At 33.2% G+C, this 121,896-nt stretch overlaps 2 protein-coding genes and 1 non-coding gene across 3 annotated transcripts; 2 read left to right on the top strand and 1 right to left on the bottom strand.

Moving 5' to 3' along the window:
* Nucleotides 1–1,497: 1,497 nt before the first annotated feature.
* On the bottom strand, nucleotides 1,498–11,119 carry LOC114324935 (general transcription factor IIF subunit 2). The gene is made up of 4 exons (XM_028272856.2): nucleotides 10,778–11,119; nucleotides 10,574–10,725; nucleotides 4,088–4,299; nucleotides 1,498–1,879 (listed from the first exon to the last, which is right to left on the bottom strand). Exons 1-4 carry the CDS (start codon nucleotides 10,945–10,947, stop codon nucleotides 1,589–1,591), a joined length of 825 nt encoding a protein of 274 aa, XP_028128657.1. The 5' UTR covers nucleotides 10,948–11,119; the 3' UTR covers nucleotides 1,498–1,588.
* Nucleotides 11,120–12,223: 1,104 nt separating this feature from the next.
* Nucleotides 12,224–54,226, top strand: LOC114324934 (PAX3- and PAX7-binding protein 1). The gene is made up of 7 exons (XM_028272855.2): nucleotides 12,224–12,709; nucleotides 14,119–14,343; nucleotides 26,392–26,609; nucleotides 32,127–32,343; nucleotides 39,528–39,809; nucleotides 45,297–45,756; nucleotides 53,645–54,226. The coding sequence occupies exons 1-7, from the start codon at nucleotides 12,298–12,300 to the stop codon at nucleotides 54,162–54,164; spliced, it is 2,334 nt and encodes a 777-aa protein (XP_028128656.1). The 5' UTR covers nucleotides 12,224–12,297; the 3' UTR covers nucleotides 54,165–54,226.
* A 16,079-nt stretch (nucleotides 54,227–70,305) lies between these two features.
* Trnak-cuu (transfer RNA lysine (anticodon CUU)) lies at nucleotides 70,306–70,378 on the top strand. Its single transcript has one exon. It is a non-coding gene; the product is annotated as a tRNA-Lys (tRNA).
* The last annotated feature ends 51,518 nt before the right edge of the window (nucleotides 70,379–121,896 follow it).

The following is a 121,896-nucleotide window of genomic DNA, read 5'->3' as shown; positions in this document are numbered from 1 at the left end:
CTACGCCTCTCCGAGGATGATTCCAATAAGAGTCGAAAATCGCCGATTCAGAGTGCTGGACTGCGCTCCGTATTCTAAGTGAAAAATAAGATTGTTTTGCCTTCGCATTGCAACTGAATAAAAATGCTAAACATTTTTATTTATAACTTTTACTTCGTGCGACTGCTGTTCGTCATCATATGATTATAAAAACAGAACAGAAGAAATGGTGCAGAGTGGTTGAGAAAGATGAGTACCTTCACGCATGTGAACTTATTTAACGAATTGCCTTTGGAACCAAATGATTGTTGAGAAGTTATATGAGGATGGACGAGCCAGTATCCTTCGAATTACTTGAGCTCGTTACTCCACTAATAAAGAAACAATACACCAATGTGAGAAAAGCTGTAAGTTCTCATGAGAGGCTTTGCGCATCGCTTCCTTAGCGTTTGGTATTACTTACGAGGAACTCTAGTTTCCAACCGTAATATCTTCCCAACTTTTGGGAGTCATAAAGGCAGTTTTACATTATGCTATTTTCATGCTAGGCAAGAGCCATGCAAGACAGATCATGCAACTGCGCATGCCCATGCGCTACCTATTTCCATGCAATTCGTGTGCTAGACGAAAAATTAAAACATGTTCTATTTTTCATTCTATTTTGATGCAATTTTAGAATAAAACAACCTTATTGTGTAAATTTAAATGTTATTTATTGGAAGTAATAATAATTTGTGATTTATACTTGAATATATTTAATGTTGGACTGAAATTTCCAAGTGAAATATTTAAAGTTAATGTTTCGATATATTTTTTTTGTTTGTAACAATGAAAGTGGAATCAAAAATTGCATTGAAATAGCTCTGCTGTAAAAAGGTCAGGCTAGGCAAGAGATATGCCATACAAGACGGACTTGCATAGCCTTGATGTAAAGCTGCTTTAATACCATAGACATGTAAAGCAATTCTTAGCATATTGCAGGATTATAATTATGAAGGTATTGTTTATTTCTATAGTTATCAGACATCCTTCACAAGAATTCCAGTTCCTTGTACTGATCGACAAATTTAATTAATGATTCAGGTCCGGATGCCATCTTGGTCAGTAATAATTATACTCTGTGTCTGTCTTGATTCACTGTTCACTACTTAGAATATAAAATAAACTAAGTTTATTTTATCTTATATTCTAAGGTTCACTACAAAGTAGTGCAGCGCGCTCGACGTCTCAGCCCTCAGCGTGGAATGAACGAAAAATGGACGTGGGTTTGGACATTGACAGGAACATGGCGCGGTGTATCTGCCACTCAAGAGCAGATGACTTGGCGTCAAGCAATGGCGTGGCGTGATAGAAATCCAAATTTTGGCATCACGCCAAAAAAGCAATCGTTCCAACACTGAAAATTTGGCTATATATCACGCATGACCGTGAATGTCCAGCTTTACTTTAAAAAAACTGAACTAAGTTACCTACAAACATTAATATTTTGTACAGGCATCAGTAAAATGTAAACAAAAGTTTTATAAAATGATATTTTATTTAAACTCCATACTCATGTGACACAAAACATTATAGATATTAAACAATTTAAAAATAAATAATCATAATTTCAATCATCATCAGACTCCTCCTTCTTCGCTTCAGCTTCAGTATCTTGCTTGTAATGCCTATACTCAGGTTTAAGTTCCCACATGTTCTTATGAGGATTCTTTAAATTATAGTTGCAGACTTCTTTTAAAATCTCTTTTAAATACGTGATGGGCTGCTTAGTAATTTTTACTAAATCCTTTATGTTATAATATTGGTGCTTTTCGAAAGCTGCAAACAACATGTCCAAAACAGCTTCTTTGTCATCACGAGCCTTTTTACCTTCAGCTTTCTTTCTCTCCATGTACTCAATCTATAAATAAAAATGCAAAATATTAATTAATGTCATAATGAAAAGTATATTATCTAATGTGGTTTGTGTTGTGAGGTAATACCGATTGTCACCCCCTGCTCCCCCTTGCAGAAATTAAAGAACAAATAGCCCTAAATTATGGGCTGTTTATGACCTTTCATATACCTTGAGCTCGTTACACTGGGTAGGAATTTAATATTTTTTGTACCCAGCCTTCCACCCCCCCCCTACTTAAAAATAGAGATATTGAATCGATCATTGCGGCAGAATTATGAGCTTGACGTATAAGACGACAGTTCGTAACCCAGACATCCCAATATTTTTTTCAATATAATTCTTTGTATCAATCAAATGTATGTACACTAGATTTTTTTTCTCGGGATAGATTAAAGAATAACATATTGGGATGCCTGGCAAATGAACTCGGACTGCCCGATCAAGTTTAGTATCATAACTGTAGACCATTTGAGGAATAATGGTTAACCCTTTCAGCCCCACTTTTTTTACTTAAATAAATGGAGTTGAAATCGTAATTTCGAGCTTTTGTTTTCGGCCAATTTTGAAAAAAATGTGAAAACTTTGAATTATCCACGTCCGTCTGTCTGTAAACACAACTTCTCCGTCTTTATACCACGTAGAATGACAAATGAGGTGTCAAATGAAAGCTTATAATCCAAGGATGGTACTAAAGGTGATAAATTTGGCTTAGGCTGTCTGCCCGTCTGTCCGCCCGACAGCGAATATAACTCCTCCGTCATTATAATGACAAATGAGGTTTCACGAAGAGTTCAAATATTTATCGACTTTCAGTTCTACTTTCGATTACTTTGGGTGAAAATCTAGGACTTACGAAGTCCAATTACTTGTTTTGTATGTAATTAGGTTAAGCAAACAGGTTTTCATAAGATTCTTTTCTTAGATTTGACATTGACAGATCGGACATATGTGTCCCATTGGTATTATCCTATAACTCCCATTTAACTTATATCCCAGTGGTAGCCTATGAAAAAAAGGTCCAGTCCACTTTCAATATCTGAAAGCTTATCGGCTAAAAATTGAAGTTCCTTTTCAGAAGAACCCTCGTTTTGACATACTGTAAAACACCCAATGGGTTAAATATGTCCCGCTTAAAAATACCACTGGGACATTATTGTCCCACTAGGGTTATTCCTAGAAAATCCATATATACCATATTTAGAATATGGTGTATCACTGACTTAAATGCTGAAAAATATTCACGTACTGTTCAAAAATCTCGATGAAAATGGTAAAAAGCGAATATAAACGCATTAAAATGTTGCGAACTTGTGAAAATAAATCTGTAACTGACTCCGGAAGCCACCCAGTGTTGTCAATTCAGTTTTATTTTCTTGCTTTTGCACTAATAATACCACTAAAACAAAACTAGGTTTAAATCGGGACGTATTTGAGCCAGTAAATATTTTTAAACTTTAGTGGGACATAGGTATGTATCCCGAGGGGGCCGAAAGTGTTAAATGGATTATACTTTGGGAGCTCGATAACTTACGGTTTAACCAATTTTGATTACTAAACATGAGTTTCGTAGGCATTGACAAGTAGTGTCTGCTGCACCCAAGGTCAAATATGATATCTGAAGGTATTATGAAACTTAGTGAGCTTGAAAAACCGTTTGTTCCCATAGGAAATGGTTTTGATCATACTTACGAGGCTTATAACTTAAAAATTGAAATGTTTCCAGATATGAGGTATATATTAGACACGTCTGGAGTCCTCCTACAAACGCTCAGTAATTGTAAAAAAAAACAATATTTCCAAACTTCAATTTTTGAGTCAAATTTAGACATGCCTTGGAAAGGTAATTATCAATACTATCAGAGAAGCTGCAGAGGCCGGACTTAAATTTTTGAAATTTTTGGAAGATTTGGGGACGAGAATGGCAAACAGACCAAATGAGGAGGGTCGCAAAACCCACACCTATGAACCAAAATTGATGGTTGACATATGGATTGGCGAGTCTTTTCCTAAACTTTAATATAGGATTTTGCCCATTGTTCAATTCAGTCATGCTGACAGAATCAAAAAGTTCACATATTATAGTGTTGCATGTAGGGGGTGTTCGTCACTCCCGAGAACTACCATTGTCTGGAAAATATTTTGTTATTTTTGTGCCAACGACAAAGTGTTTATATTTAGGAAACATCTTCATAGTAATACTAAAAAACTTACATTATTTTTATGATCAGATACTGGCTTGTATGTTTGTACAACCCTGTCTAACTGCTTCACTTGGCGAACTGGTAGAGAAGCTTTCCTAATAGATTCTAATTTCAACTTCATGTAACAATTATCTGCATATGGCCTGCATTCCAATTTTTGCACTATTTTGCCTTCCATGTGCAGCTTTTCAGTTTCAGGTACCACAGAATCAATATTAGTTGCTAAAAATTATAACGATAATTATAAAAGGTAATGACTTTTTTTAAATTTAGGCAATGTCTGAAATTTATTTCAACTATATGCTACAGGCTAAAAATAAAGGCATATTATATGAGATACCACTAAAATGCTTATCTACAAAGTCAATTCCCCTTTAAAGTCCAGCAAATAAAAAATGAAATGAGTTGTAAACGCGACCACTTACATTTATCGTATTGTTTAGCTATAGAATAAAATAGAATAGAAAAAAAAATTATTCTCATGATTCACAAGTTTACAAAATAAATATGTCAATAGGGTGTCAATAGAATGGTGTCAATTACAATTTATAAGGGTTGCTGAAACAACCTAGACTTAACATAAAAATAATATTAAAAATAGTAGGTAATAATAATAACAGTGTCAACAGTGACATTTAGGTTAAAATAATAGCCCTCAGTCTCCTTACAGGTCAGCTTGAAGGTATTCTTCCACTTTGTATGGTTCTAGGTTTATGAGCAACTGTTGAACAGACTTTCTATATTTATTTATGTCAGTTTCTATTTTAATGCTATAAGGTAATTTATGAAAGAATTTAATACAGGCATATTCTGTAGTTTTCTCAGATGTTAGTCTATGTATTGGTACATTATAGTTTATAAGATTGTTTCGTGTATTAGAATTATGGTTTATTACGTGTTTCATGAATTTATGTCTATTTAAAAAAAAAAAAATGTGTGTGTACTTTGAAGTTATACTTCTATTATATGATTTAAACGAAATTAATATATTTTTTATTTATATTTTATTTAAATATTAAACTAATTTATACTTACTACTTCTCAAACATTTTTATTAAAACAGTGCCAAAAATTAAAATAATAAAAGAATAAAACACACACAAACACATTAAAAATGCCACAAATGATTTCTGAACATTAATTGTCGGAAGTTTTTTTAACTAAATACGTATTTTCTGAAAATAAAATTATATAATAAATATACTTACAATCATAAAATGTATAAAAAAAATAAAAAAATAAAAGTTTTTATTGGGATTCGAACCAGCTATCAGCGCGGTTGGTACATTGGGGTTCATTCGCCTTAAACGCTTCGCCACGGAGGCAATGTGTCATTATGTGCTAAGATCGACTAACTAAATGGATTAAGCTTTTGACATTTTTGAATTAAATTAAATTATTTTGATTTTGAAGTGAAATGATTTAGAATTGAAAAAATTCAACAAAACATAGAGTAAGAAAACAATATATTAGGTGAACATTGATAGAAATTTTTGATGGTAATCAAATTATGTAAATAAAAGTATTACATACTACATATGTATTTTGGTAGGTTCAAATAGGTAGGTACCTATGATACATTTACAATTATTACATACCTGTTGCTTTTAAAAACTATTTAAATGTCACTACAATTATAAACTTTTTTGTTTCTGTCCTCACAACAATAAAACTAATATATTATACATTTGTTTACCTTCATATTGAACAATTATTTATTATTGACAGATCATTTCAACACCCAATCAGAGCCCGTATAACGACTAATACCATACTGTCGGTGTGCGCATGCGTGCAGATCAATATAAATTCACCCTCAATCTCAATCGCGCCTAAAGAAGTATAACTTAAAAAATGAAAAGTAAGCATTCATATATGTCTGTTCTAGTCATTGTTAGTATGTTGAGTTTTTTGAAATTATCTCTACATGAATCCCTGCATTTCAAGTTAAGTAGAGTTCTGATTGCTCTTTTTTGTAATATAAAAACCTGTTCAACGTTACTACTCCCCCCCACCCCAGAAAATTATTCAATGCATTACAGAATGAAAATTTGAAAAATATATAACTCATTTACATTTTTCGTCCAAATAATTTGCTGTTACTCTGAAAGAGTAGCAGATAGATGCTAATTTGTTACAGATCACATTTATATGCACTCCAAAATCTAAATTTTGGTCAATATGTACCCCCAGAAATTTTGAGCTTTGGTGTAGAGTAAACATTTGTGATTGAATTGAGACAGTTTCTGGTAAGGTACTATTATTTATTTTAGTGATGAAACAGATATAATTTATTTTTTCTCTGTTCAGTAATTGAGGCATCTCTGTGCTATGGATATGAGTTTTACCAGGAAGAGTGTCAGTAGCAGAAAAAGGAAGCATATGAGGCCCCTAGGACACAAGGGCAGTAAGTGACAATTTTTAGGAAATTGGGTTAAATACGAAAATAGACTTTCAAACACAGAAAACATGGTGGCTTCAACCTTTCTACATAAACTAACAATAACATGATCAAAAATGACATGTCATTGAAAACATGCCAAGTAGTACCTACATATATTTTTAAATTTGTCTAGAACTTTGAAAAAAGTTTTCTCCAAAACTTTGCACTTACACCCCTTGTGTTCTAGGCGCCTCATATATGGTCAATCATATTTAGTTTTCTCAGAGTTAGAAGTACATTGTATGTTGTATACAGGTGTATTTCTGTTTAACGGTAGGTATATTGCTTTTGTTGAATATTGTTCAATGCAATAAAAATGGAAGAAGCTAGTACTAGGGTTGGAAACCATTTCAAAATATCTTTTTTGTACAAAAAAGTAAAAGTTTATAGTCAAAAAGTATCTAGGAGTGAGAGTCTACTTAGGTTGGGAGTCTGACGACTCATTTGGGGCAGAATAGAGCTGTCTAGAGTTGGCCCAGCGATTGACAGAAACACAGGTGTTTGTCAGCTGGTTAAATGTAAATTGTGACTCTGATGAAGAGATAATAATCAGGATCAAAATATTACTTATCGATGGCTTAGTGTGAAAACCTCGTATCTCATTTTACAGAAAAGTTTACATGAGTGACTTTAAACTGAATTTCTGCATATTCTAACCCAAAATATATTGTTATATTCCTATTTGACATGAGAAATAAAAGACTATATTTATATTTAAAATTCAATTTAAAATAAAAATTTTCATATTTCTCAACCACGAGCATATAAATTTTGAACACCCTGTATAAGACAAATTTTGTAAAAATAGTTATAGCTAGTTTTTAAGAAAGGGTTTTCGCAGAATTGTTGACTAGCCCCATGAACAATGCATTTTCAGTAAGCAATTAGGGTGCCGGTTTAAGAAAGTGTTCTTTGAACTGTTTATCAAAACCACGGACATATTTTATTAAACAAAAGAATAGGTCATTAAGTTTTTCAAGATATGCCGGTAGGTAATTCATTAGCCGCACGGTACATAATAGATAATTAAAATATACCTGTGTATTAAGATTCTTACACATAGATAAAAATATGATTAGTGTAGAAAATAGAATTAAAATAGTCGGAATATTATTTTTTCTTGAAAATCTATAAAGACATGTTTAGAAAAAGGAAAGAGTTTTTTGGTAAATACGTCATGATTGAAAGTTGTTTTGATTGGTTGGAAAATTAATTCTGGAGGGGAACGATTTGGAAGGATGAGAATGAATGAGAGAGAGTCAGTCTGTTTTGTTGGATCGAAAGGAAGAGTCCAGTTTTGAGGGTAGTGTAAAAAAAAAAATAAAATGCCGGTTGGTTTTTGGAAAAGTAACAAGCATCATATCGTGGAACGATTAATAGGCCAAGTCGAGAGATGATATAACTCCTTGAGTCTAAAGTATTCAGTGTTTGTTTAAGTATTTCAAAAAGTTGGAATACTGCATCAGGAGAAAGCCGGAACGAGTACTGTACGAGGCATAGTGAGGAAAGGGAGAATGAGTTTGCAGAGGAGCAGGGACATTATTGGAAAACGTGGACGAGTTTTTTGGATTGCAACACCAGCAAAGAAGGAAACGTCAGTTTTATTTTATTTGTTGAGACATGAATGTATGGTTTTGCGTATTAAATACCACAGTGCATATTGAACTACACATTTCATTATTATAAAAGCATCAAACCTCAATCAATTTTGTTACTTATAAATCATTATAGTTGATTTTTTTTTATTGAAGTTATACTTCTTTACCGGCGATAGAGGGTGATTTTTTTATATGTTAAAACCTATCAGCCCGGCGCATGCGCATTATAACTTTGTTCTGATTGGATGTTCAAATGACATGTCAAAAATTATCCGATATGGCAGCTGTGGTTTGGAGGTAAAGGTAAACAAATGTATAATATATTAGTTTTATTGTTGTGAGGACAGAAACAAAAAAGTTTATAATATTGTAGTGACTTTTAAATAGTTTTTAAAAGCAACAGGTACGTAATAATTGTTAATGTATCATGGGTATAAACCTACCTATTTGATCTGCCAAAATACATAGTATGTAATACTTTTATTTATATAATTTGATTACCATCAAAATTTCTATCAATATTCACCTAATATATTGGTTTTTTGCTCTATGTTTTGTTGTATTTTTTCAATTCTAAATCATTTCAATTCAAAATTAAAATAATTTGATCAATTTTCAAAATATCAAAATATCACAAGTTTAATCCGTTTAGTTAGTTGATCTTCGTAAATAATGACACATAGTGTCCGTGGCTAAGCGGAGAAGGCGAGTGAATTCCAATACCAACCGCTCGTATCAGCGCTGGTTCGAGTCCCAATACAAACTTTCTTTTTTGTTTTTTTTAATACATTTTATGATTGTAAGTATATTTATTATATAATTGTATTTTCAGAAAATACGTATTTAGTTAAAATAATTTTCGACAATTAATTTTCAGACATCATTTGTGGCTTGTTTAATGTGTTTGTGTGTGTTTTATTCTTTTATTATTTTAATTTTTGGCACTGTTCTAATAAAAATGTTTGAGAAGTAGTAAGTATAAATTAGTTTAATATTTAAACAAAATATAAATAAAAAGTATATTAATTTCGTTTAAATCATATAATAGAAGTATAACTTCTTACGTGCGTACAAAGTACACACACATTCTTTTTATTATACACTAATATTGATAAAATAAAATTTTTATATCAAAAAGAAAATTGAACAGGTAGAACATCCTGTATAGCAGAAGTAGAGAGATTCATAGTTAATTATTAAAAAAAAAAACAAATTTGGAGACAAAAAGAAATAAGATTCCTTTTTCATAATTGTTAGATAAAATAAAGATAGAAGAATAAATAAAATTTGCAATATTAAACATTTATTTCCGTTTGATAAAATAAACGACTTTTATAATTTCTAATTGAAATTCATATGTGTATTATTTTATTCTCTTTATCTATCCCTATTAGGAAGCCATGACAAATATTTTGAAGCCACGAAAGTAGGTATTGATAGCATAATTTAGCCCTGAGATTTACAATTTATTTATGTTTCATTTGTTTGATTAATGAGATAATTAATTGATTAATTAATCAAAGTAGATCACAATAATATATATGAAAAATGGATGTGTAATGATCTAAACATACTCAGAATCAAAAATATGTAAAGATAGTTTTTTTGTTTTAAGTTATAGTATGCAGAAATTAAGTTTAAAGTTCTCCTGTAAAATTTTCTGTGACATGAGATACGATGTTTTCACACTAAGCTATCGTTACAAGGCTTCTATGACATGAAAACCGGCTTTATGTAACAAACACCTGAAATATTATGTGTGGTTTATCATATTGTATGGTTGTGAAACATGGATGTTAAAAACCACAATGCTAAACAAATTAGAAACATTCAAATTGTTGCACTATCTATGGATCCTAAAGATATCGTGGGTTTCGCACACTTCCAACAAAGATGTTCTTCAAATAATGAATTCATAATGTCTGGTCATAAACATCAAAATGAGGAGAAAAACAGAATACTTCTGCAATTTAATCAGAGGGCTAAATACCATCCACTTCACCTTATAATACAAGGAAATGTGGAGGGAAAGAGATGGATTGGTTGAAAGAAACTTTCATGGTTTCGTAATCTTAGACAATGGTGTGATTCCACTGTAGAAGAGTTATTTTGTGCAGCAGCCGGTAGAGAAAGGTTTCAGAAAATTGTAAACATGCTGATGGCCAACATCTGAATATGGACATGGCACCTAAAGAAGAAAAAGGTTTTATTTTTCAATGAACAAGTGTGCAAAAGTAAGTTTATTTGAGCTGCTCCTAGTATGAGGTAGGAATTATTGTGTTGTAGGTTTCCAACTGTGAATTTGCCAAGATAAGCCCAAGCTAAGTGAATGGACTATAGAAGTTATTATTAATATAACAGTTTTTCAAGCGTAAACTTGTGTACTACTTTGATATGAGACGGCATGACTACCATATTGTGTAAAATAATGTGATATATCATATCCTTAACTTACGTGTAACATGTGAAAAGACACCCAAAGTTTGTTGAGTAACTGTGGATACATCTAATCTATGATCCTTTGGAATACTTTCTTGTCCAGGCTCATTCAAATTAAGAATTGCTGAAGATAATGTAAGCGAAACTTGAGCCTTTTGTCCAACAGGTCTAAAATTAAATAAGTACAGGAGTTTATTTGCCTAAAATATTTATTACTCACTTGCTAATTTTTAGTTTACCCACTTCCATATCTCCAGAAGCTTTTTCCCATCGTTCAGAAACATATTTTGGAACTTTAACCAGCCAAACACCTCTGTTGGCATTTGATAAATCCAAATCTCGGTCAATATGAGTATCTTTAGACATTTTATTTACACTAGTTGAAGACATACCGTTAAATAATTACACTATTACACAAAGACTAGATCTGCATTTGTATTAGTGCATTTATAAAAATGTTTTGCAAACGTTAAAATTTTCCATTGAAACTTTGCTTGTCAGGTACTGTGCTTGTCAGTGTCACGTTAATGTCTATATCTTCTTCTTATTTTTTCTTTTAGATCTCTGGCTTTTTTATCTTGTAGTTGCGTAGCCAGGTTAAGGGCCGGTACTTTCTGCAACAAATCACACGCTAATTAAGGTGGGAAACTATCAATATATTGTAACTTTGGACAACATCAAGTTTAGGGCAACCAAACATAACCAATTTGTAGTTGACATTTGAGGTAATCTAAAAACATTGACAGTGTTGCCATGTTGTAAAATATTTCTTACTGTAACATCTAAAATTCAAAATTGAATAGAACACAATATATAATTTAAAAATCGAAAACAAATGTAAAGTGCACTTTACATCAACAATAAATTGAACAAGAAATTGACAAAGTTATTCAAGGTCAAATTTGACTTATACAAAACACCCAATTTTGCCGTGAATAAAAAGAAAATAAAGAAATTTGACAAAATAAAACATATCCAATTGTTCTATTTCATCAAATTCCTTTATTTTCTTTTACAAACCATACATTTTGTACACGTTAAATTTGGCCTTGAATAACTTTGTCAATTTCTTGTTCAATTTATTGTTGATGTAAAGTGGACATTAGATATAAATCAGAAAATATATTAAAAGCATTAAAATTATATAAAAATCAATAGTGGCAATAGTTAATAGAAACACTAAACAATGTGAAGATTTCTAAATTGTAACTAATAAAATATCTAAAATACTAAATAGTAATAAAAAGAAACTAACTTAAACTGTAGACTGTAAACTCTAACTAATAAAATATCTAAAATACTAAATAGTAATAAAAAGAAACTAACTTAAATGAATTAACTAACCTATGAAATAAACATCTAAATTATAAAAAAAAACATTTTAAACAAGGTCTAAATTCATATGTCTAAATTATAAACAGATATGGCAACACTGTTCACAAAATTCATGCTGTTGCATGGCCGTTGCCCTAAACTTTATGTTGTCCGTAACTTTATAGTTTTCTAATGACAATTTCCCACCTCTAATAGTTTCATCTCTTTTTATTTCACAACGTATGTTTTTCATCTTTTGGGTTATTTTGACGGTTCTTAGTGCACTCATCAGTCACTGTATGAGTCTATGATTGAAGAAGATTATAACCTTCAAATCAAAACCTAACCTCTATACTGTCAGTCAAGTCAAGTGTCAAATTAAAGTCAAAATAAACAAAGTGGTTTCATTTTAAATCCAATTTTAAAATGTCTTTATTTAGAAAACCCAAGAAAACTATACAACGTAGAGTTTTTACAGAAAATGACGATGAAGATGACGATGCCACACAACCAATGGAAGTTTGTCAATCTATTCCAGTTGAAAAGAAATCTAAAAAGAAAGACAAATCTTCAAAAACACCAAAAACTTTGCTAAGTTTTGATGAAGAGGAGGAAGGAGAAGTTTTTCAAGTTAAGAAATCGTCTCACAGCAAAAAAGTTTTACGTATGTTCGAAAAAGAAAAGAAAAAGAAAGAATCTAAACAAGAAAAGGAAGAAATCAAATCTAAAGAAAAAACAGAGATTGTAACTGATGATTTTGTGTTAGTGGTTAATGCTAGCCACAAAAAACCTCCAACACCTCCTCTAATTCTTAGTGGAAGAGATGCTCTATGTGCAGGTGAGATATACTCAGTAATAATTTATATTTACAAAACAGTTTGTAGCAAATATCTTTACCCATTAACCTTTTCGCTGCAGGAAACTACCATTGTCGCTAAAATTTTCGGTGCCCGGTAGATAGGAAACGACACAAGTCAAATACAAAGAGGACTTATTTAGGTAGTAAATAACAGTACCTAAATGATTCATGTAATTTCTTCATTTGAGCGGGTCTACCATTTTCTGAAATATTTCAGAGGGGTTAACGACCAAAGCTTCGAAAATGAAACGTTTTACAGTAGAACCCTGATTGTACTCACTGGAGGGACCGCAGACGTTCGGATACAATTAGCGTCTCTTTGCAAAGACAATGACGTCGACTTTGCAAAGTAACAAGACACTTACTCAACATACACACTACACATGACACTAATACTCATGTTGTGACTGGCTGAATGACATAAAGCCATTAAAAAAAAATCCTGATTATCCGTGTGCGGATTAACCAAGGCTGTCCATAAATAAATCAAAAACAAAGTTTACTTTACCTAATTTTTAAAATATTTTTTATTTAAAAACTAATTTCAAAACTAAACAGTTTTCCCATTCCCTTAGGCCAACAATATTTAGCTACTACATTGGCATATTTTGACGTTTATTTGTATCAGTCGAAATGAGTTGTCAATTTTGAGGTTAATTCCCCTTAATGCTAACAACCATATTGTCATCGAGAGAGCTCAGTTGCCACAATGATCTTAATATAATACAATGTATGTATTTATGTACCTATCTACATGCATAATATATTATATACAATGTATGTTCCCTATGTCCAGCTAAATGATTTACGTACTGTATCAGAATGTCCATTAGAAAGCATTAAGGTAATTGGGAAGGAAAAGGGGGCAAGTTTGATCAAGTTTTCGGCAATGAGCCAGAGACAACAATCGTAAGGTGGAATGACAATTCCGTGTAATATGTGTGAAATATGTCATATAGCTTATGTCTAGAATGTTTCAATCTCGCCTTGGTACAAGAGCCCTAGGTATATCAATCCTAAGTAAAAGGTCCATCAGGTTTTGACAAAGAGCATGTAGTAGATCTGCCAAAGTTCCGAGGACTTATGTAACAGATGTACAATAGGGCAACTGGCTCTAGTACAACAGATCTAGAGAAGAAACAAAAGTATTCATGGTATTTTTCAGTTATTACATATTTGTTTGGTTTGACCTATATTCTCATGTACCATTAATTGTACATATCTACTTTATTATTTTATTTGCAATACTTGAGCATTTCGTATGTTCGCCTTCTTTATTTTATCCTTCTCTCACCTACTCCTACTCCTCGTTACTGATTTAATTTACACTATACAATTGTTTACTGTTGATTGAATAGCATTTGTAATGATCATATTTCTTTATTTAGGTAAAGATGACCTATCCTCAGAAGAAGATGAACCACAGAATCATAAATTTAATAAACCTGATAACTTTAAAAGGATTTTAGAATCTGGTGCTATTCCTGATGCAGCAATGATTCACGCAGCTAGAAAACGTAGACAAAGGGCAAGAGAACTAGGTGACTTTATACCCACAGAAGAGGAAGAACCTGAGGATAAAGGCAGGTTGTTAAGGGAAGATGAACATGAAGGTGTGTATTTTAATAGTTTATTGTGTTTAAACTAGTCTGTAAATTAACTAAACTGTAAACAGATGTGAATGTCTATGGTGTAAATATTTTTTTGTAAACAAAAACTTTTGACCAAAAAGAAAATATACTTCCAAACTTTGCTGGAGGCGAAAAAGTTAAATAGTTCTGAGGAAAAGGTAAAAGGACCATATCCCAATTTTTAGGTATCTATCTAGAATATATATAAGTGGAGGATTTATGAACTTTTCTTCTTCTATTGCCGACTCCACTCCACTAATGAAAGTTGGCTATAAACATTGCAAATTTGTCTCTATCTTCTGCTGTTCTGAAAAGCATCTGTGTGTTTAACCCGGTCCAGTTGCGAATGTTTTTCAGCCAGGAGATTTGTTGTCTACCAGCACAGGGATAACGATCAGTAGAGTTTTATTTTGCTGACGTCACAAAACGCATTTTACAATGCGAGAATCGATGGTGGCTAGACAACGTGACTTCAGCAAAATATAATTCTATTCATCGTGAACCCACCCAAGGACCCAATCAGCTGTAATAACTCATATTATTATCGTTTCTAAGTATGTGCCCCAAACAGGGTTGGCAAAAACCATGGAGTTTTCCAAAAAACCAAAAAGAAAACATTAAGACCAAATTTTTTTGGTTTTTTTGGTATAAAGTATAATAAGTCTAAAGACTTTAAAAATGAATAAATTATTTTATAAAATAATAGTACTACACAATGAAAAAAATGATTAAGACAACTTTTATTTTCATATACACACACAAAAAATTATTAGGTAACATAACAAAAAAACATTTCAAATTTCAAATGTAATAATATTCAAAATTACTAAGTTCGAAAGTAAAAAAAAAAGAATGTGTGTGTACTTTGTACGCACGTAAGAAGTTATACTTCTATTATATGATTATATGATCATAAATGAAATTAATATACTTTTTATTTATATTTTATTTAAATATTAAACTAATTTATACTTACTACTTCTCATAACATTTTTATTAAAACAGTGCCAAAAATTAAAATAATAAAAGAATAAAACACACACAAACACATTAAAAATGCCACAAATGATTTCTGAACATTAATTGTCGGAAAATTTTTTAACTAAATACGTATTTTCTGAAAATAGAATTATATAATAAATATACTTACAATCATAAAATGTATAAAAAAAAAATAAAAAAATAAAAGTTTCTATTGGGATTCGAACCAACTTACCAGCGCGGCTGGTATTGGTGTTGTATTGGGATTCACTCGCATTAAACGCTTCGCCACGGAGACAGTGTGGCATTATGTGCGAAGATCGACTAACTAAACGGATTAAACTTTTGACATTTTTGAATTATGTAAATCAAATTATTTTGATTTTGAATTGAAATGATTTAGAATTGAAAAAATACAACAAAACATAGAGTAAGAAAACAATATATTAGGTGAATATTGATAGAAATTTTGATGGTAATCAAATTATGTAAATAAAAGTATTACATACTATGTATTTTGGTAGGTTCAAATAGGTAGGTACCTATGATACATTTACAATTATTACGTACCTGTTGCTTTAAAAACTATTTAAAAATCACTACAATTATAAACTTTTTTGTTTCTGTCCTCACAACAATAAAACTAATATATTATACATTTGTTTACCTTCATATTGAACAATTATTTATTATTGACAGATCATTTCAACACCCAATCAGAGCCCGTATAACGACTAATAAATTTTGCAATCACTTGCATCGTGCAAAGTGGCTATGTTCAAATATCATAACAAAATTTGATCAACTATTTTTAAAACACTTACCAGTGTAAGATTCTTCAGATTTGAATAAGCGAGATCGTAGATCGTCCCGGTTGATTGTTGTTATCCACAGTTCTCTACGCCTTCGAGCTAATAGGTTTTTTATCAGTAATTTTGCGGCACTCATACTAGTCACAGTTTGATGGGCTTTCACATTGGCATGCAACAATCATCTCTTCTATGTTAATAAGTCCAAAAATATACTATGAAAACTATTTAAAAAGGCAGTATAGCCATTAACTAACTTTTTGTTTGTTGTTTCTCTTCCTACAAATTTTAAAACGCAACAACCATACATAACCAAACCACAGTCCCACAGTTGTGCCACAGTTGCCATATGGGATAATTTTTGTCATGTCATTTGAACATCCAATCAGAACAAAGTTGTAATGCGACTGCGCCGGGATCAAAGGTTTTAATCCTATTAAAATTCACCCTCATATCGCGCGTAAAGAAGTATAACTTCAAAAATAGAATTTATTTATATTAATTTTCTTCATTTGCGGCAGCTGTATTGTTCGATCACAAATTAATCCCTTAATTTGTCGTCTCACATTATTCTTAACTTCCTAAATTTTTATAGTTTCACCGTGTATAATGGTGAAACATATCGAGTAATATTTTAATAAGTAGAGTCCATTCAACCTGCAAACCTGCATGCAATTCAATAAATTGCCAAATAGTGATATTTCTAATATTGTACTTCCTAGTACATGTTGCAATAGCTTCCTCGATTAAACTGTAGTTGTAAGCTTTCAAAAGATTTCAAAGTTCATAGTTGTTTCCATGCAACTTATTGATGACTTGTATATTTTGATGAGATTATAAATTAGCTTAGGGACTATTTTGAGTCGCAGTCTATGTAGAATAGTTACCTCATTAACAAGTGCGTAAGTCATTGTTCGAAGTTATGCCGAGTGTAATTATCAGTAGCTGTCAATTTAGAGCAGTCTATAGGGCTTTTCATCGACTGTCATTTGTTTCGAGCTTCTGTCATGTGTCACACAATATTAATATATCTACGCCATACGTCTTTGGTTTGTATCATTTCAGATACCAATAACGTATGACGTAGATATAATAATATTATGTGACACATGACAGAAGCTCGAAACAAATGACTGTGAATGAAAAGCCCTATTATAGAAAGTTACCTAACCAACAACTATAGTGTAATCATAGATATATAATACTCTAGATTGCGCCTTACGATCTTAAAATGAGTGACGGTTGCGACAGAGATAAATGAGCCTATTTGGTCGGTAGTCTCTTTCTAATTCAAGGGGAGTATCGACGACGTCACTATCCTACTCTGTCGTCGAGTATTTTAGATGGTTTGACAGTTCGAGCGGATGGCGACGAGAACTGGCCGTTTGTCTTCGGACGTGGATAATCCTGGTTCGAATCCCATACCAATCTTTACTTTTTTTATTTTTTATTTAATCAATATTGCGTTTATTAGATATTATTACATCTCTAAAATAAATCTATGCAAAGAAATATATAACAAATAAGAAAAACTGTGTAGGTACCTATAGATTTTTAAAAATATAAAAGCCAATGTTATTTTTTTAATAAGTTAATTGTAGAATAGTATAAAGTAATTGTTAAAAATATTCGTAAAAAATTACCAATAATTAATATCAACATAATGTACCATCGATTTATTAATTGAATCGGTCATTTCAAAAACAACATGAGTCACATATTCCTAATTTTACAGAAGAGCAAAGAAAACTAACTATATAGTCGAAAGATGGATGAAATGAATGACATCAAAATTCAGAGTTATATTGTAGTTTTGTTCCTAATGTTTTTACTGGACTGGTGTCGTTTTTGCACACAACGTTTATCTTAAAGGAGTCTATTCCTCTCAAAAAGTTAGTTTCTGAAAATTGTGGACTTTGCTGTTTTTGAAATGACCGATTCAATTATACGTAATTAGACATTATTTTTATTTATGAAACTATTGTTACAATTTTTTAAAAAAGTAGAAGCAAAACAAACATTCACATAATTCGAATAAGGACGAATTTATATTAATAACGAATGACTTTTATTTTACTATGCAGTTCACAAATTATGTATTCCAATATTAACTTACTATACATACATTTATTATCTGCTAGATTTACTTAGGTCCATTTTTCAGATGTAAAAATATCTAATAAACGCAATATTGATTAAATAAAAATAAAAAAAGTAAAGTTGGTATGGGATTTGAACCACGATTATCCACGTCCGAAGACCAAAGACCATTTCCCGTCACCACCCGCTCCAACTGTCAACACATATTACTCGATAAAGTGGGATATTCACGTCGTCGATATTGCCCTTAAATTAAAAAGAGACTACCGACCAAATAGGCTCATTTATCTCTGTCGCAACCGTCACCCATTTTAAGATCGCAAGGAGCAATCTAGAGTATTATATATCTATGAGTGTAATAATCAGTAGCTGTCAATAAATCCATATTTTTTACTCCACACTTCAAACATTTATTTATCATCGTCGATCGAGAAGAAACGGACACGGGGCATTAGAAATCAATTCGAACCTGATATTTACATCGAATTGTCCATGTATTAAAAACTTTAAATAAAAACACCAGCTTGGAGGCTCAACAAAAAAAACCAGGTTTTTTTCTTAAATAGTAGTCCTAAAGAGTTTTGGCAGTACCTAAAAGGGAAAAGATCAAATTCAACACTTGAATATAAATATAAACATGAAGATGAATGTTACGAATCTGAAAGTGATATAGCAAATGTTTTTGCACGTTATTTTGAATCTATAAATTCCAACACTAATCAAATAATAACAGACTCCTACAAGGAATATGGACTTGAACAATTATGTGTTGATTGTATAACTCTAGAAGAAATCAATATTGCAATTAAGTCTTTAAAAAGTAGTGCAGCTATAGGTGTGGATGGGATTCCTTCTTACCTGTTTAAGGCGTATTCAGAAGTCCTGTTACATCCCCTACAAATGATATTTAATAAATGTTTGGGGACAAGCACGTTTCCGGATGCGCTTAAGGCAGGTAGAATAACTCCTATCCACAAATCTGGAAATACGAGTTTAATATCAAATCATCGTCCTATAACAGTATTGCCTTCTCTTTCAAGAATCTTGGAAAAAATTATATACAATACTGTATACTCATGTTTCAAAAACTTTAATAGAAAAACAACATGGTTTCATAAACAAAAAATTAAACTCAAACAAATCTGTGCATTTTCAGTCACTAAATTGTTTCATCCATAAATAATTCTCAAGTTGATGACAATGTTATCTTTACTGATTTAGCAAAAGCCTTTGATAGAGTAAATCATTCAGTACTATTAAAAAAACAGGTCATATGCACTTTCTGACAAACTTATAAAATTCTTTGAATCCTACCTTACCAACCGTACTAATGTAGTCAAATTTGGGAACTGCTACTCAGACAGTTTTATAACTGGGTCAGGTGTACCGCAAGGTTCCATCCTTGGGCCTTTACTTTTTGTTATGTTCATAAATGACATCACTGATTATATAAAATTTGCCAAGTTTCTTCTATTTGCAGACGACTTAAAATTATTTCTTACGATAAAAACCGAACATGACTGTATTAATTTACAACAAGATATTCAAGGTATATCCACATTCTGTAAAAATAATGATTTGAACTTAAATGAATCAAAATGTAAATTATTGACTTTTTCTAGAAAGCGAGAAATAATAAGAACAGATTATTTTATTAATGAAGTAAAACTTGAAAGGTTAAGAAAAATCAGAGAGGGTGTTATTCACTAGCACATTCTCCGTTAATGAGCATATTCTCAAACTTACTAATGATTGTTATAGACAGTTAGGCTTTATCCTAAGATCCAGTAAAGAATTTTATTGTGACACTACAATTAAGCTTTTTAATGCATATGTGAGGTCAAAACTCGAATATTGTTGTACCATATGGAGTCCCTCCATCATATCACATAGTGATATGATAGAGAGGATTCAGAAGAAATTTTTAAGGTCTTTAAACCTAAATAAATTTGGGATTTATCCTTTTAAGGTTTCCTATAACTTGCAGATAATGCTTTTTGACACTGTGTTATTGAGCGAAAGACGTAGAAATGCCCAAATCATTTTCATATTTAATATAGTTTATCAAATCATAGATTCTCCTACGATTCTTTCATTTATAAATTTTCATGTACCAGACCAAAGACTTAGATGTAGACACACTACACACTTTATTTAAAATAACTCCAGAATACGCAAACTCCCCATGGCACACTGCTTAAGGGCAATGAACATTTTATCTTGAGTGAAGACCTTGACCTATATAATATGAAAAAGAGTACTATGTTACATAAACTGTGATACCCTTATTTATTGTTTTAAAGTGTATTTATATTTTATTGTATTGTATAGATTGTATGTTCTTATTTCTTTGTAATGACCAACTGTGTGTTTATAAATGGCATCATTGCTGTAAATGTGCAGTATAAATAAATAAATAAATCAGTTGCAAGGTTTTAAGCATGTTGGTTTAAACCTGACAACCCTGGCCCCAAATATGATGTTTTTCTCTTTTTAATGGTGGTCAAAAGTTCTCTGTCTCTTCCCATTCTGTGCAACACCATTTTGTTCGTAATATGATCGGTCCACAGTATTTTCAAAATTCTCCTGAAAAGCCACATTTCAAAAGCTTCAAGCTTTCTCATTAAGAGTAAACAGTAGCGATCAACAGGTAGCAACAAAATATAACTTCGGGAGATAGTATCATAAACTTTGGCAAAAGTGGTAATCTTTGACATTATCTAAGATTAATATTTTGACAATATCATAGTCGCGCTAAATGGAAGTAATAGAAAACGATTTTATTATCAAGGGGAAACAGTAGCGATCAACAGGTAGCGAAAACGCGTTCCAAGATTGCGGCTGTAATTTTGAATATTTTTTCGAGATATTTGACACACGTATTTGTAATATAATAAAGTATGGCGGTACAGAGCCCAATTTGAAAAATATATTAATATGTGGAAATTACTCTGTAATTAAATACAATATTAAAAAAACGAGCCTGTACCGCCATTAAGAAGAACAAAAAATAAACTTTCTTCAAATAAACTTTTTTAGGTTTTGTGTCATTTTGGAACTACTAATGAAATAAAAAATTTTAGTTATCACACAACGTTTGTTGCTACCTGTTGATCGCTACTGTAGCCTCTTAAGCCAACATTAACAGTCCAAGCTTCGACACCATAAAGAAGAAAAGAGTAGATATAACATTTTACTCTTATCGTCGATAAGAGTGCTAAGGTTACGTTCTTTGAAATAAGTAAAAATTAAGACAGTTTTGACTTCGCATTGCAACTGAATAAAAACGGTATACATTTTTATTTTATATTAGTATTACTCCTTTGAGTAACATAGATCCATTTTCCGTTGGAATTTACCACTCTGAACAGACGGGGTCGTGAATTGCAAGTCTTAGAATTCCCTCTTGTCTTCTTCGCTTCAGCATGGAGGTGTTATCAGGAAAATGGCCAATAAGTTTTCAATTAAATATCTTTTAAAAATATTTTTAAATATTTTTATTAGGATGAAAACTGACTTTTATTTAGCAGATGCCGTTACGCACCTACTACCATCACGTCAGTTGCAATGCGGTGACTAAAAAGGCAAATTTCTCATATCGAGTTCAACTCCAGTTTAACCTGAACTTTTAGTGAACGTCAGTTTAAAGTCAAAATCGTCTTTCTCAATTCACGTTCAACCGATGGCAGTTTAAACTACGTGCAACTTGAACGCTGGAATTCGGCCGTTCAAAGATTTCAGAACCCAGTTCAGATGATTTCATGGATTACGCATGCGTTTTATTAACACAAAACGCTGTCATAATATACCTATTTTATTATATTAAGCCTAACGATAAACGATATTAACATTATTTTTGTTTTTATTATATTTATTTATAATTATTAAAATGATTATTTGACTATAAATACTTAAATTTAACTTTATTCAAAAACAGCATAAAAGAGGTCGTACAAAATGGCGATAGTTTTTTACCTTTTGCCATCTATTGGCATTTCTCGAAAGCTGTAGAACGTGCACTGACAATGAGAAATGCATTCCAAACAAAACCGAAGTTCACCGGTGAACCTCAGTCAACTGAACCATACATTAACGCAGGTATGAGAAATCGACCCTAATAGACGTCGAAAATTTCAACTTAGGACAGAGATAGCATTCTCTATGCATTCTCTGAAGAACCACTAAAAAGTGGTGAAATCGTCGATAAGAGTGCTGGTTGCGCTCTCTGAACTAAGTAACAATTAAGACAGTTTTGGCTTCGCATTGCAACTGAATAAAAATGGTATACTGAATTCGCTCTATCGAGATTCACTTTGACACATTCGGAATAGGAAACATACAACACAAAAATTCCTGCCTTACACTATTAACTGCTAAAATCAACTTAATCTTTCATTAAAAAAAGAAGAATTATTAGAAATAGTGGGAGTGTCTACTAATCTCATAAAATTTTGTGGAGTTTATTTCTACAAAATATTTTTATTTTGTACAATAAATAATTTTCTTATTTGTTATCAATTCATTATAATGGTGTAAATAAATAATTATTGATTGGCGTAAGGTTTATGTTATTTTTATGTCTGTTTACTATTAATAATATTGGCTACGAGCAGGTGCGTTGGTTGTATAGTAATTTCCAATCACTTTTTTTTTCTTTTATGGCCTTTGGGAACTGCGCCCATTTAGCCATCAACACTTCTTGAAATCGACGCCTCACCATACACCAAGACCATTACGAATTCATCTCCGAATCCATTACAAAAACAGTCCAGGGTAGGTAAGGAGAAAAAAACTTTTCGCACCCAGATCGTTCAGGGTGACTAACCACATACTAAGTAGGGATACGGGGTATTATTAATTTACACGGCTAATTTTATAATCTAAAGCTTCAATTTACACGACTTAATATAATTTAGCAGAATCCTAAAGATTGACGATTTGTTCAAAGCTAGTAAGTTCATCAGATTATATGGGGGATAAACGTTTTCTTGCAATAGCTGCATATTCAACAAATTTCTTTTTGTCACATATTTGTCACATGCAAAAAATATATGATCCAAGTCACTTATTGTATTGCAATTTTCGCACAAATCCGACTGTATTATATTGATTTTATATAGATGTGCGGGATAACAGGCATGGCCAAATTTTAGTCGAGAGATAGTAACCTTGAAAAATCTAAATTTTTATGCCAATAATCTGTCGGGATTTTCGGATGTAAAAGAGTATACCTTGTTGGACAAGTGAATCCACGAGTATCCAGAATCCAGAGTAATCCACGTGAATACTATATTACACTGCATAGGTGTTAGATTAGATAATAGTATCTTTAATTTTTTGATGTAGGGATTTACGTTAACAGAATTTTCGTCTAGTTGACTAGAGAAACTTTTTAAAACTGATAATGAGTCGGATAATATGTTTATTTGTTTTAGATTTTTATTTTCGGCGTATTGGCATGCTTTTATGATAGCTATGGTTTCTGCTGAATATATTGATGTATTGGAATTCAGTTTAAAATTTTCTTTGACATCTAGTGATGGTATATAAAAAGCACAACCCACACCATCATTTTGTTTTGAAGCATCGGTGTATGTATATTTGTAGGTGATTAGGGTATTTTGCAGTATAATCATTAAGGGTAGTTTTGCTAAGTGAAGTTCAGAATATGAGGGAATTAGAATTATTGATGTTTCTAAAGCCTGAAAGAAATCCGATTGAGGTGGCTTTTTAATAATATTGCTAATATTGCAAGTATTACGAAATGCTGAACATAAGGAGGGAGAGGTTTTTTAGACCAATATTTTATTATTAAATCGAGGTAGTTTAGTGCAGAAATTTTCTTACTTAATATTGGATCTTTTATATAGGATTTTAGAATAAACTTTTCAGATAAAAATTGTCTTCTGAGTTCTAAAGGAGGTTCTAGCGCTTCCACACGCAAAGGTTCACAGGGAGTAGAGCACATTGCTCCCAAACATAGTCTTAAAGCAGTATTTTGTATTGCTTCTAACCGTTTTAAAATGTATTTACTGGCCGAACCATAAAAAATACACCCATAATCTATTATCGATCGGATGAAAGCTTTATAAAACATTAAACAGGTTTGTGTGTCACATCCCCACCAAGTTTTCCGAATAAGGTTAAGAAAATTTAATCCTTTATAACATGTTGTCTCTATTTTTTGAATGAATGGTCTCCAAGTAAGTTTTTTGTCCAGTGTAATGCCAAGATAGGTTACTACATTTGTTATAGGAAATTGCATTTCATTGATCACAATACTACCTAATGGTGGTGTATTATGCCTTGTAAAAAACACTATATTTGATTTTTCTGGAGATAATGAAAAACCAATTGAATCAAATTTAGAAATAAGAGAATTTATATTTGATTTTAGATTTCTTATACAGCTCTCAATCGTTTTGTCAGTGTTGTATATGACAAAATCGTCAGCATATTGTATGATACTAAATATGCTATTTTTTTCGTGAACTTCCCTGGTATATATATTGAAAAGAAGAGGTGAAATAACTGAACCCTACGGTAAACATATTTCTTCCAATCATTTCTGACAACTGAACTTCCCAAAAAAGAAATTACTAACGTCAGTGTCAAAGAGAATCTCGATAGAGCGAATTCATTATATACATTTTTATTTTATATTAATATTACTCCTTTGAGTAACATAGGTCCATTTTCCGTTTGAATTTACCACGCTGAACAGACGGGGTCGTGAATTGCAAGTTTTAGAATTCCCTCTTGTCTTCTTCGCTTCAGCATCCATCTGGCTTGCAATTTTTAGAAGCCATGGAGGTGTTACCAGGAAAATAGTCCAATAAGTTTTCAATTAAATATCTTTTAAAAATATTTTTAAATATTTTTATTAGGGTGAAAACTTTGACTATTATTTAGCAGATGCTGCTACGCACCTACTACCATCACGTCAGTTGCAATGCGGAGACTATGGTTTGTTTTTAAACCAGGAGGAGTAAACTAAAAACACATATTCACACCCAAGAAAGTCACTAGTAAAATCACCAAATACATCTTTTTTGGTTGATCATATCGGCCTTCGCCGGTAATCCATACATATTATATTATAAACGTCGCTAAAGAGTTCTAAAATCAACTGTTTTTATGTAAAAGTAGACTAAAAATCTAAAAGTTAAAGGAATAACGCAGAAAATACAAAAATTGCCGATATAACTTAATTAATCTATAAAATGGCAGACTTATCAAAATTTGATAAATGTCATAAGTGTCAAAATTGCATAACAGTTGAGTAAACTTGCCTGCGGTTGGACCAATTACAAACAGGCATTATAGCGCGGTAAATTTGAATTACTAGTCTTGGTTTAAAAACAGACCATAATAGATGTCGGAAATTTCAACTTAGGACAGAGATAGCACTCTATGCATTCTCTGAAGAACCACTAAAAGTGGTGAAATCGTCGATAAGAGTGCTGGTTGCGCTCTCTGAACAAAATAAAAATTGAGACATTTTTGGCTTCGCATTGCAACTGAATAAATATGGTATACAATTTTAATTTATATTAGTATTACTCCTTTGAGTAACATAGGTTCATTTTCCGTTGGAATTTACCACGCAGAACAGACGGGGTCGTGTCGTTTCCTTCTTGTCTTCTTCGCTACAGCATCCATCTGGCTTGCAATTTGTAGAAGCCGTGGAGGTTCTATCAGGAAAATGGTCCAATAAGTTTTCAATTAAATATATTTTAAAAATATTTTTATTAGGATGAAAACTTTGACTTTTATTTAGCAGACGCACCTACTACCATCACGTCAGTTGCAATGCGGTGACTAATAGATGTCGATAATTTCAACTTAGGACAGAGATAGCAGCCTATGCATTCTCTGAAGAACCACTAAAAAGTGGTGAAATCGTCGATAAGAGTGCTGGTTGCGCGCACTGAACTAAGTAAAAATTAAGACAGTTTTGGCTTCGCATTGCAACTGAATAAAAATGGTATAGGTACATTTTTATTTTATTTTATAAAATTTAAAAAATATTTCATTTTTATATCGGCGTTCCTCAAAATAACCCATCTTCTGTACTTCAATGTGAATAGGATCAAGCTAGAAGGCATTTTTTTTTTAAATCATTCCTTTCAAATTTTAGGTAGTGATGAAGAAAGAATTGACATGGAGATAAACTTAAACTTAAGAGATCAGGAGAGAAGACGAGAACAGTTTTTAGCCGCTCAAGAATCAGACCATGAAGTTTTAGAATGGGAAGACCAACAAATAAGAAAAGGTGTAACCGGAGCTGCAATGGAAGCTGCGAGGGAAATGTTTTATCCAGTGGAGCCTCCCTCTCCTCCGCGCATATCTGCCCAGGTAAATTTGATATACACTTCTCCAAGATATTAACGCTCCACCTTAAAAATTGGTGATTTTTAATGTCTCGAATTTCTTAAAGTTTTGTCCGATTTAAGTGATTTTTTAGCATGTTATAGCCTTATTCTTTAGCAATATCGCTGTAATAATAGTTATTGTTGCTAGACAGGTAAATTGTGATTGTATACTGGGTGTACCAATCAAACTGTGATTTTTTTCTCAAAGTTCGCGTCACCCAGTTGAAAATTCCAGCATTTATAAAATACTGAAATTAAAACCCAACTATGTACAGCCTCATGTTTTCTTAACATTCTGATTTTTGATTCATTCGCTTGTGTTGGATAATAAAAAAAGTTAGGTACTTTAACAACTTGTTTTTTATCAATATAGGATGTTTTTAAATAAGTATGGCAAATTCTAAGAGGTAATTCTGCATGAAAAAATAATGACAGTTTGCTTTATAAACGTATGTCAGCAATTGTTTCGTTTCCAAAATAGGGGGTGTTGAATTTTTTTTACAAACACGATTTATACAGCGTGTCTACTTAAGTTGGAAACATATGGGAAACTTTTTTATTATTAATTTTACGAAAAAAAGTTATTCCTTATAAAAAGTTCTGCATGCCTCAAAACCTAAAATTCAATCATCAGATATCAAATTTTCTCAATATTATACGAGGTATGTCAAAAAATATGAATTTCGGTCAAGGGTAAAGTACCTTTATTTCTCTCAATATCGAAAATTCTCATGATAAAAAGTTGTTTGGAATTAAAAACTAAGATAAAATATGCAAATACATGCTTCTAATTGAAAAAAAAAAATAAAAATTTTTTCTCAAATTTATGGATACCTACCCAACACCGTTTTTAATTATTACAAATATGATAACTCGTTTATTATTCATTTTACGAAAAAATGGAAGAAGCTTTGCATGGTCTAAAATCTAAGACACAACCATGATATATCAACTTTTATTAATTTTATACGAGGTATGTCAAAAAATATGAAATTAGCTCAAGATTATAGTACCTTTATATTTCACAATATTTCAATTAGAAGGATGTAATTGCATACTGAAACATAGTTTTTAATTCTAAACAACTTTTTTAATAACCGTTTTCAATATTGTGAAAAATAAAGGTACTTTACTCTCGAGTGAAATTCATATTTTTTGACATACCTCGTATAAAATTAATAAAATGTGATATTTGATGGTTGCATCTTCAGTCTTAGGACATACAGAGCTTTTTATAAAGAATACCTTTTTTTCGTAAAAGTAATAATAAAAGAGTTATCGTATGTGTAATAAATAAAAATAAGTTAGTATCAATAAATTTGAGAAAAATTTGGAAAATATTTTTTTTCAATTAGAAGCATGTAATTGCATATTTGATCTTAGTTTTTATTTCCAAATAGTTAATTTCAAAATTAACTTTTCATAATAAGAATTTTCGATATTGAGAGAAATAAAGGTACTTTACTCTTGAACGAAGTTCATATTTTTTGACAAACCTCGTATAATATTGACAAAATTTGAAATCTGATGATTGAATCTTAGGTTTTAGAGCATGCAGAACTTTTTATAAAGAATAACTTTTTTTCGTAAAATGAATAACAAAAAAGTTTCCCATATGTTTCCAACTTAAGTAGACACGCTGTATATTGCTCTAAAACCGGTTGAGATATGCAAATGAAATTTCGTGGGTTTTAAGAGGTAGATATTGTGAATTTTTTGACATAAAATTAAGAATTTTATGTTCACTATTGGCGCTCTATTCTGTTCACTATTCACGTATGCGCGCCAATGATGAATATTAAATTCCTAATTTTATATCAAAAAATTGCGCAATAACTACCTCTTAAAACTCTTAAAACCCACCAAATTTCATTTGCATACCTCAACCGGTTTTAGAGCAATAAATAAATCGTCAGTTTGTAAGAAAAATTTAAACACCCCGATCTCGGAAACGAAGCATTTGCGGACATACGTTTATAAAACGAACTGTCATTATTTTTTCATGCAAAATTACACCTTAAAGTTTGCCATACTCAGAGCCTATTTTACTTCAAATCAGGTCCGAGGCACTACACAACTTTCGGGCCCCTAAATATAATTTGATAATAATAATAACTTTTTTAAAAGTCCTCGTTATAAGTTGTTATAAGTCCTCATTGTAATAATTATTGTATATCCAATTTATTATTCTAACTGGGAAATGAGCAACAATGTAACTTAAAAAATTATTTTATTGACGTTTCGACTTTCAACTCGGACGTCGTTATCAAAATTGTACAAAATATTACTAAATTAAACAAAAATGTTGTTGCTGCGTAAAAGAATTCTTCTAATAATTTAATTTAATCTGTCTCATTCATATCGGCAATTCAGACATACATTATACATTTTAAAGTAGAAGACCTTAAAATGATATTGCCAATATTTATGAGTTGCGTTCCTAGCACGACTTTATTCAAAGATAGTTCATTCGATTACATGAAATCAACTTTAGCTCAAGAATATCCGTCACAAAAAAATCATAGCATATGGTTTGCATTTAAATAGACAACCACATGCAATGGTGATAGTAAAATTCCATGATACTATCCCGACATTGTAAGTATTTGGTCTTACATTCAGTTTACTCTCAAAACTAACACCAAACTCTGATTTTATATGTATGTTATATCAATATCCAATATTGTTTGTGTCAATTGCAGCCGAGACACATAAATTTAAATAAAAAAAATATTTAATTGAAATAATCTAGCTTTCCAGTCGGTTGCACATAGGTATTATATCTCATTATTAAATTTAATTGATCGATATGTGAAATATTGGGTGCAAAGTCTATAATATGACAAAAGTATTTTGCCACTTTTGCTTCTTCTGTTATATCATTTTGAACTTGTTTTTCCAGCAGAACATTCGTTACACACACGAAATTCGTTACATATGTATACCTACCTGGATGATGAGAGGTAGTTGACCAACGGCATTATATTTTTGTAAGTGACTAGCTAAAAATGGGGCAAATTCGCTTAAATACTCTACGCAACTAAAAAAATTTCCATTTCCTTTTATAAATAATTTGGTTGTTGAACCATAAAAGGATAGACCGTTATTGGACAAAAATTTAATGGTTGCTACTATTCGTTGATAACGTTTCTCCAATGTTCCTTTTCTTCTAAATAACTTTTTTCCATTAATGTTACAATTTGCTTTGGTGTACTACTTCTCTTGACTAACGTACCAGTTATTATTTATGAAATATGTTCAGGAGATTGCTCATGTTGAATAACTATCTTATAAATATTTTTCCAGTAATTATACCCATCGGAAGTTAGAAGAACAGTTTTCGTTGAAAACCGTTTACAAACGTACCTAACAATAAACACTGCTAAATTTAGGACTGTTCACTCCACTCGCGAATATTTTTTCCCCATTAGCTTTCGTTTTATAAAAAATCGCAATTTGCCAATGTCTTGTTTTATTATTATCCAATTGTGTAACATACTCGCCAATTTTATCAATATTTTGATTCGGTCGATTATTTATAAAATATTTTTGAAATTCCAGATTTAAATGTTTTGGCCAAACCCCTATATCGCCAGGAAAAGATTTTCTAACATTGTCGTTTTCTATAGGAAATGATGGAGTTGTGCCAAGTGAAGTCGCTTGAAAATCAACAGTGGTCAACTTTCTTTGACTGCAACTCGCCCTTCATTACATAATTTATTTTTATTATCACTATCATTAGTCACCACAGAATGATCAGCAACAGGATGGGAGGACGAACTTTCTTTTTGAGCACTGTTGTGGGGTGTAAAACATTAAAAATGATAATATTGCATCTTTTTGTGCCTGCCGTTCCTTTTCTCTTAATTTTTGCTTTTTCGTTTTTCACTGCCATTTCAATGTTTGTAACTCATGATCATAACGAAACGATTAGTTAAGAAAAATAAATGTTTGAAATTTAATAAAACGGCTGAATTAATGAATATATTAGTTATATCATTGTTATACTTAAGAAGCACAGGACATGTTTTTACTTCAAAGATAATAGTGAAGATACCTCTTGTTAATCCTTCCTCTTATTAATCCTTTGGAGGGATGTCTAACAATTTGTTTATTGTCATTGATGCCAACAAGTCAATCTACGTACTGTCATTGCAGTTTGATGATAAGAACGGTTTATGGTTTATGAATGTAACTCTTATTACAGGAATTTTTCCTTGTGATATTATTTATACCTCTTATAATTATCATTTGTCATTTCCTGTTAATCAAATGATAGAATTTTGAAAGTTTATTTTGTTATTGCCATAAATTTTTTGTTGTGATGTTTCCGGGCCCCATTAAAATGCGGGCTCGAGGCAGGTGCCTCATGGGCCTAGTGGTAAAATAAGCTATACTTATTTAACCTTCCGATGACCAACCTTTTTTTGTTACACGGATGACCAAGGGGGGGAAAATGACCCCAGGTCAAAAATGTCAAAAATGACATTTAAGAAAAAAATGAAGTTTTTTTTTAATTTTTTTATGGCATGGATTTTATGTCATTCAGCCAGTCACAACATGAGTATTAGTGTCATGTGTAGTGTGTATGTTATACACACTACACATGACACATTATGTAAAATATAGGGAATTTTTTTTATTTCAAAATATGAGGATATCTAGAATGATATTAAAGTCAAATAAAAAATAATGAGTTAAACATTGAAACTACTTTTGAATTTATCAAAGAAAAACATACGCTGGGGTCACAATTTCCCCCGCTTGGTCATCCGAAGGTTAAAAACACCCTGTATTGACCAAAAACAAGGCTAGTTATTAAAGTACCTAACCTTTTTATTATCCAACATAAGCGAATGAATCAAAAAACAAAATGTTAAGAAAACATGAGGCTATAGTTGGGTTTTAATTTAAGTCTTTTATAAATGTTAGAATCTTCCACAGTTTGATTGGTACACCCGGTATACAATGACAATTATTTATTTAATAAATTATTTACCTCTCTATACAATGGCAATAATAAATATTATTACAGCGATATTGTTAAAGAATAAGGCTATAACATATTAAAAAAATCACCAAGTCGAACAACAAGTTTAGGAAATTCTTCTTCTTCTTCTTGTTCTTATATTAGGCCTCTTGACCTATTCTTAACCGATTTTGAGCTTATATTCGTAGCTGTGATGTTGACTTCCAGCTATCTCGCCACATTTTAAAGGGTCTTGCTATTGGTCTCTTGCCTGTTGTATGTTACAGAGATCTCTTCTTCTGTCGTTCGTTTAGGAAATTCGAGACACCAAAAATGACCCATTTTTAAGGTGGTGCGTTAATTTCGTGGAGAAGTGTATTTTTTCTAATAGTTACACAGTCTGATTTTTCCTGTGGTTTTAGATTTAGATTATGTGATTAAAATTACAATAATAAATATTGTAATAGACCCAATTTTCTTAACTATATACTAACATTATGTGCCAAAATTATTAACGCTGTTATCTTCTAGGTTCCATTCATAGAACCTGGTATTCCAAGAACTCCACAAATGATTGCTGAAAAATTAAGAGAACAGTATGAAAAGGTAAATCAATCCAGAGCAAATCATGAAGCCCAGTTAGAAAAGACCAGAAACGACATACAAGAAGCTATGAATGAGTTAGATGAATTAAAAATTAAAGCACCAGATGCCGCAGAACGATTTAGGTTCTATCAGGAATTACGAGGTAAAGACTAATTGGTAAAAGTTTACATTCTTCTTCTTTAAGTGCCATCTCCGCGACGGAGGTCGGCAATCATCATACCTATTCGGACTTTAGAGAGCTGCTCTGAAAAGTTCATGTGATGTACAGTGTTATTCACTATATTTTGACCCCCTGTAAACTGCTTTATTTACAGAATTAGAAAAAAATGTAAAATACAAAAGTTATTCGATTTTTAAATTATGATTTTTTGACATGTACATCGTACTAGTGACGTCATCCATTTGGACGTGATGACGTAATCGACTATTTTTTTAAATGGGAATATGGGTCGAGTGCTAGCTCATTTGAAAGGTTGTTCTATCCCTATTCAGTAATATAAACATTAACATGATTAATTATACAGGGTGTCCAAAAATATTTTTTTAATTAAATTAATTGACACAAAAAGAAGAATGTATGTGATTTATTTAATTCAAAATACATTCTACTGCTGTCAGAAAACAGAAATAAATGTTTATTGAACAAATAAACATTACTTTTCACTTAAATTCAATGTTCAAGCTGCGACCCTGCCACCCATCTGCCTCTTGGCAGTTTGAACATTGAATTTAAGCAAAAATCAATGTTTATTTGTGCAATAAACTTTTATTTCTGTTTTCTAACAGCAGTAAAATGTAATCTAAAATAAATAAATTACATACATTCTTCTTTTGTGTCAATTAATTTAATTCAAAAAAAAATTATTGGACACCCCGTATAATTAATCATGTTAATGTTTATATTACTGAATAGGGAATTGAACAACCTTTCAAATGAGCTGGCACTCGACCCCTATTCCCATTTAAAAAAATAGTCGATTACGTCATCACGCCCAAATGGATGACGTCACTAGTACGATATATATGTCAAAAAATCATTATTTAAAAATCGAATAACTTTTGTATATTACATTTTTTTCTAATTCTGTAAATAAAGCCGTTTACAGGGGGGTCAAAATATAGTGAATAACCCTGTACAGGGTGAGGCAGATAAAAGTCCTATTAGACATATCTCGAGAACTAAAGGAAACAGAATCATGAAAACTTGAATAAAGGGGTTTTGAAGAGTGATCTCTTTAATGAAAATATTTTCATTGACTTGCTACTTCCGGTTATACCGGAAGTGGCTTATAACTTCGTTTTTTTAAATGGAACATCCTGTATATTTTTACATTTTTGGATTCTCCTGGTGTCTTCTTTCTTAAAATATGAGGTTTTGTAATGTTATACAGGGTAGTTTAAAAGATAATTACGTTTTTTTTCTTAATTTCCTAGCAATATTCACACCCTGTAGAATTGTAGTAGTTTGACATCAAAAATTATATTTATGTTCAAATGATTTTTAATATAGTCTACTATATTCTATAGTCTATTGTTAAAAATTGTTAGTATAGCTAAATGTTGAATTGTACTTACAGGGTTGGTCGAAACTCGGAAAGAGTATTTTCTGAGTTTTCTTAAATGGAACACCCTATATTTTATTATTGTAGTGAAATTATATTTTATGCTACTTTTTTATTTCTTAAGCATTCCCTATACCTAACTGCTTTAATTTGTGAGTTATTGGTGATTCAAGCCAAACATTAATTTCAACAAAAAATACGTGAAATTTTATTAGGTTGGCCGTGAAAATATTCAATCACAAATAATTTTTCGGAAATAAATGCATATTATTCTAGACTGATCTTTAAAATTGTCAATAATGGTTGAGCTATCAAAATACCTATGTAGTTAACATTCTTGGCGCGATTAACAATTAAGCACAAATTAAAGCATTTAGGTATAGGGAATGCTTAAGAAATAAAAAAGTAACATAAAATGTCTTTTCATTGCAATACTAAAATACAGGGTGTTCCATTTAAGAAAATTCAGAAAATCCTCATTCCGAGTTTCGACCAACCCTGTATACTAAAATTTAACATTTAGCTATACGCTCCGAGCTTCGCTGGTGGCGCTCCTAGCGGATTACTAATTCAACTTTCACCGGTAATTTTTAAATTTATTATTTAATTGTTATCGCTTAATATTTACAACGCAAAAAAGTAATTAAATTATAATCGATTTTTTAAAGATTTTGCTAATCATTTTGACGTTCTATTGATAAAATCTGAATTTCTTACTTCGGATACTTTCACAATTATCGTGTAGATGGCGCTAAGATTAATACACTAATTTATAATTACATATTAGGGAACATTAAAAAAACTTAAATTCAGTATTTAAAACGTAAGTATATTTAAGGTAAAAATATATACCACAGCTTTGACCAACTAATATTTTTTATAATTAATGTTTTTACTTTTAATTTTAAATTAATCACTTTGACATTTATGTCAAATTTCCGGTAAACGTTTACAGACTTGCCACTACTGGCGCTCGCGAATTTGTAAATATCCCTTCTACGTACGAGCTCACAGCGTATACTAATAATTTTTAATAATAGTAGACTATATTAAAAATCATTTTAACATAAATAGAGTTTTTGATGTCAAACTACTACAATTCTACAGGGTGTGAAAGTTGCTACGAAATTAATAAAAAAACGTAATTAGCTTTTAAACTACCCTGTATAACATTACAAAACCGAATATTTTAAGAAAGAAGACATCGAGTAGAATCTAAAAATGTAAAAATATACAGGGTGTCCCATTAAAAAAAAACGAAGTCTTAAGCAACTTCCGGTATAACCGGAAGTGGCAAAATGATGAAAATATTTTCATTAAATAGATCACCCTTCAAAACCCCTTCATTAAAATTTTCATGATTCTCTTGCCTTTAGTTCTCTAAATATTTCTAATAGGCCAGTTATCTGCCTCACCCTATATACATCCGTACCATTCTCTCAGGTTGCGCAATCACGATATTCTGCGTCTCGCTATGCTTCTTTTTCCTTAAATCTTTCCCTGCATAATCAATTAGAGCAAGTTGTATCTCTCTCACGGGTAATATGTCCGAGATATTCTAATTTTCTTGTTTTAATGGTATTTAAGACTTTTATTTCTTTATTCAACTTTCTCAGAACTTTTTTGTTTTGTGACATGTTCTGTCCACGATTTTCAGAATTCTTCTCTACACCAATTGATGCCACATTCAAGGTCCAAGCTTCCATTCTATAAAACAAAGTGGAGAAAACGTAGCACCTAGCCTACCTAACTCTTAGCTCCAACTTCAAATCTGTTCTGCAGAGCACTTCTCTTAGTTTCTTTAAAAATTTCATTAACAGGGTCAACTTCGTAAAAAACAAATCCGGGCAAAAGTTCCCGAGCGTTTGCGCATTAAACAAACTATTCTGCATATTACAATGTTGCCCCATATAAAATACTTTTACGTACTGTGACCGTATCAGTACGGATCTGTTTTCAGATGGATATGAGAGGTGGCTTTCTGATTATTGTAGAAAATTGTAGAAAGTTGTGTGATAACTTTAATAATAATAAATGAAAATGTATAAAAATTTTCAATTTCTTTGCAACACGAAAATGCAGCACCTGCATAATACTCTGGTTAAATCGGAGAGTGCAGGAAGAGTCTATACAGGTTTCGGAGGTCTTTTCCCCCTCATCAGTAGTCCCATATCCTCTTCTCTCCGTTTTCTCCAGGTATCACACTTTGTGATACACTTAACCAGAGTATTATGCAGCTGCTGCATTTTCGTGTTGCAAAGAAATTGAAAATGTTTATACATTTTTAATTAATTTACTCTTTTGTAGGAGTATTAAGGAATCATTCTTGTTTGAACTTTTACCACGCTGAGCAGATGAGTTGTGAATTATTTAAAATTCTGTCATCGTAATTTCCTTGGCATCCTGTTTGATTTATAAATTTTGAAAATCTCGGGAGGTTGTAACCAAAGAAAGTATTCCACCTGTTGTCAATCTGGTGGTATAGGAACGATATTTATTGTCGTTTTCTGTGCCACTTCGATTGATAGCTTACTTTGTTTAATAATAATTGACTTTACCTCCCACTCAAATAGGTCGGGAATATTAACAAAAAAGTTAAAATATTTAAAAATAATTAAAAACATTGTTTTTTCTACTTTCCTTGCTTATAACTTAGGTTATGGTTCATTACAGATTAGCTAAAAATATCGATGAGAATTTTCCCAGAATTATCAAACCTCATTTTCTTTTAATTTTCTGAGGACGATTTCTGGAGTGAAAATCGAAACGTTAAACAATAATTATTTACGAAATGTAATTTTTATTACACCAGTAATTGTGACTTAATCCCATATAAACAGAACACTAAAACTAAAAGGAAAACTAAGTTTTCAATCTAATAGCACATAAAACAACACCAAACGATGTTACTCTACATCCTACCAGATTGAAAACAATGGGAACCTTCTCTGGTAACACCTCCGAGGCTTCTACAATTTGCAAGCCATAACGGATGCTGAGACTAAGGAAGATGAGGGAATTTTACAATTTATAATTCACGTCCCATCTGCCCAGCGCGGTAAAGTTCCAACGAGAATGGTTCCCTTCGTACTCCAATCAGAGTAAACATGTAAATCAAAAATGAATAACCATTTTCAATTTCGTTGCAACACGAAACTACAGCCGCATCATTATTCTCGTCCAATCAGAGAGTGCAGGAAGCACCTCTACCGGTTTCAAAACTTATTAGTCTCTCATCAGAAGGCACATATGCTGCTCTCTCTGACCCAACTAGGAAAAATCCTGGCGTGCAGTCACGGATTGCAACAAACGAAATGGCAGGGATGCCCTAGCGGCAACTGCTAGCAAAAACTAAGTACATAAAACAACACCAAACGATGTTACTCTACATCCTACCAGATTGAAAACAATGGGAACCTTCTCTAGTAACACCTCCGAGGCTTCTACAATTTGCAAGCCATAACGGATGCTGAGACTAAGAAAGATTAGGATCATATCGACCAATTAGTTTAATGCCAGTAATGTCTAAGATCATGGAAAAAATAATAGAAAAAAGACTTCTACAAATACTAACAGACAGAAATATGATACCCGACCACCAATTTGGCTTTAGAAAAGAGCATGGTACCGTCGAACAAGTTCACAGAGTGGTCAACGTTATAAATAAAACCTTTGAAGAAAAAAGTTACTGTTCAGCAGCATTCCTCGATGTTAGCCAGGCTTTTGATAAAGTTTGGCATCAAGGACTGTTGTATAAACTGAAAAAGAACTTACCAGAGGAACTATATACACTCCTTAAGTCGTATTTATCAGAAAGATACTTTCGAGTGAAGTTTGAGTCAGCCTATACAAAACTATATTCCATCAGATCAGGGGTACCGCAAGGAAGCGTTCTGGGACCACAACTGTATCTGATTTACACAGCCGACTTACCCACAAATCGTGACACAACGACCACCACCTTTACAGACGATACTGCAATCCTAGCGGTACACAAAAATCCCGTCGAAGCTGCTGCAAAACTCCAGAGAGTATTAAATCAAATAAATACTTGGGCACAAAATTGGAGAATTAAATTGAATGAACAAAAATCAAACCATATCGTTTTTACAAAATGTCACGGTGAATCACCTACAATAACAATAAATAATAGTTACCTCAGTTACCTCTGTAAAATATCTGGGCATGCACTTGGACAGGGGATTAACCTGGAGAACCCATATATGGAACAAACGGAAACAACTGGGCATAAAATTTAGTAAGCATTATTGGCTTCTAGGGCGTAAGTCTAAGCTCACGACAAGAAATAAACTGCTAGTCTACAACACAATATTCAAATCAGTATGGGCATATGGTCTGCAGCTCTGGGGAACAGCATCCAAGTCGAATGTATCCATAATTGAGAGATTCCAGTCCAAGGTGTTACGTTCAATAATCGATGCTCCGTGGTTTGTTACTAACAGGGATATTTACAATGATCTGGAAACTAAAACAGTCGGTGAAGTGATAGTGGAGTTAAGTGCAAAATACATCGTACGTCTTGAAAGCCACGCGAATGTGCTTGCAATTAATTTGTTAGACAACAGTCAGGAAACAAAACGGTTAAAGAGACAGACACCATTAGATTTACCGCACAGACATTAACATTGTTACAGTAGCTAAGTTAATATATTTATGTATTACAGTAATTTAATATTATCTCTATAGAGATGTGGGGCGCTGGTCACAATCTCTCTTCATGTCATTATTTCTCAGATAAAATGTGCCTATTGTTATACGTTATAACAGATTGCCTAATAAACATATATAAAAAAAAAATAACGGATGCACGCCGAGGTTTGTCCTAGTTGGGTCAGAGAGAGCAGCATATGTGCCTCCTGACGAGAGACTAATAAGTTTCGAAACCGGTAGAGGTGCTTGCTGCGCTCTCTGATTGGACTAGAATAATGATGCGGCTGTAGTTTCGTGTTGCAACGAAATTGAAAATGGTTATTTATTTTTGATTTACATTTTTACATGTGGAGTACGAGGGAACCATTCTCGTTGGAACTTTACCGTGCTGAGCAGATGGGACGTGAATTATAAATTGTAAAATTCCCTCATCTTCTTTAGACTAGTGCTTTAAAATTTTTAAGGCACTGCAGTTAAAAGTGAATTGCCAAATTGTGAAACGTCAAAATATTTATATTTCATTTATTAACATTAATATTAATAATACAACTTGCGCAATTTTTAAAAGGTGGTTTAAAAGGTTTTTTATTATAATTTTGTGTCTTTGGATTTGTCTTCCTTGGGCGTAAAATAATAAAACATCTATTTTTATATTTCACTTGTCACCGTGATGTATAATTATGTATATCTGAAAGGTAAGTAGCATGCGGCTTGATGGCCTTGTTGGTAGTGCATTGGGCCAGAGATAAAAAAATCGCGAGATTGCGGGTTCAAATCCCGGACGATTCATATTTTTTTCTTTTTTTTTTTAATATTTGGCATTGGTTTTGGTTCATTTTTGGTAATTATTGTTAATTTTTTGTATTGTAACTGTTAAGTAGGTATATTTATTTCGTTGAAATTATATTATAATAGAAGTATAACTTCTTACGTGCGTACAAAGTACACACACATTATTTTTTCAAATTTAGAATAATGCAACAAGGGTAAAATTACGTGCATTCCTTATTGTTTGACTTCTAGTTTATATGTATTATACTGTTCAGTTGGTAAGTTTGTATTGTTATTTATATTTATTAAATAATAATTTTAGGATACATAACTGATTTAGTAGAATGTCTGGATGAAAAAGTAGGTGTTATTTCGAGCTTAGAACAACGAGCCTTGGATCTAATGGCTCGCAAGTCAGAATGGTTAATAGAAAGAAGAAGACAAGACGTTCGGGATCAAACTGAAGAAGCCACAAATAAAGGAATGATCATCAAAAAAGGACTAGAAGATGAAGAAAAGCAAAGAAGGGCTGCTGAAAGGGAAGGTAGACGAACGAGAAGAAGAAGAACGAGAGAATCGGCTGGTGTCCCTAAACATGTTGAAGGTATGTGTATAGTAAATGTAAGACTCGAGTTTTGAGGTTTCAGTCTAAAATTTACTCTGTAAGTAAATGTTTCTTCTTCTTCTTGTGCCACTCCTATCGGAGATTGGAAATCATCAAGGCTACCCTGACCTTGTTTACAGCTGACCTAAAAAGTTCATTATTGGTGCAGCCAAACGACTCTCTCAAATTCCGCAACCATGACATTCTTCTACGGCCTGGATTCCGTTTTCCTTCTATTTTTCCTTGCATTATATTTTGAAGTAATGCGTATTTATGACCTCTCATCAGGCGACCCAAATACTCGAGTTTTCTTCGTTTTATCGTTAACAAAATTTCTGGGTCTCTTCCTATCCTTCGTATTACTTCAAGGTTTGTGATTCTTTCAACCCATCTTCAGCATTCGACGGTAGCACCACATCTCGAAACTTTCAATATTTTTTATGTTGTTCTGTTTGAGAGTCCAGGCCTCTACACCGTATAATAGCGTGTTAAATACGTAGCCTCTTAGCATTCTTAATCATAGAGGGATGCTTATATCTCTGTTGCAGAAGAATTTTCTCATCTTTATGAAGGTGGCCCTGGCAATTTCGATACGTCTTTTTATTTCATTGTTTTGGTCTCCAGTTTCATTTATTAAAGTTCCCAAGTATTTGTAACTTGATACTTTTTCAATTTGAATGCCGTTTATACTAATATGTGCTGGTTGTGTCATGATTTTACTGAAGACCATATACTTGGTTTTTTTGATATTAATATTTATGCCATAATTGTTGCAAGCAATATTTATGTTTGTAAGTAATCGTTGTAATTCTTCTACTGTTCTTGCAACTAGTACAGTGTCGTTCGCGTATCGAATATTATTTACAACCTCTCCATTGTTTACGATTCCTTCATTTGCTTGCAAAAGGGCTTCCTGGCTTTCACTATATATGCTTTCACTATATACATTAAATAGCAGTGGTGACAGAATGCATCCCTGTCGTACTCCTCTACGTAAATGTTTCAGAGATACATAATGATTGCAAATGGTTTGAAAGATTTCGCTTGTAATTATCCATTCTCGCACCTACCAAACATTAGAGCAAAATAGTTTTGAAACGCTTTTTGGCTTTAGTGATCGTCTTGGTACACGAGGGGCACATTTTAGTATTCAGATTTTGCTCCAGTAGGTACGGAGCTTTAACTGTAGTTGTATGCTTCAATGACATAAAAATGGCTTTTGGCAAAGTTAGACATCAAAGGTTTTTTTAAAAAACTTGCACCTGGATGACAAACACCTAACATACACTTCTCCAATATATTAACGCATCATCTTAAAAATGGGTAATTTTTGATATCTCCAATTTTGTAAACCTCTTGTCCGATTTAAATGATTTTTCAATATATTATAGCCTTATTCTTTAACAATATCGTTGTAATAATATTTGCTATATAGTATGGCAGGGGTCACCAATTATATTTCCTGAGGGTTCGTTTCGAAAACCTATGACACTTCCGGGGTCCGGAGTTAACACTACCTGTCTGGTTGTACCAATTCGGTAAACAAATCAGAAGGGTGCAGTGCGAAATTTTTAGGCAGAAATTGTTTTTAACAGTTTTTTAATAAATCCAAAACCTCACCTTTTTTGCTCCCGAAAATATGTTTTTCATCATCATAATTCTCTTTGCCTTATCCCTATGCGGGGTCGGCTTCCCTAATTGCATTTCTCCACACAATTCTATCCTGGGTCATATCAATATTAATCCCCTTTACCAACATGTCCTGCCTAATCGTCTCCCCCCACGTCTTCTTTGGTCTTCCTCTCCTACTCCTTCCAGGAATCTGCACTTCAGCTACTCTTCGTATTGGATGATTAACGTCTCGACGTTGAACATGACCAAACCATCTCAACCTATTTTCTCTCATTTTGGCATCAATTGGTGCCACACCTAGACTTCCCCTAATATACTCATTTTTAATTTTATACTTTCTTGTCACTCCACTCATCCATCTAAGAATTCTCATCTCCGCCACATGCATTCGTTGTTCCTCTTTCTTTTTCACTGCCCAACATTCAGTTCCGTACATCATAACCGGTCTTATGACTGTTTTATAGAATTTTCCTTTCAGCTTCATTGGAACTTTTCTGTCACACAACACCCCACTCGCTTCCTTCCACTTCATCCATCCAGCCCTAATTCTACTGCACGCATCTCCATCTTTTTCTCTAATACTCTGTAATACCGATCCCAGGTACTTAAAACTATTGCTTTTTACAATCAGTTCACCATCCAAATATACCATTTTATTTGTAGTAACTCCATCTTTAAATGAACATTCCAAATACTATGTCTTTGTCCTACTAAGTTTTAAACCTTTTTCCTCCAGAGCTCGTGTCCACTGTTCCAGTTTTTGTTCTAAGTCTCTTTCACTATTTCCTACTAACACGACATCATCAGCATACATTAAGCACCATGGAATGTTACCCTGTAGTTTCGCTGTTATCTGGTCCAAAACTAATGAGAATAAATACGGACTAAGCACCGAGCCTTGGTGCAATCCTACTTTCACATGAAATTTATCAGTCTCTCCCACACCTGTCCTAACACTAGTCGTTACTCCCTCATACATATCCCTCACAATCTTGACATATGCACCAGGGACTCCTTTCTTATTGAGTGTCACCACAGAATCTCTCGAGGAACTCTATCATATGCTTTCTCAAGATCAATGAATACCATATAAGCGTTTGTTTCTTTACTCATGTATTTTTCCATCATCTGCCTTATAATGAAAATTGCGTCTGTTGTTGATCTGCCCTGCATAAAGCCAAATTGATTCTCGGATATGTCGGTCTCTTCACGTATCCGTCTATCAATTACTCTCTCCCATATTTTCATGGTGTGGCTAAACAGTTTTATAGCCCTGTAGTTTGTACACTGCTGTATATCTCCCTTGTTTTTGTAGACAGGTACTAGTATACTGCTTCTCCATTCGTCTGGCATTTGTCCAACTTCCATAATTCTATTAAATAAACCTGCTAGCCACCTTGTTCCTGTCTCTCCCAATGCTTTCCATACTTCCCCAGGAATATCATCTGGTCCTACCGCTTTTCCTTTCTTTATTTTTTGAAGCGCTTGAGCCACTTCCTCGTTTGTTATTTTGGTGACCATTGCTGCTACTGTCTCCGTTGACTCCACAGGCTATCTGTCAAATTCTTCATTTAATAAGCTGTCAAAGTACTTTCTCCATCTCTTTTTGACATCCTTTTCGTGAACTAGTATTTTATTATTTTCATCTCGGATACATCTAATCTGATGCATCTCTTTTGCTTTCTTTGCTCTCTGTTTGGCTATTTTATATATCTTCGTTTCGCCTTCCCTGGTATTCCCCTGAAAATATGTTTTTAGCATCTTAAAAAATATTTTCTGTCATTTTTCTCAAAACTTGATAGATTTCAAGTTTTAAGCGATTTATAAACTGAAATTTAGTTTATTTCAATTTCGACCGTTTGTTTTTATTGGCGTGTTTAATTAGCATATTGGCAATAATTAATTGAATAAATAAATAAATCATTAAGAAAAAAATATGTTGATAATAAATTATAAAATTTTAATAAATGTGAACTATTTGTTGGGCATTTTTTGCATAAGTACGTATAATATGTATATTAAGTGCGACAGAGACGCACCATAAATGCAAAAGACGCAATGTGCAGCGATTTAAAAGTCGAGTGGACTCGCATAATTGACAATTAAAAACAACGGTCTATTTTAAAGTAAGTCCCGATTACTCGTTAGAATCTTGAAATTGAATTTATAAACTTCAATTTAGGCACTTGGCAACCTGAAAACTAATAATGTACATATGAGTTTTCAAACCTCGAAAATGCGTAGGTATTTTCTCATTTCTCAGATTTTAAATCGCTTATAACTCAAAAACCATCAACTTTTGAAAAAAAAAATGACAAGAGACCTTTTTTTTTTTAAATACAATTTTCGGGGCTAAAATGTAATTTTGAATTGTATAAAAAGATTGTTTTGCCCGGCATCCCGGGCCCCTTCTGATTTGTTTAAGGGGACATTTTTGAACAGGAGTCCACAAAAAAAACCGAATCAGACAATTTGTCATTCTTTACAAAATTAAATTATCAGTGAGAAAAATGACAGTTTTTATTATGTACAGGGTTATTCACTATATTTTGACCCCCCCTGTAAACTGCTTTATTTACAGAATTAGAAAAAAATGTAAAATACAAAAGTTATTCGATTTTTAAATTATGATTTTTTGACATATATGTCATACTAGTGACGTCATCCATCTGGGCGTGATGACGTAATCGACTATTTTTTTAAATGGGAATAGGGGTCGAGTGCTAGCTCATTTGAAAGGTTATTCAATTCCCTATTCAGTAATATAAACATTAAAATGATTAATTATACAGGGTGTCCAAAAATAATTTTTTAAATTAAATTAATTGACACAAAAAGAAGAATGTATGTAATTTATTTAATTCAAAATACATTATACTCCTGTCAGAAAACAGTAATAAATATTTATTGAACAAATAAACATTACTTTTCAAAATTGGGAAGAAATCCTTTGTAAAAGGTATAAAATTTTTTTATTAAAAATCCCTTAAAAGGGCTACATCACAACAAAACGTTTTCGATTTTTTTAAAAAATCATCATTACTTTTCACTTAAATTCAGTGTTCAAGCTGCCTCCCATCTGCCTCTTGGAAGTTTGAACATTGAATTTAAGCAAAAGTAAATGTTTATTTGTGCAATAAACTTTTATTTCTGTTTTCTAGCAGCAGTCAAATGTATTTTAAATTAAATAAATTGCATACATTTTTCTTTTTGTGTCAATTAATTTAATTAAAAAAAATTATTTTTGGACACCCTGTACAAATAATTATATAAATTTTTACATTACTGAATAAAGAATTGAATTACCTTTCAAATGAGCTAGCACACGATACCTATTCTAATTAAAAAAAATAGTCGATTACGTCATCACGCCCAGATGGATGACGTCACTAGTATGTTATATATGTCAAAAGATCATAAAAATCGAATAACTTTTGTATTTACCATTTTTTTTTTCTAATTCTGTAAATAAAGCAGTTTACAGGTGGATCAAAATATAGTGAATAACCCTGTACAACCTGCCTGAAGTTTGGAGTGAGTTTGGTGCAACTGATTCTCATTGGGGAGTTGAGATATTCATCTGTTAGCTGAGATCTGTACCGATTTTTAATAAAGTTCATTCTTGGTAAAGCGGCTTCGCACACATAAGTGGAGTCAAACATAATATACAATTTCATGGAAAAATATTTTCAAAATTGCCACACGCTATGTTCTGAATTTAATGACGCTCCGCACAAAAGTAGCTCTGAACTATTTTCTTCTTCTTTCTTCTTTAAATACTGTTTGCTCTACTTATTGTAAATATAATATTTTATGTTTTAATCTGATTCGATATATAGGTATTTATTATTGTAGGTATGTCCAGCGATGACGAAATTTCGCAGCAGGATAACTTAGTTTTCGACAAAGAACGCGAACAGATTCAATCAGAAATTCAAGAAGTGTTTGAAGACGTAGTAGAAGAATATTCTTCCGCTGCTAGCATTCTTATTCGATTTGAACAATGGCGAACAAGCGATATTTCGGCTTATAATGAAGCATATGCTACAATTTGCCTCCCGAAAGTAGTCAGTCCTCTAGTTAGATTAAATCTTGTCTTCTGGGATCCACTGAACGAGACTTCTGAATTAGAGAAACTCGAATGGTACAGAACGTTAGCGTTATATGGTTTGCATGATGATGAAACTGAAGAAAGCTTATCTAAAGATCCAGATATTTCTTTATTGCCGACTGTTATTGAAAAGCTGATAATTCCGAAATTGACGCAATTGGTCGATAGGTGTTGGGATCCCCTATCCAGTTCACAAACATTAAGGTTAGTATGATGAATTATTTGGACATGTGAGTCCATTTCCAAATAGTTTAATATACAAAAATACATAATTTATTCACAATCAGTTCATTACTCACAACGCTTTGTGAGTCTTGGGCTGCTTAACAATGTGAAGCGAGGTCGTTGCGTTGTTGCTCCAGGTAACTAAATCAGCCGAAGAAAAGAGTTCGCTTTTTAAGACATTTTTATTTGGAATCAAAACATACAAAAGATAAGATAGTTAGCCTTAATTACTCGTTAATTTCGTTAATAAAATATATTTATAATCTACGCATCGAGCTTTCTGTTCGGGCCGATGTGACGATATTTTGTACACGAATGAATGATTTTGACGATCGCGTGAAATAGAAATTGCTTTTGTTAATACGACATGAATGTATAAGGAAAGGGAATAAAGGGAATCTCGCTCAGCTCGCCAGATGAAAAGACATATTAGGGATATACGATCACCGCTCGTATAAGGATAGGTAAAAGGATAGGTAAGAGGAAAACTGTCGGATTCGCTCAGCTCGTCAAAATGACAGCGTAAATGGTCGGGAAATACCACCTACATAAACTCACCTCTTATACCTCGCTGTTGTTTATTATTCTTCGATCAACGCTCCAAGAATAATTATCAACTAGGCTTTTCGATTCGACTTTTATATCATCCAAGACGGTACAAAAACACGTTTTACTTAATTCATTGGAGTACTCTAGACGATAAAATTATATTATTGTCATAAATGTTGTTCCACTCTGTCCTGTTGGATACTTTCCTTCGCCACTGCCTTGATGTTCATTATTTTAAGATCTTCCTCTATGTCGTCTATCAATCTTTTACGGGGCCTTTCCCTTGGGACTTCCATCTCCGGATTACTTTTACAGCTCGATTATATGCCTTCTTTTTAAGTGACCAAACCAGTTTAGTCTTTGTGACTTTACAAATCTAACAATATCTGCGCTCTGCATTAGTTCATCCAGCTCGTAGTTCATTTTAATCCTCCACGAACCATCGCTGCAACGAGTTGGTCCAAATATGTTTCTTAGTATTTGGCGCTCAAATATTCTCAGTTAATTTTCACCAGTGGTCCAGGGTCCACGTTTCATATTCATATGTGACCACTGGTCTAATTACTGTTTTGTAGATTCTAAGCTTAGACTCACGATTCAGTAACTTACTTTTCATTAAATCTTTGTATGCATAAAAACACTTATTACCGCTAAGAATCGGTGCTTGTACAGGGTGGGGCATTAGTGTGACAAAGTCCAATTACTCGTTTGTCGTTAGAGATACGAAAAAAAGTTATTTAGGTAAAAGTTGGGGCACACATAGTACCATAATTTAAAAATATTTTCAAATATACAGGGACGTCCGTATTGACAGGGTGACACAAACTTATGTTTTTTTATATAGAACACCCTATATATTTTTACATTTTTAGATTCTCCTTAATGTTTTCTTTCTTAAAATATAGGGTTTTGTAATATTATACGAGGTGGTTTAAAAAATAATTACGTTTTTTTGTTAATTTCGTAGCAATATTTACACCCTGTAGAATTGTAGTGATTCGACATAAAAATTTTATTTTATGTTCAAACAATTTTTGATATAGTCTACTATTGTTAAATATTAACAGTATAGCGAAATGTTTAATTTTAGTATACAGGGTGGGTCGAAACTCGGAATGAGTATTTTCTGAGTTTTCTTAAATGGAACACCCTGTATTTAAGTATTGTAATGAAATGATATTTTATGGTACTTTTTTATTTCTTAAGCATTCCCTATACCTAAATGCTTTAATTTGTAAGTTATTCGTATTTCTTTAAGCCAAACATTAATTGCAACAAAAATTTCGTGAAATTTTTTTAGCTTGCCGTGAAAATATCCAATCAAAAATAATTTTTCGAAAAAAAAAAATACATAGCAATCTAGCCTGATCCTTAATTTATTAATATTGGATGAGATATCCAAATACATTCGTAGTTAAGGTTGTTGGTGCTTAAAATATTAATCAAACATACACAATTCTCCCTAGTTAGCTATGACATAAAATTTGCTTAAACATTTGACATTATACTATTTATATAGTTTCAGTTGATTTGTTACCATTACTAATATTAATTTTTCTAATGAGGAACTGATTAAAATGGCGTTGTGTTAGGAGAAAATAACAAAAATGAGCTACTTGCAATAAAAATTTATCATCGGCAATTCCCTGATAGACGACAACCAAGAAAAGAAACTTTGAAAGTATACTAAAACGGTCTCAACAGACTAGATACTTAAATTGTAAGAACGGTTTTACTAGTATGCAGATCCTCGGTGACACTAAGGATTACATTTAATTCCTGTTTTCTTCATTTACAATATATTTGTTTTATCAGATTTATCATAATCTAAGTGTCCAGTCCGTTGAAACCGTTCTAATATATTTTCAAACGTTTCTCTTCTTGGTTGTCGTCTATCAGAGAATTTCTGATGAAAAATTCTTATTGCTAATGTCCGTCCCACCTGGACTTTACAGTATTCACGGTGTGCAAGTACTTGGAAGGGAATTGATATACGATCGTGCGCGAATAGCGGAGAAATATTGCAACTTTCTTAAATAATTCATATTGTTAATTGAAATTGTCAAATTGACGTACATTTCATATCTAAATTAATTTAATTAATTGTATTTTGCTTGCAGTACTTCATTTTAATAACTAATTTTATTTACTACATACAATTGTTTACGTTTTAATAACATAACCTGAATTTTATTTTTTCTTCTTATTATTTTTTTGGACTATGGCCTTGACAATTATCCAGTAACCAGGACTAATATAATTGGCCAATATAATTAAAAGTGCGAATAAAGTTGCAGAGCGTAGAAATAGGTGTCGCTTTGCCGAACTTGCACGGTCCCAATAGGGAACATAGGCAATACATACCTTATGAGAGTTTTTAGCGCGGTGATGCCGATTTTATCAAAAATAATTTGTAATTGAATATTAGAGAGATTAAATTAAAACTTTTTAGAAAGACAATCTACAATTTTAGGATTCGTATGCGTTTAAGTTTATTTGATATACTATAGTTATTACGCATATATGAATCCTAAAATTTCTAGATTGTCTCTCTAAAACAGATCTAATTTCTTTCTAATGTTCAACTACAAATTCTTTTTGATAAAATCGGCATCACAGCGCTAAAAACTCTCATAAGGTCTGTATTGCCTATGTTCCCTATACTGTAAAGTCAAGGTGGGACGGACATTAGTAGCACATTTTTGGTATACTCCACTAGCACAAAAATATTATTAATCGGTTCCTCATTAGAAAAATTCATATTAGTAATGGTAACAAAGCAACTGGAACTATAAAAATAGTATAATATCAAATTTTTAAGCAAATTTAGGGTCATAGCCGACTAGGTAGAATATTGTATGTTTTTATTAATATTTTGCGCACCAACAATCTTAACTACGAATTTATTTGGATATCTCGTCAAATAATAATAAATTAGGGATCAGGCTGGATTATCATTAATTTTTTTTCGAAAAATTATTTTTGATTAAATATTTTTACGGCCACCTAATAAAATTTCACGTAATTTTTGTTGCAATTAATGTTTGGCTTAAAGAATCGCGAATAACTTACAAATTAAAGCACTTAGGTATAGGGAATGCTTAATAAATAAAAAAGTACCATAAAATACTCATTCCGAGTTTCTACCAACCCTGTATACTAAAATTAAACATTTCGCTATACTGTTAATGTTTAACAATAGTAGACTATATTAAAAATCGTCTAAACATAAAATAAAAATTTGATGTCAAATCACTACAATTCTACAGGGTGTAAATGTTGCTACGAAATTAACAAAAAAACGTAATTATCTTTTAAACTACCTCGTATAATATTACAAAACCCTATTTTTTAAAAAAGAAACATTGAGGAGAATCCAAAAATGTAAGAATATACAGGGTGTTCCATTAAAAAAAAACATAAGTTTGTGTCACCCTGTCAATACGCACGCACTTTAAAAGTATTTTTAGATTATGGTCCTATCTGTGCCCCAACTTTTTACCTAAATAACTTTTTTTCGTATTTCTTACGACAAACGAGTAATTGGACTTTGTCACACTAATGCCCCACCCTGTATATTTTGACTGGTGTGGTTGTTGTCATTTATTATGGAGCCTAGGTAGGGAAAAGTGAGGTATATTCGTAGGTATGATTGTCTACCTTCAGATTCTCATGTTGATTCGACTTTGTGCACTTCATATACAGAGTTGCGATAAAGTATGGAACCAAGCAAATATCTTTGAAACGAAAAGAACAATATTTATGAAACTTTGCATGCAAGTACAGTGACGCAAAAGGCATCTGATGCTATATTTTTTGTTACTACTCCACTTCCGGTTTCAACGGAAATACCCTTAACTTATTTATTTTAAATGGGACACCCTGTATATTTTCGCAGATTTTAAAAGAACTTGATACTTTTAATTCATACACACCAAGTTTGAAAGAAAAAACTATTAAAACAAGAAATAAATCTCTTGCGTTAGACCAATGATATTAAAAATAAAAATAATAATTTCAAATGTTGAAAATGCTTGCTGTTCACCTCCTGACAGCGTGCAAGCCTATAAATAAATTCGTGAGTCACTTTTTGCAAGATTTCTCCACGTATTAGTTCACATTCATAAATTATTCTTTGTCTCAAATCCTGCAAGCATGTTGGTCGCCTAACGTAAACACGTGATTTTAAATCACCCCAAAGAAAAAAATCTAACGTGTTGAGGTCCGGAGAACGAGCGGGCCACTCTATGAATCCTCTACGTCCAATTCATCGATTTGGAAAATTCACTTACAAAAAATGAAAATTCACCATAACCGATTATCATTAAAATTTCAATACGTTTTTTTTTTTCACTTAAATGAACCATTTTTAATACAACTTATTTCTGCCAATTAGTTCAGTAACAGTTTTACCTACTATACTAAATTCAAATAAGTCATGCAGTGCATGTAAACAACAATTTTAGTGTACAGTATAGATGGTACTCGTTTATTGTCTACTACGTTGTATTAATACAAAAAATTATCTACAGACACTGTTTAACAAATTTTTTCTACCAAATTTGGTATGTATGAATTAAAAATAACAACTTCTTTTAAAATCCGCAAAAATATACGGGGTGTCCCATTTAAATTAAATAAGTTAAGGGTATTTCCGGTGACACCGGAAGTGAAGTAATAACAAAAATATGGCAACATATGCCTTTTGCGTCACTGTACTTGCATGCAAAGTTTCGTAAATATTGTTCTTTTCGTTTCAAAGATATTTGCTTGGTTCTATACTTTATCCCAACCCAGTATTTTGTTTTAATTTCATTTATATACATATAGACCAAATGTAGCAGCTTCTCGTTTCAGCTCTCTAGCGTTTTCGCATAATACCCTTTTGTTGCGGCTTATTATGGCAACATCATCCGCATATGCGCATATATCTTATATTAATATAGCCGTTCATATCCAATTTTCTAATAACAGCTTCCAAAGTTAGATTAAAAAGTGTGATAAGGCATCCCCTTGCCTAATTCCATTTTCAATATCAAATGCCTGTCATATCTCTATCTATTCTCGCCATGGCTTTGGAAGCCTACAAAGTCATTCGTATAAGTTTAACTATCTTATTGGGCATCCCCAACATAGCTAGTTGCTTTAACACCTTTCTACTCCATCAAACCTGTTTTAGTTTTAAATTGATACGTTATATTCAACACATTTTTCATGTATACCTCTTAACATTATGTATTTGGTCTGTAGTTGACCTGTTTGGTCTGGAACCACATTGGTATTCACCAATCATTTCTTCTTAAAACGAGTCCAGGCGACTCTATATAATTCCTGATAATATCTTGTACTTAGACGACATGCGACATTTAAAACTGTTATGCCCCTATAATTTTTGCAGAGGCGTTTGTCTGCCCTTTTTTACATAGGAAGTATGATTCCTACTTTCCAATCTTCAGGGATGACTTCTAGTATCCATATGCAGCAGATTAGTTTATGGATACGCGTCTATAGCAAATGTCCACCATTCTTTAGTTCTGCAATTATTCCATCTGTGCCAGGTGCTTTTTTATTTTTTAGATGTTTTATGACGTTTATAGTTTCTTCCAATGTTGGTTGTTCAGCTAATTGTTCTACTGTGTGCTGAATTATTTCCTCATCTTGGTTTTGTTCCTTTTATGGGTTTACGAGCTCTTGAAAATGCTCCGTCCACTTTTTCATTAGTTCCTCTTTCTCGCTGATAATTGCCACATTTTTGTCCTTGCAAACTGTTGTGTTGTCATGTATCCTTGTGTGTATTGCTTGATTTCCTTGTAAATCTAAATTGATGTACATATTTTATATAAATACAGGGTGTTTCATTAATAATTGTCCATATAGTAACTGGAGAAACCTTAGCACAAAATACGAAGATTTAACCTAAAACACTTAAATAAAATGTGGCTCCTTACTGAGTTACAGGGTGTTTTATCTAAAATTTTAAAAACTATTTTTGCTTAGTATTTTAAAACTATTCGATGTATATTTTTCATACTTGGCAGGAAGTATAGGTACTGTAAAAACTACTAAATTATGTTAAACAAACGTTTATGGCTATTACCAGAGGCGTACGACGGGGGAAAGTGACTGGTTGACACTTTTCAAATTCTACGCCACTGGCGAAATTGCTATTTTAGTTCAATTTTTAGATTCTCCAATACTTTCTATAAAAATAATATACTCTTCATTCGTAACGATAAAGTCACTAGTTTTCGAGATATTTGAAACTAAAACTGAAACAACACGGTTATTTTGATCAGTGTATTGTGTCGCTTCATTTTTAATTTCAAATATCTCGAAAAATAATCATTTTATCGTTACGAATGAAGGGTATATTATTTACATAAAAAGTATTGCAAAATCAAAAAATTACACTAAAATAGCAATTTGGTCAGTGGCGTAGAATCAACCAGCTACTATCCCCTGTCGTACGCCTCTGGTAGTAGCTAGAAACGCTTATTTATTTTAATTAAGTAGGGTGTACAGTACCTACACTTTCTGCCAAGTATGATAAGGATACGCCAAACAGTTTTAAAGTACTGGGCACAAATAAGTTTTAAATTTTAATCATATGAATCATATAATAAATTAATTAAAATAACTGTGCCGTTTCATATTTAACTTCAAATATCTCGAAAACTAATGACTTTATCGTTACCAATGAAGAGTATATTATGCACGTAGAAAGTATTGTAGAATCTAAAAATGGCACTAAAATAGTAATTCCTCCAGTGGCGTAGAATTTGAGAAGGGTCAACCATTAACCATCCCCTGCCGTACGCCTCTGGTAGTAGCTAGAAACGTTTGTTTATCATAATTTAGTAGGGTGTCTAGTAGTCGCACTTTCTGCCAAGTATGAAAAGGATACGTCTAACAGTTTTAAAATGCTGAGCAAAAATAGTTTTTAAATTTTTAGATAAAACACCCTGTAGCTCAGTAAGGAACCACATTTTATTTAAGTGATTTAGGTTAAATCTTCGTATTTTGTGCTAAGGTTTCTCCAGTTACTATATGGACAATTATTAATGAAACACCCTGTATAGTCCGTTCGCTAAACTCAGACACAACTGGCTAGTGATTTTAGTAAGTAATTTTGCCAATTTGGCTAAATTGGCAAAAAAGATAATTACCAAAGAGTAAATAATTTGCCAATTTTGGCAAAATTGGCAAGAAACAAAAAAATTACCTACTAAAATCACTAGCCAGTTGTGTCTGAGTTTAGCGAACCGACTATACCTGTATTTTTTCAATTTCATATATCTAATAAGCATTTTTGTTTTAGGCTTGTAGGTATTATAAGCAGATATATACGAAGATTTCCTAGTTTGGGCCCTTCAAGTAAATCACTCAACAATTTGTTCAATGCCATTTTACATAAAATGAAAAGATCTCTAGAGCACGATGTATTTATACCAATAACTCCCAAATTAGTGGATAACAAGTCTCAGTTCTTCCAGCGACAGTTCGCGAGTGGTTTGAAGTTGCTGAAAAATATAACCAGTTGGCAAGGAATTCTTAACGACAACTTACTCAAGGAACTCGCTCTGAGGTCGTTGCTTGACCGGTACTTGTTAACTGGTTTGAAATTTTGCTCTCTCATAGATGCTGTACAGAAAGTGAAACTTATTAGTTTAATTTTGCCCAGGATTTGGTTACAGAGCAGTACGCCTGAATTTAAGAATTTCAGCAATGCAATTGTGAATCTGCACCAACAGCTAGATAAGAATAACCCGTTACATCTTGAACCAATTGAAACAATTACAAATATTATGAAAACTTTGAGGTCTTTCATGCAAACTTAAATATTATTCTATTAGTATGTCTATTTATTATTATAAGCAATAAAATTATATCATAAATTGTATTTTATTTTTGTCATTCTTCATTGCATACTCAAAAATGGAAAATATTAGAAGCAACACAGAAAAAAGTAAAGAGTTTAAAAAAACAAAATAAGAGAAGCTAAACGATTATGCAGGCAACAGAAGAGAAAATTACTGGAAAACAACTAGAAACAATAGCAGAAAACTATGTTCAAAAAGAAGTTAAAAATTTAACTAAGAAAAATCCAAGTGTATGGAAATGAGAGGAGAAAATGCTGACGAAAATAAGTGGATTACCTACTCTAAGGACAAATGACAAAGATTATAAATTTGAGAAGGTAACTAAATTGGAGTAACAGTTACAAATAGAGCAATACAGGACACGAATAGAGACATAGATAAACGGTTGTTGAAAAGTAGCAAAGCAGTAGGTTCATTAAACTCACTGTTGAAGGCAAAAAACGTGTCCAAGGCATCCAAGATCCGAGCGTATGAAACAATAGTGAGATCAAAAATATTGAGAAACATGGGCTCTATAAACCTACCAATCGTAGGTAGATATAAAAATAGCAGTTATTTTATTAACTATTACTTTGATCCACTAAGTGTACGAACCATTATTTCTTTCAAAGGCCAACGGAGCAAAATGAAAAAAATTTGACGCATGTCAAAATTTTCAATGTGTTTTAAATGTATTCATTTTTTTTTTCTAATCCTGAGAAAACTAATAAATATTTCTAAAAAATTTAAACGCAGAATGAAAGATTATATTATTACCGAGGGCCGAAAGTCCCTGAAAATTTCTATAATGTGTATTTTAATAAGTTACAAGGGTGAAAATAAAAGGAAAAATTTAGTGTGATTTTAATTGCAAATATTTCATTCAAAAGAAACTTTTTGTTTATTCTAAGGGACTTTAATCCTCGGTAATAAAGTAGACTTTCATTCTGCATTTAAGTTTTTCAAAAATACTTATTAGATTTCTCAGGATTCGAAAAAAATGAATACATTTAAAACACATTGAAAATTTTGACATGCGTCAAAATTTCGGCATTTTGCTCCGTTCCCCTTAAACTAAACTATTACTCCATTCACTCACGGTGAAATATAGGGCTTTTAATTCACAGTCATTTGTTTCGAGCTTCTGTCATGTGTCACATAATATTAATATACCTACGTCATACGTTATTGGTATATAACAATGATACAAACCAAAGACGTATGACGTAGATATATTAATATTATGTGACACATGACAGAAGCTCGAAACAAATGACAATCGATGAAAAGCCCTATTGCAAAATCTCTGAATTTTAAGGAACAGCTTCGATTGGCATGAAATTTGGCATACACATAGCTAACAAGTCAAAGAAGAAAATTATATTGTGTCGACGTGTGCTTTTGCCCTAGGGGAGCACCACTCCTTCACGGGGGAAAAATATACTTACGTTAAAAATAAGTCCGGAAGTGAATAAACTGACGAATTGTAAGTAACTATAAAGTTAAGTTGTTCTATAAAGTTTTTATATTACTTAGGTTAATATCTACTTTTCGAGTTATTTGCGAGTGAATATGTTCATTTTTCAACAAAAAACCACGTTTTTAGACAGTTTTTCGTCTTCCACCGTTTTCCACCAACAAATTACTCAAAAAGTAAGTATTTTCCGAAAATATATTCTTAGGAAAAATTTTGAAAAATAAACATTTTCTTCAAAATATTATATTATTATTTTTTATTTAAAACCAATTTTTTAAAAAAGTAAGCACTTTTAAATGGTGAAACTTCCAGATTTAGTGGAGTCAATGGAGGTTTTCACCTCCGATTTCGTTGAACCTTCATCTAATTTTATGAAAATTGGTGAGTAGTTAGAGGATACCTCAAGGAACAAAGGTGATATGATGCTAACTTGCGCTTTTACCCTGGGGGTGGATGCCACCCCTTCTCGGAGGTGAAAATTATTTCATTAAAAATAATACCATAAATCGATAAAGGGGCAAATTCTAAGCAAAATTTGTTATATAAAATTATTAATATAAATCAATACTTTTTGAGTTATTAAAGAACAAAGATTTTATTTTTTCGTAAAAAAATGCATGTTTTAAAGCTGTTTTTCACGTGTAACTCAAAAACTATAAGCTTTTACAAAAAAGTTATTATTACCAAAATTAAAGATAATAAAAAGTTGAATACACTTCCCATTTAAAGAAGTACACTAATGTTAATTCAAATTAAGTTATGGGTAATTGAAGGTATATTTTTTTTGACGAGTACGCAAATTTAAGTATTCAACCTGAAATAACGGGAAAACGATGCATTTTATAAAATATACCTACTAAACACTTGTCAAAGTACTTTGGAATACTTATCAAATGAGCTTCATAAGACGTTAATAGCATCAAAATTAAGCAAGTTATGATGAAAATAAGAGAACGTTTTGGATTTTTTTTGGAAAAAGTTAAAAATAAAACATCTTCATTTCCAGAAAAATTAAAATTTATAGAAATCCTTAAAAGAGTTTCTTTATAATAGCATAAGTAATGATTTCAACAATTTTGACCTGTTTAGAATGCATATTTTTGAAAAAAAGATGTAATTTAAAAAAATCAGAATTTTTCAGATTATCGTAATTCTCATTTTCTTTTCATAATAACTCCAAAAATACTCAATATACGAAAAAAATTATATATGGTTAAATTTTAGTTTTTTCTGTACCAAATATTTTATGTCTTACTATTTCTGTAGGGTACAAAATAACCGAGATAGAAACGTTTTAAGCTTAAATTTTGCCTGCGAGAATCATGTAACCGGGCAATTTAACCTTTTATTTTTAAAAAAGTAAGGGGTTTAGAAAATTAATTTTAACGTGGTTTAAAAGCCCTTAGTTTCAGCTTTCAAATAGTTTTTAGGCGAGTCTCATGTCTCAAAATTAACGGAGTTATTAAAAAAAAACAATAACATTTTTTGGAAAAATTTTTAAAAGATAAATTTTGAAAAAATTTTGGTGCATAAATTTTAATGCTATCAACTTGTTCGTGGGCTCATCTGATAGATATTTTTAAATACTTTGACAAATGTTTAATAAGTTTGTGTTATAAAATGCATAATTTTCACGTTATTTAAGCTTTAATACTTAGATTTGGGGTAGTCGCCGAAAGAAATATACATTCAATTACCTATAACTCACTTTTAGTTAACACTAAAAGGTTTTTCTAGTAAGGAATTTATTTCATTTTTTATTATCTTCAATTTTGGTAATAATAACTTTTTTGTAAAAACTTATAGTTTTTGAGTTATTTATAAAAAATCGGTTAAAATTGTGCGTTTTTCTCAGGAAAAATTAAAATCTCTAATCTTTAATAACTCAAAAAGTTATGATTAATTTCAATAACTTTATATAACAAATTTTGCTTAGAGTTAGTCCCTCTATCGAATTATGGGGTTATTTTTAATAAAATAATTTTCACCCCCGAGAAGGGGTGGCATTCACCCCCAGGGTAAAAGCGCAAGTTTGCACCATGTCACCCTTGTTCCTTGAGATATCCTCTAACCACTCCCCAATTTTGATCCAAATCGATGGAGGTTCAACGAAATCGGAGGTAATAGCTCATATCCACCTTCAGTGACTCCACTAATTATATAAATATACATAAGTGAAGTAAATTGTAAAGCTATAACGATTAATTTCATTTGGGATGCTAATTAAGCGGAGATTTTCACGATGTTTTTTACTAAAAAAAAGGGAAGAACTTTATTTTCAGTGTTATCGGCTTACTTTTGCTACTAGAAACTTTTTTAAAAAACGAAAATAAAGCTTTTTTTAAGGACTTTAAAAAAATTTTTAATGATTTTTGCCCAAAAAGTGCTTCATTTTTTGGTTATTTTACGTTGAAATGTTCGATTTCTAATTTGACGAATAAGAACCCACTTTTCTCGAGCTACAACTCTTTTTCTACTATTTAGATCTACTGACTTCATGCGTGCACAAATTTTTTAAAATTTTTTTATAAGCTCTATTTTTGCTAGGAACGATTTTTTAAATAAAATACACACTTTTTGTGTTAGTTGCGAAAAACGGTCTACAACCGTGGTTTTATGTTGAATAATGAACAACATACTCATTCGCAAATAAATGGAAAAATATTGACTTAGTAGAACAAACTGTATATTATTATGGAACAAAAGTTGCCTAGAATTAGTCAGTTTATCCACTTCTGGACTTAATTTTAACATATATTTTTTCATCACCGACGACGCAATATCATTTTTTCCTTTGTTATAAATTAGCTATGTGTACATATGCCAAATTTCATGTCAATCCAAGTGGTTCTTGAAAATACGGAGCAAAAACCGTGAGCAAATGGACTATAATAATTATGTAATACCTACTTATAATTTATTTGTTCTCTGATACTGTAATCGTTGTTTTTTGTAAATATTTATACATTTTCGTAATAACTTATCAGTATATTACTTTCCTGCTGCTGAAAATCTAAGAGCAGAAAATGAGGGTTAAGGTACGATTCCGACATCGACGGCAGGCGGTAGACTGCAACTGTAGACGACAGTTGCAGTTGTCGCCGTGACAGACATCACTACTTTGCACTATTAATTTGTATGAGACTGATTCCGACATCTAACTTCAATTGCTGTCCGGCAGAACGTCAGTTGCTAATAATTATACAAATTAATAGTGCAAAGTAAATATGTATGTCATGGTAACAAATGTAACTGCAGTTTGCAGTTGCCGCTTGCCGTCGATGTCGGAATCGTACCTTTACCCAGAGGGCCATTCTAAGAATCACAAGGCGACAGAATACCAATTAATATCAGAAAAAGAACAAAAATCAAAGACATAGCAGAACATGTAGCAAAAAAGAAATGGAAATGGACAGGTCACGTGGCAATAGCACCGAACAACAGCTAGACTGGAAGATTATTAGAATAGCGACCGCGGGCGGACAATCGGATAAACGAAGCAGAGATCGACCACCAACGCGCTGGAGTGACGATGCGCGATGTAAAGAGAACTGCCGGGAACTGGATAGCTGGTAGCTCAAGATAGAGAGAAACTTAGAGAAGACCTATGTTCAGCAGTGGACTATATCGGTTAGATTATGATGATGATACTTTCCTAACACATAAAAAATAAAAATGTATACCATTTTTATTCAGTTGCAATGCGAAGGCAAAACAATCTTATTTTTCACTTAGAATACGGAGCGCAGTCCAGCACTCTGAATCGACGATTTTCGACTCTTATTGGAGTCTCATCGGAGAGACGTAGGCCTGCTGCTCGTTACTCTAAGTGACCAACAACGAGAGTTTATCCCCCACACCGCAACTGACGTGAATGGATTAGGTGACTAGCGTCATCTGGCAATTGAAAGGTAAAGTTTTCAATCCTAATAGCGACATTAATAATATTGAAAAATATTAAAAATATTACTAAAAGATTTTTAAATTGAAAACTTATTAGTCCATTTCCCTGGTGACACCTCCAATGCTTCTACAATATGCAAGCCAAATGGATGCTGCAGTGAAGACAAAAGGGAAGGAATTCTACACTATGCAATTCACCCGTCTGCAGCTTAGTAAAGTTCCAACGGAAAATGGACCTAGTTACTCTATAGGAGTAATACTAATATAAAAATAAAAATGTATACCATTTTTATTCAGTTGCAATACGAAGGCCAAACAATCTTATTTTTCACTTAGAATAGTTATACATAAAAAATAGTTTATAGATTTTATATATCACTATATCAATTCACTATATCAATTCACTAAGTATATCATATACCGTATATCAATTCACTAAGCTACAAAAACTACTTAAAAAGGAAGGAGGAAAGGGGCGCCTAAAATTACTTGCCCCGGGGAGCTTGAAAGCCTTGGCGCGACCCTGCATAGGTACTCCTCTAATATCACGATTGGTCCATAGAAAATTATTAAAATCCATATACCATATACCACTGAAGTAAACATCTGTAACACCCTCTTTTATAAAGTTAATATCGAACAAAACCGAAAAATATTTAGAAATAGTAATCAATCATGTCCTGTCTCTTAAAAAACAATCTTGAGGTAGATTTTCGCCGTACCTTTCATTTGTCGTTAGCTGTGCTATTCACAAGTTGAATGAGCAAAACGTTTCTTAAAAAGTACAAAATTCATCTACACTTGCGATTTCTAAGGAATAGGAATCCTCTAGGTCCTTCAAAATATGACTTGCGTAAAATTTTTTGAAAGAATATTTGACACACGCTATACACAAGACGTGGAAAGGTTTAAAAAAATCGTTGTTTGATAATGGGTAAGTCTTGGGGATATTTCATAGAATGATTTTTGATTGATTGTAGGTTTTATGTCCTTTATACATTTTAAGTCCTTTCAGTTAAGTGACGTTAGAAATTTTTATCAAGCGTGTTTTTCATTACAAGTCTTTACACATGATTTAGCTATAAGTGGATAGTGGATATACCTACTAGCGTGATTTGTTGTACATACTTAGGTATTGTAGCTTTTAGCTTTGTGTATGATAACTTACACTACGAGGGCTAAAAATACAATTGATATAATATAATAGTACAATAATATAATTTAATACTATACAGGGTGAGGCAGATAACTGGCCTATTAGAAATATCTCGAGAACTAAAGGCAACAGAATCATAAAAATTGGAATACAGGGGTTTTGAAGGATGATCTATTAAATGAAAATATTTTCATCTCTTTGCAACTTCCGGTTATACCGGAAGTTGCTTATAACTTCGTTTTTTAAATGGGACACCCTGTATATTTTTACATTTTTGGATTCTCTTCGATGTCTTCTTTCTTAAAATATGAGGATTTGTAATGTTATACAGGGTATTTTAAAAGATAATTACGTTTTTTAATTAATTTCGTAGCAATATTCACACCCTGTAGAATTGTAGTAGTTTGACAACTAAAACTCTACTTACGTTCAAATGATTTTTAATATAGTCTACTATTGTTAAGAATCATTAGTATAGCTAAATTTTTAATTTTAGTATACAGGGTTGGTCGAAACTCGGAATGAGTATTTTCTGAGTTTTCTTAAATAGAACACCCTGTATTTTAGTATTGTAATGAAATGATATTTTATGCTACTTTTTTATTTCTTAAACATTCCCTATACCTAACTGCTTTAATTTGTGCTTAATTGTTAATCGCACCAACAATCTTAACTAAGTAGGTATTTCGATAGCTAAACCATTATTGGTGATTTTAAGGATCAGTCTGGATTAATATGTATTTATTTCTGAAAAATTATTTGGGATTGAGTATTTTCACGGCCAACCTAATAAAATTTTACGTATTTTTTGTTGCAATTAATGTTTAGCTTGAATCACCAATAACTCACAAATTAAAGCAGTTAGGTATAGGGAATGCTTAAGAAATAAAAAAGTAATATAAAATATCATTTCATTACAATACTAAAATACAGGGTGTTCTATTTAAGAAAACTCAGAAAATATTCATTTTGAGTTTCGACCAACCCTGTATACTAAAATTTCAAAATTAGCTATACTAATGATTCTTAACAATAATAGACTATATTAAAAATCACTTGAACGCAAGCAGAGTTTTTAATGTCAAACTATTACAATTCTACAGGGTGTGAATGTTGCTACGAAATTAATAAAAAAACGTAAATATCTTTTAAAATACCCTGTATAATATTACAAAATCTCATATTTTAAGAAAGAAGATATTGAGGAGAATCCAAAAATGTAAAAATATACAGGGTGTCCTATTTAAAAAACCAAGTTATAAGCAACTTCCGGTATAACCGGAAGTTGCAAAGAGATGAAAATATTTTAATTTAATAGATCATCCCCCAATACCCCTTTATTCCAATTTTCATGATTCTGTTGCCTTTAGTTCTCGAGATATTTCTAATATGCCAGTTATCTGCCTCACCCTATATATTACAACACTTGCATCGAGTGGGGTGGCTTCTTGTCCAATCATACTTCTTGCCTACTAAATTGACTTACAATTCTCCTGCATTCGTCCCTGTTTGTAACTCTTTCTTCCCAACCAATAACTCCCTCATTCCTGAGATCTTCCTGTACACTATCAAACCATCTTTTTATGGGCCTTCCTTTCCTCCTTTTCGTAATTGGGCCCCATTTTAGGATCATCTTTGACATCCTCTTCCTTTCCATTCTCATCACGTGTCCCATCCATCTAACTCACTGTGCTTTTATGAAGCGACTGATGCTTGGTTCGTTATACAGTTCTTCTAATTCCCTGTTTAATCGTCGTACCCAATCTTCCTCCGTGTTTTCCCCTCCATATATAGCTCTGAGCATTTTCCTTTCCCATCTTTCCAATTTCTCCGTATTTGCTTTTTCTATTGTCCATATTTCGCTACCATACGTCACTGTGGGTCTTATTACCGTTTTATATCTTTAGTCTGGGCAGATTATCGGAGAATAGACCATTTTTGGGAAAAGTTATTTACCTGCAATTTTATTGCTGGAATCGAATCTTATGACTGTATATACTAATAATATAGGTATGCAAAGTCCGCAGATAGTGTGCTACTTTTTTTATAAACAAAATGGCGCCCGAAAATCGAGTTTTTTCAATTTTTGCTCAATAACTCCAAAGATTTTAACTTTACACCAAAAACATCCAAATAAAAATTCACCGTAATTAAATTCTTCATAGAGACGTGTTTTTCCCGATTTACTTCGACGAAAATTTTCTCCGGAAAATGCGGGGTTTTCCAACAAAATCTTTAATTTTCAACTAAAATTTTAGATAAGTAATTGTTTATCAATAATTAAATAACTTGGTAATATAAAAACCTTTTTCGTATAGATTATAATTCCAGAAGCCGATTGAAATTTAATGAACAGTTTAGCAACAATTGAATTGTTAATTAAAAATTTTCGGTCGCTGTAATAACCACAAATAGTTATGATATATACGAATAACTATGATTTTTGTATAAAAAGACTGTACGTATCTAATGTACTCTACAGAATTGAAATTAGACTATGTAAGCGGCATCAGGAATATTTTAAAATTATAAATAATTTTTTGGCTTATAAATAAATTCAATATATCGGGAAATATTAAATTAAATTAAAGCATGAAAACGGTATTGGAAAAAAAGCGGTAGGACGCTTCTTTTAAAAGAAAAACGTTTAATTGTGATGAGTGGTTCCTGAGATACAACCGATCAAAGTTGACCGGCAATTACGGCAAAGATATAAACAACAGGATCATAGTTTTCAAACCATCACCTTTTTATTTTTGTCCTCTTCCTTCACAATAATTTTCATATCTTTAAAATACTCATAACATATATTATTATAATAAAAACTGTCAATATTACAGCAACTCCAACTACTACTGAACAAAACAAACAATTTCTGTAAAGAATATGGACTAAAAATAAATATTAAAAAGACCAAATACATGATAATAACTAAGAAAACAAACATACAAACAAGCATACATTTGGGAAATGTACCGATAGAAAGGGTTGATAAATACAAATACCTAGGAACCTGGATTTCAGAGAAAAATGATCAAACAACAGAAATAAGGACCAGGATAGAAATAGCAAGAAATGCGTTTGTAAAAATGAAAACAGTTCTCTGCAACAAAGACCTTAGCTTAGAACTGAGAGCAAGAGCTTTGAGATGCTACGTGTTCTAGATACTACAATATGGACTTGAAAGCTGGACATTAAAGCAAGAACACATAAATAAGCTACAGTCATTTGAAATGTGGTGTTACAGAAGAATGCTTAGAATAGCATGGACACAGAGGAAAACGAGCACGGAAGTACTGCGAGAAATGGGTAAAGAATGCGAAATAATAAGCACAATAAAAATAAGAAAGTTACAATATCTGGCACACGTAATGAGGGGACCGCGATATGAAATGCTAAGACTGATAATACAGGGAAAGGTAAGAGGCGGAAGGAGTATAGGAAGAAGGAGAGTGTCATGGTTAAAGAATTTAAGGGACTGGTTTAGATGCAGTTCTATAGAACTCTTTAGAGCAGCAGTGGATAGAGTAAAGATAGTGATGATGATAACCAACCTCCGATTAGGAGACGGCACTTGAAGAAGAAGAAGTCAATATTACGATTGAAAATTGCCAAAAATAGCAAAATTCCAATCAAAAAATTTAGGTTGGAGAAAATGTAATCTCAAAGTTCAAAATCGGTATACGTTAAAAAAATGCATTTTCTCGGCTTCTCATGGAGCAATTTTCTTCATTCTTTTTTTGTTTCCAAGTATCTCGAGTAGAGCTATCTAACTAATGTATTATTAAATGTCAAAGTTGCTTTTATTTTGTTATAATAAATTCATTTATAACAAAAATTTTTAATTTGTTTAAATAAAAATTGTTTAAATAATTATACAGCTATCAAATAAGAATATTACGTTACATTACGATATTATAATAACGTTAAAAAGTACACTTCTAGTAAGTTTATCTAAAAAAAGTCTACAACTGGAAAAAATATGTAGTTTTCTTTTCTTATAAATAAATCAATATATTACCAAGTTATTTAATTATTGATAAACAATTACTTATCTAAAATTTTAGTTCTAGAATTTTATTCTATCTAGAATTTTTATGTTGGTCTTTTTGGTGTAAAGTTCAAATCTTTGGAGTTATAGAGGAAAAATTGAAAAAAACCATGATTTTCGGGCGCCATTTTGTTTATAAAAAAAGTAGCACACTATCTGCGGACTTTGCATACCTATATTATTAATATATAGAATCATAAGATTCGATTCCAGCAATAAAATTGCTGGTAAATAACTTTTCCTTGTATTTTGCTAATTAGCCCAGAGTAATTCTTAGCTTTCAACTATTTTTAATGGGAATAAGCCACAATTTTACCAAAAAAATGATTTTATTAACGTTTCTTATTCTTAGCTTTGTTTTTCTCCATACATATTTGGATTTTATCAGTGGTTTTCCGTTCTTCCTCACCGTTCTCCTCTATAATAACCCCGAGATACGTAAAATGGACTACTGGTTCGAAATTATATTCCCTTGCTTCATTAGATATGAAAGTACACTGTCCCTCTTCGTTTCGTTTTGCTCTGTATTTCCGAGCATCATCTTTTCATAACGTTTTTTAATTATTTTTTTGTTTTCTCTAGAATAGTAAGATTATCAGCGAAGGCCAGACATTGATGCTCATTGTTGAAGATCCTCTCATATGAATCATATACTTTCTTGGAAATATCTTTTGTTTTGGCCTAAACTTTGATAAAGAATTTATTCCAACTGTACGGAATTACATTTTGATTTTGATTTTGATGTTGTAGTGTAATTTTATTTGATCGGGCTAATAATTATGTCTGTCCTTGCTCTTAAGCCCCGTCAATATTACCGTCATGAACCTATAGTCCAAGAAGTAGGTAAGCTACCTACCTAACCACCTACTATTTGTACATTTTTTCTTTAAAAACTTTTTTATGTTCCAAAATCACCTTTTTTTCCGAAAGCGATTTCTTCTATTCAAACCGATAAATGACCATCGATAGCAGTCTTTTTTAGAAAAAGATCTATGAAGAAACCAATAATTTTTAAAGTACAAAAAGGTCGCTCGTGACTCTATACCAGCCAATAAATAAAATATCAGTGACAATCCGTGATTCTGGGTCTTTGTATAAGGCATGTGTGTTCGGTTCGGTAGCCAGGTGCACTCTATTTGCCGCGTGCATGGACACTGGTCTTTCTTTATTTTGCCACCGTTTTTTTCGTCGTTTTTGCCTGAAACGACCCCATTTTGTATTTGCAGTACTGATTGATTATTTTCTCTATTAAGGATTAAGATGGGTAGTAACGGAAGAATATATTTTACGGTTTTCTTTGGGCACTTATGTGACTTTTTTTTGTATTTGTCAGAAACTTTGTTTTACAAAACTTTTATAACAGACATAGTTAAATGCTATAATGAAAACAAAAGATTTTAAAAATTTCTTCTTAAATGTTCTTGATATAGGTTACAGTTCAAGTTGATTCTCAGTTAGAGTTGATCTCCAACTGAAACGAGCAGTAAAAGTTGATTTTAAAAATTTAAATCAACTTTTACTAGTTGGAGTTGACTCTTCCTGGATCGATTCAGTAAATGTTGATTATACGAGAATCTCAAGTGCATTTTTGATGAGTCTGCGTTTCTTTGTTTTGACCGTTTCAACTACTTATTAGTATAGTCTGTAACGTCGCCCCCATTAGGTAAATTATTCTGATTCGATATTTTGCACAAACTTACTCAAAGAAATACATCCGTATAACAATCCTTATAAGAAATACACAGGGTATCACGCGGTACCGCGGTCGAAAAATTGTTTAACCAATTTCAGTAAAGTCAGTCAGTAAAGTGACTCTTTATCGAACGAGACTGATATTACGAGCAGAGGAACAGACGCGTTCGATAAAGAGTATTGAGGTGGTGTGTACAAAATTGTATCATTAATCATAAAAAACATTAACACTTAATTATAACTTTGAGAAAATTTTTTTAATTTTAGACGAAATAAAAAAATTCGTATGACAGTAATGACAGTAATGACAGATGACTTTTGCATGATGGCCGGTTTTTATGTTTAATCGATAGTTATCAATATTGTATACCTACCTAATTACTAAATCTGTAAAGTTTTGATTTATTTTGTATGAATATAATTGCGAAACACTACAGAATTTTACTTTTTGACATAAATTTTATTAATAATAAGATAAATTTTGTACAATATTTTTAATAATTAAAGTAAATAAATTTTAATTTCACTCAAATAAATAATCGATTGCTGCCATTGACCACTTAAATACATTCAATCTCGGTTAATTTGATTAATTATCGCGGCAGGTAAAGTAACATTCTTCTTTCAATACAACAAAGTGTTACTTTACTGCCGAAAATGAGGGCAAATGAGTACAATAGTGAATGATTTTAGTGAAGTTTGGCGATAAACAATGATTTTAAACAAATTCGCAAAAATACATAGTTTTTTCACTTCGTACAATTTTTTTTTAGATCCGTTGGGCCTTTTTTTCTCTAAAATTGACTGTTGTCGAGTTATTAGCGACTTAAAATTTGAAAAACGCCAAAATAACCATTTTCAAGTTTAATAACTCGGTTAAAGATACAGTCGACTCGCGTTAATTCAAACCTGCGATAATTCGAACCTCTCTATAATTCAAAGTTGTCACGAGTTCCCTACAAAATCTCTTCATATTTCGAACTAAATCAATACATTTTTATGCACTTGGTAATTCGAACGAAAAAAATCATTGCTATATAACAAAACGACGCGTTACTTCGAACTCATCAGCGTCCAGCACTCAACAATTCAAAGTTACAGAGAGAAAGATGTGGAAAGATTGTAGTAAGTACAGTTTTCTGTACTTTCTTTTTGTGCACCTGCTTAAAAAATCCGGTTTCTTAAAAGAAGATCAGGAAAATCTTCCAATACTTATGGATGATGAAGAACCAGCAATAGAACCATTAGTTGACATCAGCAGTGTGAGTTTTTCTGACTTGTTCAAGTACATGAAGATGTTGCTGTCTCAGGTTCACTAACCGATGGCGAAATCTTATCTGCGACAGATACGAATGAAAAAAGTAACGATGAAGATGAGTACGATACATAAGAACCTTTTTCAGAGGTGTCAGTTAAAGAAGCAAGATCCTCATTCGATACCTTACTACAAAACGAAAGTGATGAAAAAGCATTTCAGGCACTTTTTTCTCTAAAAAAAATTATTGAGCACTCGGAGCAGCAGCAATGTGCTTTGAAGCAAACCAGTATAATACAGTTCTTTCGAAAGATTGATTAATTCACATTATGGATACATACATGTATGACACGAATGTACCTCTAAACTTTTGTCATCGTTATAGAATAGCAGTTAATAAATAATAATTGATCAACAGTTAATAATTCGAAGATTTATTTATTTTCTCTCACAAATTTCGAACCATGTGATATTTCAAACACTCAATAATTCGTAATATTTTAAGAGTCCCTCGAGTTTCGAATTAACGAGAGTCGACTGTAATTATTTTGAAAGTCGAGCGAGCGGCCGTGGAGTAACGGCATAATCGGTGGCCTCAAACGCCAGTGCACGTGGGTTCGAGCCCTGCTAAAGACAAACCATTTTCATTTTCAATAATGACACGAGCCGTTTCACCGTGCCTCGGAGAGCACGATAAGCAGTCGGTCCCCCTGGGGTAGTGTACATCGACACTAGTTACTTGAAATAGGGTTAAAGATGTAATTGGCGCCGGAACTGTCCGAAAGGCAAAAATGCCATACGATATTATATATTATGAAAGTCAGAAACTAAAAAAATCAAAGATGCTACCTCTATAAGATCCTGAAGAAATTTTTGTCATTATTTCATTAATAAGATATTATTTTTAATTATCAACAATGAGCGCTAACCGTGTATTGAGACGCAGTCAATGTGAGTGCGAGTGAGATTCACCATTGGATGGCTGGAATGGTGCATCTCTTTAGCACTCACCATTGACGGCCGCTTAATACGCACTTAGCGCTCATTGTTAATAATTAAAGATAAAGCTTAGTAATAAAATAGTGACAAAAATTTCTGCTGGATCTTGTAGAGGGGACTATAAACTTTGATTTGGTCACTTTCTGACTTTCTTAATAATGGTTTTTAACCGAGTTATTAAGCCTTGAAAATGGCCATTTTCGCATTTTTCAAATTTTAAATCGCGTATAACTCGACAACAATCAATTTTAGAGAAAAATCACAAAATACTTTTTGCTCAGAATAACCCAAATGATCTAAAAAAAATTGTTCGAAGTGAAAAAATTATTTTTGTGAATTTGTCTAAAAAAATTGTTTAAAAAATCGATCAAGGTACTACTGCCTGGCACCCAGTAGATTTGTTATAAGGACGTCTTTTTGAGTAAGTTTGTGCAAAAAATTCGAATCGGAGTAATTTACCTAACCGGGGCGACGATACAGCCTAGACTAATTTGAACATATTCAGTAACATTTAATTTCTAGAATCGGCTGTTTGTGTGAATCAGAATCAACTTTTACTAAATGGCATTGCGAAGAGTATACTTTTCCTTGTTGGAGTCTACTTTTACTAGTAAATGTTGAATATAAATCTTCATTTTATATTTATAATCAACTTTTACTGAAACCAGCCGTTAGAGTTGACTCCAACAAGTTGGAGTCAACTCCAACTGGATAATCAACTTGAACTGTAACATATGTAACTTTAAATAAATCTCTTCTTCTTTCAGTACCCTGTCCGATTATCGAACGTTGGCGATCATATTGGCAATAATAACTTTGTTTACGGCAGCTCTAAACAGATTGGCCGTGGTCTCGTGATACCACTCCCGGAGATTTTGGAGCCAGGATGTTCTTATTCGGCCTGGGTCGCTTCTTCCGGCGATCTTGCCATGTATTATGAGGTGTAGAAGGTTATACCTCTCTGGATGTCTCATTCTTCTTCTTCTTAGCCTTCTATCGTCCACGTTTGGACATAGGCCTCTCTCAAATCCTTCCATCGGTCTCTATCCTGAGCAACATATTTGGCGATCTTGCCATGTATTATGAGGTGTAGAAGGTTATACCTCTCTGGATGTCTCATTCTTCTTCTTCTTAGCCTTCTATCGTCCACGTTTGGACATAGGCTCTCTCAAATCCTTCCATCGGTCTCTATCCTGAGCAACATATTTTCAATTTGTTCCGGCGACTCTTTTAATATCATCAACCCACCTCATCTGTGGTCTTCCTCTCGGTCGTTTACTTTGGTACGGTCTCCAATGTTGTAATGTTGCATTCCAACGTTGGTCTTTTTGTCTAGCAGTGTGGTCTGCGAAGCTCCATTTAAGTTTGGCAACTTTTGTTGTTATGTCCTTGACTTTTGTTTTTGATCTTACCCAGTCGTTCCTTTTTTTATCTGACATTGCTCTTTCCATTGCTCGTTCTGTTGTGGCTAATTTATTCATATTTGCCTTGGTTAGGGTCCAGGTTTAACCTCCATATGTCATGATAGGAAGGATGCACTGGTTGAACACTTTGCTCCTCAAGTATCCCGGCTAAGATTGTATCCCGGCCCGGCTAGCTCAGTCGGTGGAGCATGAGACTCTTAATCTCAGGGTCGTGGGTTCGAGCCCCACGTTGGGCGCCAATGTAACAAAAATAAGAAAACTTCTGTTGGAGTGAAAGTAAAAAGAAAGATATACTCCAACAGAAGTAAGGAAAGAAGGAAATTAGTTGGACAAAACTGAAAAGAGATGGGATGTAAAGAAGAGAGTGAAGTGGCTTCTACGTTGAGAAGCCTCAGTAGGAAAAATACTACTTTCCATTAGTATTAGTGGAGGAAGGTGGAAGGATGTAGAAGTGAAGAGAAGGGGATATTAAAAGGGATATAAGTAGAAGTATGAAGAGACAGAGGCAAACTGAATAGAATTGGCTAGCAAGAGATGCAAGAGAACAACTTGACACTCAAGGATGGATACGGCTCGTTTGCATGCCTGTCAAAGAACAGTAGCTCTAAGTAGATAGTAATGATGGCTAAAAGGTGAAATAATAAAATAAGAATAATGTACTGAAATGAGTGAAGATGAATCATTTCTAAAGACGAACAAAATAAATAAAACTAACAAATCATGGGCGCCATGAAAATGATCTTCGATCATTCTCCCAGGTATCTTACACTGCTGTCAAATATTAAATATATTAAATCTGTAATAGTGAACATAAAGGAATAATAAAATGAATGACATACAAAATAAGTAAATATTTATTAAAATAACTACTAGATTTTTGGCAATCTCTGAGTTACACCAAGTGCATATCATGTGACTCTAAAATGACATAAGTTATACAAAGTTATATTTGAGATAACTACAATAATGTTATCTGTTACAAAATTACATAAGTACCTCTTACTTACATATAGGGTACAACTCACATGAGTCTTCTACCAAATGGTTATAGTACGCTTGCTACGTACAACTGAATTGAAATCGACGAAGATGAAAATAATACAAATAGATAGGCCCAAGCCTCACTAAGAGAAAATACAATAATGAATAAAGCAAAATTAAATATACAAATGAATAAAAGAAATAGAAATGAAATTGATAAATACCGAAACGATGACCTAAATTACCCGAGCAAATGCAATAAAATAAAGTAAAGTTGGTGCAAAACCTCGTGGACCTTGAAAATGCGTATGTATAACCGAAATAAAATGAAGCCTAAAAACATACGACTATTTTATTTGCTGCGAAGTACGCGACAGGGTCCCATCTGCACCCTGATATTTTCAGTAATGTCGGATTCAATCGTTTCGTTCGTATATTGACGTCACCAAATGAATAAATTAGGTTCACGAGATTTTGTAACAGCAATAACGACGAATTAACCGAACAAATGAAATAAAGCGAATAACAATAAAATATTTGGGAAACAAGCAAGTAATATTACAAAAATAAATATCAAACCAATAATAAAATATAAAAACCTAATTTTCTAGGCTTATTACCTCGTGTACACAAGTAACTTACCGTAGGATCAACAGCTTGGGAACCTAATACAATAGTATACAAATATGTCATATAAAAAAACCAGAGGTAAACTAAATCTTGAAAAAAAATTAATTAACATAGTGTATTTAACCGAGAGTCTGAAATATAAAAAAAAAACCAAAAGTTACTAAAACACATCACTAAATGTTCCCAAACGAGGTTGCGGTTGCATCCTAGAAAATGAGCATCAGGATGATGCCAAATCATGCCTCCAGTAGGCCCAAGTGTCCAGATGAAAATGGAGCTGGAATGCCCCCAAAACTTATTCCCCAAAATGACTTACTCCCAGATTGACTTGGCTGTGGCTGTGGCTGGAATCGGCTCCTTCCAGGTGGTCGAAGGGTCTACATAGTAGGGTTTAATATTCTTCCCAAATGGCTAAAACAAACATTTCCCAGTCTTAGTTTCAATTTCCCATCGGACATGTGTGAGTAAAAAAACTACAGAAGTAATGAAGAAGAGGTTTTTAGAATGAAAAGAAATAAAAAACATCAATTAGCAAATGTAAAAAGGTATGAGTTTAACCTTGAGGTACAATTTGGACACAGAATATGATAGAATAAAATATTATAGGATAATTATATTTCCAGTGTGATTACGGTGATTTTGCGGTTCTTAAGTATCCAACTAATTTTTCCAAATCCTGCCCACGCTAGTCTAGCTCTTCTAGTAATTTCCGCACTTTGGTTCTCTTTGTCAAGTTTCAGGATTTGGCCTAGGTAGATATATTCCTGGACTTTTTCTATCTCACTGCCATTTATAGTTATACGTCTGGGGTCATCTGTGTTTGTCATTATTTTTGTTTTTCTCATGTCCATTTTCAGGCCGACGTATTGGGAGCTGCCTCCGAGTTCCTCCATCATAATTTGCAGTTCCTCGAATGAGCTCGCTATAATCACAATGTCGTCAGCGAATCTGAGGTGGTTTAGCTTCTTGCCATTAACGTTAATGCCATAGGTTGACCAATTTGTCGTTTTGAAGACGTCTTTTAGGGCTAGGTTGAAAAGCTTTGGCGATATTACGTCTCCTTGTCTCACGCCTCTCTTAATGGGGATGGGATTTGTATTTTCGTCTAGTTGTACTATCATAGTTGCATTTTCATATATATTATGTATTAGCTGTCTATATCTCGAATCTATTCTACAATTATTAATAGCTTGTTCTATGGCCCACATCTCGATACTATCAAACGCCTTTTCATAGTCTATGAAGGCAAGAAATACGGGTAGTTGGTATTGCGGAAGCCAGCCTGCTCCACTGGTTGGTAACTGTCCATTTTGTAGGTCAACCGGTTGTTAATAATTCTCATAAATAGTTTGTATACTTGACTGAGCAACGATATAGGTCTATAATTCTCTAGGTCACATTTGTCCTCTTTTTTGTGTAAAAGTATTACTAGACTTTCGTTCCAGTCTTTAGATATCTTGCTGTTATGGAGACATTTATTAAATAGCTCTGTTAGTATAGGGATTGATACTGTTTTGCTTGTTTTCAAGAGCTCGGCAATTATACCGTCGTGTCCTGGAGCTTTATTATTTTTTAGTTCTTTTAAAGCTCTTTCTATTTCGAATCCCTTTATATTTGGTAGTACTTCTGATCCCACGTTTTTTATTTTTCTTTTGACGTTCTCCTTTGTTGATTCATTAGGCTGGCTTTGCGAGCTGTACAAGGTTTTGTAGAAGTCTTCGACTATTTTTGTTATTTTATATTTGTCCTTCTCTTCCTTATTATTGGCGTCTTTCATTTTGGATGACTTTCTGAACGCCCAGTGCGGGTCTTAGACATTTTAGGCCTCTGTTGTTTTCAATGACTCGCTCTATTAAGTTCTATGTATTCTTGAGTATGGCGTTTATTTTGCGCTAGTAGTTGTCTTCTTTCCGTTATTAGTTGTTTAGTTTCGTTGCTTATTTTGTCTTCTTTAGTCCTTGTTTTTTTTGCGACCTGTAGTCCGGCTTCGAGAAGGTTCTTATTTATGTTTTTGTTAATTTCGTCAATTTGATCTTAATTATGTGAAGGATCATATTTGAACTAATTCGCTCAGACTTCTCGGAATTGCTCTTCATTTGTTCTTAGTTTAAAGGCATCTATCCGCGTTGTTTTTTAAATATTCTGTTTCTCTCTTCTTTCATGTTAATATTTATTTTTGCTCTAACTATGCGATGGTCACTACCCGTTGTTACGTTGTTTATTGTTGTTACGCATAGGCGTAGCGTGACCTAATAATTTGGGGGGGCACGGGGTCTACAGGGGGGGGGGAGTGGTGGTCCCGTGGAAACTTTTTTGAAAACTACCACTTAAGAACTAAAGTAAAGTATATGTGTATTTTTGTTAAACATTGGTTTTAATCAATTTTTACTATATTGATGGATTGTAAAAAGACTCAATTTCAAAATATACAAGTTTATTCTATTCTAGACATAACTGCATGGACATTTATAACACAAAAACAAATTTGTGTACAAGACAAAGTTTTAAGGTGAACAGAACTACAGTAATGGTTTTCAACGAACCAATTTTCGTTAGTTCTAATGAAGCATTAGCCTCCTATCGGCTAGATTTGAAAATCTGTCAACTAACAGATCTAGTTTTTTATCTTTCATGTATTCAGACGTCAATTCTTGCTCAATAGACATCAGGGCAAGCCCACTTAAGCGGTCTTCTGTCATGGTGCTTCGAAGAAATGTCTTTAGCCTTCGTAGTGTAGAAAACGATCTTTCTGCGCTTGCTGTTGTGATAGGCCACGAAAGTGATATTTCTAGTAGCTGCCAAACATCTGGTGCACTGGCTTGAAGATCATTCTCAATAAAAAAATCAGCCAACTCTTGGAACGTTACTCTTGTGGTTGCTTTGTCTGTTTTGACAAAATTGTTCTTTGCATAACAGTGAAAAAACTTAAGATGTGCAGAGAAACTTAAAGACAAGTTATAAAACTTTTGGATTGCCATAACAGCGTTGTTGTCAATTTCGGTCCAATTAAATAGTAACTGGGCAATGCAGTTGATTTTATCATAATCGTTCTTGGAAAAACGAGATTGCAAGTTTACAATTACTGTGTCTAAAGCAGCAAAGTAAATGTCAGTCTTGAACATCTGTTCAGGTGATTGATGAAATGCAGCATCTGAAGAGCTACTACTAGCTTCAAGTTTTTTCGGAATCTTCCGTTTGCGTGGTAGTGAAGGCCTTTCAACTGACAAACCTTTCATACCATATTTGTTACACTGATCTTCTGACTCATTCCACATCTGAATAAAGCCATCATCATTTCTGTCCAGTTTTAAACAGTCAATGACTGATTCAACTTTTGCAAAAACCTTAGAAATGTCAAGAGATTCACTCTGCAGTTCTTTGGAGAGTATATCAGTCTGACTCAAAACGCTGTGCAATAGTTTTAAGCTGAATACAAATTCAAATGTGCTGATTTGTTTGGCTAGACCATCAGCTTCGGCTGCAATTTTACGATTTGATACATCGTTTGCAATAACTTCCAAAGTTTCGTACACTTCAGGGAGCTGCTCTAGAATTACATGGATTGCTTTGTGTCGAACTGTCCATCTAGTTCGAGACAAGCTCACCAGTCTTTTCATTTTTGTTTCTCCGCTTTGCTTACATATTGATTCAAATATTGAAAACCTGTTAGCTGATGCATTAATTAAGTTATACAGGTTATTTACTATGGATAAGCAATTCCGAAGCTGTCTTATTTCTTCACAAAATCTCTGAACAGCCAGATCAAGCAAGTGGGCATGGCAGTGTGTGTACAAAGCTTTAGGCTCTTCTTCTTGGAACCTTGAAGCAACACCTTTGAATTTGCCGCTCATGTTACTAGCTCCATCATATGCCTGGCCGTGCATTTTATTTAAGCTTATACCCAACTGCTGCAGATACTGTTTAATAGTGTGATGTAAATTTTCACCAGTAGTGTCTGACACATCAACGAAGCCCAAAAACCTTTCATTGATTTTAATGTGTCCATCTATTTTAGTAATGTATCGAATGCAAATGCTAAGCTGTTCACGGGTTGAAATATCCGTAGTTTCATCACAAATAATTGAGTAGGCCAAAGCCTCACTCACCTCTTGGACAATTTGTTGAAGCATTTCACTTTTTATGCAATCTATTATCTCATTTTGTACCTGGGCACTTTTGTATGAATGGACTGGGGATTTCATTAATGTTTGGATTCCTTCCTCCATTTCAGTAGATCTCAGTTCTAGCAGTTCTATAAAGTTCCCCCTGTTAAATGAAGCAGTACTCTCATCATGTCCTCTTAAGGCAAGATTCTGTTTTCCAAGCAAGAAATAGGATGTTTTCAATTATGAATTTTAAATACCTCCTATTCATCTCAACCATTTTAGTATGTGCCGAGGACAACGAATCTGCTACCGTGCTTCCTGCTTTTCTATACTCATTGAGAAACTGTTTAGATTTTTGATGTATTTCACTCTTCTCATGTTTCCTGAATTTTTCCAAAGCTTTCTTCCAATTGTTCATGCCCAGTTTAGTGAATGACTCCTCCCCGCGACCAGACTTATGTTGACAAAATAGTCGGCATGGGTAACAAAATGCAGCGTCTGTAATGGGGCTATATTCGACCCAATTAAATTCACTGTACCAGGATTCTTTGAACTGCCTCGATTTGGATTGAATCTTGCTTACCTTAAAACAATCAACAGGCTGAAATGCTCCTTTTGCAATATCTGCACTTTGTACTCCCAATGAAGGATCTCTACTTTCGCCCTGGAATGTAGCATCACGATCTGGGCGTAAACAAGATGGCGATTCATCACCAACGCTACCTCCAGTGCTACTTCCCGCTAAATGTCTATCTTCATTTACACTTTCACTTGAATTTCCAAGTTTTTTAAAGAATGTTAGTACAGAGGACTGTTTCTTAGACATGATAACAAACGAACATCCGCAAAAATTACACAAACAATAGCAGCTCAGCTAGTAACAATAAGCTTATTGAACGAATAAAACGTGGCGACCACCTACACAACACAACACACGCGCACTGAGCTGGTATGATATCCCTCCGCCAGGCGTCGGCTGGGCTCGGGTGCATTCGATCGGCTGCTCCAGCTCGGGCGCAACCGGCCAGAGTCGGCTCACCGGCACTTGTAAATTTAGTTGTAACCAGGGCCGGCCCTAGGGTTTGCGGCGCCCTAGGCGAAAACAAATTTTGCGCCCTCATTACAGTTGAAAAAGTTCAACTAGCACTTTACCGGGACACGGTATTTCAACTCTGTGTTATGTTAATAATTTAATTTAATTTAATAAACCTTTGATTAATGACTGGGATATATAAATAAAATAACTGCTATTTTACATAACACAAACTTTAATTTCATAAAAAGCAAATGTAATTACATAAGACGTACTTTAACCAAAGGCATATGGGTTTAATGGGTCAAAGTTGAATTCTGTACATATAATTTTCATCATAAAAAACGGAGACTCAAAGTTAGTCTACAAATCTTTTATAACACTGTCTTAAACAATACACTGACTAACATATTGCAATATTGTTTGCTATTGGATTACTGTTCTATTAACTTCGGACTGAAAGTCACTTTTAAATACAGATTAGAAATTAACAGTATTTCTTGGCTAAAAACTAAAGTCCTAAGGGCACTTTTCTTGCTTTCTGCTTAGCAAATTCTTGAATGAGAACTTTTAAGTCTACTTGTCTTGCTCTCTCACTTTCAATAGATATTGTCGCCAGACCTACAAGTCTCTCCTGGCACATTGTACTGCGGAGATAGGTTTTAATTAATTTAAGTTTGGAAAAACTCCGTTCTGCACTAGCTACAGAAAGTGGCATCGTAAGCAAAATACGAAGTGCTACACATATGTTAGGAAATCCATTCTCAAGGTTGTGTTGGTAAATGTAGTTTAGGACTTCTTCAGGGCTTGATATAGAGTCGATGAGATGATGAGAAATTGCTTTCAATTCAGAACACAGTCCTACAGCATCAATATCAGATTCAATTAAACGTCCATCTTTTTGAATTCCTAATGATTTTTCTAAGTTGTTGCACATCGACTTAACCTCAGATGTAGTCTTGTTTTTAAGATCAGTAATGTTGTATAAAAATCCAAAGACACCAGATACTGTATTTAACTGGGAAAATCTTTCTTTTACCGCATTAGCAGCCGTGTCTAAAAGAGCAAAATAAAATTGAATCTTGAAACTTTCTGACGGGTCACTGGCAACATTTGCTGATTCATCTGTTGATTCATAATCAAACATTTTCTTCTTTTTTCTTATTCGGACCTTCTCCCTCTCAAAAATTGGTTCTATTCCAACTTCTTCTGCTACTTCCTTAGCATCAACCAGAACTCTCTGAAACTGTACATCACTTCTGGCTGTAACCAAAAACTCTTCGGTTTTTTTCAGGTGACTAACTGCTTTCTGGAGACTCAAATCCTTTTCTTGTAGTATCTTACTGGTTAGGTTTACCTGAAATAAAATATTGTGCCATGTAACAAGGGCAACAATAAACTTGAAGTCTGAGAGGTGTTTAAGTAATCCAAGTGCTTCTACCTTCGCAATACTGCCACTTGATCCTTTTAGAGAAGTGTCCTCAGAAATCTCCTCCAAAGCATCACACACATGAGACAAGTGGTACCGCAGAGGCGTTAGTGCATCAATTCGACTGGACCATCTTGTATCACTTAAGGGTTTTAATGTCAAAGCTGGAACATGACGGCGCAAAACATCCCATCGTCGAGTTGATGCCGAAAAAAACACATATGTTCGTTGAACCACATCGAAAAAAGTAGTAACCTCTACACAGCACGAAGCTGCATCGTTCACAACAAGGTTCAAAGTGTGTGAGCAGCATGGAACATAAAATGCACGTGGGTTGACATCTAAAATTCTCTTTTGAACTCCACTTTCTTTTCCTCTCATGTTGCTTCCGTTGTCATAACCTTGCCCACGAATATTCTCTACAGGCAAAGAAATCTCTTTTAACTTTTCTAAAACTACTTCCGTCATATACTCACCACTGGTACTTTCAGTGAGAGGCACAAATCCCAAAAAGTGTTCTTTTACAAGTACTTGATGATAACTAGATACTTCTGTTGAGGATGCCAGAGATGACTTTGGTAGTTCAACAAATCGAATAATAATTGTCATTTGCTCTACGTGACTAACATCTGGTGTGCAGTCTAAAATAATAGAAAAATATTTAGCCGTATGTACTGAGGACAATATATCTGCATTTATTGCATTAGCTAAAGTTTGAATCATCTCATTTTGTATATTTTTCCCTAAGTAATGAGTGTGCCTGTTGACATCACTTTTGATTTTTCTTAGATGCTCATTCATTATTGGGTCAAACATGGCCAAATATTCAATAAATTTTAAAAAATTTCCGTTGTCATTAACATCTAATTTTTCTGTCGTGCCGCGAAATGACAAGTTTTGGGACCCAAGAGTTTTGACGAGAGCAAACAGCCGTTCTAGAATTTTCTGCCAGTAAATTTCCTCTTGTTTTATTTTTTGTTCATAAACATTGTCAACAGTTAAATTTTTTTTAAGTGCTTTTTTCAGTGTTTTCCATTTTTCAAAGTTTTGAAGGTGATCATTTGATGTTTCGTGCGTTTCAAGGAGGGCCGACATATTGTGCCAGTCATTACAACCACTTTTGCCTAATGAAGAAGAGACATTTATGCCGCCAAACACCTTACAACAAAAACAGAAAACTTTGTCGGTAGATTTTGAGTATTGAAGATAGTCTCGGTACACATATTCACCATTTGGAAGCCTCCTTCTATAATGAAAGTCAGAAAATTTTCTGTTATTCACACCCTTCGGAAATTTTCCTTTTACTTGGTCAGGTCCATGCTCTACTAAAATGGTTCGTAAAGTTTGGCGATTAATATTTAGAGTGTCCCAAGACGCTGGATCAGCATAATCAAGCGTAACTTTGGGTGAGATTGAATTTTCCGGCAGTAATTCCACTGCATTATCTGTAACGTCAACGTCCATTTCAACGAAATTATTTTGAAATTCTTGCAGTTGACGTTCGTTGTTTTCTGCAGAAGTAGATGGCGGTTCAATAGCTGTTATCCTCCTAGGACATTCTTGAGGTTGGATCTGGATGATTCCCCCAGAAGTAGAAGGTGATTCAGTATCTGTTTTCTCTGTAGCATATTCTTGAGGTAGGAGCTGGTTGGTTTTTCCAGAGGTGGAAGGTGATTCATTATAACTTTCCTCCCTAAGAGTTGTGTCATTTGGTTTAATTAAATATTTTTCAAAAGACCCTTTAGCTTTTTTTGCTGACTCCTCTCTTTCCTGTCTTCTTTTCTTAAACCAAGAGCCCGAGTGTTTTCCTGACATCATATCTGGAAAGAAAACAATGATTGGATTAAGCTAACTTCATTTTGAAAAAATGAAAAAATTTTGAATGTCTTTACTCAAGATATGAAATTAGGATTACACCCCCAAGAAGCAAGGACTTCTCTTAAATAAAATTACATTAATAGCCTATTATTTTAATATTATTTATAAATACATTTAAAGTAGGCCTAATTTTGAAATCAATTTGATAGAAATTAGAAGTTAAAAAATTTTACAAAAAAATCCAATGGTCATTCTTGCTTAAAAAGTCAAGTTATACTGTTTTCAACAAAAAATAATTTGTTTTGATAAATATTTGGAAGCAAAATTAGAAATGTCCAGGTGGATTTCAAAACTAATAATTCATTCAACATTCATATTGTGTAATATTAAATAAATTAAACAACCACTCAGTTCGCCCAAATCCCAGAACAGCAGCCAGCATGACCAGCACTCAGCAGCCAGTTCCTAATCAATCACATCGGCATCGTAGGCGAAACAGAGGCAAGTGTTCACAAGGGGTTTTCTTTAAGTTATGATAATTAAACAATCTCAATTTTGATTTGATTTAGGCCTATATACAACAACAATATGACAATGGCCTATATGATATGATGACTGAAAAAAATTATAAATATGAAGAGTATAAGCTACTTACTTGTTAATTCAAACTTCCTTTTGCAGTTTTGTTATCGTAAATTAACAACTACTACTACTGTCAATCAATGCACAAACAAAGTCAACAACACTGCACTACTACACTAAACTGAAAAGTGAAAATGCATAACACGCAGCGCCCTAATGACAGACTAGTACTCTTATTCTGTTCACGCTATGACTGCTGGCTTGACTGAAGTGAAGAGTGTGGGGTTGCCGCGACCACTGCGCCACTAAGTAGGCTTACGCTCAGCGAGGTTGCCAAAACGAGTAATTAATGTTAACGTTAAGTTATAGTTTTGCGTTTTCTTATTTTATAAGACAACTAAAATAAAATATCCTTCACCTTTCATTACCCAGTGATTTTTCTGTCTCTGCGAGTTACACAACTACTACATGAGAAAGTACTACGTCCCTAATTTTGCGCCCTAGGCGGATTTTGCGCCCTAGGCGGCCGCCTAGTTCGCCTATATGGACGGGCCGGCCCTGGTTGTAACACGCGCATACTTTACACACACAGAATCAAATTAGATGCATACAGAAAAATAGACTAACGGGGGATCTATATTAGTTATTCATTCGTAACTTTTAGTGTATACATATACGTAATTTAAAGATAATTTATATTATTTTTTTCTTTTTTTGCATAATGTTGGGGGGGCACGTGCCCCCCCGTGCCCCCCCGGCCCGACGCCACTGTTGTTACGTCTTCAAATATTCTTTTGTTGTTTGAGAAAAAATAGTCTATTTCATTTTTGGTGGTTCCGTTAGGTGGAACCCATGCCCACTTTCTGTTAGATTTCTTTTTGTAGAAGGAATATGAATGAATGTAATGAATGTAATGAATTGTAATGAATGTCTCATTACATCGCCGAAATATTGTAACTTTTCCAATCCAGGATAATTTCTGAACAAATTCTCCATATTCTCTTTTATTGATAACTCGGATTGTGCTTCCATCATCCGATATTTTTGCGTTCTCTAATATTTCTTTGTTTCCGATATCCGATATTTTCTAAGACACGCTTTGGAAACAACATGGCATAGATACTCACCATCATTTGTTTGTGGATTTTAGATATGTCTATGACAGTGTAGACAGAAACGCACTATACAAAGCCATGATAGAATTTAATATCCCAATGCACTTAGTGAAATTCGTGAAATCAACCCTTTCAACAGTCGAGTGTAAGGTTAGAGTGCAGAACATAGTATCAATAATAATTTTCCAGACAGAAACAGGACTCCGACAGGAAGATAGCCTATCCTGTCTTCTATTTAACATTGCCCTAAAGAAAGCTATTAGAGAATCTGGAATAACAACAAGAAGAACTATTATTAGTAGAACTGTACCAATACTAGCGTATAAACACGACATCGATATCATAGCAAGAGGAAAGGCAGAGCTGGTTCAACTGTTCACGACATTGGAATCAGCAGCAAAGAGAATGGAGATACACGTTAATACTAAGAAAACTAAGTATATGAAAGTAACAAATAATAACCAAGTAGCAAAACCCGAAGATCTAACGGTTGGAACATATAGGTACATTAGAAAGAGTAAGAGAGTACATATATCTAGGCTCACAAATCAACCAAAGTAATATTAACTGCAAAAATTACATCAAATATAGTCACAAAAAGAACGAAAACATTGATATATAGAACTCTAATCAAGCCCGTACTCATTTACGCCTCAGAAACGTGGACGATGACAAAATTTAATATTTTGCGCTTACTGACTACAATGTACATACTTTGTTTTTTTTCGTATTGAGATCAAGTCCATGTTCTCTATTTATATCTGATTTGCGCGTGCATATAATATGCAAACCATCTAGGCTATAGTTGTTCCATTTTATCTTTGCCCATGCGTTACGATTCATTGTCAAACAAATCAAATCAAAACATAAAGTGAAACGTACGCCGATGTGTATAGTATATAGTATACTACATACAAAATGTATATACACATCGACGTTCGTTTCACTTTATGTTTTGACCTAATTTGTTTGAAAATGAATCGTGACGCATGAGAAAAGTTAGAATGGAAGAACTATATCTGCAAAAACTACTGCGTCGTCGGCATATATAATGTTGTTTAGACGCACTCCATTGACTAATACGTATATATTAAATAACACCGGGGACAGAATGCATCCTTGTCTCTCTTCTCTATCTATGGAGACTGCCTTTGTCAATTGGTCATCCACTTTAATGTTGGCAGTTTTGTATCTAATATAAATTAGATATGATTCTCAAGTTTCTATCATCTAATCCCGTTTCTTTCATGATGGTTATGGGCTTATCGTGTTCAAATGCTTTTTTGTAGTAGATAAAACAAATATATACGTCACAGTTGACATCCCTGCACCTCTGCATAGTCACTTGGACAGCGAATAGAGCCTCTCGGGTGTCTAGCCTGAGGAATCAAAACTATGTCCGTGATACTTGTTCTTCGCATTTTTTATATATTCAGCTGTGTATCACTTTTAAAAACGTTTTAAGAAAGTGGCTCGTTAGACTAATTGTTTTCGCATATTTTTTAAATTGCTTTGGAATACCTACATACGAAAGTCGACTTTAACAAGCGTTTGGGGTATTTTTAGAGTTACATATAAGTAGTAGGAAAAATGAAAGATTACCCATGAGCGATCATATTAAACAAATCTTTTCTATGTTCCAGAAAATAATGAACTAGTACCAGTACTATAAGAATAGCTTATATAAGTATTGTTTATTTTGTTTATTTTTGTGACAGTTTTTTTTTGGTGCTGTATTGTTGTTTTATGTATTCGAACAATTTCTTGTTGTCTTTATTATTCGTTTCTAATTCTTGCATTTGTTCAGAGATCCATGGGTTCTTCTTTCTTCTAAAGAGTTTCAATGCTTCTTGTTTTTCTTTTCGATATTGGTCCAGTTGTTCCTGTTCGGCACTCTGTAGCCATTTGTTTCTTGCGAGGTGCTTCAGTTGGCTTTTTTGGTGACATTCCTCATCAAACCATTCTTTCGATTCTTTGTTTTTTTGGAATCCTATTATTTGTTATGTTGTCTCTATTATGCTGTTCTTTATGTTTTTCCATTTCTCTTCTATTTCTATATTCTCGTACTTACCCAGTTTCTGTTCCAGTTGTTCTGTATATTATTGCTTTTTTTCTTGCGTTTTCAGTTTGGCTATATTCCATTTCCTCCTTTTTCTTTCCTTATGGTTATTTGTTCTGATTATTTTCATCCAAAGTTTTGCTATCAACAATATGTGATCGGTGTCCGCATTTGCCCCTCTATATGACCTTACGTCTTGTACTATTTGTGTCCACTTTTTCGAAATTAGAATACAGGGCCGGCGATAACGGGCCTGCAAGGGATGCACTGCAGGCGGGCGCCCCTGTTTGGAGGGCGCCAAAATGAGCATTTTTTCTGCTGGTGCTATACAAAATACTAATTTAAAAGAAACCGAAGGGCGCCTATGCTAGTTTGGCAGGCGGGCGCCTTATACCCTAGCGCCGGTACTGTTAGAATATGATCTATTTGGTTTCCATCCATTCTTCCTGGTATCATCCATGTTATTTTGTGTTCTTTTTTATGTTTATGCCTAGTACTAACTATATATGTGTTTGTTGCTGCTGCTAGGTTGCAGATTTTTCCTCCATTATCGTTCGTAGTTTCATGAATGGTTTCTTTGCCGCTACATTACGATTATAGTCCTCCTTTCCGATCTTTGCATTGAAGTCACCCAATATTATTAATATGTCTTTCCTCGGAATATTTTCACAGGTTTCTTCCAGGATGTCGTAGAATTCTGCTTTATCTTCTTGGCTTGCTTCTTCCGTGGGTGCATAGCAATTGACTATCGAGATGTTGGCTTGTTTATTTTCTATTCTTATGTAAGATATCTTTCCATTAACTGCTTGAATTGTATCACTTTTTCCCTCATTTTCTTGTTCACCATAAATGCCGTACCATTGATTCCCTGTTTGTTTTCTCCCGAATAGTATATGCTAAAGTTTTTCCTCTCAATTTTTCCTTCTTTCTTCCATCGTATTTCCTGTAGAGCTAGGATTTCTATTTCATATTTTTTCATTTCAAGGGCTATTTCTTGCATCTTACCTACTGCTAGCATGGTTCTAATATTCCAAGATCCCATTCTAATGTGTTTCGTTCTTTTCTTCTTATTGAGATTCTTTCTTTCTTTTGTGTGTGTTATTTCGTTTTCGTTAGCCGTTTGCATTGCCGAATCTGTTTCCAGTGGTACTATCTTTTGATTTTCATGAGCTTTCATGAGTTTTTTGGGAATGTTTATACTTTACCGTCTTTTCTCCATCTCCATTTTTCATTACCATCCACGGTTAAAATCCATTGTAGTCCCTTTTAACATTTCTCCCCATGTCTCTTAATTCCTTACACTTTGCTCCTATTTCCTTCTGAATATTTCTTTCTAAGATTGTCATATCTTGGCTTATGAAAATCTTCTCCCCTTTGATATGTCTCAATTTACTTTTCTTCTTCATCAGCTTATTTTTTTCTTGTATACTTTCTATTTTCAATAGACAGGTTCTGTCTCCCAGTTTAACTGCTTTCTCTATTTTTGTGTTCTCTTCCAAGTGCTGTTTGATGAAGTTTGTCATTTTTTCTTTTAGTGCAGCTTCATCATTCGTATCTATTTTTAGACCCGTTATTACTAAATTATTTTGCTTAATTTTGTTTCCTCGAGTTCTGTCTTTATTTTATTGTTTTCTTTCTTTAATTATAATATTTTATCTCTAAAAACCTGGTTTTCCTCCCTTGATTGTCTCATTTCATTCAAAACTTGTTTCAGTCAGCTATTTTTTGTTTCTTGTTCTGTCTCCATTGTTTTCTCCATGTCTTCCGTTTTTCCCTTTGCCATTTGCAGCTTTTTTGTTGGGTTTGGGGGAGATACTGATTAGTGATTCTCTATCTTCTCTCTTGCGATATTCGATCAGAGGCTCGTCCCTATCCAGCTCCAGCTATAAGTATTACATGTATTTACATACTTGCGTTGGTCAATTTTTTTTGTGACACAGTGACAGAAAAATACAGCGTGTTTTAATGTTCGTTCATGGGTAATTTTTCATTTTTCCTACTGTATATTTTGTTAAATACAGTTGTCATCCATATTGTTCTTCATAAAATAATAAATTCATAAGGTAATGGAGCGTTTCCAACCTTTATAAACGCACTGTATATTATGCCAGTACATAACCTATCTGATATTGTCCGTACATTTTATTATGCTGTGTAGCTTAATCCTTTTTCAATTTTTTACACCCAGTGTCAATTGTGAGTTCTAACGTCCCAAGTCATAAAACATTTTATGTCTTTAACAGGAAAGGCTCGTTGCAGCTTAAAAAAATCAAAGGGTTGTAGACCTCTAAAAAGATTTTAACAGTTACGTAGTTTATGGTTGTAACGGGATACAAAATATGGGTAAACTGTAAAAAAAAGATTCACAAAACGGTACTTTTTAATGCAGTACAGTGTTGCCAAAAGGGAGAAATAAACTATTTAATTTTGACTGAATTGGTTGATTTATTGTTGATCATAATATTTATTGTTGATATATTTGTTGTTTGGTTTCTAGAGAATGATCCCAATTTTCATTGACGATCTAGATCTACCAAATAGTTTGTAAGTTATTCAATTTGTTTATTACATAGAGCGATTATTTAAACAACTATACTTGCCAAAACAGTGTTGATCGAAATCGATCCTTTGAGGCTTTTGTTTTAAGATAATATATTTGTACTTAAAAAATCCACATTTTATCAAAATTGTTATTAAAAAAACTGTTTGAAAAAGGGCTGACGTTTTAGTTTATAAACATTTATAATAACTTTCAAATATAGCTGCATAAAAAATTTCAGCTCGAATACTTTTTAAAAAATGCATTCTTTTTTTTGGATTCCTGAGAAATCTAATAAGTATTTTTGAAAAATTTAACGCAGAATGCAAGATTACGTTATTACCAAGGGCCGAAAGTCCCTGAAAACTTCTCTAATATTTATTTTAATAAGTTACAGGGGTGAAAAAAAAAAAGAGAAAATTTAGTGTGATTTTTAATTTCAAATATCTCATTCAAAAGAAACTTTTTGTTTATTCTGACTTTTGGCCCTCGTTAAGAACGTAATCTTTCATTCTGCGTTTAAATTTTTTGAAAATATTTATTAATTTTCTCAGGATTCGAAAAAAATTAACGCATTTAAAAAGTATTGGAGCCGAAATTTTGCGCCTACCCCCTTAAATAAAATCTATGATTTTTTCACAGGAAGCGTTCAAGTATTACGTAACGCGATTTTGGAAGATTTTTAATTTAATGTAATGTATATTTTGTCTTCACTGCAGCATCCATCTAGTGATGAGCGAGACTGGTCTTGGTCTTGCGGTCCTGCTCCAAGACCAAGACCGAACCTTGCAAGACTACGCAAGACCAAGACCAACATGCAAGACTCTTGCACTTTTTTGCGAAATTGGTTTTTTATTATTTAACTTTATTTTTTTTAGTTCAATAATATATACTGACATTGTAATAAACCTTAAACAATATCGAATTTTTAAAATACATAATATTTTGATTATATTTTTAAGTCGTTTTGATTAAGTCAAACGGTTTGCATTTTCTCAACCTTCAAAGTGTCCAGAAGGCAAGTTTTCAAACGGCGACAGTTCAAGGACAATTGAAATTACTTGTAAGACAAAAAATGTAATTATAGATAGGGTAATCCATTAAAAAAAATGCCATTAAAAACGGTTTTTATGTACCAGTAGTTTTCGCTTTTTTGTCTAATAAAAATACTGACACTAATTTCAATTCTTTTCGCATAATCGAGGAAAAATGTAGGTCGTTAAATTTAAAATTAACACCAAAAAATATCATAATAGATTTTGAAAAGGGATTCACAATGCTGTGAAAGCATTGTGGCCTAAATAAAAAATAACTGGTTGTCGATTGTAATGTGTCAAGCTTGGTATCGCAAAATCCAAAACTTAGGTTCAATTTCTGAATATAATAACAAAAATTCCGATACTGGGAAATTTTTAAAATTATTTTTTGGATTAATTTTTTACAATCAACGAAAGTTGGAAGTTGAATTATATTTGTGAAAATCCCGGATGACAAACGCGTAAAGAATTTTACTGATTTCATAGTTGAAAACTATTTGGAAGAATCTAGGTTTTCCCAGAAAGGGCCAGTACTATAAATAGTATGTGCCGCACTTGAAATGCATGCGAATCATTTCAGTGTGTTTTAAATTCTAGTTTTTACTACCCACATCCGAATATTTTCAACTTTTTAAATGTCATAATGGGTATTCAATCCAAAAATATGTGAAAATAAAAAGTGCGAATCACTCGTGCTACGAGAGCAATGTAGTTTAAATAAAATTAAAGAACTGCAAGATAACAAATTACAGAATTAAGCGTTTATAACTCCCCATTAGGTTTAGGTATTATGATATAGTATTAGGTCTATAAATAGGTATGGTAAATATGTATGTATTTACTAAAAAGTATGTTTTAGTTAGTTTATAAAAAAAGTTAATTATATTAAATAAAGTAAAAAAATATTTGATTTTGTGTATTTTATTCGAAATTGTTTGGATCAAATTATTACTACCAAAAAAGCAAGACCAGCAAGACTCTTGCAGCAAGACCAAGACCAAGAACAAGACCGACTAGTGCAAGACCAAGACCAAGACCAAGACTGCCTTTTAGCTGCAAGACCAACACCAAGACCAAGCTTGCAAGAACAAGACCAAGACCAAGACTAGCCTGGTCTTGGTCTTGTTCTTGTTTTGCTCATCACTACATCCATCTGGCTTGCATATTGTAGAAGCCTTGGAGGTGTCACCAGGGAAATGGACCAATAAGTTTTCAATTTAAAAATCTTTTAGTAATATTTGTAATATTTTTCAATATTATTAATGTCGCTATTAGGATTGAAAACTTTGCCTTTCAATTGCCAGATGACGCTAGTCACCTAATCCATTCACGTCAGTTGCGGTGTGGGTGATAAACTCTCGTTGTTGGTCACTTAGAGTATGGAGCAGCAGGCCTACGCCTCTCCGATGATGACTCCAACACGAGTCGAAAATCGTCGATTCAGAGTGCTGGACTGCGCTCCGTATTCTAAGTGAAAAATAAGATTGTTTTGCCTTCGCATTGCAACTGAATAAAAATGGTATACATTTTTATTGTTAATTTGTACGTTTATAACGATCATTTCCATCTACACTAGTTTCATCTCTTTTTGTTTCGCAATGTATTATGTTTTCCATCTTTTGCGTTTGCGCTATTTTGCCGGTTATTAGCGAGCTCATCACTGTATAATTCCTAATTATCTTATTTTTTTAATTCTATCTTTTTTATTCTATAAACTGTAAAGCACCTCGTAAATCATAAACGCACTTGTTCTGTAAAGCTAATTTATCACGTATCCAACCTGCAAACACCCTAAAAAACAACCTGTAAAACACACAAAAAAACTCACAAAAAAAGTCCCTTCGTAAAAAATAATCGTCCACACTTGCCAAGCCTCCTGACTCCACAATTAACCTTTATAAAAATAGCTCGTCAAAAAAGCAGATGCTGAAACTACTTCCACGTGTGACGTGTGCTTTCACTTACAATGGCCTCTGTATTTCTTTAGGGTGATAAAGCCCTTATATGCAGATTATACAGTGCGTAAAACGGTCCCCCGTTTTTTGCTTTTTTCTGAACATTTGAATACGAGAAGACTATATAACACGCGTACGGCACGGCCAGTTTTTTCCCTTTTTATTATTTTCTCTAGGGTGAGAATAGGTGGGGTTTAAAAGGTGGGTAGAGGACCCCAGTTTTTTGCGTTTTTGTGTAGTTTGAAGAGAATGTTTAGCACGCTTATATCACAGCCCGGTTTTCCCTTTTTATATATTTTCTATAGGTTGTGGGAAAAAATGGGTGTCATCGTGTGTGTTGGGGTACTTTTTTGTTGATATTTGAATGTCTTACATAATGGCTACACACACGCTTATATTCACACGCGACTCAAGCAAGGACCGAAAGAATTTATAACTGGTATAATAGAGACAGACTTACAATATACATAGAACAAAGCATAAGAGACTACCATTACCTTATTTTTTAATTCTGTCTTGATTTTTTTTATTTCCATAGTTCGTAATCCTGTCCTTTGCATTGTTTGTCGTCATTTGTTTCCTTTCACTGCTGGTGCTTAGTTTTTTGCTTTGGTCGCTACCACCAACGCTTGGTTCGTGCCATCCCAGCGCCATATTTCATGATCGGCATATATTTTCTTATACCCTACTTTCACCTTTCTCCCTTTCCTTCTTAGTTCTTGCGATTTTTGTCTGACATGTTTCTGTACAATTCTGTCGTTCTTTGATAGGTCATCGTTGATATAAACTAGACCTTTCCCTCGATTTCTCAATTTGCTTTTGTTTCGCAGTATTTTTCTTTTGTCTTTTTCCTTTTCAAGCTCAACCAGACAAACTTCTTCTCCTAACTTCAGGGCCTTCTCTATTTGGACGTCGACTGCAAATTTTGTCTGCATAAAATTTTTCATGGCATGTTTTAAAATATTTGGGGCATCTGTATCTATGTCCAAACCCTGTATAACTAGGTATATTCTTTCGCCTATTTTCATTTTCCAAACTTTGGTAGGATATATGCCTATTTTTCGACTTTTGTTGAAACCCGTTTGCAATTCTTCCTCTTGGTCTCCTTTTCTCTTCTGGTCGTTTTCGCCTGTCGTAGTACCGTCACGTTCTATTCGAAATAGATCTTTGTATTTCAGTTCTTCATTTCAGTTAGTGATAGCGCTTAACTTTTTGTTCAATTTATTATTACTTATGTACTAGACTAGTTATAATATAACCTATACTTACTCAACTCATTGTTATAAAACTGAAGTTTTTAAAAACAATAAATGTATATCTATCTATCTATCTATCTATCTATCTATCTATCTATCTATCTATCTATCTATCTATCTATCTATCTATCTATCTATCTATCTATCTATCTATCTATCTATCTATCTATCTATCTATCTATCTATCTATCTATCTATCTATCTATCTATCTATCTATCTATCTATCTATCTATCTATCTATCTATCTATCTATCTATCTATCTATCTATCTATCTATCTATCTATCTATCTATCTATCTATCTATCTATCTATCTATCTATCTATCTATCTATCTATCTATCTATCTATCTATCTATCTATCTATCTATCTATCTATCTATCTATCTATCTATCTATCTATCTATCTATCTATCTATCTATCTATCTATCTATCTATCTATCTATCTATCTATCTATCTATCTATCTATCTATCTATCTATCTATCTATCTATCTATCTATCTATCTATCTATCTATCTATCTATCTATCTATCTATCTATCTATCTATCTATCTATCTATCTATCTATCTATCTATCTATCTATCTATCTATCTATCTATCTATCTATCTATCTATCTATCTATCTATCTATCTACCAGCATAGTTTCAGAAAAGGAAGATCCACGATAGATGCTATCCATACACTAAAACAAGCGACAAAAAAACATATGAGTACGACGGAGAAACACTAATACTTTTCCTAGACTTTAAACAGGCCTTTAACAAACTAAATAGAAGAAAACTGATCCAAGACTTACAAGAGAGTAAAATACGAAATAAAATTATAAGAATGATAGAAATGACATGCGAGATTCCCAAGCAACAATAGACAATGGAAGAGAGAGAACAGAAACAGTAAAAAAAAAAATTAAGCCACTCGTGGGAGTGCCGACAGAAGTGAAAACTTCTTTCGAAGCAAGCGCCTTCGGGTATACACTCTATACCTCCTCCAACCATTATAACTTCATATACCTTATAAATACTATACAGGGTGTAACAAAAATACAGGTCATAAATTAAATCTCATATTCTGGGACCAAAAATAGTTCCAATGAACCTAACTCACCTTAGTACAAATATGCACAGAAAAAAAGTTATAGCCCTTTGAAGTTACAAAATAAAAATCGATTTTTTCGAATATATCGAAAACTATTAGAGTTTTTTTATCGAAAATGTATATGTGGCATTCTTATGCCAGGAGCATCTTAAAGAAAAATTATAGTGCAATTTGTGCTCCCCATAAAAATTTTATGGGGGTTTTGTTCCCTTAAGCCCCCCGAAACTTTTCTGTACATTCCATTTAAATTATTATTGTGATACCATTAGTTAAATTCAATATTTTTAAAACTTTTTTGGCTCCTAATATTTTTTCGATAAGGCAGTTTTTATCGAGTTGCAGCTTCTTTTTTAATATGTTTATATAAAAATTTTATGGGGGTTTTGTTCCTTTAAACCCCCCAAATGTATGTGTACGCTCCAATTAAACTATTACTGCGATACCATTAGTTAAACATAATGTTTTAAAACTTTTTTGCTTCTTTGTATTTTTTCGAGAAGGCACCTTTTATCGAGATATGGCTTCTTTTTTAATACGGTTCAAAATATACCTAAAAATGTAAATCATACATAAATTTTCATATTATTACCAAGTCTCCATAATCGTACTTAACCATATACAAATATGTGGTGGATTTGACAAATATTCAAAATATCTCGATAAAAACTGACTTTTCGAAAAAGTACTAAGAGCCAAAAAAGTTTTAGAAATATTGTGTTTAAGTAATGGTACTACAATAATAATGTAATTGGTACGTACACAAAAGTTTGGGGGGGTTTAAAGGAACTAAACCCCCATAAAATTTTTATAGTGTGTCCGAATTTCCCTATAATTTTTTCTTAAGATGCTACTGTCATAAGAATGTTATATGTCCATTTTCAATAAAAAACACTTTAATAGTTTTCGATATATTGAAAAAAATCGATTTTCATTTTGTAACTTCAAAGGGTTGTAACTTTTTTTATATGCACGTTTGTACTAAGGTAAGTTAGGTTCAATTAAACTATTTTTGGTCCCAGAATATGTGGTTAAATTTATGACCTGTATTTTCGTTACACCCTGTATAATATATACATACACATAATATATAAGTTCAGAATTTATTTCGGCGAAGCGATGACGGTCGCGGATTCAATACTTTTTCATCATCCAAAAAGAGGTGCTATACCTATATTATAATAATTTACCGAGTTACGTGCCCTCTATATTCTTTATAATATAAATACACATAATATATAAACCTACATAAAAATAAATTATTTCGACGAAGCGATGACGGTCGCGGATTTACTTCTTTTTTCCCCATCCAAAAAGAGGTGCTATACCTATATTATATACGCGTTGTGTGCCTTCTACACTATTTATATATACATAGATACACATAATATACATATATACGTACAAGATTTTCACGATTTTTTTTTACCAAAAAAAGGGACCAACTTTATTTTGAGCGTAACTTCCTTACTTTTGATGACAAAAACTTTTTTAAAAACAAAAATTAAACTTTTTTTAAATATAGGTACTTTAAAAAAGTTGTAATGAGTTTTCCCCAAAAAGTGCTTAATTTTTTGGTTATTTCACGTTGAAATATTTGAGTTGGAATTTGGAGAGTGACAACCTATTTTTCATGAGTTATAACTCTTCTTTTACTGGATCTAGGGATCTCATACATACACCATTTTTTTCACTTTCTTATGGGCTGTATTTGTGATAAGATTGTCTTTTTCGATAAAATAGGTATACCCTATTCTACGAACATACGCCTGTTTCGGATTACTTCGACAACGAATATTTATTTTACTGTGCAAAATAAGAAGAACGAAAGTAAATTGCAAATTACATTGTTGTTTATTGGAATAATTATTAGCTCCATTTACTTTCGTACTTTTTATGTTGCACAGTAAAATATTCGTTGTCGAAGTAATCCAAAACAGGCGTATGTTCGTGGAATGGCCCATACTTGCTTTTTGAGTTATTTGCAAAAAACCGCCTAAAAACGTGTTTTTTTTTGTTGAAAAATGAAGATATTTACTCGCAAATAACTCGAAAAGTATTAACTTAGTGAAAAAATCCTATAGAACAAAAGTTGCTTAGAATTAGTCAGTTTATCCATTTCCGGACTTATTTTGAACGTATATTTTTTTACCCTAGAGAAGGGGTGAAACTCACCCCCATGGCAAAAGCACACATCGGCACAATATTACTTTTTCTTTGACATGTTACCTATGTGTATGCCAAATTTTATGTCAACCTAAGCGTTTCTTTCAAATTGATAGGTTTTGCAATATTTTATGATTTTACCGTCAGCGAACGGACTAAAATATTACCGCAGCTTTAAATAATTATTGAAATACGAAAGACTTTGGTGGAATGAGTTAATTATTCCACAACAAATTTCTTCTTGATTTATTTTCTCTTATCCCTAAGGCGGATCCCATCATACTCTACTCTGCTCGTAGCTAAAGTAAAGCTTAAACTTAAGCTCCCAACAAACGAAATGAGACAAATAGGATAGAACTAAGAAAGAAGGACGACCTGCTCCAGGAAGTACATAAAATAATGCCCTCTATTCGTAACGGAACATCGCAAGAAATATTTTTTAAACATTGTGTAACAACACCAATTGATCATCCGAAGATAAATAATCCTATGAAACGGAAACACTGGATAACAGATGAAACCATTCAAATCATTGCGAATAGAAGAAAGAGAAAGCTAGTTTAAGAAACCTCAATAGAGAAATAAAACGAAGATGCAAGGCAGACAAAAAACAGTACTATCAAAGTATATGCAAAGAAATTGAAAGACATGATCAGAATAATCAGCCGGAAGATCTATTTAGAAAAATACGCTACTTAACAAGAGACTTTAAAGCCAGAACTTGGACCATTGAAGACAACACTGGAACTCTGAGAACAAACAGAGAAGATATAGCAGAGACATGGAGATCGTATTGCAGGGACCTATATAAAGATGATCAACGCCAAGAACCTGTTAACCAAATCTCTGACGAGGTGGAAGAAGAACCTGATATACTTGAAAATGAAGTAAGACTCGCGATCAGTAAGCTCAAATATAATAAAGCACCAGGTCCAGATATGATAACAGCCGAAATGCTTAAAGCCACAGAAGAAACTGGCGTAAAATTACTTCATCTACTCTGTAATCTGTAACCAAATATGGCATTCTAAACAATGGCCTGAAGACTGGACAAAATCTACAATAACGACAATTCATAAAAAAGGCAGCTTCCACAAATGCGACAATTATAGAACTATTTCTCTTATATCACATGCCAGTAAAATAATGCTACATATAATCAATGAGAGACTAAAAACATTCCTTCAAAGAGAAATTCCACAAGAGCAAACTGGATTTACCAAAGGTAGAGGTACTCGAGAACACCTGTTGAATATAAGACAGATAAAATCGAAAAATCTAGGGAATTCAATATTCCACTGTACATATGCTTTATAGATTATCGTAAGGCGTTCGACAGGTTCAAGTGGAGACACTTATGGCGAATACTGAAAGAAGTAGGCGTACCCCAACACCTTATTTCGCTTATAACTGAACTATACGAACACACTACTGGATCAGTTAAAGTGCTTAACACACTTTCAAACGAATTTCATCCAGAACGGGGTGTCAGACAGGGATGGACGGGGTGTCAATATATATGGAGAGCATATTATGAGAAGAGCACTTGAAGGATGGGAAAAAGGCATCTCAATAAATGGTCATAAAATAAAAAACCTACGTTTCGCAGATGACACAGCCCTTCTTGCAAAAGCTGATTGATCTTATATGACTGGTTGAAAACGAAAGTCAAATATTTGGTCTGCAATTAAACATATCAAAGACAAAGATCATGATAGTGGATAGACTACATAACAATCATCCACACATAACCACAATTGATCGGTTTGAGGTTGTGAGCTCATACTTATATCTGGTATCATTAATCACAAGCACAGGGTCACTACAGGAAGAAATAAAACGTAGATGTGATCTAGCAAAAATCGCCACAGCAAAAATGACCACAATATGGAAGGACTGTCAAATTTCAAGAGCGTTAAAGATGAGGTTGATCAACTGCTTAATATTCCCAATACTGACCTACGGATGTGAATCTTGGACCCTGAGAAATTCGGAAAGAAGAAAGATAGACGCCACTGAAATGTTCTGTTGGGGACGAATGCTACGAATTCCTTGGACCGACCATAGAACAAATAATTCAATTTTAAGAGAGCTAAAAGTTAGCCAACGACTCTTCAGTAAAGTCCATCTCCAACAATTAAAATACTTTGGACATGTTATGAGAGCAAACACAGAAAACATGGAAAGGCTCATTATACAAGGAAAGGTGGAAGGCCGAAGATCACGAGGAAGATCCCCAACAAGATGGATCGATCAGATTACAGGAATATGCAAAAGACCTATGCATGAGTTAAAAGAAATGACCAGAGACAGAGATCTTTGGAGACGGACAATACACGACATCACGTCGACCACTACACTCCCTCCGGGGGGTCAGGATTGAAGAGCGAGATCCCTAAGGCTTCTTTTGCTGCTTCATGTAAACAAAATGCATGTAAAACTAAATGTAATCTTTTTCTCATAGGCATCTTTCAGTGCGTCACAGTTTTTCGATTTCTTTTTAACGCATTAAATTGTATGTGACAGAAAAAGGCACGTCCGTGATTACAGACATTTATAACATTTATTCTAGTTATATTTATTCTAGTCGATAGATGGCGCTATAAACGAAAAAAAAAAATTTACGAATTATAGAATATATCTACGAATATAATCTGTACAATTTATAAGACTATACAAATCAAAGAAAATACCATTTTATAAATGCAATAAACACAATTGATTTGTTTTTATGCCAAATTGCAAATAAAATGTGACAACTGTCAGATTTAACTAAAATGTCATGTTAGAATAAATTTTATAAACGTGTATTATCACGGACTTACCTTTTTTCTATCATTTGTGACGCACTGAAAAATGCCTATATGAAAAGCACCATACCTATTAATTAAAAAAGTAAAACGTAAATAAAAATTAACGCTAGGCATTTAAGGCCTGCCGCGATTTAGAAATAATTTTGTTTTAAAATATGTAAATATTTTTCAATAGTCCATTATAATAATTATATTGCATTAAAGGCATATAATAATTTAAAATAGTTTTATTTATTCATCTAATTTAACAGACATGTGCACAACCTCTGATACCCATCAAAAATGTATCAAAACATCGTTGTCAGCATATCAACTGTCAGTTCTGATATTTTTTAAAGTCTGTATTGTTGACTTACTTGCCTATGTCTATCTCTATCGCTATTATTATCATCTATTTTGTCCTTCCGCTTAGCAGAATTTTTCCTACCATGTTTTTATTTCTGTAGATTTTCCATTGCAATCAATCCGGATCGCTGTTTTTAATGTTGGTACAGACCAAACGTCTATCCATCAATAGACATGTCCGCCCGCTTTGAAAATCTAAGAAAAGATATATTTTTTTAAGGAACTTATTTGATAAGTCACAGTCTGAGCGGAAGGCAGATACGTCGATTTTTTGAATAGTTATTCAGTGGCTTACTTTTAAAATTTCTAAGAAAAGAATAGAGACGCACTTGCCCCAAAGAAGTTTAAGATATTTTCTGATAAGAATAAATATATTCATAAAGATTAAATGAACGATATTGACAAGAATGTTCAATCTTATCTTATCAATGACAATTTTTGTGTTCATTGATTTAGAGAAGACCTATGATACAGTAGTCTTAAAAAGATTGTTTGAAATATTGACCAAGACGGGCCTAAGCAATGCATATATCAACGCTATAGCGAAAACGTACATAAATGCAAAAAGTGCAGTTAGAATGGAGAATAATTTTCTTTATCTCCAATCCTATTCAAAATCTATATTCAGGAAACAACTGGAGGAGAAAATGCACAAGGATGGGAATAGAACTTGAAAACAAGTACGTACATAAGAAATCTTTTGCAGATAATTAATTAATTATGGCAAACGATGAGGAAGACATGGGTTATTCAGGGGTCACCAATTAGTTTCCCTGAGGGTCCGTTTCGAAAACCTACGACACTTCTGGGGTCCGGATTTATGTTGCCTGTGTCTGACTGTTCTGATTCGGTTTCTTTGTGGATTCTTGTTAAAAAATATCCTCTATAAACAAATCAGAAGGGCACCGGGCGAAATTTTTGGGCAGAAATTGTTTATTTTTTTTAACAAATTCAAAACATCACATTTTTTGCCCGCGAAAATATGTTTTTAGCATTTTTGGGTCATCTTAAATAAAAAAGATCTGTCATTTTATTAAAACTTACAGTTTTCAAGCATCGCAAATGCATATTTTCGCATTTTTCAGATTTTAAATCGCTTATAACTCGAAAACTACCAACATTTCAGATATATGACAAGAAACCTTTATTGTTTATAATTACCCAAGAAACCCGAAAATACATTTTTCGAGGCAAAAAAGTAATTTTGAATTTGCTTAAAAAATTGTTTCGCCCGGCACCCTTCTGATTTGTTTAAAGGGGGCATTTTTGAACAGGAATCCGCAAAGAAATCGAGTCAGAAACATTTTTCATACGAAAGTGGCCTCACACATGGACTAATATGGGAAGGAAAACTAATGATATCTGATTGTTTTTTGGTTACTGTATACTTTTCTGTAAGTTTTCCTGGTACAATAAATAAAATATAAATTCATTGTGTATTGTTTTGATGTTATTATCAGTATATTTTAAAAACAGCAGTATTGTAAATTGTTACTGAGAATATTTTAAAAACTAGGAATTTATATTTTTAATGCTAATGAAGTTTTTAGACATCTTCAATTTTGTAGAAAGTAAACTGAGGAATTTAAAATAAATAATCATAGTACAAAATGCTAATTAACATGATATATTTTCTACATTAGTTTCAATGCAAGGTGTTTGTTGCAAACTTATTAAATCTGAAAATTATTTTAATTAAATGCACATCTGAAAAGTACTCCTACTTAACATATAGTAGAGAGGAAATGAATATAAAAAAATGCACATGACAATTTTATATTACAGCTAACTTAATTTCAAAATTAATGATTAGTAAGTATAACAATAAGGAAGAAAACTCTTTACAAAATTAAATTATCAGAGAGAAAAATGACATTTTTTTATGTACATCCTGTTTGAAGTTTGGAGTGAGTTTAGTGCAACTGAGTCTCATTAGGGAGTTGAGATATTCATCTGTTAGGTGAGATCTCTACTGATTTTTAATAAAGTTTATTCTTGATAAAGCGGCTTCGCACAAATAAGTTGAGCCAAACATAGTACATAATTTCAAGGCCAAACATTTTCAAAATTGCCAAACACTAGGTATATTCTGAATTTATTGACGGTCCGCACAAAACTAGCTCACGGTCCGGATGCGGACCACGGTCCGCTAATTGGTGACCCCTGGGTTATATTATACGAAAATTGGGGACTTATCATCAACATTAACAAAAAACGGAATATCTTGGAATAAAAGACAAAGAAAAGGACTCACAACTCTCGATTAGAGATATAAAAGTGCTAAGATTTTAAATACTTAGGGACTGTGATGGCAAAGTAAGAAACATCGAAACGAGACATTCACCGGAAAATACGACAGAGTTGGAATGTGGTACAGACACTACAGTCATTACTTTGGTCTCCTACAATTAGTTTACGAACAAATTTCAAGATCCGCCACTGCCTCTGGCACGAAAAAATCTTTAATTCTAGTCCTCAATTCCGAAATGGCAGACGGTGACCCCTTCAGCGTTCCCCATATGTACGCATCTGGTGGCGTTAGTTCTGGTGAGAGGCAGCTCCAAAAATGATCGCACAGTATTCGAAGAGACTCCCTGGCAGTGTGACACCAGTGGCGACAGGTCAGAGGAGGCAAGGGAGGCTTAGCCTCCCCATAAATTTTTTACACACGCTACACTGTTTTGTTTACCTTGCTATTTTGCTTCGCGTTAGAGATATCGCAAAAAGTTATTTGAACCAGTTGTTCCAAATAATATTCTAACCCCACATACCAAATTTCAGCACAAAATTCGCACTTTCAGTTTTTTCATTATTTGTAGTCGGGATCCTAACATCGCAGAGGAGGCTGCTGGCCGGAAAATCTCACTTGCTAATGCTCCGCGTAGCCCAGCAGCGTTTAAGGAAGGTTTAAGGAGACCCGGTCTCCTTAGAGCTGCAACGCTTAACGCACACGCTGCCCGAAGATCGGGCAAGTGAGATTTTCCGGCCAGCAGCCTCCTCTGCGATTTTAGGATCCCGACTACAAATAATGAAAAAACTAAAAGTGCGAATTTTGTGATGAAATTTGGTATGTGGGATTAGAATAATATTTGGAACAACTTGTTTAAATAACTTTTTCCGATATCTGTAATGCAAAGCAAAATATCAGTAATTTACCGTGTTTTTGGATTCGCAGAGTAAACCGCTTTTCGAATTAAAAAAAATTAGTTTAGTATCTTAAAAAATGTGAACCTTAAACCTGTATGGACTGCAAAAGTTCAAATCTGTATTTATTTTGATATGCATATATACTTACAGAGACATAATTGTCAACAAATAAACGACACAAACTTTGGTAATACACTTTTACAATTATACTATGTATGTATGTATACACCGTTTTTAGGCGTCAACGCCCTTCGGTAGGGATCTATGGGGAAATTTCACCGAGCCGCAAGCCCTTATCCCTTGCCGTACTGCTCCCTCATAGGTCGATCAGATCCCCGCATATTCCAGTCTAATTCGTATTTAGAATTCGTAATTCGCAAGATTCGTATTTAGAATTTTATACTGGCCTGGGCTGGGCTAGAACGCACATGCCTCACGGCGAAGTGAAGTGTGGGTCAGCCGCTAATCGCATTGAGCTATCCGATCGACACAATTATATTAACTATTTTTAAAATGATATGATATTATGAAGTTATGAATTATGATGATATTATAAAATGTAAATAAAAAATGGTCAAAAAAATGGGGCCTTAAATTAGATTTTTTTGGCGGATTTTTTTTTGCTAGTGCAAATTTGTCTAGATATTTTACAGTTAGGTATAGCCTCCCCTATTGTAAAAATCACGAGCCGCCACTGTGTGACACCATTGTTGATTTTAAGCTTGGACCATTTTAGTCACCTTTTCCGTATGGCCGTATGGCCGAAAATAGTATTCCATTATAAAAATTTGTTCTGCAAACCTGAGAACCATCCTGAAGTATCTAACATTAACTTGATATTGACAAACGTTATAACAACGTTCGGAAACCACTCAATACAGTGGCGGCTCGTGGCCTTGGAGACAGGGTCGGCAAGGTTTTTTTGTCTCCTCATATAGGTATACCATCAAACTAAAAGGCTTAAATCATCATAGGAGATTTTGTTGTTTTTTGCTTTTTTTTTATTTGATGTACATTCTCTCTTGTTTCATGGTGTTTCGACAATACGTGTTGATTCTTTTGAGACAAGGTAAATCCCGTTTATTTGAGGCAGAAATTGGTGGTAATAAGAAAATTGGTGAACAGTTTGTTGTAATGAATTGCAGTACTTACTACATAGAATTATACATACATATTTTGTAACTTATCCCACTTTCTGAAAATATTTGGATCGGCATAATTTTTAAGTACCTAACTTGTAATAATAAATATCTTGGAAATTCTTTGGCGGAGGTAACTTTTAAATTTTAAATCGTCAAAGAGGTCAAAAATTTGCAAATCTTCAAAATTCGAAAAATGAGTATCTATTTGCATATTATAATAGTAGGTATCCAAAATTTCAAGATATACTTACTCGTTTTTCGAGATATGTATCATGTCATTGTCCTTTTTGGGATGGTTCGGAAATATCAAGCGAATCCAAAACGTCACTGCGTATATATTGGAAACTACTATAATTACGAAAATCTCTGAGATTTTGCACCAGCTTTCGTATTCTATTTTTGGAATAAATAATGTCAGTTGACTGATTTTGAACAACAAGGAATATCTTGGGCAAACTCTGTCTTAAAAATATTTAAAAGAATATTAAAAGAGTAATTATTATTTAATAAAGTTCTCACACTGATTGCTTCACGGATCGAGGTATCGCCACTTTCAAAATAATCTCCTTCGATAATAAAATCAAAAACTTCCAAAAGCTGTTCACGAAAATCTGCTACAGATACTAAAACTACCAGAGATAGTCTGCCTAGATAAAACTAACCGAGATTTAAAATTTCATCGCGTCTGACAAACTGTTCGCTTTTTTTTCGAAACAAATTTGTTCTAAAGCAGTAATCCGTTTAGGATTGCTAAACTGGCAAGAAAAGACGATATTCTTTATTTTTTTACAAGTATCATGTAAAACCAAATTCATTATATTCGCATAATAGTGAGTAAATAAAGCTTGTGATGCAATAGTTTTAACTTTTGCCTGGAGACCATTCAATTCACCACTCATCACAGCAACGCCGTCATAAGATTGCCCCAGTTTGCCCTACCAATTTATTTTTGATATCAAAAAATTTGAATCTGTTCTTTAAAACACCAAAAATATATTCTGCCTTATTGCTTTTACTCACATCTCTAAAACCTAAAAACCTCTCATAAATATTACCACGTAACGCGTATCGAACAACAATAATTGATAATTGTGAATGACATGATAATCAGAAGTTTCATCTACTTCCAGTGAAAAGCAAATGGTTTTCTAAATCTCAGATTCAACAACGTTATTTAAAATGTAACTATTTGATTATATGTATTAGTTCATTCTGTATTACGAATACACTTCGAATCAGAAAGTAAATAGGTATTTCTAAAACAATTTTATTAATTCTCTATAATTACTCTGATTTTTAACAAATGCTTCGATCCATCATGTCCACTAAATGATAATTCCTGACAACTTAAAAAATTCATCATCATAGTCATTAACATCTTAGTAGATGTGTTGTGGTTCATAATTGGGCTTCAGCAGCTCGGACAGTTTGATTGATAATATTTCTCCACTGGTCGCGGTCATCAGTTACATGTATTGCCTCAGTATACTGTTTGTTGAGAAGCTTTTTAGTAATGTCCGCCCATCGCTGTGGAGATCTTCCGCGTTGGCGTTGAGTCTGAGGCCTTCCTTGGACCACCAACCGCTCCATTTTGTGATCACTCCGATGGATATGACCAAAGAACAATTACTTAAAAAAAAGAACCTTAAAAAATTACAATATCAATTAAACGACGTAAAACGGCGTGATTATTTTTGACAATTTCTGCCGATGCATGGCTTCCAAATGAAACACCGACCGGCAGACCGAAATGTGCCGTACTTGCCGCTTAACCTGCTATGCCGTATCTGCTATTGCCCACGGAGAGAATATAATGTTCACTTGCTCATCGAGTTGTTATTTCGTTGAGTTTTACGTGTAAATCCTCAAGCTACGGATGAGTTAGGAGGGACGGCTATCCGAAAAGTCAGATGAATGGATCGGATCATTCATTTTTTGAAAAGTCTGTTATGCGCAGGGATCACTTAACGCTCGGATTTATCAAATCCTTTTAAAAACCATGAATAAAATTTAGTCTGTATTATCTGATAGATTTTTTTATTTCTCAGATACAAATATTTAAAAAATCTATATCTATAAATGTGTGGGTCGGCACTGCCGACCCTGCCGACCCTGACCGGCCGCCACTGATACGTTTTGGCACATGACACATACAAATTTGAGGCATACTAATTTCAGTACTGTTTATTTTGCCGCATACCGTACATTGTTCTGGAGCTATTTGCTTGTGTCATATTGATATAATGGTAGGGGTATGCAAATTATGCTAAATGTGCAGTCACTCGAGCGTTATGGGGACCTATTGGGTTGTGAGCAGTGGGTCCTAAAACCAAAAAAAGTTAAGTAAAGTTAAGTAAAGTTTTCCATTTTAGTGGGGACTTTCCATTTTTAATTTAATTTTCCATTTCCAACAATCGTTTTTTAGATTATAGCGCCATCTATCCATAATTCAAAAAAATGTCTCGAATGAAAGTTACTTATTTTTACGTAAGGAATCCAAATCTGAAATAAAAAATGGGGGCTCCTATTTAATATTTTAAAGTAACCCCCCACCAAATGACAGATTTGGCAGAATAAAGTGGACCAAAGTGGACGTATAATTATGTGAAAGTAGAATGTACTAATATGTTTCTGGAATCCATTGTCATTGTCATCGACTTGAAGTCGCATTATTTTCACTTATTTATAATGTAGATTGAACATTTTTTAATCCAACCAGTATTTGGCATTGTGGCTATTTTGTAAGGACACGGAGTTCACTGATGATGGACTGATAAGTCCGAAAACGTTCGTTCTAAACAATCAATGTAATCCTTTTGGATTTTTTAGAATTTTTAATTCTTAATTAAATTTTATACCAACTACACAAGGAAGTTTTTACTTCACGTTAAAAGTGATCCATTTAAATTTAAACTTTGAGAAAGTAGAGAACGGTAGATACACTCCATGTTTCAAGACTGTATGCAGGTTTCATAAAAGTCATTAACTTCAGTCTGAAGTTAACCTCGTCTTGTTGCATAATAGGTATTACTACCACGCCTATGGATTTCACATTTAATGGATTTTACAATTATTGATAAAAATGTCCCTCTTTTCTTCTGGCCAAAGCTGCGAGAGTAGATTCCAATACATCATTAACTTCCATAACACTTTTTGTACTTCCTTCAATCTTTTAATTCCTTGCTGAAAAATATTGAATTGGCTATAGACAAACCATAGGTATGCCTCAGTTAAGGCGGGTTGACATTACTAGTGAATAACGAACGTGGCTCACGCTTACGTATTTTACACGTGCTATTGTTAGATATTTTATTATCTATTTTCAAATTCGAGCAGTACATTTGTATTTATGCAATGCATAGATACAAATGTACTGCTCGAATTTGAAAATAGATAATAAAATATCTAACAATAGCACGGGCAAAATACGTAAACGTGAGCCACGTTCGTTATTCACCAGTAATGTCAACCCGCCTTTAAGGATTATTAAAAACTGTTTAAGTGAAGGGTATGTGGCTCGAAGAGAGCTGTGACAAAGATGTGCGACCATCAACCCAACGTAAATACGGGATATTAAGGCCGCACCTACATTGGATCCGTTTTTCTCCGATCAGATCAGATCAGATCAGATCCGATCCGATCCGATAGGCGGCACCTACATTGGATCCGTATTTCTCCGATCAGAACAGATCCGATATAGACCGATTTTCTGGCGAGGGTGCCTACATTGGTTCCGTTAACTTCCAACCACCGACCACCGACAATGAGTTCCAATGAAGATGTGTTAATGTGTTGGCTGTTGTTGAGACACGTAGTACGCGAGTTATAGTACAACGACCGCTACCATCCAGTATATTCTACCACGTGGAATCAACACGAGGCTACGCCGCGTCGCAGCGTTGAACATTCTGGACCTAATTGCGACGTATTGGACAGCAAGATCAGCAATTATAAAATTATAAAACACCATGTAAAAATCAATATTTTTCAGTCTGATTAAAATCTCTAAATAAAAGTCTAATTTAAATGTTAAAGTAAAGTCTAATTTTAAATTATTGAGTTATATCTAAAATCTTTGTTTGTCGAATTAAAAGTTTTAATTGTGAAGTTTAGTTTTTTAAAAAAGTGTTTTTCCAAAGAACATTCATAATTCGCGTTAGAATTTTATAACCAAAGTGAAATTGACCATACCAATAAAACTATTTACCTAGAGGGACAGAATAGGAATCAATAATTGTTTCCTATTCTGTGCTAGCGGTATTAAATTTTATACCTGTGTAAATAAAGAGATTTTGTAACCATTATATTCAAGACAACATTATAAAATATCTAACTTGTAGATATACATATTACAAAATTAAATATTAAGATTTGGAAGCTATTTATTGTTGATTTATTTCATGAAATAGTTAAAACAAAAAATTCAATTACTTATATGCAAAAACCGGAATGAAACCAAACACTTCTCGATGAGAATAGGGGAGAAGATACTCCCGACGTCGGCCGATATCGGATCTGATCTGATCTGATCGGATCGGATCCAGGGGCGTCATTTGATAGGGTCAGGGGGGGCATTTGCCCCCCTGATCTTGAAAATGACTGAAATTTACAAAAATAGATCAATTTTGTATTATGTTTGCATATATAATGTATTGTATGGTTTGTTCAACAGTAAATGGTTTGAATTCAATTAGTGCGGTCGTAAACATTATTAAATTTATCTGACCTGGCCCATTGTTAAGACCCACCCGGAGCGATAAGCCACCGAGGTAGACAGAGTTGGTCTTTTGCAATTAACACTGACTAGACGGTACTCCCATAACAAAGCCTAAAATAAATTTTACCTGAAACCGGGCCTTTTATACTATTATCGGTTAATCCGGGCTGTTTATAGTGGTAACTAATTGAACCAATTAACCATTTACTGTTTAACATACCAATATAATGCTTGCCCCCTCTACCAAAATTTCAAATGACGCTCCTGATCGGATCGGAGAAAAACGGATCCAATGTAGGCACCCCCATTTAATACTATGGGTTTATTTTTTTAATCCGACGTCGGCCGACGTCGGATCTGATCTGATCGGACAAAAACGGATCCAATGTAGGTGCGGCCTAAGGCGTCCCAAAAGACTTTTCGGGACCGCGGGTACGATCGTAAAAAACGGGACAATCCCGTTGTTACGGGACATTTGGTCACCCTACTTTAATGCAGCTTGAATTTAATGTTCGATACCATAGCGTCATTTAATATTGATAGAAAATTATCGAAAAATCCATAAACATCAATATATTTATGTTTTAAAAAAGTACGTCCCTGTTAACCTATGGCGAAACTGGCCCTTTTTGTATAGGTCCGGTGACATGTGGTGCAGTTTTTTAAAGTTGGTACGAGAAACTTCCTTTCCTTTTTAAAAATTGGTTTCTGTGTGGTTGCGGCCGAGCATTTTGCTTGAAAAAGTAAATAATATAGATATTTTATGGTACTTTACTTACTTGAGATAGGAGATTATAGGGCAAGATTTCGGTAGCTTTTATTTAAGGTGATTATAGGGAATTAGGACGACGGCATTGTTATTCTTTTACAGGTCTTGTCAGAGCATTACGGCATTGATGAAGTACTTAAAAAGACATTATGAGAGTTGTAAAATACTTGAATGCTCTAATAAATATGTAACTTTGTACAGTTTATCGAATTTTTAAAATACATAATATTTTGGTTATATTTTTAAGTCGTTTTGATTAAGTCAAACGGTTTGCATTTTCTCAACCTTCAAAGTGTCCAGAAGGCAAGTTTTCAAACGGCGACAGTTCAAGGAAAATTGAAATTACTTGTAAGACAAAAAAATGTAATTATAGATAGGGTAATCTATTAAAAAAAAATGCAATTGAAAACGATTTTTATGTACCAGTAGTTTTCGCTTTTTTGTCTAATAAAAATAAATAAAAATACTGACACTTATTTCAATTCTTTTCGCATAATCCAGCAAAAATGTAGGTCGTTAAATTTAAAATTAATACAAAAAATATCATAATAGATTTTGAAAAGGGATTCACAATCACAATGCTATGAAAGCATTGTGGCCTGAATAAAAAATAACTGGTTGTCGATTGTAATGTGTCAAGCTTGGTATCGCAAAATCCAAAGCTTAGGTTCAGTTTCTGAATATAATGACAAAAATTCCGATACTGGGAAATTTTTAAAATTATTTTTTGGATTAATTTTTACCCGTGTTGAGCTGCCCCCCCCCACTTGCAAAAATTAAAAAACAAATAGCCCTGATTTATGAGCTATTTATGAGCTCTCATATTCCGCAAACTAAAAATTTTGAGCTCGTTCCACTGAGCAGGAATTTAATACCCTAGTGGGGGGAGCTGAGTCAGCCCCCCCCCCACTACTTAAAAATAGGAATATTGAATCGGTTTTTGCGGCAGAATTACGAGCTATTTATGAGCTCTTGAAATTATATAGTTTCGATTTTTGAGCTCATCTCCTTCACCCCCAAACAACCCTTGAATTGATTTAGCTTAAGAGAAAGATGCTGAGAAAACTTAAAATATATCGTATTGCGGATATAATTCCTATAGCTTATATAGCATTTCGATTATTGAGCTACAACCCCTTCGCAAGAAAACCACCCTATCTTCCCGGCTTAAGAGAAAGTTGTACTTAAAATGCGTTAAACTAATTATTTGGCGACTACATATCATTTAATAATTTATAAGCTTCCAAATTACGCGCATTTAGATCAGTAAATTGCAATTTATTTTGTATAGTGCAGTCACTGAAGGTAAAAATCAACGATTACCTTCAATTTCGGTGCACCTTCATCGATTTTCACGAAAATTGGTCAGTGGTTAGAGGATACGTCAAGAAACAAAGGTGACATGGTACCACCTTGCGCCTTTACCCTGAGGGTGGATACCGCCCCTTCTCGGGGGTGAAAATTATTTTATAAAAAATAACTGCACAAATCAATAAAAGAACAAATTAAAAGCAAAATTTATTATATAAAGTTAATCAAATAAGTCAATACTTTTTAAGTTATTAAAGATCAAAGATTTTAATTATTTGTGAAAAAAATGCATGTTTTGAAGAGGTTTTTTGTAAATCACTGAAAAACTGTAAGTTTTTACAAAAAAGTTAATAGTAGTTTAATTCGTATAGCTTATATTCTAAGAATAAACTCTAAAATCACGCGCCTTTCGATTATTGAACTACAACCCCTTCGAAAGAAAACCATCCCATATTCCCGGCTTAAGAGAGGGTTGTACTTAAAATAATTTAAATTAATTATTTGTCGACTATATATTGTTTAATAATTTATGAGCTCGCAAAATATACGCATCTCAATTATTGAATTGCCATTTTCTTTCTATAGTGCAGTCACTGAAGGTAAAAATCAACTATGACCTTCGATTTCGGTAAATCTCCATTCATTTTCATGAAAATTGGTGAGCGGATTTTGATACTATCAACTTTTTCTGGATCTTATTTTTGATGGGTATTTCTAAGTACTTTGACAAGTATTTAGTACCTAAGTGTTATAAAATGCATCTTTTTCCCGTTATTTAAGCTTGAACACTTAGATTTGAACAGTCGCGGAAAAAAATATACATTTAATTACCAATAACTTACTTTAAATTAACATTAAAGGTTTTTCAAGTAAGCAATTTATTATATTTTTTATTAGCTTCAATTTTAGTGATGAAAACTTTTTTGTAAAAACTTACAGTTTTTGAGTCATTTATGAAAAATCGCTCTAAAGCATGCATTTTCTTTCCAAAAATTAAAATATTTTATCTTTAATAACTCAAAAAGTATTGATTTATTTTAATCACATTATATAACAAATTTTGCTTACAATTTGTCCCTCTCTCGATTTGTGGGGTTATTTTTAATAAAGTAATTTTCACTCCCGAGAAGGGGTGACATATACCCCATGCTAAAACCCAAAGTTGTTATTGTCAATTCGTGAAAATAAATGGAGATTTACCGAAATCGTAGGTAATAGTTGATTTTTACCTTCAGTGACTGCACTATAGAAAGAAAATGGCAATTCAATAATTGAGATGCGTATATTTTGCAAGCTAATAAATTATTAAACGATATGTAGTCGCCAAATAATCAATTAAAATTATTTTAAGAACAACTCTCTCTTAAGCCGGGAAAATGGGGTCGTTTTCTTGCGAAGGGGTTGTAGCTATATAATCGAAAGGTGCGTGATTTAAGAGTTTATTCTTAGAATATAAGCTATACGAATTAAACTACTATTAACTTTTTTGTAAAAACTTACAGTTTTTCAGTGATTTACAAAAAACCTTTTCAAAACATGCATTTTTTTCACAAATAATTAAAATCTTTGATCTTTAATAACTTAAAAAGTATTGACTTATTTTATTAACTTTATATAATAAATTTTGCTTTTAATTTGTTCTTTTATTGATTTGTGCAGTTATTTTTTATAAAATAATTTTCACCCCCGAGAAGGGGCGGTATCCACCCTCAGGGTAAAGGCGCAAGGTGGCACCATGTCACCTTTATTTCTTGACGTATCCTCTAACCACTGACCAATTTTCGTGAAAATCGATGAAGGTTCACCGAACTTGAAGGTAATCGTTGATTTTTACCTTCAGTGACTGCACTATACAAAATAAATTGCAATTTACTGATCTAAATGCGCGTAATTTGGAAGCTTATAAATTATTAAATGATATGTAGTCGCCAAATAATTAGTTTAACGCATTTTAAGTACAACTTTCTCTTAAGCCGGGAAGATAGGGTGGTTTTCTTGCGAAGGGGTTGTAGCTCAATAATCGAAATGCCCTTGATTTAATAGTTTATTCTTAGAGTATATAAGCTATAGGAATTATATCCACAATACGATATATTTTAAGTTTTCTCAGCATCTTTCTCTTTAGTTAAATCAATTCAAGGGTTGTTTGGGGGTGAAGGGGATGAGCTCAAAAATCGAAACTATATAATTTCAAGAGCTCATAAATAGCTCGTAATTCTGCCGCAAAAACCGATTCAATATTCCTATTTTTAAGTAGTAGGGGGGGGGGGCTGACTCAGCCCCCCCCACTAGGGTATTAAATTCCTGCTCAGTGGAACGAGCTCAAAATTTTTAGTTTGCGGAATATGAGAGCTCATAAATAGCTCATAAATCAGGGCTATTTGTTTTTTAATTTTTGCAAGTGGGGGGGCCAGCTCAACACGGGTTTAATTTTTTACAATCAACGAAAGTTGGAAGTTGAATTATTTGTGAAAATCCCGGATGACAAACGCGTTAAGAATTTTACTGATTTCATAGTTGAAAACTATTTGGAATAATCTAGGTTTTCCCCAGAAAGGGCCAGTTCTACAAATAGTATGTGCCGCACTTAAAAAGCATGCGCATTATTTCAGTGTGTTTTAAATTCTAGTTTTTACTACCCACATCCGAATATTTTCAACTCTTTAAATGTCATAATGGGTATTCAATCCAAAAATATGTGAAAATAAAAAGTGCGAATAACTCGTGTTACGACAGCAATGTAGTTTAAATAAAATTAAAGAACTGCAAGATAGCAAATTACAGAATTAAGCGTTTATAACTCCCCATTAGGTTTAGTTATTATGTTATAGTATTAGGTCTATAAATAGGTATGGTAAATATGTACGTATTTACTAAAAAGTATGTTTTAGTTAGTTTATAAAAAAAGTTAATTATATTAAATAATGATTAAATAGAGTAAAAAATATTTGATTTTTGTGTTCTCTTTAAAAAATTTAATTTATGTTCTTAAATTTGACCCCCATAGGATAAATACTACAGTGTTCGAGTGAAAGGAGCAGATCATTATCTGTTAACAACTATAAACCGTTTATCCCTTTTCGTAAAATCCGTGAATTGAAGGTCCCCGACCATTTGTGGCACCTTTAAGAAGCTCTTTTTCTTTAACATTTTATTAAAATACAGGGACAATAAACAATAATCCAGACTCAAGACGTGGTCTGAAGGCAGGCGGCAGGTATCGACAGCATGCAAAACACAACGTGACACAACCGAAGGCCGGCAATTGCAACAAGGGTTGTAAATGCAGGTTTTTCCTACTGATAAACATTACCATTATAAAAATATACTCTAATCTCTTTATATAGAGAGAAATAATTAGGTCATTAGGTGAATGTATAATGTTAAAATTGGTATCCTTTTGAAACTACTTTCTACATTCTGTTAAAATTTTAAAGCAAAAAATATAGTTTCATTCTTCACATCTTTATTTATTTCAATGTACATTTTATTCGAAATTGTTTGGTTCAAATTATTACTACCAAAAAAGCAAGACCAGCAAGACCAAGACCAAGAACAAGACCGGCTAGTGCAAGACCAAGACCAAGACCAAGACTGCCTTTTAGCTGCAAGACCAAGACCAAGACCAAGCTTGCAAGAACAAGACCAAGACCAAGACTAGCCTGGTCTTGGTCTTGTTCTTGTTTTGCTCATCACTAATGCCATATGTCGCCGAAAATATATTTTGTTGTAAAACTTGTTTTATAAAAGATTCCTAGAAAACCATCTGCATCTGTGTACCTTCAAGTGGTGTGTAATTTAGCGTGACCTAACGTCCCGTAAAAACGGGATTGTCCCGTTTTTTAACGATTTGTCCCGGCGTATTTGCATTGGGTTCATTTTCTGTATCTGACTAGGTTTTCTCCCTTTAATTTTTCTTCAATTTCGGCATTTGTTTTCATTCTTATTTCTCCCTCTTTTGTTACATTGTGGCCCAGCATTGTTCTCATTATTTTTCTTTCAAATTTCAGAAGGCTATCTTCCGTTTTCTTGTTAATCGTCGTTGTTTCCATCCTACATGTAACAACAGGTCTTATATAGGGTTATATTATACTTAGAGTCTTGCTTCTAAGATTTCTATTCATTCCATATGTTGTTCTGCATTTCAGAATTCTTTCCTCTGTTCTCTCTTTTCCCACATGTAACAACAGGTCTTATATAGGTTCATATTATACTTAGAGTCTTGCTTCTTAGCAGATTTCTGTTCATTCCATATGTTATTCTGCCTTTCAGAATTCTTTCCTCTGTTCTCTCTTTTCCGGTTTTCCCTATTATTACTTCCAAGTAGCTAAAGGTGGATACAGTTTCAAATTAATGGTTCTGTGTTATTAGATATTTCTGAGTTGTTGTGTCGTCCTTCCCTATCGTCATGCATTTTGTTTTGTGCTGGTTTATCTCTAGTCCTATTCTTTTCGCTTCCTTATCTAATTTTCCAACTGCTTTTATAAGTGTCATCTTCGCCTTGGCTATGATGACTAGATCATCTGCATAGGCTACTAGTTGAAATTGATCTGTAAGAATGTTTTTGTTTGCAAAATTTGTCCTCTTCATGATTACTTTCTCCGATTGATTGTATCAAAAGCGCTTTTGAAATCCATGAATATTAGATGCATATTTCTGTTGTATTCTCTTGATTCGTCGACTTACCCGGTCTGAACCCGTTCTGGTATTTCTCCTTTTTTATATATAGGTACTATATACCTGCGTTCCAATAGGCTGGTAGTTACAAGTAGTACAAGTAGTACTTCTTCGTCGCAGTGTCTTTCCTTCATAGTCAATAGCATTTTTTTGTAATATTCTTCCCATATTCTGCTGATCTGTTTGTCTTCAAACACGGTTTCTCTTTTTGGGTTTTTAGTCCTCTTGTTTTAATGCTGGGCGTATTTTTTGTTGCTCTGACTTTTTTGTAAAATTGTTGTAATTTGATGGTTTTCTCTGTCTTTTCCAATATCCTCCAGCTTAACCAGTCATTTTTCTTTTTTTTATTTGTTAAGTTGGCTTTGTTTCTCGCTATTTTGTATTCTTCCCTGTTTTGTTCTGACGGGTTGTTGATCATGCCCTTCTGGCGGAGTTTTTTAGTTTTCTGTCTGTTTCGCAGTCTTGATCGTACGTAAATTACACATTCAAAGGTAAATTGAAAGGGATTTATAGGTCCCAAATTATCTAAAAGACCATGTTTCAATCTCCTTTACCTGTTTGGGTATCGTTCCAAATCCTCCTTGGCAGTGGCGCACCGGGGAGAGGGTTTTGGGGGTTAAACCCCCTTTCCCCCAGGGCATATGAAAAATATATAAAGAATAGTAGGAAAATGTAACTTGTCTTTTACAAAAAATACAAAAAAATTTCAACGCCCATGCCAGCCCCTCCCCCCACCCCAGAGAAAAATTCTAGGTGTGCTACTGCTCCTTGGATGTGTCCCGTTTTCTCATGTTTATGATTTGGTCACCCTAGTGTATTTGTACCTCCTCCCAACTGCTGCAGGCTGCAGTTTTAGTATGGTTTAGGCTACGGCTCCACGGGCGAGAAATTGACGCTAGCAGTAGCCGTAAAACGAACTTAAGATTCCGCAGAACGGAATAGGAATAGCCGAACTGAACCGACTACGCACAAGTCCTGTAGTCGGTACAGTTCGGCTATTCCTATTCCGTTCCGCGGAACCTTAAGTTCGTTTTACGGCTACTGCTAGCGTCAATTTCTCGCCCGTGGAGCCGTAGCCTTAGTCTTTCAGCTACGTTGACGTAAAGTTTTCTGGCGGTATCACGTACCGCATGTCAGTGTTTACGTGTCTATAGTTAAATGCAGTCCATTCAGTATTCTTTCAATATTAGAATGGCAGCAAGTTCATCCAGTTGTTCTACTTTCAAGTACTTTCAACATTGTTTTATTATTTTTTAGTTACCAATACTCGTTTTTTTATAATTCAGTTTATAAAGGATTTTGTAAGAACCTCCACCATTTTATTTAATATTATGCATGTGTTCATAATTTTCTTTAAAAAATAAAATTTATTTTATTTGAAGCAGTATTTTATTCTACACCAGTATAAAGAATCATTCCATAGTTGATGTAAAAACAAATACAGTGACATAAGACAAGGACATAGGAGAATCGGCAACGGTATGATATACCGCATGTCAGTGTCTACGTCTTGAAACATCCACGTCAGTAGTTAAGGGTTAATTACCCGAAACCTACGGTGTCTCAATTAAATTAGAAATTAAAAAATTTCTGGTGTCTGTGCCGGGAATTGAACCCAAGCCGAAAGCTTGGTAAGCCAGTACCATAGCCACTGAATAAGGACCTCCACAATTTAGTTGGCATTAAGTCATTGAAATGTGATCAACTCAATTTGGATCCCACGTGTTGGGAAACCTGTATACCTTACCTTAGGGCATTATCCTGTTTGCCATGTGACCATCACAGGCCTTTTTATCGAAGTATGCACTTTTAAGGCATCTATATTATATGTAAAGGGTTTTTACCCAGATATTTTTCTTTTGTGGCTCAGCTAGCATCCAGTTTATCGAACACTGATGATGATTTTTTATAAAAATCGAAAACGTTTTGTTGTGATGTAGCCCTTTTAAGGGATTTTTAATAAAAAATTTTATACCTTTTACAAAGGATTTCTTTCCAATTTTGTGATTGATGGTATACAGCCAACTACAGGAAAACCTTTTCTTTTCCTTGTGAATCTCCACAATTTGTTAATTAGTTTTTAATTCTTGGTAACATTGAGTTTTCCTTCATGGAACTTTATGAAGCTTCAATGGTAATAAATGGTAATAAAAAATTATATTGGAATTACTACAAAACAAGAATTTTTTGGATAAATAAATTATTTATTTTACTATTAAGTCGTTTTAGCATTTTGAATAGCCCCTTCATTAAATATAGTCTGATATTTAAATTCATGAAGGAGCGAAATAACGAACTTTTGTTAAGACATGAATACGATCATTGAAAAATGATCCCAAAATATTACTGACTTCCAGGCATTAAAATTCTAAGGAACTCAAATGAAAGGGATGATGGAGAAACAACAAACATACATAAAAAATATTAGAAACATTTTTGAATATATTTCGAAAAATTATTTCTTAATAACGCAAAGAAGAAAATCTAAAATATCTATTAGGAGGTCTAACAACGAAAAACGTTTAAGACGATTTAAAAGCTGGAAAAATAATAATAAAGTGTAAAATAATAATAAAGACGTGAAAGTCGAAATGATTACCATTACTGAATGGCTAAGCTGGATAAGCAAAGAATTCGGACTTCAGGTCAACACCGGAAAAACAAAAATAATAATCTACCACACATACAGCCAGTGGCGATTTTCAAAGTAATATACAGGTTTGTATACTTATGAAACTTGATAACAAACAATGGCGATTACTTTGTAATTTAATTAAAATATATGGAAAGACCGAACAATCACAGGGAATACTAAGCTCAGATTAGCCAATGCCCTTATTTTTGCCATCACTACATACGCAGCTAAAACATGGACTCTCAAAAAAAAAATCGATTGAAGTAATATCGAAGCCTTCGAAATGTGAGTCTAGAGAAGAATTCTACATGTGTCCTGGACCGAACATAGAACCAACCTGCCAATTCTGGAAGAGCTTCATATACAGTTGAGTCCATGAGTCTTTACCCGTGCGTCATCATATAAAGCAAGGGTGGGCAAATACTTTTAAGCGCGGGCCAAAATGACATTTTCAAAATGTCTCCCGGGCCGGAAGACTATACCGTGAACGTAAGCTGTGCACTCCCCAATCTTTTTGGTACAGTTTTTCCCCAACTGCCCAAGGAATTTTTTTGACACAAATGCTATAAGTATCATTTTAAAGCATTTAGACAAAGAAGTTTGACGAGGAATAATTTTTCACCGGGCCGGATAAAGTAAGCAAAAGGGCCGGATCCGACCCGCGGGCCGGCTTTTGCCCATCGCTGATATAAAGCATACGAAATAAGTCGGAAATTTACTAAACGCAGCAGCAAGTGACAGAAAGTGGGTATTACTCCGATCACGGGCTCTAGTATAAAATTTGACGTTATCAAATAAATAGAATGTCAAATTTAAGGTTTGCTTTAAAATTTTGGTGCATAATTACAGCTACATATGAAGTAGCTTAATAAATTATTTTATTATCTTTGATTAATAAATAAATAAACAATTTATAAAAAAATTCAATAACATATTTTTTTTTGTTATTTTATTCACTTTGGCGGAACATTAAACACAATCATTCCTTAGCTGTGTCAATGAGGTTAGTTTTGTACGTTGTCAAAATTAATCGTAAAATAACATAAACTTACCATACAATTTCAAACTCCAATATAAAATTAATTGTGAAAACAAATGTTTGTATACTCAAATGTAAAAATTCGACAAAATAACAGCAAAAAATTCAACAAACTGACAGCCACAAAAGTAGACAAACCAAAACGTCAGAAATTGTATTTAAAATATGTGAAAACATCCCCAATCGTCTTTTTTTACCTATGTATCTCTTTTCAATGTCTTGAGTCTAGATCGTTCATAAAAATAACATGTGTTTTTACTAAATAACAGGCCGTAGCTGGTTTGTCATTAGTTTCATGCGTGGAAGAGAATGATGCTAGATAAAAAGTATGTGTTTTATCTTGCCAGGTATTAATGACGCACGGGTAAAAACTCGTGGACTCAAGTGTAAATCACAGACTGTTAAAAATGTAAACCGAGCATAACTAAATTACTTCGGCCACATAGACTAGAAGAACGAGAGTCATGGAACTATTGGTAGTAGAAGGAAAGTCAGGAGGCCGAAGATCAAGAGGAAGATCTCCAACACGATGGGCAGAGCAAATGAAGATTCTGGTGTGAAAATCGCTACATGAAACCGTCCATCTGACTAATCTGACACAGGATCGCAGACAATGAACCTAACAATATTTAGAGTGTCACCACATCCTGACAAGTGCTCAAGGAGTGAGGAGGAGGAACCAAAGTATAAAATAAATTAGAAGAAGATTAGAGAAAATTATATTCGCTATATTATGTAGTTTATTTTATTATTCTTGCTCGTAAATTGCTTATTTCCTCGGAAAATTCTCATGCTCGAAGTGAGGGTACTTACCGTGCAAACATCAATTTATGTTATCCTGGTATCTTCACTGCTCTGCATTATTAATTAGGAATTTTCATAAATTCATAATAATTACATATTCTTTCTCTCTGTTATGTGTCGACATTATTTATGAAGTTTTCTTTTGTGTTTGCTCATGATTTCTTTTGTAGTTTCTAGATCAAATTGCTCTATGTTTTCCTTTTCCAGTCTTCTAAAATGCTTTTACATATTTTTCATTCTCTGTTTATGTCTTCGCATTTTTGTACGTTTTTTATTGTCCTAGTTCTAGTGTCCTAGTTCTTTGTATCCTTTTTTTTAAGTACCTTGTCCTCCAAGACAATTGGGGACGACACACACGATCTTTGTCCGCAGCCGATCTAAATAGTGTCGTGGTGCTGGCTGAATAAAGCCCCGGCGCAAATTGATCCTAAGCGAAAAGCGAACACAACCTGGCACCGGCGAGTTGCGTAGAGAGTTCTGCGCATCCTAATATCAGTGAATACAGTGCCAGGTCTAGCATGCAAACGTTTGTCATCGGAACACAATTTTCTGGTGTCGTGGGACGCGTGACTCAATTCTCAGTTGTGGTTTTGTTTTCGAGATGGACGTAGAAAAGCTAATAGAACTCGTTCGAAATTACTATTATTATAAACAACACTGATTGTGATTGGATTGTCGTTGCAAAAACTGTTTACCTATTACATATATTTATATCTCGTCTACATATTTTATTTTTAAGCATGAACAAGCCCGGTATGATGACACATTTTATTTGAGGGTAATGCGATATTCACAGATATGCTTAACGGTTTTTAATAATGAATCATTTTTAATGATAATGTTGTGTAGATTTAAGAAATGAATGATATTTACAAAATTTTTATACCTATAGAAAAGGGATTACGCCATCATTTGTGACATTGTATTTCTAGGCCTGGATCCCGCGTACCAACTATTAATAGCAAGCTGAAAATTTGTTAATAGCTTAACGGTGTCTCGTCAGACAAACTTTGATGTACGGGAACACTGAAACAGGGGAAGTTTTAATTGTGGAACAGGTTAAAAATTTGGAACGTCATACTACGAAAACGTCCCATGTATTTTGTCGGACAGAACTTCCAATTGATTTGTTACCCTTTCATTAAACTCTCATGCAAAAATCAGACTGGTATTTATCACCAACTGGGCATTTTAATAAATCCGACAAGAGAACATGCCAAATGACAGGAATTATGACAGGTGATAAATAACAGTCTAATTTTAGCATGAGAGTTTAATGAAAGGGTAAGAAATCAATTGGAAGTTCTGTCCGATAAAATACATGGGAAGTTTTTGTAGTCTGACATTCAAAATCTTTAACCTGTTCCACAATTAAAACTACCCCTGTTCCAGTGTTCCCATACATTAAAGTTTGTCCGACTAGACACCGTTACGCTATTAACAAATAATTCAGCTTGCTATTAATCAACCTTCTTTGTTACGCGGGATCCGGGCCTATTCGTTTTAAGTAACCTTTTTTTTCTAATAATGTGTTCTTGTAAAGGCATATCTGTTATCGCCGTTTATTTTGTCTACGAGTAGGTACCTAATAAAATTATTACAATTTTAATGACAAAGCGGTGTTGGGTTTTGATTATATTGTACTAATATTTATTTATCACAGTAAATTGTACTTACAATCCTCATGTAATCCTTGTGGCTGGTATCATATACAATGGATATATTTCGTGTTGATTTCGATATTACCATAAATTTAGTTTTCTTTATGTTCAAAGATAGTCCATATTCTTCGCTGCAGTCTGCTATCTTATTCACCAATGTCTGTAGCTCTTCAAGTGTTTCTGCGATCAAAACGGTATCGTCGGCAAATCTCAGATTGTTTAATCTAACACCATTTATTTTAATACCTATGGATTGCTCAGAGAGTGTTCTATTCATTACGTCTTCGGAATAGAGATTAAACAGGGTTGGTGACAGTATACACCCTTGTCTCACACCACACCTCGCTTTATTTCAATTCCTTCAGTGGTATTATTCTCTACTCTCACTACTGCTTTCTGATTATAGTACATATTTGCTATTAGTCGGATATCTCGTTTATCTAAATTCTTTTCTGTCAGGAGTCTGATTAGATGATCATGCCGCACTTTATCAAAGGCCTTGTTATAATCTATGAAACATATCAGATACAGATACATCAGTATTTTGTAATCAGTATTTGTACTCAGTATCTACCACTGAGACCCAGTATCAAAAGTAACCGTTACACGTCCGCACTGATTTTGCCCGTCCCTCTATTCATTGCAGAGAATGCCAACGGTTGGGTCTTGTTGTGATCAATATGCGGTGCGTTAGAAAAATAACTGCACGGGTCACCCGTCTCGCCGGCGCAGGTTGTGACTCGCTTAGGTTAAATTTGCGCCGGGGTTAACACTAGCGGAGGTTCTTAAGGAAAAAAGTGATGAGAAACTGCTAGGGATCCATTAATCACGTGATGTTTTTTTTGGCATTTTTTAACCCCCCTCTCCCTTGGTGATACATCGTGAGGTTTAAAACCCCCTGTATCACGTGTATTGTGAAATTTCGTGATTTTTTTATAGACCCCTCCCCCCCTTTCGGGCCTCACGTGATTAATGGACAGCCCCTAGCTACCTTTGAACGTAGAATCCTCAAGCATATTTAAAGAAGAGTGAAAAAATGTATGGTGTAGACAGTAGACATAATTTTGAACTATAAACGGCATACAATGTAGGTACTTGGCATCATAGCATTTATAAAGTTTGGATGTTTACGTTGGATGGATTATATTCAACGGATGCAGGAAAATGAAATGCCAAAGAAAATAAGACAGACCCTAGTGGAAAAAAGGTCACAGGGAAGACCACAACCGAGATATGTGGCACCAGACTCACCAGAGGAACTAGATATGAAAATGTTAAAAATTATCAGCTGGAAAAAGAGAGCGAACACTAGATCAGAATGGATGAAAATCATGGAACAAACCAAGACTAAGGAAGGTTTGTGGATATATTGATAACGAACATCAGAAACAGTACTCGTCACTTTGTAGGAAAAATCAGGTGATATTTTTGAATTCTTTGGTGTTATTTTTAATTTAAAATGAAATTTGAATGTTTTTGAAAATAAGTATAACAATCACCAGAAAAAGTAATATTCCGATTTTATTTAATTTTAAAACAATTTTCCATATTACAAAACGAAAAATTGTTAGTCATCATTAGTCAACTACGTCAATACCTCCTACCTTTAGGTAGACGAATACATATATTCAAAAATACAATTGTTACTTTTTTCAAAAAAACCCATGTTAAAAATAACAATGCATTACCTACTTCCAAGTAAAACCGCCACTCTAATTCTTTCGGGATTTGGACCTATTTAAAATAGTTTTTTTAGAACGTAAAAATGTGCATCACCTTCTTCAGTGGCCAAACCTTTTTTCATTCATGGGCCCATAAGTACCTCTTGCAAAGAAAGGGATTAATGCCCGGTTGCACCAACAGATCTTAAACTTAAGTCGAGAATATCATAAGAATTAATATAATATAATTATAATATATTACAATAAGAATACCATAATATAATAATAGATATGATTGATAATAAGGTAAGAATCTAAAATTATGGTGCAACGTAAGTGATACTCAAGGAGGCCCTATCTATAAGTAGAGCTTAGCTAAGCTAGAGCTTAAGATCTGTTGGTGCAACCAGGCATAAGAGTGGTAAGTATTTTTATTTGTGTTGCTGCATCAATGGTTCCATATTTATGTTCAAAAAAGTGCCTAGTAATAGTTTACCTTCTTTTTTGACATTTTTTAAATTTCGAATTCTTTTGACCAAAAATTAATATTAAGCACAAAATGTGGGTAACATACAGGTAGGTAAAAAAATATTAATTTTAAAGATTCCGTGATGCTATAAAATAACTATTAGTTCAATATATCTTCCCAATGTTTCAATAAAAAGTAGATAGTGATCTCCATCTCCATATATAAACCATTCGATAAGAAAATATTTAAAATATTATCAAATAATAAATCAAAGTGTCATTATATTTATATTTACAATGTCAAAATTCCTTTGAAAACTCGTTGTTTCAATGGATCCTGGAATACAGGGGCGTCATTTTAAATTTTGATTGGAGGGGGGGGCAAGCATTATACAGGGTGTCCCGAAAAGATTGGTCATAAATTATACCACAGATTCTGGGGTCAAAAAGTCAAAAATAGGTTGATTGAACCTCACTTACCTATATACAAAAATGCACACAAAAAAGTTACAGCCCTTTGAAGTTACAAAATGAAAATCGATTTTTTTCATATATCGAAAACTCTTAGAGATTTTTTATTGAAAATGGACATATGGCATTTTTATGGCAGCAACATCTTAAAAAAAATTACAGTGAAATGTGTGCCATAACCATGTGAAATAACCATAAGTTAAACACAATGATTTTAAAACTTTTTTGCCTCTTAGTACTTTTTCAATAAGCCAGTGTTTATCGAGATATTTTGAATATTTGTCGAATCCAC

Source organism: Diabrotica virgifera, chromosome 4 (genome assembly GCF_917563875.1).
Source record: "Diabrotica virgifera virgifera chromosome 4, PGI_DIABVI_V3a".
Classification (NCBI taxonomy): Eukaryota; Metazoa; Arthropoda; class Insecta; order Coleoptera; family Chrysomelidae; genus Diabrotica; species Diabrotica virgifera.
This window is presented reverse-complemented; position numbering and strand designations above follow the sequence as displayed.

Excerpts from the sequence above, each read along its gene's own strand:
- LOC114324934 (XM_028272855.2), top strand. The coding sequence starts at position 12,298 with ATGTCTTTATTTAGAAAACCCAAGAAAACTATACAACGTAGAGTTTTT. Across the intron at positions 26,610-32,126 it reads CTCCGCGCATATCTGCCCAG|GTTCCATTCATAGAACCTGG; the intron begins GTAAATTTGATA and ends GTTATCTTCTAG. Across the intron at positions 32,344-39,527 it reads GTTCTATCAGGAATTACGAG|GATACATAACTGATTTAGTA; the intron begins GTAAAGACTAAT and ends TAATAATTTTAG.
- LOC114324935 (XM_028272856.2), bottom strand. The coding sequence starts at position 10,947 with ATGTCTTCAACTAGTGTAAATAAAATGTCTAAAGATACTCATATTGAC. Across the intron at positions 4,300-10,573 it reads TGTCTTTTCACATGTTACAC|CAACTAATATTGATTCTGTG; the intron begins GTAAGTTAAGGA and ends TATAATTTTTAG. Across the intron at positions 1,880-4,087 it reads TATCTGATCATAAAAATAAT|ATTGAGTACATGGAGAGAAA; the intron begins GTAAGTTTTTTA and ends TTTTATTTATAG.